At 41.9% G+C, this 143,707-nt stretch overlaps 6 protein-coding genes and 2 long non-coding RNA genes across 13 annotated transcripts; 2 read left to right on the top strand and 6 right to left on the bottom strand.

Annotated features, from left to right (window-relative positions):
* Nucleotides 1–2,313: 2,313 nt before the first annotated feature.
* On the bottom strand, nt 2,314–31,484 carry LOC135493239 (uncharacterized). 6 transcript variants are annotated; one of them, XR_010448212.1, is made up of 16 exons: nt 31,348–31,484; nt 30,745–31,030; nt 30,480–30,607; nt 28,741–30,162; nt 28,231–28,526; nt 27,897–28,120; nt 27,466–27,663; nt 27,195–27,381; nt 16,972–17,210; nt 16,344–16,526; nt 11,083–11,286; nt 10,777–10,896; nt 10,444–10,524; nt 10,159–10,242; nt 9,739–9,865; nt 7,543–9,015 (listed from the first exon to the last, which is right to left on the bottom strand). XR_010448212.1 is itself a non-coding variant. In XM_064780370.1 (12 exons), exons 9-11 carry the CDS (start codon nt 27,229–27,231, stop codon nt 20,503–20,505), a joined length of 3,372 nt encoding a protein of 1,123 aa, XP_064636440.1. In that variant the 5' UTR covers nt 27,232–27,381; nt 27,466–27,663; nt 27,897–28,120; nt 28,231–28,526; nt 28,741–28,836; nt 30,064–30,162; nt 30,480–30,607; nt 30,745–31,030; nt 31,348–31,484; the 3' UTR covers nt 19,840–20,048; nt 20,272–20,502. The 6 variants fall into 6 exon arrangements, 4 of the variants coding, with proteins under 4 accessions (XP_064636440.1, XP_064636443.1, XP_064636442.1 ...); XM_064780370.1 differs by lacking the exons at nt 7,543–9,015; nt 9,739–9,865; nt 10,159–10,242; ... (3 more) ...; nt 16,344–16,526; nt 16,972–17,210 and adding exons at nt 19,840–20,048; nt 20,272–23,732; nt 23,950–24,054 and having other exon boundaries at nt 28,741–28,836; nt 30,064–30,162; XM_064780373.1 differs by lacking the exons at nt 7,543–9,015; nt 9,739–9,865; nt 10,159–10,242; ... (3 more) ...; nt 16,344–16,526; nt 16,972–17,210 and adding exons at nt 19,840–20,048; nt 20,272–23,732; nt 23,950–24,054; nt 24,503–24,677.
* Nucleotides 19,896–24,234, top strand: LOC135493240 (uncharacterized). Its single transcript, XR_010448214.1, has 3 exons — nt 19,896–19,953; nt 20,244–20,302; nt 24,125–24,234. It is a non-coding gene; the product is annotated as an uncharacterized LOC135493240 (long non-coding RNA).
* A 5,772-nt stretch (nt 31,485–37,256) lies between the features above and the next one.
* On the bottom strand, nt 37,257–38,291 carry LOC135493591 (uncharacterized protein K02A2.6-like). The gene has a single exon (XM_064781042.1). The coding sequence runs from the start codon at nt 38,289–38,291 to the stop codon at nt 37,257–37,259; it is 1,035 nt and encodes a 344-aa protein (XP_064637112.1).
* Nucleotides 38,292–42,832: 4,541 nt separating this feature from the next.
* LOC135493592 (uncharacterized) lies at nt 42,833–43,768 on the bottom strand. Its single transcript, XM_064781043.1, has one exon. It carries the CDS (start codon nt 43,766–43,768, stop codon nt 42,833–42,835), a length of 936 nt encoding a protein of 311 aa, XP_064637113.1.
* A 6,605-nt stretch (nt 43,769–50,373) lies between these two features.
* LOC135493771 (uncharacterized) lies at nt 50,374–55,018 on the bottom strand. Its single transcript, XM_064781321.1, has 4 exons — nt 54,864–55,018; nt 51,588–52,512; nt 51,201–51,297; nt 50,374–50,769 (listed from the first exon to the last, which is right to left on the bottom strand). Exons 1-3 carry the CDS (start codon nt 54,969–54,971, stop codon nt 51,290–51,292), a joined length of 1,041 nt encoding a protein of 346 aa, XP_064637391.1. The 5' UTR covers nt 54,972–55,018; the 3' UTR covers nt 50,374–50,769; nt 51,201–51,289.
* Nucleotides 55,019–57,489: 2,471 nt separating this feature from the next.
* On the bottom strand, nt 57,490–72,413 carry LOC135493529 (uncharacterized). The gene is made up of 4 exons (XR_010448258.1): nt 72,315–72,413; nt 64,487–64,627; nt 63,817–63,915; nt 57,490–59,820 (listed from the first exon to the last, which is right to left on the bottom strand). It is a non-coding gene; the product is annotated as an uncharacterized LOC135493529 (long non-coding RNA).
* Nucleotides 72,414–72,476: 63 nt separating this feature from the next.
* On the top strand, nt 72,477–73,551 carry LOC135493593 (uncharacterized). Its single transcript, XM_064781044.1, has 2 exons — nt 72,477–73,196; nt 73,468–73,551. The coding sequence occupies exons 1-2, from the start codon at nt 72,477–72,479 to the stop codon at nt 73,549–73,551; spliced, it is 804 nt and encodes a 267-aa protein (XP_064637114.1).
* Nucleotides 73,552–92,493: 18,942 nt separating this feature from the next.
* On the bottom strand, nt 92,494–94,201 carry LOC135493595 (uncharacterized). Its single transcript, XM_064781048.1, has 2 exons — nt 93,884–94,201; nt 92,494–93,531 (listed from the first exon to the last, which is right to left on the bottom strand). Exons 1-2 carry the CDS (start codon nt 94,199–94,201, stop codon nt 92,494–92,496), a joined length of 1,356 nt encoding a protein of 451 aa, XP_064637118.1.
* Nucleotides 94,202–143,707: the final 49,506 nt, after the last annotated feature.

Below are 143,707 nucleotides of genomic sequence, written 5' to 3' on the forward strand. Positions count from 1 at the left end.
AAAAATGCCGGTAGTCGCTACTTCAATGAAGATGAGTGAACTTTCTCATGTTCAATCGGTTGATACTCTTTTAATCAACATGACCATGTACCTGAAATTTGTTTAGGTACTGAAAAGAGTCTATATAATTCAGATTTATCGATAGTTTTTTATAATATTGCGGAAATTTTGTGCACAAATTAGCGAAAGTTGGTGCTCGTCTCATGTCATTTTAGAGCGAGAAATTTGTTTCCGTCGATCTCTACCACTGAAAAATCGCTTGCATAGCTTCGAATTTTTGTGAAAATAAGTATCTGAACTTGGTTTCAAATAGTCTAGAGAGTTACCTTTGTGGTGATACATATGGTATGTGATAAATATTTGTAGAATTTGTGAAATTCGGTTTTCAAACGTGCCGATGAAGCAAGCGATCTCGCGTGAATTTTGCAAGTCCTGATATGTTGACCGGGTGTCAAAAACCACTCACCTAAATTCAATTCAAAGATCAAAAATAATATCTGAACTTAGTTTCAAATAGCCTACGCAATTATCATTTCGGTGATATATAATGCATGCATGTAATAATTGATTAATCTGCCTAAAACGCGCGATTAAAACGGCGAAAGATCGTGATAAACACTCTGGTGGCGGTCGCACTAAATAACTACCGGTAGGGCCCGGCGTCTGGCGGAGAAAAAAAGGTAGCGCCCGGAGGTTGAAACGGGATTTTTATGCACTTTTAACTGTATATATATGTTGTTTGGATGTATTTCTAACAGTTCTGTAACTTTGATGACCAAGCTTGCGCCCAAAGTTGGTAAAATTGATGCTTGTTTATGGACTGCGCTAGCGACCGGAGAATTCGCCGTCGGCCATTTTGGCTACGGTCCCTGAGTTGTTGTGGATGGCAATTTTGCAACAAATTTCGCCATTTACGTTTGTTTACAATTATTTTGAAAGTCACATTATGACATCGTAGTATGAATCCCACTGCAGTTTCGTTACGCAGCAATGCTCATGTTTTTGGTTTGCAATCCTGTACTGTCTGTACACTGCGCTGTGCATGGCTGTACTGTAGCTGTAAAAAAGACAAAAACCATAGCCTAGCCCTGTAGGACAGGCTTAGAGTATAACACAACAGGCCCTCATGATTCATTTGATGGACAACTTATTTGATAGTACCTCATCATTAAGTCCACTAGATCCTGTTCTGTCACATGTCGTAGACGATAGACAATTTTCAAAATGTAGTACACCACTCGCTCATCTTTAAGCCCAGCTCTCGGCTCACATCATGTGGGCACGGTTGGCTGTTGAGTGTTATGGTTCAGTCTGTGAGACTAATTTAAAGAGGTTACACTTTTATTTTGAATTGGAAAACAGCCCACAGGACTGACTTTTCACTGAGTAATAAGTGTGCCCTTCGAAGGTTAAGTCTCTTTCTGGATTTGCTTCCATAGATGCCTTGTTCAGGATATCATCTGACCGATGCCTGATCAAGCACAGACTGTATCCGGTGGTGTACATTTCCCCGTCTATGTCACCCTTTTTTATTCAGTCAGTGTTAATTTCTCTTCTCTTTTTTTACAGATCAACTGTTGTTGGTTATTGCAAGAGGAGTCGTTGGCACATTTCAAGTCCAGGAAAGCACTTGCTGTTCCCACATTCAGAGTAAGGTGTGCTTACTCGTTTTACTGCTTTCCATTCCCGGAGAGCGTTATCAAATATCTGCCGCAAGGCAACAAATATCTGCCGCAAGGCGCTTCAAATATCTGCCGAAAGGCATCAAATATCTGCCGCACCAATAAAGTTCATTTTGTTAACCAACTCTTTATCTTCTTTTCTTCACATACAAAAAAGACCGTCCCAAACATTTGGCTGCATCCACTTCATCAATGTCCAGACAACAGTCGGTTCATTTGACCATTGTAAAGCACCAGGCCCCACCTCACAAAATACACTGTAATAATTATGTACCTTGTGTCCATGTGCATGTTATTAGTTCCACCTACGCTGCATGAAGACAAGGACTCCACTCTTTGACGTCACCACACAACTCCTTGACGTCATCACACACCCCACTACTGCAACGGCAATAGAAATGACTTTACGTCATAATACCAGGGTGACGTCAACTCAGTACTTCAGCATGCACTGATATAGCAAGAAGGTCTTTCGCATCAGCACCTCTGCGTGCTAGACGTTATAGCTTCACGTTGCCTCATAATAACGGTACCGACACACACTTGGCCCTTGCCTTCACTTATCCATTTCAGCTGAGCGCCAGGCCCTTGGGCCTCTTGTTTTCAATAAAGTTAACTTTTTCTGACAAATTAGAATTTTTTCTAAATTTTTTCTTCAGAAATGGGAAGAGGACATCTGGGGCCAACGGTTATAAAAGAAACAGCAAGAAAAAGGGACTACAAATAGTCTTTCAACCAAATTTTATTACAAAATTACATCAACACAATGTCATCTAAACAAGATGGCCGCCAGCAGGTCACATGACCATGTGACTAAATTTAGATCCGAAAACTGCCAAAAAGTCAAAGTCCATCAAGTTGCCAACACAACCATATGTGTTTTTCCATGGAATCTTTGCTAGTTTTCACACAGGAGTTTTCCAAAAGGCCTTTAAAAAGCCAAAAAATGGCTCAGCACTCTGGGGGTATATAGGGCCAGCACTGAAAGGGTTAAGCCAATTGCTAGTTTCACATTTTTCATGGAAAGGTACTCAAGAACGTCATCCATTGACGAACTTCTTTTCTGTTTCTTTGGTGTAGCAGCACATTCTGAAAAAAAAAAATGTGAATACTTAAGTATTTGCAGCTGTAACCTTTCAGCTCGACCAGAACACCCATGACAAACCTTTTTTTGTCGGTTGTATTTTCAATCACCAAAAAGTAATCCTACAAAATCAGTCCAAGCAATATATTCAACACAAATTTGGTACTAGCTAGACCTGTTTTGCATTCTTGAATTGAAGGCGTAAGGCCCCAAAAGGTTGATATATTCTGCAGGAGCTGTGCAATGCAAGTAGAATCATCTTCACACTGACAAAAAAGACTGCAAGGCAAACAGCCGTTAGGACAACACCAACTAGAATTGTCGGTTGAGTCTGCAGGCAGACTCTGGAGTCTCCGTCAAATGTGGGGTGCTTTGTTGAGGAAGTGGAGGAGGCAGTATGTTTTGGTTAAAAGTTTATTGGGAAAATAGATATATACATATATACATAGTTGGAGATTAAAAGTCGGGTTACTGGTTTGTAGACCTTGGTATGAGAATTGTCTTCGCTGGCAAGGTTTGCATTGGGTTTATGTTGCTGCTGTGTTAACGCTGTGTTGGGATAGCAGTGATGGTGATGTTGTGGTAGCTGTAGTAAGTGTGGACTGTGGAGAATTTGGTATCAGGTGTGGTTGAGTGTTGGTAGATGTGGTCTAGTAGTGTGCCTCCTGTGGTGGTTGGTGTGTTGATCATTTGTGGGAAGCCATAGTCTGCTAATATGTCTGTAATTTGGTTTTGTGGCTGAGTGAGGAAGTCGATGTTGTAGTCACCAACGGCTATGATGGTATTGTTTGTGTTAGCCGTGATGGTACGTTGAAGGAGTTGTGCTAGTTGTGGGACAAATGAGCTGATGCTGTACTTGGGTGGACGGTAGATGTTGATGATAGTGAGGTTGTTGTTGGTGACGTGGAGCAGTAGATGTTCCAGGGCGAGGTCTGTGTACTTGTGGTGAGTATGTTGGATGTTGGCTTTAATGTAGAAGCCAACTCCGCCGTGGGTCTTTTGTGCATATGAATTATTGTGGTTACCGGTGTTGTTGGATGTGGTGTAGCTTTGTTGTCTTGGATTGTTGATGAAAGTGTGGTTGGGGATGGTGAGAAGTGCATCATGTTCATTGGCAGTATGCAGCCATGTTTCTGTTAGGCAGATGATGTGTGCCTGTAGGATGTCAGTGTTTTGTTTGAGGTCATGAAGGTGATTGTGGAGACCTTCGATGTTGTGGTGGGCAATGATGAAGTGGTTGTCATTGACGAGCGTTGTTATGGGATGAGCTGGGGTTATGTCTACTGGTGGCATGTTGCTCATGCATTCTGTGACCTCTTTGTTGCAGTATATCTTTGTGAACTTGTCATCTAGGAGGTGAAGGCCTTGTAGAGATGTGACGCGACTTAGGGCAACATAGGCTTGGCCGGCTGTAAAGACGTTTTGCAGTGATACTGCTGCTTGGTCTGTTGTGACACCTTGGACTTTGTGGGCAGTGCATGCCCAGGCTAGTGTCAATGGGAATTGGTGTCGTATGTAGTTTGCCCCTGGGGGTGATCATACATGGGGTGATGTTTGATGATGACTGAGTGTGGTGGGATGGTGTGTTTGCTTGATTGTTGTTGCATGTGCGCAATACCTGTTTGTTGGTTAGTGAAGCAAACGCAAATGTAGGGCGGAAGTTGTGTGGTTGGATCGGGTGGGGGTATTTGAGTAATGGTGCCACGAGCGCCGTTGACTAAGCCATCAGGTACATCTAGGTTTTGTATGAGCATCACTTGAGCATGTTTTGCCAGAAAGAGAGTGTCATTGGTTGCCTTTGTGAGGTCTGTTGTAGGCGTTGGTCTTGGTGCTGTATGCTTTTTTGCGCGTTTGTTGCCCTGTTTTTTGTAGATATCTAGTGGTGGTATTTCTTGGATATCTGGACACTTTGCTAGCAGCTGTTGATGGTTGAAGGCATGTACTTCTTTTCTTGTTGGATAGATGTGGAGTATGTCATCTGGAACAGGTCGATTGATGGCAGCTAGTAGCATGGCGTCGTCTTGCGGGGCAAGTGGCTAATCTTTCGTTTTGGTTCGTAGGCGATTTAGCATTTCAGCGAATGAAATGTCGTCTTTTTAGCGCATAATGTCATCTAGCTGATACTGGAAGAAGTCTTTCCAAATGTTGGTGTTGCTATTGATGTTCCTGTACAAGGGGGGAGGTATGACTGGTGGTAGTTGGTAGAAGTCACCCACAGTTAGGATAGCAACATTGCCAAAGTTCACATGGCGTGACTGGGTTTTTTTGGTTTGGTTGAGGCGACCATGTATGTATGTCATTAGGCGTTGGTTGATCATTGAAACTTAATCGATGATGACCAATTGAACATTCTCTAGCTACAAGCGTAGCGGTGTCATGTTCTTTTCACTCATGGATTTGTATGGGAGTGTCAGAGACTTTGGTATCGACAAGCCTGAATGGGTTGTTTGGGCATCGATGTTTTTTGCAGCTGGTCCTGTGCTTGCCAGTATTAGTACCTTCATGTCTGAAGGGTCTTGTGATCCTTTTTTGAGTTGTCTGTTGGCCTCATGCGTGATACAGTTAATGCGGTGAGATTTGCCAGTGCCAGCTCCGCCAGTGAGGAAGAAGTGGAATGGTGGGAAATCTGGGTTATTGGCACGGTTGGCACACCACCAACTGATGTAGTTGAAGAACTGGCGCTGTTTTGGGTTGAGGTTGCGGATCATTTGCTTGATATCGCGGTGAGGTTGGTTGGTTGTTTCGATAGTGTAGGTTGTACTAGCATGAGTGTCGGACTCTGTGAGAGGATGATTTGCTGATGTGCAGTTTAGATCGGATGTGGTGTTTTCTGGTGGCAGTTCGACTTCGTCTTCTTGGAGTTGATGGTTTCCATCATCATGGCGTTGTTGTTCACTTACAGGGGCTATTTCTGCCCAAGCATCGTCTTGATCTGGGTTGTCTTGTAGGACTTCAAGTGCTGCCTCTACTGCGAACTTGAGTGCTTCATACACTTGTTGTTGGCGTCGTACAAAGGTTTGCACTTCCTCATCAGCTGTTGTGCCGGTGGTGTAGTAATCTGCGTAAGTTGCATGTGGTGGTGGCATGAGGTCTTCATCAAAACGATGCGGCAGGTAGAAGCGTAGAAGGTATTCATAGAACTTCTCGGCCTGTTTTTCGACACTTAACTTGGGGAAGCGAATAACTGCTTTCTTTGAGCGCTGCTGGATGTAGCCCATGTTGTTTTGCAGTTGGTATTTTGGTTGTTCAGTAGGTATATTGTTGTCTTGTTCCAGGTTGTTATTGTCCTGTTGGTGATTGTTGTTATCATCTACAGTTTGTTTTTTGGATATAGTAGTTTGACGGTAGTTTGCTGCAAAGTCGGCTAAGTTCATGTTGGTGAACATGTCATTGTCTGGGCTTGCTATGTAGCGATCCAAAATGTTTTTGGTCCAGACCTGGTTGTTCTGATCATTTCTGTTGTTTTGGATAACTTGGAGTGGTAGTGTTATGCTCGTGTTGTCCTTGTCTGTGGGGATGAAGACGACATCAGTTGTGCAGGACTTCAGGGGCATGCTGGTAGCACGGTAAACTGCCTCTAGGACGCTTATTTCACGGTGTGTGACGTAAACATTTCCTAGTTGTTTCATTTCTTTTGCTACATCCAAGTTATTTTCTTTGCACTCTTTTTCAGCCTGTTTTAGAAGGTTGCCTAGTTTGCGTTCAGCTTTGCTGATGTATGAGACTATGTACATCACACAGCTGTATGCATCCAATATGAATTGTATGTCCATGTTTGCATTCCAGGCTCGCAGCAAATCTTCGTTGTAGGGGTTTACCCAGCAATCTTGTGGTTGCCTTTTCAGAACGACGGTGTTCCTTTTTGATAACGTAGCTATGCTGTCCTGGAAAGTGTCTTCTGAAACGCCTGCATCTTCAAAGACGGAAGTTCCCCAGCTTCCTGACTGTATGACTGCGCGAACCTTGGTGATGTTTTCTCTTGCAACTTGCTTGTCGTGTTCTGTGATTTCGTCACTTGACTTGGGTCGGGCAATGAAAGTGATACTTGATAGTGGGCGAGGGAAGTTAAATCGGCACACTTTGTTTCCTTTGCGACAGGTTTCTGAATGGCCAGGGCTGTGCATTTGGACCTTGCTGACTATGTTAAAAAGTTCCTCATCAAGTTGTTGATTTGGCATATGACATGTAGTGTACATGTCGATAAAGTTGCAGATGTCCTGGTCAGTGTTTCTGTCCAAGAGTAAAGCGCCTTCACACCAGAAGATGCAGTGTAGGTGAGGCCAGCCGCACTGCTGGAATTCTGTCCTGTAAAAGTGATTTGTGATTTTGCCAATGGGTTCTGCTGCACTGAGTATCACGTCTTTGATGAAGGTTTCGGCTCTATATTCAAACATGCGCGCTGCTGTTACTGGATTACTGGCAATTATTTCTTGGTGTTGTTTCCAAGAAATGTTTTCTGGGACTGTTTTGCCTTGTTGGCGGAGAATGGTGTTGACAATTTCTGGCCATCGTCTGTCAGCAGCAGAAAAGCTGCAAAACCATGTTGGGATGCCCAACTGTTGGATCATAGCAAGTAGTTCTTTCAGGGTTCTCTCCCAGTATGGAGGTGTGCCTCGGACTGGCTGCAGGAAACGGTAACCTTCCTTTTGCTTGATGAGGTCTTTTAGGGAGTTGCGATCAATCAAATCATCTGCAGTAATAATGTGGCCGTCGGTTGTAGTTGAGGTTCCCTTCCTCAGTGCAATGGAGATGTTCTGACTGTATTGCGTGTATTTCAGTCATGTATTGTGCGTAAAAGATGATGTTTTGGTCTTGGGCAAAGCGTGTGTCTGCATTGAACAATCTGGAGTTGAAATACCTTGAGAGTGGTAGCTTGGTGTCACGGTTATGCGTAAAGCCAAATTTTCCATCAGGGAATTGAACTGGAAATGCTTGTTCTTCACAGTGGGGATGTGTGAAAAGCCCAATAGGACTATGCTTTTCCCCTGGTGCGAGGCAGTATACATTTGTATCTGTAGTGTCAAGGTAGTGTTGTCCAATATCTGCTGGCTGTAGGGAAGTCTGGAATAGCATGTTTGTGTTGTCATCTGGCACTTGTTCTGTTGGGTTGGGGTTGATTTCAGCATTATCGTTGTGCGAGTTGTCGCTAGGATGAGACGGCATTGGCTGTGGGGCAGAACCTGTTGGTCTCTCGATAGGTGTTGCTGAAGTTGATGCTGTTGGATTGAGGTGTTCTTCGTGGCTGAGTGGTTCCTCTGGAATGGGGGCAAACGTCACATCACTGTAAAGGTGATTGTGTTGTTTTAGGTCTTGCAAGGCTGTATGCATTTTGTCAGGGGAGGCATACTGGTACAAATGGTGGCTCTTGTACTGAAGTTTACGTTTTAGTTTCAGTTTGACGAGGTGTTCATTTGTCGGTAGGCGGGGCAATATTTGTGCGGTAGTGTCAACATCTGAGGGTACACAGACCACAGGGCCGTGTATACCTTTTTGGGAACCGGAAGGCAGGCTGTGAATTTTCATGAATGGTATTATTTTTGAAATGAGATGCTTTTCCAGTGAATTCAGTGTTTTTAGTGAAGTTGGTATTGGTGTTAGCGCCAAATTGTTTGTTAGAGCTTGTGGTGGGGTATTCTTGTTTTTGAGGTGATTGTGACAGCAGTGGCATATTGATGGTTGTGGGTTGGCATGACTAGTTTGTGTGGGTGGGGAAAGATAGTTTTCGGGGTTAAAATGGCGAGTTTGTTTTTTGAACAGTAACCTATTGCATGAGACACATGTGAACACTGGTCCTTCCGTCATTTTCGTCCTTAATATATTAAGGGCAGTCACAATTGAATTGTCTACTTGAGGTTTGGTAGTACTAGTGTTCCTTTTTGATTGTTTTTTTCTTCCTTGTAGCATAGTCTGAATCATGCAAGTAGCGTCCACGTTTGCTTGCATTTTGATTCGGATAGTATTTTGAGTAGTCTGTTGTTGCCGTACTAGAACATTTGCGTTTTTGCGACGTCCTGGCTGTTGGTGTACTGGGTGTTGGCCCAGTACAACTGTTTTGCAGGTGGGCCGCTTGTTTGGAGTTAAAGTCAGTGAAGTAGTTTGTTAAAAGGGGCGCAGGGAAAGCAGCAGTAGCGTTCTGTGGGTTGATTGGTTTGCCTGGCTCCTTCATACGTACTAAACGCATACGTAGACGACTTTGTTCCTTTTTTTACGAGCTTTTGCCTGAGCCTCTTTTCCCTTGAGCCATTGTTACTGCAAGAAGAGAAACAAGACGTATGAGTACTATATAATATATTTCTTTATTAGAAAAAATAATTGTGCTGAATATGTTGGGCAGGCTTTTGATACAATGGCAGTGGAAACGGTGCTTGTGATTTTAAAGTGGATATTGTCAATTATTGCAACGTGTCAACCAGAATATAATGATATTCAGCTGTTTTCAGTGTTTAAGCTTTGTGCAGCGGTGAGTGTTGAAGTTTGCTGTGACTAGAATGCATTGGCAGTCAGCTCTTCCTGTTAAAAGTTTAATAAGACTAGAAGTTACCAATTCAGCAGTATATTTGAGTTTGATATGACTACGGTACTATGAAAGTACATTTTGAGATGAAATACAGTATTGATATGTTGGTCTAAGCCAGACATTTTGTAGAGACAAAATTGTTGATTGCACAGAAAAATGTCAGATTTCGTCTTGCATCTCTTTGTTGTCAACAGCTTTGGTCTCATCTGAAGAAGGGCATTGTTGTCAACTGTTGTTGCGGGGGCATCGAAATGAGCAAGCAGTTGATCATTGAGTTCTTCATTTTCCTCCTTTAAAGTTGCGACTTGTGTTTGCAGGGTACTGATGCTTTTGTTAGCAGCCATGAGTTTAACATGGGTGTGGTTTTCCATTTGTTGATACTTGACAACTTGGCCTTTAACCTCTGCAAGAGCCTGTTTGAGTGAATCTATCTCTTTGTTGTGATGAAATGTTACATTGGCGAGGTTTGTTTTTGCGAGACGAACACCACGCCTCACGCCCGCTGAACCGACCTCCAGTTTGTGTTGTGTGAGATGGTAGAGTCCGGTGAAGATGGCGTCTTGCCAAGCATCATCTGATGTACTGAAATAAAATGAAGCACTGTAAGAGACGATGTATATGCATTGTTCTTTGGTACATAGCCCAGGTGTCCTTGTAGGAGATGTGCTGACTCTGCAGTGTTGGGGTACAAATATCAAAGGTTGATTGTGAAGTTAATTGCAGTATCTTTTGATGTGAAGGACAAGTGTAATGCAGAGTTGTGCTGTTGCCGTAGGAGCACTGTCAATATAAAACATCACCTTTGTGAACAGTGCATGCACATGTACAATGTAGATGCCATTCTTCACTAAGTGGGGATTGTATAGAAAACTTACGCGTTTGAATCACTGCCTTGTGGTGAGAGAGCAACTTTACCTCGCCCTAGCGGTGGTGGTGTTGTCTTAGTAGGGGTAGATATGCTGAAAGTTGAGGGAAAGTATTAACAAATGAGAAAGAAATTAATTGTAGTCTTGAAGAAAATGTTTTGTAACTAAACTCTAGGAAAAACATCCAGGCACATTCATTTTAAAATTGTGCAAGCTTGTTTTAGTTGTAGCATGATTGAAAAGGTGATGATAGTGTTGTAATAATAGTACTAATTGTTGTGAGGCAGAACTTACGCATGAGAAATGCTGCTTTGCATTGAAGACGCGACACTGCTACGTCCAGGTGATGGTGAACATTTGAGAGGACTGTATGGACTGAAGTGAAAACAAGGGTGAAAATAAGTTTTGTATTACTGTCATTATCAATGATTTAGAGGATTGGTTGGCCATGAAGGCAGGGCGTCAATTTCAGTGGAGTGTTAATTGTAACAAAGCAGTAGTTTAGGGAAAACCCAACAAATACGAGGGGAGTGCGGCATTGGTTGCATTAGCGTAATTAGGCTGGATCATCATCATCATCATCATCAAGAAATGGCACTTCATACAATAGTGGAACACAACTAATACCTTTGATAATGATGGCGCTGTGGTGAAGATGTAGTATAGGAACGCGCAGCTGGTGGTGTGGTTCTGGTAGGTGTGGTCTGAATAGAAGTGAAGTGACTTGTTCTGACAGGGCTTTGCTTGCTGGAAGTAAAAAGGGTGGGTTTAGCAGAGTTATCATGAGCAGTACGTGTTGACAACAGAAATAATGTATGTGGCACAGGTAGAGGTAAATGCCATGGTTGGGGGGGGGGGGCGTGTAACATTCAGAAATATTGATGTTATACGTGGTGTGTGTGTGGCGTATGAGAGCATCAATGTGGAACTTACTATGTCTCTGTTGATTCAAATGATGTCACAGTTGAGGGCGTCTGTTACTTTGCAATCACTTGCCTCGCCTGGCTCTGTCTGTGGTCCTGTTTCTCTTTCACTTTCACTTCCTTAGCCTTCTTCAAAACTTTTTCGTGAGCTACATCCTCGGACTCAGTAAACAAGGACGATCTGGTGCTTTGTCTTTTGTTTTGACCAGCCATACTGAAGATGGGGAAAAGAAAGTTACATGCTATTACCTAGCGGTATTTTTTAGTAGGCGACAGTCCGATTTGGGCCCGGGATTATGTCGCCTCGTGTTGCATGATGTTTACACGACGCCATTATGAAAAGCGCATGTGCAGTACATAGCCACTGTTCCGCGTGCGCGGAATGTACAATCAATCAATCAATCAATCATTTGGGATTTAAGGTGCCTATATCCACAAAAAAACGTGATCAAAGACACCAGAGAAACCAATCAAAAAAATATAAGCTGCTGGCCATTTTGACAGACTGCTGCCTAGTTAGAGAACAGGAAAGTTTTCAGCTTTCTCTTGAAGACAAGGATACTGCTGCTCGCACGGATTTCCTGTGGTAGCCCGTTCCACAGGCGCGGCGCAACACAAGCAAAAGCCCTGTCTCCAGAGGAAGCCATCCTGCTGCGTGGTTGCACCAGCAGCAGTCTGTCCGAGGAACGCAATGATCGGGACGGGTTGTACATTGTTAGAAGATCTTGCAAATAAACTGGCGCAACACCATTTATGCATTTAAATGTTAACACTTTCAGCGCCATCCGACGTAACTTTACGTCTTGCAAGTTCACACGGTTGAGCCATCCGACGTAATATTACGTCGCATTTTTAAATTTCCCGCTTTGTCTTCGAGGCGACTAGCAGCGCAGTATAGGGGAAAATAATTTAACTATACAGCGCTTGAGGTGATAGTATGATGTTCAGCCAATGTGCTATTTATAGCCAAGATCGTCTGCATTCGAATAGGCACAATGGCGGGTCGAAGATTGATGACGGGGGCAGATGTAGCCGAGAGTATGCCAAAAAGCGGGTATTCGGAAAGACACCAGATATTACTGTTCTATGTGTGGGGTATCATTGTGCAAAATCAAGTGCTTTGCTGACTATCATTCCAAATATGCATTGTAAAGAGATCTAATAAAGAAGAACCAACACAGAAAATTTCATGTAATTATCTTTATTCCTTCTATTGTTTTCATAATTTTGAAAAAGGGTAAAAAGGGGCGTAACCTTGGCCCCTGGGGGAAGTACGTTAAATATGGCTGGGCGCTGAAAGTGTTAACAACATAGGCTTAGGCAAAGCTAATGCATTAACTTTTGGATTTAATGGGAAATTGAAATCAATGTAGAGAAAAAAGTAAAGCTAACATCTTTTTGATATTTTTCAGGTATAAGAAGGGTACTAAGGAGATTTTATTTTTATACTCAATAAGCGTATACAATGTTTCATTTCAAGGTCACATGACCTTGAACTTGGCCAAATCAAGCAATTTCACCATAAAAATTAAAGGTGTGACCATGTGATTTTTTTCAATCATTGCAATTTCTGACAAAACAAGGCTAAGAAATTGACCAAAATGGTGAATTTGGAAAAATAGGCAGAATTTTCGTTTCAATATTTGTGAATTTTGGGGGGAAAATGAGTTTTTTTATGTTTTCTCTCAAAAAGTGAAGAATTCTGACAAAAATTGGATTATATTCAAAATTCACCAATTTGATGCAGATTAACAGTAGAAAATTCATGAATAAGGTGTTTACTACTACTATTTACAATATTTAGGCCCTGCCAGTGCCTGAACATGTGTTTTGGGTGAAAAAATGCATTTTTCTGAACAATAATGCATGATTTTTGCCGAAATGCACAGAACTTGATAAATTTGCCAAAATAGCAATACAAACCCACATAGAATTGATCTTTATATGCAAATAAGGCAATCCTATGCAACTTTGTTGTATCAGGATGTGACTGGGTTGTTGTTTTGGGTAAAAAGAAGCATTTTTCAACCAAAAAACACAATTTCTGCCGAAATTTTTGAAACTTCATAAATATGTCCAAATAACCAGATTAACCAGGATAGAATTAAACTTTATATACATATGATACCATTTTTGTCAGATAAGAAGGTGACTCAACCACCATTTTGGGTGAAAAATATGTGTTTTTCCACCAAAAAGTACAGTTTTTGCCGTAAATAAAGTGAGAGAGAGTCTCTGTTAGACAGCCCAGTTTCTTCCTCCACCTGCAGGAACTGCCAGACTTTATTGTTTATGCTCAAAAGAAAAAAACAAATTCATTTGAAACAAAAATATTGTCAGTAAATGCCAATAAAGAACTGAATATGACTTCACAATTCAAATCTACTGTCAATAAAATAAATTAGAGGGGGTACAAACAATAAATTGGACCAGCTTTTCTTATCTATTTTACGTAGGAACGGCTGCTCGCATCAATTGTTTGCCCTCCCACCGCACCAAAAAATATCAAACGCCACTTACGCCCTAACTGGGATTGATATTAATAATATTTTTCATCTGGTCTACTTCCATTAATCTACACTTTGTTTTTGTCAAGAAAATTCCTCATAAATACGTCGATATACGGAAGAACTACGATTTATCAATTTGGGGAAGAACAGCCCAGTGCCAATCTCGCCCGCAGGACGTTAATCGCGTTACGCCATCACAAAATGTGTTGCGTAGCGACTGTGAATGGCTGGAGACGAGATCGCCACAACACTGCATTTGAGTCATAGAAAAATTACGCGGGGTGTCATGGAATTTCCCTCGGCGGCGGCTTATTATTGGGTCTATTTCAATGGAATTTTATATTCGTCCTCTCCATTGATTGCTTTGTCATTCTGGGGGGGTTAGCTGTAATGATTACTCACCGTTTGGCTCTAATTTATCCTAAAAGAGCGGCCGTTCCGTTGCACTGACGGCGGCCATTCGCCCGTGTTTATTTCCCATCGTTTTGGCGGCTAACCACGTGATATATGTAAATTTAGTGACGAATAAAGGGGATTCCAAATTTTGATTGGATCAGACGATAAATAACACGGCGCGGGAAGTTTGAATATGCATATTTTTCCTGCATAATTAGGTGAAAACATCGATGACGTCAAAACGTAAACACGGCTTGAAATGGCTGACGCGGCGCTGATTTCTGTGGTTTTGGCATGGTTTCAAGTCGCGATTGTGGAATAAAAACGCAAAGACATTCCATCAAAACGATGTATTTATTTAATAAAGGTATGAGGAACAACATGGTATTAATAATTAGGGATGTTAGCAAGGTTTATATGGTGAATTTGGCGTATTTGTGTGACTATGATTTCGTTACGGTTCACATGGTCACACGCATGTAGGGTGTTAATGCATAGGGTTGCCTAAGCCTAAACAACAGAACTTTAAATTTAATTCTGCTGGCTACGGGCAACCAGTGGAGGTCACGGAGAATGGGAGAAATATGATCTGATCTTGCAACTCCAGTCACCATCCTCGCTGCACAATTCTGGACCCTTTGCAATGAAGCAACACTCTGCTGAGGTAGACCAATCAGCAGTGCATTCAGCCCATCCAATGTGCATGTCACGAATGCATTTACAAGCGTAGCAGTTGCATCAGGGGTCAGAAACTTTCTGATCAGACCAATGTTGTGCAGGTGATAATAACTGGACCTGCAGATAGATCGTATATGGTACAAACTGAGGAGGGGAGGCGGTACCGTTGATGGAGTATTGTCATATCATATATATTAAAGTTTACACTCTCAATATCCATTAGATATCGTGACCTCTCATGGCAACTGGTCAAAAAAGTGCTTGGCAAATTCTGACTGCATCTTCGGTCATCCTAAACTGCGTCCACCAGGTTTAAAGTCAGATATAAAGTCATCAAAATGAAATTTAGTAATCATAAACGAAATAAATACACCATAAACGCATTTCTTGAAAACTTCATGACATTGGGGTGTAAGATGAGGGAGTTACTATCTAAAATCACAAACCTCCTTTAGTGTTATGAAGCCCTGTCATTGCCTCCAAGTTGAATCCAAGATGGCCGCCGACAGGGTGGTGGACGCTGGTACATTTTAGGCAATAACTTGCTCATTTTACAAACAAATGTCACGAAATCTTCATGAAACACAGAAAATGTTCTGCTTATTTCATTTATTGCCATTAGATTTTATTTTGATAACTCTAAACTTGATTTTAAACCTGGTGGATGCTGGTGGACGCATTTTAGGATGACCCTGCATCCTTGCATGCGGCTGCTGTATTCAACCTAACCTGTCATCTGGTCATGCCGGCCATCATCGGCCGATCTCCATTTTAAACTTGTTTTGTATCACATGAAATAGTTGCCATCCATCAACATACTTCGCCCACCACAATCACCTAACTGTAAATAATGGCCCTGCTTGAAGAACAACCATACCACGGGACGGCTCAGAACAAAAAATTCACTTACTTTTGCGATGAATAATTCAACGATTTCACATGTGCCTTAAACACTATTCTGCACATGCGACTTGCGCATGACCGGAACTTGATCGTCTTATCAACGCCGTCGCCTCGCTCCAAGGCCCTGCCTGTATTGATCACTATTGTTGCCGCGAAAATTTGTTTGTAGCAAGAATAACTTATAACAACAATGAATCATAAAAGATTTCAATTTATTTCTCAGCAAGTGTGTTCCTGTAATCGTTGCTCTTAAGTACGAATTTATCAATTGCGGTCATTTTCAGTCCATTTCCACGGGCCACTTCCTGTCCAACATGGAAGCTATCGAAATTGGCAGGGAATATGGTCGCATAATACGTCTCGTTTGGAGAATGTGCAATGGCGGAAATTGAAATTGGCAGGGAATATGGTCGCATGATACGTCTCGTTTGGATATTGTGTAATGGCGGATCAAATTTTCACGACCCATCGCCAAACGGCTGTCTCGTCCCCTAAAATATGTTGTTATTTCTCGCTAAATAATTCTGAAAATAACACTGCACACCTTTGATGTTTCGATAAACAACTCATTATACTATTTGATTTACTTAATGTCCAGCTTTCCCTAAACTTCGCGAACACGAATCCACCTGGGTTCTCCAATCACTAATGATATACACAGTGCATTGCATACACCGTAGTCACCTGGAACGGGGTTATAAATTGGGGGAATTTGCCTAGCTAAACCAAGAGTCTCCTTTCAACCCTACATACGTAGGTTGACGGAGACTAAATGTCAACTCACCTCCAGACGCACCAAGACTTTCCATGGCATGCTTCCGGATCATTTTCCCCTTTTCTACTTCTTTTTTTTCAAGTGTTCTTTTTATTTCCTTTTTTAGGGGATGTCGTCTGTGCCTCTGATTTCAGATCATTTGCCTCCCTTATTAGTTCGTTCCTCTCACTAACCTCCTCATCAGTCCCCGAACTGCAAAAATATACAGGACTGTCACACACAAAGTAGTAACAGGCAATCAGATTTATATCGAGGCTTGAAAGAGAATATTTCATTTGAGGAGCAACTTTTATTTTGGATAAAGTTTCAATTATGCAACAAATGTCTTAATTTGATTGCTTTCATGAATAACCTAGTAAGATGCAAAAAATGCTTAATCTTGTAATACTAATAGCCTTGATGAGCAATTCCTGAACTTCTATGTGGCAAACTGCAGTGCAGGCCTTTTCATTCACGAAAAAAAATAAGTGCAGGAGGCATTCAGACACTTCTGTCCCTTCTGTCCCATTGGTGCTTTGCAAGAGTAGAGTAAAATTAAAAGCAAATAATGAGATGCAGAGGGAGTCAATCCAATCAAAGGAAAGGTCAGTCTTCTTTCTTCCAAGGACTGCCAACTGATCCCTTTACAAATATTTACGCTCGAATTGATTCCAGTTCGTCCTTTTTGAACTTCAACTGAAGCACACAGAAGCTGTCCATAATCCCTCGTTCCGTTGCCTCCTTCTCCCCTTCGAATGTCGAATTAAAGCTATTAAGTACATCTCTCAATTTTACTGTGTCTGTGAAAGGATTAGTAGTTACGATTTCTTTCAACAGAGCTATGTCTTTCCCCATTGTAAACTTGTACAATTTTCGTGGCGTGTTTGTTGCCATGTTCTGAAAAGAAGACTATGACATGTCATTGTAAGCAGGTCAGAGTAGACTACACGAGACAGACACTTAACACATAAAGGGGCAGGCCGTTCGATTTATTTAATCATGGTCCAGTTAAATAGAAATTCACTTGTACACAATAGTCACTCAGTGCAGTTATAATGCGTTGGAATTTGCTGAAACTTGATATTTATGGTGTTTGTAGATCAGTCTACACAACGGTAATTGTGGCGTCTTCAAAGAGATAACAAGTCTCATTCGTTGGTTCTTGATTCGTTTAATTCTTGTTACCTTCACTACGTAATACTGTAACACAACAAATAGGAATCATAAGTAAGAATCATAGTACAGAAATTATAAAACATCAACAAAGAATCATATCATGAGAAGACAGACGGAGGAAGAAAGGGTTTACATTGTTGTAAAGTCTAAGGATTGTTCTAAACGACAGAGGGGACAAAAGAATGTCACATACCACTATTAGTATTACTACATTTAAGAGCTATAACGAATTCTGTACTGTCATTGTACTGTAAAGCGATGACCAGCTTCTTCATTGATAGCTGCTGCCACCTATCGTTATTGCCAAGAAACAAAATGAAATCAGCATGAGCGAAGCTGCCCCTCATTTCAATAGCCAATTACACCTCTGTTACATTGTTTCCTATCATGACAATCAGTTCAGTAAAGTCTATATGCCTTTCGCTTTCACTAGGTACCGGCAGCCAAATTTTCAAATTCATGATATGATGTGGAAAACTAGTTTTTCCAACTCAGTTTGGTGTCAAATAAACACACACAAAATTTCAGCCCGATCGATTGAACGGTTTTTGAGATCCGAGGGTCAGGGGTACCCCCCATGCCAGGGGCCCCCGAAATTTCAAAAAAGTGGTTTTTGGAGGCCTATATTTAAAAAAGTAAGTACAATATCCATTTATTTATCCTATTTTCCAGCACTGCCTACCCCCTAGTATGCAGAAATGCAAATTCACAGCATTTGAAGGTGTAATAAACAAATTATGACCATCCAAAAATGCAATTTTCCTCAATGGCCGCCCCCTGATTTTGGTGAAAATGGCATTTTTAGGGGGTCATAATACAGAATTTAAAGGTTTCTGATGTCTGAAAGCATTATTTTCCCAATTAGAACTGTGGGGACAGTGAGTCTAATTTTTTTGAGGGGCCTGAAAAAATTAATTTTGCAGATATTCACCTCCAAAAATGGCTTCGGGCCAATTTTTGCCTTTCGCCGCGTAACACGAAAAAACGCTCAAAAACCGCCGAAATGGACCATTTTTGAATGGTCAGCAAGAGGTTATTTCTTAAAATAGCTCTGAGATAATTTGTACCTGGGGTATATAATACCTCCTAAATCCAATGAAACCATCCTTTTTTCTCTATCTTTAAGGCTTATAGGAGAAAACCCAGGTCAAATATAGTGAAATTTCAGAAATTGAGGATTTTTCTGCTTTCTCACTGTCCGCACATTTTTTAGGGAAATTTACATAAAGAAATACCCATAAAGCTAAATAAGCCTGAATACACTTTGAATCATAAAAAACACATCCTTCCCAAGAGATACTACATGTAATGCAGGCATAGTTGCCCTCTTATAACAAACAAGATCAAGATCCAAGGATCAGCACTTCAGACTGGTGACCAAGGAAGCCACTCTCAAATGTGCACTGCCAGCTGCAACAAGCAATGTTAACTCTGGTACTGTCAGTGTCTAGGGTATCTAAACATCTAGGGTAGTCATGACTTCTTAACTGAACTTCTAAAACATCACTTGGAACTACAGTCAACATTGCCTAAGTCGAACTTGCAGTAGTCAAATTTTGACTAAGTCGAAGCGAATTCCCAGGATGTTTCATGCTTTTCTTTTGAATTATCATCACCTGTCCTAAGTCGATTTTGTTCCCAACAGGTTCAACTTAGGCGAGGTTGACTGTAATGTACTTCTTCACATATGCTGAGAATGTTTAAGCCAGTGCTTTATGATTTACAACTGTCCACATTCTGCCTGTTGCAGTCGTCATCAGGAAATCGGAGTCCACCACAAATTTACTGGCAATAGTGTCAATGTAAGGAGATCCAGGCCAATGGTAGGAGTTCTTTCGTACACATTCCATGAAGTTCACCACAGCACTTTCTGGAGAGATGACCTTCACAACCTCTCCAATGGCGCATTCTGTTTTCCCAACGTTGTCCTCGTAGTAGACTGCGACCCTGGTACCTTGGGCAGTGAACTTGAAGGATCCCAACTTATCAAGTGTGGTGTGGACCCGCTTCTGCTTTGCTCCAGGTTCTTCGTCTGCAAATTTGAGAAGATGCAATGAATTGGTGTTCACATGGGATCCATTATGTTGTGATACTGACTACAAATGTGTTACCAGGGTACCTTAATGTACTGCTCTAGTCTAAGTGAGCATTTGAATGGTGATACTAGCAGACCCCAATGGACTCTGTCATCATAACTATCATCATACCGGAACTGTAGTGTCAGTGTCATGAGTTTAATACATATTCTTCAATTTGGTGTCAACTTGTTGCTGCACTGGAAATGAAAAACAACCATTTGGGCAATATCGTGAATAAATGCAACTGCAAAGTTTTCTCATTTACCTTCAAACTCTAATTCACTCTCAGTCTCCTCTTCATTTTCAGATGATGGCGGCTCATCTGATTCTGAACCATCATAACTGTCTGAATCATCACCATTGATGCTTCCGTAGTCTGAGGAAAGGTATTCGTCATCATCCATGGGATTACCAGTACCACCAGTAGCTTCAGGTTCAACATCGTCATCAGCATTGACACTGACATCAGGTTGGGGAGAGGCTGAAGTAAACAAAAAAAAACATTTCTCTTATTTGTATTCACATGGTCAAGACAAGACTAGTTAACACCCTCAATCATTCCCAAAAACAGTAGAAGAATCAGAAGATGTAGTTGTTTTCCTTGCCTGAAAACAAGAATGATAATGCATAAAGGTGATAATATTTCAGTTAAAACAACTATCCTTTTATTTTCTAGGTACTTTATGGAATGAAAGTCAACTCACCTGGTGCTGCTATCCCAGTCAAGGTTGCCAGGTAAGTCTTCAGGTTCTTTCTGATCTCCTCACATTTCAGCTTGGACGACTTGAATAGAGGATGTTTGCCACCGAGGACCACCTTGATGTACTGTACTTCGGCATTCAAGGCTGCTTTCTGTGCTGTGATTGTCCTAAAATTCTCTGGTTTCAAAATCCTGTTGACATCATGGGGTGTGAGGCAAGGTCCACCATGATTCTTCACCTTCTGAGTGATATCCGCCTTCCGTTTAACAGCTTTTGCTCTTTTTTCTTCAATTTTTCTGCATCACGATGCTTCTTCCGAAGGGGAGCTGCTTTCTTGGCCGAGAGTGACAGAAGGTGACCCTGCTCTGTTTTCGTCTTTGCTAAAAACCAGGAAGACATCGTCCGATTCCTCTGCATCATATTGATGAAGCTTCTGTAATGAAGTGACGCATGTCTTCTCATGAAGAGGCTGTAGTCTAGATCCCCCAGGTTTTGTTCTCCGATCAGATTCGTTAGCTGGCAATGGCTCATCTTTTCACGGATGGCTTGGTCCTGAACATCATAGTACCTCCCACCTGGGAGAAAATCCTGTAGCTGACGGTCAGTCACAGCAAGGAATCCAGCAAACAAAGCCTGTAGCGTTTTGACGAAAAGTTCTGGTTTCTTCACAGTCTGAGTACAGTGCAGCATGACCTCTCCGCCTTCAACAGCAAACTCGGGAATCACAGAGTCCTGGTTTTCCAAAATGCCTGAAGCATCTTTTGAGTACAGTTCAAATTTCTCTCTCATGGGGGTTATAAACTTGTACAAGTCTAAGTACACTGTTTGACTGGTGATCAACCTCCAGTAAGGCCCAGTTACCATGAAAAACGTGATCCCAACAGCCGAAAGCATGGTATCCACATCATCATCCTGGCAATCTGCCAAGACACTCTGCAACTTCAGGTTCGGGGATTCACTGTAGTTCGAGAAAAAGTCCTGAATTCCCTTGCGGTGGAAATGCAGTGTGCCAGCCCCTTCAAAAAAGTTGTTGAACCTGTTACTTCTGTAGCTTTTCACCAGCGATCGCTCACCCTGCAAGTGACAGTAAGCCTCCCAGGCGTCTCGACATCCTGACTTGTCATCTCCTCTTGGCCCTAACACGTCGCATGCAGTCCTGATAAACCTGGAAACAGCCGACTCCCCAGCAGAAGAAAAACTCTTGAACTGGTTCAGTTTGTCCCGTCCTAGCTTTCCTGTTCCATCCCCAATCGCCTTCTGGAGCTGCTTCAACACCTTCTCACTTTCCGAGCTGAGTCCCAGCAGAAAGTGAGCATTGCAATATATGAATTCTAGCTGGGCAGACTCATCTCCAATGATTTCCTTTCGCTTCTTGTCGAATTCCCGGTTATATGCTTTATTCACACTGGCTCGGTCCGACATCAGTGCACTAAGCTTTCTGACCAACTCCTTGAAGGTTGCTTCAGTATCAGCTGCATTTTCAACAAACCCATGAATATCAGCAAGTTCTTTCAAAATAGTTATTGCAGCATCTAGGAGGCTTGAGGCATCTTCTGTCTGCATCATCATGTAACCTAAACTCATGATATTTCCTGAAGAAAGTGTAATTTGATTCCCCAGGTACTTTCTGTGGTCCCTGCTGGTAGCATCAGAATGCATGTCGTATCGGTCATTTTGTAGTATGGAGTCAGTCACATGATATTTGGCTAGAACGTGGCCTCTATCAGCAAAGCGCCCAGTGGTTCTGATGGATGGCAAGTCCTTCATTTCCACTTTGCAGTCAAACAAACAGTTAGCAATGCATTTTATAGCAGGTGCACAACGCCCAGCTGGAATGTTGACTTCTCCAATCAACTGAATGATACATTTGACGATTTCATTCGAATAGACTGTTCCCGATTTTGTGACAAGTTTCCGATTTGATCCGGCAATTGCTTCAAGATCCTCGATCTTAATAATGTATGCATCACACTCACTTTTCAGTTTCGTAATTTCCGCTTTGAGTGTGCTTTTGTTCGAGCGAAAATTGGAAAGTGCTTTAAGATGTGTACTGCATTCTGTTTGCAACCTTTTCACTTGGTCTTTTAGAGAAGATATAACATGTTGACAGCCATTGTCCTTGTGTTGCCTGAGAATTTTCTCATTTTCAGTTACGTTTTTTTCTCGTTCTCTAAGTTTTCGTGCCTTTGTACCATTTTTATACTGAAGGAGTTCAGACGCAATGTCACCAAATTCAGTCTGTAATTTACTATGTTCCCTTTGCAAGGCTTTCAAATTCAACTCCTCCTTTCTGTCAGATAATTCTTTTTCCAAGAGATTTGCACGCTTTGCATGGTGTGAACACTCCTTTGAACACACCCCAAGCTGTTCTCGCAACTCAGAGTTTTCTTTGTTGGATTCCTCAAGTCTTCCCTTGAGTGCACGGAGTTCACGTGCCTGTTTCATTGCTGCCAAATTTGCCACATGTTCAGAAGCTGGTTTCACAATCACAGGTTCCCCATGCTCTTCTTGATCAATGCGATTGTCAGAATCCTCATGTCTATCTTCAGCATCAGTATTGTCCATCACAGGTTCCCCATGCTCTTCTTGATCAATGCGATTGTCAGAATCCTCATGTCTATCTTCAGCATCAGTATTGTCCATCACAGGTTCCCCATGCTCTTCTTGATCAATGCGATTGTCAGAATCCTCATGTCTATCTTCAGCATCAGTATTGTCCATCACAGGTTCCCCATGCTCTTCTTGATCAATGCGATTGTCAGAATCCTCATGTCTATCTTCAGCATCAGTATTGTCCATTTTATCAGGTTCAATGTCCACAGGCCTACTTTCAATGACCAACTTGCACAAACTATGTGAAAATTTATCAAATTCACTCACACCGTCTGGCCCCTTTCTGCTCTTGGATTTGTTCGTCCTGCGATATGTACCCTCAGTTTCGTTCAAAATCTTCGCGAAATCTGTGTCACTCCTCACCAAAGCACCCAGACTTTGAAAAATGTTCTTAAGCTTTGCAAGCGGAATCTTCTTTTTCTTTGCAAAAGTTTTGATCTCCATGACAAAACCATTTGTGAGCTGGACAGTGTTTCCATATGACCTTAGATCCTCTGGATCCCCCAGAATATCTGATTCGTAAATGCCATAGCTATCACTGATGGTGCCCAGGGAATTGAAGCTTAAAGTCACATCGAGAAAGGGTCCAAATGGTTCACCTGATGTAGCCAAATCTCGTGCTAATTTGACACAATGCTCCACTTTCCAGCGCAGCCTTGACACAGGCAAAGACGGGCAGAGTTTGCTGAAAAGGTCACGTAGCTCATCCCATGTCTGTCCTTCCTTTTCGCGAATTAGGAATAGCTGTAGGAGTAGTCGGTTGTTGCATCGCACATCAGCAGGCAGAGCCACCCGCCTTCCACGTCCTTTTGCAGTCGCATTTCTTTTGAAGACTTCAAAATGATCATCACCTGAAATATATATAAGAAGCATAAAAGCATTTTTCAAAAATAGACAGGACAAAAATTAAAAAGTGCACTCTTGGCAAACTTCCTGGCCAACTTACTTCCTGGTGAAGATGGGTAGGGGAACAAGAAGAAGTGAAGTGTCAGCACATTTGTCCTAAGAGTTATAACTTCTAATGACCAAGATGAGAACTCTAGTCTAAATATGAATGATGATACTCACACAAAGCAGGAGAGATTTGCTCCAGAAAGGCGCAGGTGTCTCCTTCTGGGGTTGTCGTCAATGTCAGGCTATGTCCAGTTCTCAGCTCCATCACTGTAGTTGTACCTGAAAATTGTAAGCAAATGTTATTCAATCATCATAATAATTTGTATTTTTACTTCTCTTCTCATTTCAGGAAAACTCCAAAGTCCAATCATCATTCATGAAGTTTTGCAAGCATTACCAAGAAGAACAAGACAGAATGACATCCTGTGCTCCTGAATGTAAATGGCAAGGCATGATCAAAAGCTATGCACTGTATGGGGGCTGTTGACCAAGTCATACTTGGTCACACAGTCAGAGGAGGCACTGGCTAATAAACCACCTTTTTACCTCATGTTAATCTGAAATTAATTCACAGGAATTAACTATTTGTAAATGTACTGCCTACAAAAATACTCCCAAGACTAAGCAAATAAAGAAAACCAAAAAAATCAAACCAGAATTAGACTTTTTCCTTTAGTTTTCTACAATAAACCCACTATCTGAAGAATGTAAACAAAGCCACGTGTACCAGAGATAACTGTTTACTTTCGTTTCATCCAATCACAGGGCAGAAATTGATCACGTGACCACTGTTTCTCAGCTACAATATGGCGGACATTGTCGGTTCAAATTGCAACCAACTTTTGAGGAGGGCCATGTGTAGCCCTTACTCAGGGTCCAAATACACGTACTGGGAATTGTCGCTGCAAGAAAGGAAGGGAGAAACTTATAATTTTGTGACAGAGGTTCCCGAAACTCGGGTTTATTTCCCCAACAAAATGGCTACTGCCTACATCTAGATTAGGCAAGAATAACAAACACGAAAATAATGGGTTAATCCCACCAACCAGGCCGAAGGAAATTATTCCTAAACTGGCCACACCTTTAAGGAGAAATGGAATGAACAGCATTTTGGTCACAGCCCAACCTAACTCACAGGGTGAAACCATAAAATAAAGGGCGCACCTTAATCGCCCAGCAACTTGGAAACAGAGTATAATCTCACACTAGACTATCTGTAGCACAGAAAGGGTTAATCATTACTGGACTCACAAACAGTGACCTCACAAGCTGTTTTTGTAATCAAGTAAGTCCAAAACCTTCACTACAAGTTATCACACAACCTTGAAACAACCTATAGAAATTTAGGCGATCTTGTCCTATACCTATACACAATGTACATTTGCACATGAACCAAAAGTTCCAAAGTTTACTCAACAGTTTACTCCAATTCAGTCTCTTTGTCTTGAAATCATACTCATTACATTTATCTACACAGCCAGGTCTAAACCATGAAAATAACTAGCAATAATATATCTTATAGTCTGGACTCACAAGTCTTTAACTCTGGCTTAGTTACTTAGAAGGAATAACAAAAAGATATTGCAGCCAAATGTAGCAAACACAATCAGCATCTCAAAATATTGTCACATCTCTGACCGTCAGCTGCTGCCACCGGGCGATTATCCGTTAAACTAAACAGCGCTCTGGCTGACCCATCTCTGTGCCCTTTCTGACCCTTATTCATGGCTAAAATCACATGAATCTGACATACGAGTACGACACACAGCTCTGGGTGGCCAAATCAACTACCACAACCACTCCAGAGTGGGCGTTACTTAGATTAACCTGACTTTAATCGGCCGAAACTAAAGCGCGGGAATAAAACCCACGAAAAGTCTGGCCGGCAACCAACCGCGATTGTCACCGCCATTTCAACTGCTAAATATCGTTCAAAAACACGAAAATTGCCCAAAAACCTGGGCATCAGTTTGTACTATATACATTTATCTGTCACTTTGGCCCAGATGTTAGCTTACCTGCAAGAAAGGAAGGGAGAAACTTATAATTTTGTGACAGAGGTTCCCGAAACTCGGGTTTATTTCCCCAACAAAATGGCTACTGCACCGCGTCTTTCCCAGAACCCACAAGGCCACGCCCAGGTGCCTGTTGCTAAGAGACCGCGTGCGGCACAACTCAAATTTTAGGGTACCCCCTTTTAACCTCTCCGTCACACCGTCACACATGACAAACGATAGGAACAGAACAAATCTGTGACAGTTGGCTAGATAGGTTGGGAATTATCTGTAGTTTATCGTGGTGTTAATGGTTTTATATCACAACCGCTCAAAAAAATTGAATTTGACGAATTCCGCCGGTGATTCTGAAAATGATTTTCGAAGTGGGGAAATTTGAAAACTTCGCCGCTAAAACAGCCACATTTCCACAATAATCATCAAAAGATTTCAGTAATATGTCGAATTATACATCCTTTTACATTGATAATGTTGGATACGGTCTTTAGTCAGTGATTACTTACGTAAAACGGGCGTATTCCAGCCAATATTGCGCGATCTCCGATTCACGCTATGGGCGCTGCCATTTTGGTTTGACGTGTCGCAATTGCGCCTGCGCATGACCTTATTTTAAATGGGATGCGCAGAGCCGCCGTTTGATACAAAATTTCTATACGAATTTTATTTCAAAGTTCATTTTCTGCGCTTTTTTTTGGTACCAAATATGTGGGGGTTATTTTCAACGGGTCACAGGAAATTCTGGCGCTGAAAATCAGCGATAATTTCGAAGTTAAATTTGGGAATTTTGGAGGAAATATTCATATGCAAATTTGGTACGTATGGAAAGCTTGAATCAAGGGCTGTATAATTATCCAGGTCATGACTGGTCAAGGTCACTGGCGGCGAAGCGCAAAACGTAAACAAATGCGGCTTTGTTTTACAACGTAATCACTGGCGATTTCTGATGGACTAATTAACCAGAACGCGGGAATGTAACGTATGTTTGATCATTTATTTTGGGTAACAAATAAATACAGACACAGTGATGTTTGGTATCATTGGAAAGAACAATCAACAAGCTTTTTAATTCTGAAAAATCTTTTTATTTGAGAAAGATTGACAGCCGTGTGGGCTTTGGAAAGTTTATGGACTTTCACTAATTACCAGTGCGGCCATTGTTTTCCAGTACGCTGGGCCGTTGGCTGCCGGTACCTACTTTCACTATATTGAGACATTTACCTCTATTCTCCCCTTGTCTTCATAAAAAGGTCTTACAAGCAAGACACAAAAGAAGCACATGTCCACGGAAATCGATTCTTTTCGTTTGGGAAGAAACACATGTTGCTGTGTGCGCATATCAAATTCCCGCGCTTCCGATAGAAGTTTTGTATCCACAGAGACGTAAAAATATGACATAAAATTTACCTTCAATCCTGAAGAAAAACTCCTTCAGTCTGATCATGAGATGTTCTTCCAATACCCGGCGGTTACTCCCCTCTTTGGAGAATTAGGTTTTTAAGATTTGCAGCAGTCTATCTGCAGTGAGGTCCTTATCTTGCTGCCACCTGAAGAGACAGCTCAAGGCAGGTCTCTTTCTGATTAGGTCAAGTAACTGAAAAGGAAAATAAATTACATCACTTGTTTGTATAAACACTACTTGTGTGTAACACAGAAATAGAAAATGTGCACTTATTACCTCATAGTATTTGAGTCCTTGTATCATCTGATCCAGCATCCCCTGAGTTCGCACAATAACAAAATACAGTGCAACCTCCGTTACGAAAGTTTCTTTCCGCTCAAAAGGGATGTGGGTTTGTATGCAAGGAATGTCGAATCGCCAATCTGCCATTGACAATGCTGCATCAAAGTCTTCACTTGTTTTTGTCTCCAGTATCTGAAGTCATAAGATCTTTGCTTATAATATACAGACCCACCTTGTGCATACCAGATTACTTGCAAGGAATAAAATTAATTTACATGCAAACTGGTCTGAAGTCTTTCGCCACATATTTCGAGTGAAAGTTAATTTGGAAAGCAACACAGCCCTGCGATAAATGATTTATCAACATGAACTAACCAACAGAGAGTGCATTATGCCTGTGCTTTTTAACAGAAGGACTTTCATACCTTCTTCAGGTCTCCCCGGACCTTTGAATCAGGTACTTCATCAGGTGTAGGCATGATTCTGGATATATCGCCATGCGATATATATGCCGCAATACTTGGGGTGAAGAAAGAAGGATTTTCTCCACCTTGGACTACTACCATCGCAATTATCTGGCCCAAAATGGAGTAGAGGCCTTGAGTCTGGGCAGAGATACTGGGTTTTAATGACATCCCATGAGGCGAGGCTGAAACAATAAAGTGTTCTTACAGAATGATGTACTGTATGTAGATTTTTTTTTACTTCCACGGATTTATAGGAGATCACTATTGTTGAATAGAGCTATAGCATACTAACATATTAACAAATTGCTGTCTTTCAAAATGGACTTGAGCAGAAGGCGGAAAAATTCCCTCCTAGGGCCCCCTAGGTCAACCGCATCTTCCTCTATTTCGTCGTAGCCAAATGCAACTTGAAGGAAGCCTGTCTGGCTCATAAATGTCCTTCTTTTGAAATATGGGAGCGAAGTTTCCCAGGTCCGGGTACGACTTATGGTTATCACCCTGCTGTCCCCTTTCACTACTGTTGACTGATGTGCCCTCAGGATGTCGGCAATTTCCAATTTGGACAAGCTGTCTTCAACAGTGCAACTACTGGAGAGAGAAGAAATGCACCCAATGAATATTGATATTGAGACTTGATACAGTCAAAGAAAACGACATAACTAGTTTAAGTGAAAAAGGAATATCAATGGACATGCCTGTCCCACAAAATAGGCCTAAAGTTAGGAAAAGAGTAAATTGTGATAAAATCATAGAATTCACAATATGATGCTATAGGTATAATTGAGAAAAAAAGCAACCTTACTTGACGTCAGAGTCATTCGTCGCAGAAACAGTATTCAAGCTGTTCTCCAATGCTTGCCTCAGGGCTGCCTCATCATCCCCCAATAGTTCTAGTGGTCTAACAATGAGAAAATACAGGAAATGAGTACCGGTATTGCAGAGCAGAAATTATCACTTAACCCTTTCAGGTTGTGGCGCATATGACATACGTGCCAAAATACTCACGCAGATGGCGTGGACCGTATGACATAGGATGGCATTCAAGTGCCGTTTTACTGATCAAAACTACAGTGCTGCCATCTCGTAACTGTTTGTACAACTAAGGGGATTCCCCGCAGACGAAATCGAAAGTACAATGGCGGGAAGATGGCCTCAGTACACGCTGGATCAAACAGTCAGCATTGTCCAGGCATGAAAAACAGCCATAAAAGATGAAAAATGTAATTATATAGCAGGTATTCAATTTTTTTCTGAAGAAAACTACCAAATACACAATATATTTGGCTTTGTACAATGGGCAATTTATTTTGTAGGAGCTACAGCATCAATTACCAATGAAAAGTTTTTCTGGCCCGCGGCAGCCATTTTGGATTACGTGTCCTTGACACAAGGTCAAAAGGTCAAGTATAATTGCAGTTTTCTTGAAGGCTAGACAGTTCCCTCAACACCCAAGTGGTCATTCTTTGTAATTTCAACTCATAAATGAGTACTTTGACCTAGTCTTAAAAACCACTAAAAACGCCTCGGTGATCTGGGTGGGTAAGGACCAGACCTGAAAGGGTTAACTACAGAGGAAAGAGCATTAGCTAAATTACCACCAGGCAGGTAGTGGTATATTATCCATGAAACCCACAATAATTTCTCTTCAAACCTGTTTGGGACAGAATGACATGTCCTTTTCTATAATCACACATATAGATATGAAGAGAACTGACACAAAAGCTAAATAATGATCATCTGCATCTGGAACAGGAGGATTGGTATCATGAGAGGTAGATGGCAATACCATAGGTACAGACGATGTCAAATTATTTCGAGCACTAGCAGACCTGAAAAAGACAATAACTATGATGTTACATTTTACAAAAGATGATGTTGTGAACCTGTATTATTTCAAAACGAGTGTACATGTAACTGTATCTATTGATAAAAAATATGAACCAAACCCCTAAATACCATTTTAAAGCTTTTTTCATAAGGCTTAACATGCCAACCCTAGAGTTACACGTTTCATTTATCAAATGTGAAACTGCCTCTACCATCAGAATCATCTGTCAAAGGGTCAGCACAAGTGGTCAGGGGAGGGGCGGAGGAACCAGACCGAGATGTGCCAGGATGTGTTTACCTGTCATCATGATTGTTATTGTGCAACCACTCAGGAAGTTCATCATCTTCTGAATCAGAAATTTGATAGCGCACAGGTGGTCGGGCTGTTCGTCTTGGTCTGAAAACATATCAAATATACATGAAAACATATTTTTAGTTTGTAGCAATCAGAAGTCTGTTAAAAGCCTAAGTTGGAGTTACCAATAATTACCTTTTCTCTGGTGGTGGTGGTGGTTCATCATCCAGTTCCTCAACAGATTTGTCAGTTTCGCTAGTTTCAGAACTGGGCAACAGTTTGAAAGAAATAAGGCACACGATATATATTGATTACGAACTGGTACGCCATAACATTACAGGGACATCAAATATGAAATAAAATGAGTATCCGTCAATGGTCAAGACTTCATGAAATCATTACACCAAGAACATACTTACATTTTCAATTGGAGGGTACCGCTCGGAAGCCATTATATATATAGTTTGTGACCCAGAATTTGCGAGCACCTCCTTGCCTCCCCATCTAAAACTTGTCGAAACCCGAGGACGCTGGAGCCTTTTACTGCCTGGAATTGTGTTGAAAATTTAAGTAGATAGAATCATACATTTTACAAACCAACATTTTAGCAATTACATGTACATGTATCTAGCAATACAAGTTACTGAACAGAAGCAAGTAAACAGGAAAATTTGCACCACTTACCTCAAGAAATGGAACTCAAACTGGCCACGGATTTGATAAGTTTCACGGAAAAGTGATGAAATTTCCTCCAATACCTCGGTTGGGGTTTGGCGGGAATTCAGAGTGACCTTGCTGATCAGACCAGCTTCAGCTAATTTTGCTCGCTTTTCCTGACGAGGAATTCCAATCGATGGCGAGGAAACATATGGCAGGCAAACCACCTCCTTCGACACTGTTCTTGTACTACTGGTAAAAGCCCTTTTCCCACTCGTTCTTCTCGCAACCAGGGATGGAAGTCGCCATTTTTCTGAAATAGATAGGCTATTGTATAAGATGCATTGCATGAAAACAGTGCGCGCATTAATCCATTATAGCAGTACCCGTAGCCTTGCAAGTAGGGCCTATAGCCATAGCCCTCACTCTTTGACCCTTAACTAGCCAGCTGCTATTCAGGGGTTTGGCCGGGTCTAAGCAAGCCAAGCTCACTTTATAGACCGTGCTGTTATAGTCTTCAGCATCAGGGGCTTCAGTACGCACACGTGCAATGCATGACATGTGACATAGTTGAGTAGGCCTTGCGCCTAGTGGCTAGTGTGTGTATCCATCAGTGACATGCCTACCTACCTCGCTATTATTGGTCTGGAACTCCTTCTCATCTCCTCCACCAAGGCCAAGTCCCTGTACTTGTGTTTGCCCAGCAGGCCTACTGGCAGTGGCAGTACCAGCAGCATGAGCAGTCCTAGTACTTGTTGACATACTACTAGGCCTAGGCCTACTATTTGTCATGCTGCTACATGTAGTACTAGTACTAGTAGTAGAGAGCCTACTGGTGCTGAGGCTCAGGTTGTTGTTTGACTCCTGCATTGCGCGGACAACAGCTGCAGCAATCCTATCAGCTAGGCCATTGTCCATACCTTGATCATTACCGCTGGACATTGCACAAAAATACACTGACTGACTCGGAAGTGTAAATCACTGGTACCATGTGTACCTGATCGCGCCACTCCTCTTGACGTCATGAATAAGTGTGTTGTCGCTTACGATAAAAAACATTACTAAATTCATTTGCATATTAACTTTGGATTTAGACTTGGCTACTATTCATAAATATTATTTATATGTATAGGATTCAGATAAGTTCTAAACTTCCCTTTTACGATTTCATTTCGGGATTTATAAATAACGCCTTCTACAAAACTTCATATTTAGCATATAGCTAAATACAGAGTTTTTTCAACATCTGCTTCTCTAAATCCTAAATATACAAAAAAGGTCGCACCATTCTCGTATTTAGATTTAGGTTCTCATATTTAGATATATCTTGAGTTTTCTGTGTACAAAATGCATAAATCCTATATAGAAAGTTAAACTGATAATTCAAGATTTATGATCAAAAGTAACAATTTATAAATGCACATTTCAGAAATATGTATTTATCTATATCTTTGAATATTTAGCTATATAACATGTTTTTCGACACCTAAAAAAGCTAAATAATTATGGAACGTTTGGCGCGCCTCATAACGCCTTATATACCATTTATGATAAAATATCATAAAAACGACGTATATAGGTACAAAAAACGGCATTTAGCTAAATCGGAAATCTAAATCTAAATCTCGTTTCTAAATCCAGGGAATGTTCACAGTTTTCTGTATTTAGGATTTAAAGTTTCGATTTAGAAAATAAAGCTGAATTTAGCTAAGAAGACAGATATATAACGACTACTGCAAAGGATTTATATATCAATCGTTTCGAAATCGGATATGTTGAATATTTAGCTATATAACATGTTTTTCGACACCTAAAAAAGCTAAATAATTTTGGAACGTTTGGCGCCTCATAATTGCGTGCCATAATTGCCCCACCAAGGTAAACAGCAGAATCAGCTTTTACTGCAAGCAAATTCCAGATACCAAAGTCATGACTCCTGTCGCCTTGCCTCAACCAGAGGAAACAGGGTCAACATTTTTAACCCCATGGTTGTGACATCGAAAAGTAGGTCAAATCAAAAACCTCTGGAGGATACTAGTATGTGAAGTCAAATTAGTAGAAGTGTGACATACCATTTTTTTAAAAATGTTTTTGCATCGCATCGCAATGCTGCATCACTGTAAAGTGAAGAAAACAATTTTTGACACAATGTTATCATCTTCTACAGCACGTTGACAAATCAACCCATGACAAGGGCCACTTGTTAGATGCTGTTATTTCAAGGGTCGGTGATGCATCTGTGTCCAACATTCATGTATCAGATGCCAGCATCTCCGATGACTATGCAGTGTCGTTCACGGTCAACATGGCCAAGCCGCCATTGCCTGTTAAAACTATTAGATACCGGAAGGTCAAATCAATTGACATCAAATCTTTTGCTTCTGATGTTTCTGATGGTGTTCAAGGCTTAGATTTGTCTTCCGATCTCGAGTCACTCGTTGATAGCTATGATCGATTGCTTGGTTCCCTTCTAGACAAGCATGCACCTGCCAAGTCGAAACTTGTGCATGTGCGACCCAACGTCCCCTGGTTCAACGATGATATCATTCTTGCCAGGAAGCTGGAGCGCAAGCTCGAGAGAAAATACGGCCGGAGTAAACTCACCGTTGATCGCCAGGTATGGAAGAGTCAAGCTCGTAATGTTGACAAAATGATCGAAGCTGCCAAGGTGGAACATTTTTCAGCTCGTCTTCTCAATTCACCAACTACAGAGACTTTCAAGACTGTTAAATCACTTCTGTATGGAAGGGGGTCTGTTACTCTGCCTAGTCATGAGTGTTCTTCTGAACTTGCTGAACGGTTCAGTTCATTTTTCAGTGAGAAGGTGCAACTCATCAGAGACAAGTTTCCAGCGTCAGTTTCGAATGAATCATTAGATGAACATTATTCACTGACTTCATACCTTTATGTATTTAAGCCTGTAACTGAACACGGGCTAATCAAACTCAGTAGTGACATGAAACCAATACAGTGTGCATTAGACCCACTCCCAACATCTTTGCTTAGGAAGTGCCTACCAGGAGACATTATGCGCCTGATTTGCAAGATAGTCAATTCCTCATTGGAAAGTGGCATGGTGCCAAGCTCTTTCAAACAACTATTCTTAATCCCTTGATTAAGAAGCCATCCTTAGATGCTGACACACTCAAAAACTACAGGCCTGTCTCTAACCTGTCCTTCCTTTCAAAGGTTTTGGAGAGGGTGGTTTGCAATCAGTTATCAAGCCATATTGCTGAAAACGGTGCTCTTGACAAGTTTCAATCTGCTTACAAACCACTTCACAGTGTTGAAACGGCACTATTGCGAGTACACAATGACATAATTCATGCACTTGATGAAAAGAAGTGTGTACTCCTTGTTAGCTCACCTCTTAGCAGAGGTGAGCTTATCCCATACCGTGGCGTCCGTTGTCCGTCGTCGTCGTCGTCGTCGTCGTCGTCGTCGTCGTCGTCCGTCGTCCGTTAGCAGGGCACATTTCGTAACTGTTAGAGCTATTGAGTTGAAACTTGGTACACATGTACCCTTATGTAATGACACCTTGGAGACCAAGTTTCAGTCCGATTCGTTTCATGGTTTGGCCACCAGGGGGCCAAACGTTAAAAGTGAAAATATGCAATATCTCCCTTAATAGTAGTCGCGAAATTTTGAAAAAAATATGGTAGGTACTTCTAGCAAAGGTGCATCATATATCCTCCGGGTTTTTGATTTGACCTCCTTTTCAAGGTCACAGAGGTCAAATGGTGTAAATTGGGCGTTAGGATGTAACGATGGCACGTTTCTAAACTGCAATGACTATTGATACCAAATTTGGTACACATTTACCCCTTAGTCAGGTGATCTCAGGGACTGAAGTTTGGTCCAATATGATTCACCACTTGACCACCAGGGGGCAAAATACCAAAACCTTAAAAATGTGATTATTAATTAACTTCTTGCCCGATTGCCACCAATTTGATATCATGGGTACATCTAACCACCATACAGTATATGTCACACAGGTTTTTAATTTGACCTTCTTGTCAAGGTCACAGAGGTCAAATGGCGTAAATTCGCCGTCAGGCCGTAACTATGGCACGTTTCTTAACTGCAATGACTTTTGATCACAAATTAAGTACACATGTACCCCTTGGTCAGGTGATCTCAGGAACCGAAGTTTGGTGCGATCTGATTTGCCGTTTGGCCTCCAGGGAGGGGGCCAAATCCTAAATTCTTCAAAATGCCATTATTCCTAGTAATGACTTGCCCGATTGGCACCAATTTTATATCATAGGTACATCTAATTCTAACAACCATTCAATGTGTCACCCGGGTCTTCTTTGATTTGACCTACTTTTCAAGGTCACAGAGGTCGAATGTACTGTAAATTGGCCATTTTGGGGAAATTGTAATTGCTTGGACCTACATCAAACCTAACACTACATGACACAATACCATGCTCTTTATCCATCTTTCCTCCACATGAGGTGAGCACAATGGCCCTGGCCATTTCATATTACTCGATATGAGCGCCGCATTTGACACTGTGGACCATTCCAGACTACTTCAGAGACTTGCTGCTATGGGTGTTACTGGCACAGCACTGGCATGGGTTTCGTCTTATCTTGATAGCAGATCACAAGAGGTATGTATTGACGGCAAATTGTCAAGACCTAGTCCTATCAAGTTCGGTGTTCCCCAGGGTTCTATACTGGGACCAGTACTTTTTACTGTCTACACTACCCCAGTTGGTGGAATCATCCATAAGCATGCCATTATGTACCACTTATGCTGATGACAATCAATTGTATGTGGCCTTCACTATAACTGAGATTAGTACCACCTGCTCCAAGATCTCTAATGCTGTCCACGATTTAAATCTCTGGTTGGTCGACAACTTTCTTAGCTGTAATGGCGACAAGACCGAGATTCTGCTAATCTGTTCCCGCAGGTTCAGCAGCACTATTAATCTCCCCGCCATCCGTATCATTGATGCAAATGTATATTCTTCTGTTTCTGCAAGAGATTTGGGTGTGATCTTTGACCGTGATTTCAATTTCAAAGAACACATTAACACCTGTGTACGGGCCACCAATTTTCACATTCGTAACATCAGGAAAATCAGAAAATATCTAACTCCAAATACCACCAGGTTATATGTCCAGGCTCTTGTAATATCTCGCCTGGATTTCTGTAATTCCCTTTTCCTTGGTTGTCCCAATTCAACAATTATACCCCTACAGAAGGTACAAAATTCTGCCGCTCGCCTAATTACCAAGAACAAGAAACGATCTTCCATTTCCCCAGTACTCAGGTCTCTACATTGGCTTCCTGTGCAACAGCGCATCAAGTACAAGGTTTTTCTTTCTTACTTACAAGTGTCTTCACCAACTTGCTCCCCAATACCTTTCAGAGATTCTCTCCGTTCATACCGTTTCTCGAACTCTGCGCTCTTCATCGGCCGTTCTTCTGTCTATCTCAAAGACCAATGTCATGTCAGTCGGTGGTAGAGCATTTTCAATTGGAGCCCCTCAGCTGTGGAACAAACTTCCTTCAACTGTTAGGAACTGCAGCTCTCTGTTATCTTTCAAGGGACAACTGAAACATTTGCTTTTTAAAGAGGCCTATCAAGCGCTTTGAGCGGCTAGTTAATGGTTGGATACTGTGCTATATAAGACTCGTATTATTATTATTATTATTATAACATCTTACTCCAGAAACCAGTGCTGCAGGGTCTGTAACAGTGTACGTATTTGTATGAGATTCACGTAGATCAGGCAAACTGTATGTACCGTTATCGCTGAGCACTGAAGGAATGTCATTTGAGCTGAAAAGCAAAACGAATGTTGTCATAGCGATTGAATAAATTGTGCATTCAAGTTTTTCAAATGAATAGACCTGTTGTAACATTTGACACCACATAAGTGTAAAGTTCTTAAGGCATGAACGACGAATTTAATCACGCTAATTGTATTCTTTATTTACAATGATCAGCCATCTGCTCGTAACAACAACATACATATCAATTCCGTCCTGACCGTGGTAATTGCCCCGAAGACAGGTTGTGCCAAAACACTACAATCCCTCCCCTTTTTTTTAGACAAGTAGTAAACCCCCAGATTTAACACAATACACAATACTAACTCTGCTTGAATATTACTAAACCAATGTCAGTCCAAGAGTCCTTTAAGCGTACATATAAAACACAAGAACAGCAGAGTATAAAAGAACACTTTGAAACTAAACAATAATGTTACCAGCTTAACCAGAACTAACTCAATCAAAATAGAGTTTAACCATCATGTTAAGAGTTCACTATGGGAGTACGAATTTGAACAAGAGTTCATTTCCAATAAAATGTCTGTCTACAAAGAGATTATCAGAACTAAGATTACACAAGATTAACCTTTTGATGACAAAAAACATGAATTATATAGTAAAGCAACTAGGGTAGACTACCCAAGAGCTTCACAGTTAGATAAAGGGATTATTCTGCCCTTTTTAGTAAACTTGCTAATATCGTATATCGCGATCGTACATTAACAAACACCTTAGCTAGGTTTCTATATGTAGGTCATATCAAAATCCTTGAATTTGGTAGGGACTTTGATCTCTCTACCAAACCTAGTCACAATCTTCTGAGGAGACCCCTGCGGCACTGGCTCAGTGTCCTCAGCGATATCATCGTCAATTGCAATTTCTGTCTCGATATCGTTATCAGTAGAATCCTCCGTTGTTTGCTCCTCAAATCTGCGTAGATGAGCTGAATTTCTCCTGTACTGTTTTCCTCCATCTGTTTCGACAGTGACCTTGCTTCCCGTTTTTTCCACGACAGTTAGCGGCTTTTCACCATAACGCGTCGTCAACTTGTTCTTTTTCGCTTGTTGCATCAAAACACGATCCCCTACGTTTAGATCACTATCTTTGGCATGACGTCTCTGGTCTGCATAGTCCTTTCCTTTTTGCTTGCTCTCAGCATCGCGATCTCTAGCTTCCAAATTCCTTGGTGTGTTATCACGCAACTCAGGCAATTTAGTACGGATTTCACGATTAAACATGAGTTTTGCTGGAGTCACACCCGTTGACTCATGAGGTGTAGATCTATAAGACAGAAGTGTATTGAAAAGTTCCTCTTTCCAGTCTTTGCCTTGTGCATGTGCGATGCGCATATATTTAAACATTGTACGGTTTTGTCTCTCAATCTCACCATTGGCCTGTGGCCATAAAGCTGGGCTCAGTCTGTGCTCTATGCCACATTCTTCCAGGTAACATTCGAACTTTTCGGAGATGAACTGAGGTCCATTATCGGATTTAAACGATAGCGGATATCCATGAGAAGCGAAAATCTCATTCAAACTTCTTATCATATCAGTGGTGGTCACACTTTTTACAATGTCCACCTCGAAATATCTACTAAAATAATTGACAACCGCCAGGATGTATTCTCCTTCTGGCATCGGGCCAAGAAGGTCTAGCCCTACATCCTGCCACGGCATGGTTGGCATTTCAGTGCGTTTCATTGGTTCAGGATAAGACGGTTGTGCCACAAGCTGACACCCAGGACAAGTCTTACACTCACGTTCCGCATCTCTGTCCATACCAGGCCACCATACCTTTAAGCGTAGTCTTTGTTTGGTTTTGACGATACCCAAGTGCCCTTCATGAGCTAGTTTGACAACTTGGCATCTCAAAGTTTTTGGCACTACGATCCTGCAGCCTCTTAGAACAAGTTTACCAACCACACAGAGTTCGTTGCGCACGCATTTGTACTCAGGAGGGCAGTTGTTCCAGTGTCCCGTTGCGATACATTCTCTCACAACTTCTAATTTTGCATCGGAATCGGATTCGCGTTCTATTTCACGAGTTATCAACACTTTTGGTAATGCAATTTCTGCGATGAATCAAACATACTCCTCTCCAACGTTAACATGATTGATTTTCTCTATTTCACTTCGCGTGTCCTCAATCAGCCTCGATAACGCGTCTGCTGCCATTTCCTTTCTCGGAATATGCTTCACTTTGAAATCGTATGACTGCAATCTCAACACCCAACGTTCAACTCTCGCGCACAGTTTCGACTTCTGCGAGTATATGTAAATCAACGGTTTGTGATCAGTCGCTATTTCAAAAGTGATCCCATACAAATATGCATGAAACCTTTCACAGGCCCAGACGATTCCTAGCGCCTCCTTTTCTGTTTGAGAGTAACGTTGCTCAACACGAGACAGACTGTGGCTCGCATAGCAAATTATTCGTTTCTCATTGTTCTGAGTCTGTACCAACATGGCACCTAGCCCTACTGGACTGGCATCAACCACTATTTCAGTGTCAGCCCCTTTCTTGAAATGAGCTAGTTTCTTCACCCTGCACAGTTCATCCTTCAACTTTTTGAAAGCAATGTCCTGTTGTTGTCCCCATTTGAATGGTTCTCCGTGCCTAGTCAACTTTCGGAGCGGTTCAGCTATAGTAGCGAGATTGGGTATGAATCTCCCACTAAAGTTCAAAAGTCCCATAAAACTTCTTACTTCAGTCGCTGACTTGGGTTTACTTGCTTCAACAACAGCTCTTACCCTATCTACGGTAGGTGCAAGACCGTTGGCACTCATGTTAAGACCAAAGTACTCAAGCTCGGGTAATCCGATTAAACACTTGTCTAAATTTACAGTTAGACCCTTTTTTTCTAGAGTTTCTAGGACTTTGATAAGGCGCGCATCATGTTCAGGGTCACCATTTCCATGAATGATCAAATCATCAGAAATATTCTCCACCCCTTCACATTCAGCCAACACCTGTTGAATAACATGCTGGAAAAGTTCTGGCGCGCATGATATTCAGAAATTCAATCTTTTATACCGGAATAAACCAAGGTGACAAGCAAAAGTTGTGATCCCTCGAGATTCCTCAGCAAGTTCCAGTTGGTGAAATCCTGATTTCAAGTCAATTTTGCTGAATACGGTGCTGCCATTCATCTGCGGAACGACTTCCTCTACTGTTGGAATCGGATGTCTTTCCCGAATTATCGCGGTATTAGCTTGTCGCATATCGACGCAAATTCGTATGTCACCTGACGGTTTTGGAACAATCACCAGTGGTGACACCCACGGCGTCGGGCCGTCAACCCCTTCTAGAGTGTCATCTTTCACCAGTTCCTTTATTTTCAATTCCAACTTATCATGTATAGCAAACAAGGTTTTTCGCGCATTCTGAGCTACAGGTTTAACGTTAGGATCCACATGGATCTTTGCCTGATAGTTCTTAAGTTTACCGATGCCATTGCATACCCCTGGAAAACGTTTCTTAATGTCCTCCAGCGTAAGTTTGTCACATTGCACGGAATTTACATTTAAGCCCACTTTCAAGACCCCAAGTTTTTCTGCAGTGTCTTTGCTCAGTAATTACTGTCCTATCCCGTTGATTACCATGAAGTTGGCCTCAACGTTCCGGTCACCCACCTCAACAGTTGTGGAAAATTTCCCAAGTGTATTCAAATAGGTACCACAAGTGAATTTTTCAAAGTGCTTTTAGGTGACTTCTGATGGTTTTATCTTATTGAAAATGTTGTTACGAGCCGAACGACACCTCATTTGCTAAAATCGGACAAGAAATACGAAAATGGGACCATTTTTACTGTTTCCATGTTTCGGGCGTGCCCGAGGCAGTAAAAAGTAGCATTTTTGGGACCCCCCAATTCAATAAGTAAGCATCCAGGTTTGGTTCTAATGCTATTTTCTACTAATATCTACCCCAGAGAAAGAGCACAAAGAGTTCCAGAGGCATAGGTGGCTTACTTTTTTTTTAATTGACCATCAAAAGTGCAAAAAAATTCAATTTTCCACTGTCTGGCGAAGGTCCGTAATGGGATTGCTTGCATATTTGACGGACATTTTTGAAAAATTTATTGACCCAGAAAGTCATTATTTCACATTTCCTATGCCTATGGGACAGGTTCTGCCCCTCCAATTTTTTCTGGGGGTAGCAGAAGGTTGTAACATAGGGAAATTGACCCCCAAAAAGGCTTCCGGGGCCAAAATCGCCATTTGATAAAAAGTGCCAAAAATAGCGAAAAATGCACCAACTTCAAAAATTCATATAAAAACAACCGTACAACAGAATTGTACCAAATTTTCAGCATTTATTCTTCTAATAAAGTTCATTATAAAAAAGTACAGCTTCTTCATTTTAGTTAATCTGAAATAACTGAGACCTTTAACCCTTTTTGGCCAAAAACGGAAAATTCTGCCAAATTGCAGGTCTTCGAAAAAATTTTAAAAATCATATATCCAACAGATTTGTTTGAGATTTTCAGGTATTGTCCTTCATGGTCAGCTTCAACAAGTCAACAAGTTCTTTTCCCAATGAATAAAAAGTACAAGGAGTACAACAGGCAAAACATTTAACACTCTCATTTACCGATTTCGCTAATCAACCGTTTATAGTTATACACAGGAGTGAGATACAAAGGTTACTCAAGGAACAGCTTCTTAAAGGTTCTGAACTGTTTTTCTATTTTCCCCAAATTAGGGACAATGGAACATCTCCCCTTCACTTCTACACTGAAATCAGCATAGATTATGAACTTTGCCTCTACATGCTCATCAATATCCTCCACTACAGGCCACTTATAAGTGTTGCCATATCCAGCCTTCATAAACTTGACCTTTGCAACATCTTCACTCTCAACTTGAAGGACCTCGTCATCTTCTGTAAAAAAAAGTTACACAGGTTTAACTTAAGCAAAAAAAAGATTAAAATGTGTCAACCATAGTAATAAACCTGATGGGACAGGACTGTCATGACAGTACATGTCACTAAATGTGATAGGCCTATTTATTTGTACAACAATAAACATGTGTAAGCCTAGGCCTGATAGCATAGCAGAAATATTGTTGAGCAATTAATTTCATCTGTGAGGTTAATGAAATACAGTCATTTTGATTGAAAAAAACCTAGTCTCAGCTGTTGTTAACTGCCATTCTCGGAGGTGTCTGCACCCCCTGGTACAAGGAATTGATATACACAGTCAACAGTGAACACCAGTGGCTGTTGGAGTATGCAAAGTACATAGAACAGCCAAATTTTGCGGTAATGGCCGCCGCTTCAATCAATTATGAAAATTATTTGGTGCACTTCAACTACCTATCAGGGCCAGGAATCTATCAATTATTCAATACAATCAACATAGAATGGCTCCTTGAACATTTTATGATTTTCTGATACTAAAAATTGTCGAGTTAGACGATGATATGAAGGAAAAAATCGCCTCAGACGACGGCGTCTTCCAATGCCAATCGGCTTTTTTTCCACAAGTTTTTCAACACCCCACTTCAAAATCTACTTTTCTTATCATAACAGGCATAAAAAACACAGTTTGCTATCAGTAACTTAATCATAAGTCATTAATCTTTGTGAATATGTATGGTTTTATGATGTTTTAATGCACTTACCGCGATCTTGAAGAAGATCTTGTAGACCTGCTGAGATTTCCATTTTGAGACGCGCGGCCTCGGTTTGACCTGTGGAGCTAGCCAAGAAATGTGCATTGCGCATGCCCGCCGTCGATTGGAAGCTGTCTTCGTCAATTGATTTGGAGAGTTGAAAAAAATCCCTTTCCGTGGATACCAAGTTTTTGGGGGGTCTGAGGTGGGGTTCCGATCAAAAAACGGCAAAAACTGTATGTAAACCCCAAATCTTTGCTTTCAGCTTGAAATTTGTGGGGCTTGCCGGGAATGAAAATACAAGTGTTTCATACGAAAATAAACCTCAAAATCTCGGCTACATGATACTATTTGTGTCTTTTCCAGGAAATGAACTGTCTTAAAATAGCGCGGTTGCGAATTCAGTTCATGTAGTTTTGTGACGCAGGCTCCACTAAGACAAAGCCGCACAGGTATTGGCTAATCAGCTGCATTTTTCTCAAAATGTTGGAAAGTGTGCTGTGTTTAACTGGATGCTGTAGGTTTATTTTCGCATGGAATAAAAAGATACAAAGAACATTTTTGAGATAAAAGATCAAACTTAATTTCCAGCGTTCACAGATCAGAAAAGCCTTCCCGGAAAGTGTTATACCAATGGACTGAAGTTGAGGCATCCAGCCCATTGTTTTAGCATTCCACCAGTAATTTCATTGGGTTTGGGGTACCTAATTCAAAGGTTCGCTTGAAACATACGGATACAAACGTTTCGCAGTTGGTTCACTAACACATTTCACACACTGTTTTTTTAAGTATTTCCACGTTGCGCTATCGATGACGTTTGCTGTCGACCCAGAGTCAATCAAAACGCGCACGAAAACACCACCAACTTTGACATCTATTACACCTTTATTGCTCTCGGCGCCTTGGTATAATGTGAATGAGTATTCATCGTCCTCTGTTGCTGTCCCAACGAAATGTACGGGTTTCCTCTTTTTGTCGCGCTTATCTCCATTTTCTTGCCCTCTTCCTGGTTTCTCGCCTGGTTTACGATTCGACTTGGTCTTGCAAACTACAGCGTAATGTCCAAAAAATTTACATTTATTGCATGTCGCGTTTTTAGCTGGACAATCGGAGTCTTTGGCAATGTGGCCTTCTTTTCCGCAACAGAAACACGTTTTACCACTTGGTTTACCGCTCGGTTTACCCCATTTCTTCTCCTGTTTCCTGTCGGAAAGACGATTTACTTCAGCAGGTTTGCCCTCAATACGTTTCATTTGGAGGTCCACTGCCTCCATGGCCCTCGCCACACTCAAAACATTGTCCAGAGTTAAATCCGTCCCCTTTTGCAGTAGTTTACGGCATAATTGGGACGACTTGCAAGCATCCACAACCTGGACACGTATCTGTTTGTTAGCTGCGTCTAAATCCCCGAATTCACAGTTGATAGCTTGCTGCTTTAATCTCGAAACAAACTGAGCTACTGTTTCCTCTTCTTGTTTCAACTGTCTGAAAACATGGTGCTCATACGCTTCATTTAACTTCGGAAGAAAGTAGCCATCCAATTTTCTCATGGCTGCCTTGAACACATTGTCAGTCTCACCCTCAGCCACTGCTACGAATGGCACGTCTGCGGCAGTTTCGAAAACATCCTGCACTTCCATCTCAGCGGAATGAAGAAGCAGTGCTTTCTTTTGTGCATTGTTAGTAACACCTTTTCCAACAACGTAATATTCGAAAGCCTTTTTCCACCGCTTCCAACGTGCACTGGAAATAAAATTGGCTCAGATTGAGCCAAAAAAAGACCGGCTTCCGTGTTCAAATTTGGCTCATATAATGGCTCAAAGTTAAGCCAATAATGGCTCAATAATTGAGCCAATATTGGCTCGAAATGGAAATCGAGCCAAGATTGGCTCAAATTCTGAATGAGCCAAGATTATTGAGCCATTATTGGCTCAATAAAGAGCCGCACTATAGCCATCTTTGGCTCAAATTAAGCCATTTCCGACTCAATCTGAGCCAGCACGGTTGCTTGGTGAGCCAATTTTGAACACGGGAGCCGGTCCTGAGCCACTTGAAGTAGCAAGCCAATATTTGAGCCAAGATTGGCTAGAATCGAAATTTGAGGCATTTCGCCTTAATTCTGCAGGCTTTTCGGCAGTAGGCTCTCCTGATTTTCACTGGCGCTGACTGTCTTATCGCAGGTAGAGCGCAGCCAAAATCATATGGCGGCTACTACTCACACAGACTAACAGCAGGTGCAAACATTTTACTAACTGTTGCAATACATGAAGGCAGGGCTCAGCCACAGTATGGCGGCTTCTACACTACCATCATTGCAATCCAATAGATTCAGAAAACCTCTATAATCTTTTCCAGATTAAAAATAAATTTGTTCCAATAAATGGTGGCCAAGGAAGACCAGTCGGAGGTAGCCGTTGAGAGCCACAACAAACCTAAATATAGACCCAATGAACAAAAGACCGCATGGTATGCGGTCACACGGTGTGGGTGGGTGCGGAGGGAGGGAGGGAGGGAGGCAGACTTCAAATCCTCACTTTGATGTGTACACTATTACAGTATGTACTTCAAGGATGGCCCCAAATTTAAAGTGTCATTCTATGCCCACAGTATGAAGTAAACACAGAGGATGCCTTAGAATAAAAATTAAAAACTGTATTAAAACTTTGCGAAAATGATACATGTATATCACAACAACATTCACAGAGTTAGGCTCACATGGTACATCTTCACTTAGTGCACGTCAATTTAAAGACAGGCTAGAAAACAGCATCTACACAATATATGTACTCTAGAATCCCGCTGGAGAGTAGGCCTATGCATCTACTTATCCTTGTCAGAGATGGCCACGACCGAATCTAAGCCACAGCTCTATTTTTGGGCATTCTAATCAAATCAAATCAGGATATTACAGAGGTGATTCCTCCAAGAGATTGAAATCTGTGAGACATTTGCGTACTCTCATGCAGGATCTACGGTACTTTATACAGTCATTCACAGCTTTGCGTTCTCACTGAATAAACCACTAAAGTCATATTTAATTGATATGTACAGCTCGAGATCAAATCTATATGGCTTCATTGGAAACAGTACAATGAGATCATTGACATTCACTATCTCTAATCCCATTGCAAGCTCTTGATCTTTTATTGCATACGCATTTAATTCCTCATCAATTCCAGTTGTTTGATAAGATTCAAGTCTGAAAAAGTACTCGCCATCATACCATATAGCTTTAACTTTGCCAAACACGGGCATTTCTTGTTCAACCCTGTATACAACGAAGCAGTTCTTTTTGTACAAGTTGCCATTTAAACTTAACCACTTTATACTGTAGATGAAAGCATCATTCTCAGATTTTCTTTCAGGATAGAATGCCAGAACAGAATTTCATTTCGAGCATAACTATTATGGGGGAAAAAGGAAGGAGACTAGCGGTAGAAATAAATTGGAGTCCTGTAGGTTCTGTTCACTTCTTCTAATTCAATAAACTTTCATGAAAGCTAATACATAGATAGTTACAATTACAAATACAGATTGGAAGTCCAAATATGTGTGTTCCCAGGCTGGAGTCCAAGACCTGAATGACCATTATACAATCCTTGATTTACCATGAAAACTATAACAACACGAAATCACCAAGGAGACATAATACAAACTTTGACAAATCAAACATGTTTCTGATTGACAGACTTATACTAATTACACTTGCCAATCAAGCGTCTCCAACTTGTTTGAACATACTTGATTAATAAAACAATGACCTTATAGTGAAAGAGTTAAACCCTCAGTAACGTTCACTTCTTCTAATTCAATAAACTTTCATGAAAGCTAATACATTGATAGTTACAATTACAAATACAGATTGGAAGTCCAAATATGTGTGTTCCCAGGCTGGAGTCCAAGACCTGAATGACCATTATACAATCCTTGATTTACCATGAAAACTATAACAACACGAAATCACCAAGGAGACATAATACAAACTTTGACAAATCAAACATGTTTCTGATTGACAGACTTATACTAATTACACTTGCCAATCAAGCGTCTCCAACTTGTTTGAACATACTTGATTAATAAAACAATGACCTTATAGTGAAAGAGTTAAACCCTCAGTAACCATTGTTTTCAGAATTAGCTAACTAGTTTTGTGTTTTGACATGTTCGATATGTCAAATATTCACCTTAAACATTATGAGAAATGATACCTTGTAAATTTATACTTTTGATGAAAAGTACACCATAAAAGACTCCTGTTGTTTTAAAAATCAAATTCGCTCCTGCGAATTATATGCTGTCTACAAAAGACAAGATTAAATAGCAGTATAGATGAAATTACAAAATGAAGTCACTAAAGACGAAACCATATAAAAGTATACATGAAATTGCAAAATGAAGTAACATGAAATTCAATAAGTGAACATAATTCTTCACACTATTCCATAGTCAAAATAGCTATATTGTGCACATAAACTCATCAAAATGAAAGTCAATTTTATAATTCATAACATCTTTTTCGAGGCAGATGAAAATAGTTGCGTCTTCAGAATGTGGCCAGAAGTCCAGTATAAATGTCAAACGCAGATCAAATCATTTCATTGTTCTAAAATTCAGTTTATATTCAGTGTCATGTGATAACAAAATTTACCCCATAAAATACTCCTGTTGTTTTAAGAGTTTTGCTCCTGCAAATTCCAGTTGTCCACACATCTGAAACCCTACTCTTTTTGTTTTTGTTCAGTATCTTAAATTTAACATTGCATTTGCCTTACTGAAGTCCATGGTGATGCTAACTTGATTACAAAGGCCACCTTTAGGTCCAATCATTTGTGTTCCTGTGCTTGGCAATCGACGGAGTGGGGCGTTGCTTCCTAATGTGAATGTTCGCTTTAGTCTTGGGTGATCAAAATATACAAAAACATCCTGTTCATTTAGAGACGTATCAAACTCTGAATACTCTCTGATGCAGTCCGCTATTGTGCATCGATTTGGCAAGAAAATAGTTTTACTCTCACATCCATTTAGTGACTGGATAGGGATAGCGATGTACTGTGTGCAACCAAGTAAATCCCTGTTCGGTATCCTATAAATGGGATATTGTGGAAACATATTCATCGGATGTTGTCCTTGGTAGATACTCAAGACACTTATCACATCATTATTACCAATTTCATTTCCACATGAATTAAATTTCTTGGCCAAACTGTTCATTGAATCTTTCTTTAATTCATCACCGTGCACATTCTGGATTGGCATCACATGCTCGTGTCCCGAGTCGAAAACTGTTGAGGGTTTTCTGTCCGCCCTCCCCTTGTCATTGTCGGACTGACTAGCCATATCACACTGGACGGATGCTGAGTTGCGCTCAGAGGCAACCTGTACAGAAACAGACGTGCTGCTGCACACAGACTGTACTGACTTTGAGACCTTTTCTTGGCTGCATTGTACTGTCACTGTGTGAGTCTCTGGAGCAAACTGACTCGCATAGGTGTTTGTTTCTGGTTTGCACTGAACACCAACCGACACTCTCGTAGGCACAGAGTCTGCATCAGTTTGTGATGACACACTCCTAGTCCTAATTTGAATTGATGTAAAATCTTCTTGATGGGAGAAGTCCTCTGGATTGTCGACATGTGTCTCTGCAAAAGTTGGCTTGGCTATTGATGAAACCATCTTCCGTGAAGGCATGCTAATTGGATTGTCACTCACGTTTCGTCCTTTGATTTTCTGTAAATACAGTTCCATACGGTTTTTATCACGACGAAGTGTTGAAGGTGATTTCAAACCTTTGATCCTTAGAGGTGCAGCAGTTCGTTTTAAAGCTCCATCAGCGTTCCAGAAGAGAGTTAGCGACGTTCCTTCTGCAGTTGCTGAGATATCCCATTCGTTTGGCATACTGGTCAATCCAAGAGTGGCTATCACCGATGTGATACTCTGAGGTAGCATCGATATCGTCATGATGAGCTGAGTCACTCGCTTGGCGTCTTCCTCTTGTTTCTCTGGGATCCTTTGGGTTCTCCACCAAATATTATGGGGGAAAAAGGAAGGAGACTAGCGGTAGAAATAAATTGGAGTCCTGTAGGTTCTGTTCACTTCTTCTAATTCAATAAACTTTCATGAAAGCTAATACATTGATAGTTACAATTACAAATACAGATTGGAAGTCCAAATATGTGTGTTCCCAGGCTGGAGTCCAAGACCTGAATGACCATTATACAATCCTTGATTTACCATGAAAACTATAACAACACGAAATCACCAAGGAGACATAATACAAACTTTGACAAATCAAACATGTTTCTGATTGACAGACTTATACTAATTACACTTGCCAATCAAGCGTCTCCAACTTGTTTGAACATACTTGATTAATAAAACAATGACCTTATAGTGAAAGAGTTAAACCCTCAGTAACCATTGTTTTCAGAATTAGCTAACTAGTTTTGTGTTTTGACATGTTCGATATGTCAAATATTCACCTTAAACATTATGAGAAATGATACCTTGTAAATTTATACTTTTGATGAAAAGTACACCAGAAAATAACCAATGTTTTCTAGTACAGTACTTGGTCCAATTTTAACTTCCCTTTCAAATAGTGGATGATTGCCCCTTTTATGAATGCCCAATAACTCTTCGCACTGTTTGTACTGATGCCGTTCTGCCATATACTTAGGGAGGTTTTTGAAACTTGCAATTTTGGCTAGCTTCTTGAAGTATTTATGCTTGGCCTCGAAACCGCATGCACCAAAATCTCACCAGAGGCCCAAGGTTCAATATAGTCTCTGGCAAGTGTACCATATAATGTTGCTTTGGTATCATGTTGGCTTCCGGGTAACTCTGTTTAAACAGCACCAAGTAGAATGCAATGACTCGTTTTAGATGATAAACCTGTTCCTTACTAATGACCGAATCTAAGCCACAGCTCTATACCCGTCCAATTTTTTGGGCATTCTAATCAAACTGGTGAGGATAAAACGGAGGTTAGGGTTAGTCCTAACCCAACAAATGTGAAAATTCTTGCGATATTTAATTTCGTGTTTGGGCGCCTCCTTGCAAAAATTTCCCAGTCTACAGAATTCAGAAAAAAATGTCTCATCTTGAAAACACCACTGAACATTCACAAACATTACAAAGAACAACAACACTGACTATTTTTAACGAACTGAACAATTAACAACATATTTTTTATCATATATTTTTAACCCTTTTGGCTATTTTCCTTTTTGGCTGATCCAAATGTGCCCTTATCATTTTAAAATTTTCGAATGAGCATACATGTATCTCTTGAACTACTCAATGAAATTCAGAGATTTGAAAGTGTATTTATCCTTTCAATGAGCATTTTCAGAAACGTAATTCAATCAGGGTAGCCATTGCATTACAGTAATTTTCAATTCCAGATTATAATGCTACTAAAAAATAATGGATCAGTAACAATAACATTTTTTATAACTAATGAACACTAACAAACAAATAGTAACAATAGTAACATCAAAATAAGGCCCAATTTACACTATGAAATCTGCGCTTTGGTAGTACACCGATATACCTGTTGAAACCAAAATGCAAGCTTGCACTTTCCATTTTTCTCCGATGCAAATTTAATTTATAAACCAGTTTAGCTTGCTCCATTTATGAAGGTCGAGCATGCTGTGATTTAAAGGGGACTTGTGTAAAAAACGAGTGCCCTGTGGCACTGTGCGGCTTCCTCTCAAAATACACAGGTCATGGTGTTTTTACATGGTGCTCTTTTTCCGTTTGCACTTCAACTTTAACATCTAAATCGTAGCAAATGCTCAGTGTAGTAAACACCTTACTTGTGTGCTTCAGTTATGAATCTGATTGGTCAGCTGGTTGCATTATCAATCTCAAATAACAAAATAATGGTGATATTGGCAGAAACATTCTCACTTTATAGATAGGAGAGTAAGAGATTAGCAGTGATAGAGGATCCAACTGGAAACAGTCGGAGAGGGAGGCTACAATTATTATTATACAGTGCAGACGTGCATAGTGTAAATTGGACTTACAAGTTATTTCATCATGACATACACCAGTACCGGTACCGAAGACACAGTTCTCTGCCACCCTAATGCAATTGTTGCCAAAATTATCAATGTACAATTTCTCTATATATTTTTGCAAAACAGATAGGCAAGGGTCCATTACATGTATTCCCCCCCCCCCCCCATACATCAGAGGACCAAAGTGATGACAATATCAATCACCCTATGTTCTTCAATGGATTGGCTTCCTAACTACTTGAAAAGATTAAGGTAAGCTTTCGCTTTTGGTTTGTCACCCTTTTGAAAAAGGTCATAGCTAAGTGCCTGGTAGCACACCTTTGCCGCAAGAGGGTACTCCAAATTCAGGATGAAGTATGCAGCAAGAAGCAACACAATACTTTTCAAAGGGGTGGCTTCGCCCTTCGGAAATTTACAGAATATTCTCTTGTCCACGACCAAAGCTACATCCTTGAAGTTTTTGGGCTCCCCAATAACATAAAGGAAGGGCTGGTTCCTCTCCGCTCTCGACAGTTCCAGGCCTTTGTTGGTCTCATCAAATTGCAGAACATACTTCTGGTTGGTTTTTCCGGTCAAGTTGGAAATAATCCAGTTGAAACAGATTCCGTCATCATCTGCAATAGAAATATGTCATTTATAATATAAATAAATTATTCTAATATCATTCTTATTAACCCTTTCCATCCCACTCATATCTTTATGTCATTCGTAGGGCAATTTCTTCCTGGCACTATGCCAACATTCTGATGCAGAAATCTCCTGGAACCCTAATTTGTTAAGAAAACATTGTGGTAACAAAACATGTGTAACTTCAGGTAATCTGGTAATTGCCTCCCCGGCCACACACTCCCCAAAGTTTTTCATTCTATTGACATTGACACAAAGTGTTTGAATAGCTTGCTAATTGCTAATGTCATTCTGACGTCAGTTTCTGATATCATTCTGACATCAGTTGCTAATGTCATTCTGTATCGGAGTCCCAACCATCCATTATTTGTAGGAATATTTCTGCAACCAGAACAATTCTGATCTGTGATGTACACACCATCCTTCTTGCCCAATCTTTCCTTCAGGTTCACCCATTTCTGTTCCACGGTCTGGAACAGGCACTGCCTCTCCATTATTTCCAACTGTTTAATGCACTGTAAGTGTAAAGAAATTCAGTTATCAGAATGGTGAAGACACAAGTAGTATAGGACGGCTACGTCACAGATTTCACGTCCCCAGGCAGTCCCTAGGTACAACGCTTAGTCAAAATGCTATCATTTCTCGACATGCTATTCTTAAAACGACAATTAAGGTTGATTGCCTAGGGCATGGCAACTGACTACCGGTAGGTTTTTCCTCCAAATGGACGTTGCCCCAGGAACTGGAACAGTCTCAAATAACTAAGACGCAGCAGTTTATCAACATTTATCTTTCCCATACTTACATAAGATGCCTCCATGTAACAAGGGGTAATCGTTCAGCACGCTGGAGGCTCTTGTCCCACCGGGACAGCTGTGGATCCAGTCAATCCTTTCCTGGGAACCTTTCAAAAAAAGCTTGTCAACAGTACTTCTATTAGGGCGTTTCTTCTTAAGTTCACAGCGGAGTAGCTTATTGTGCCTTGCCTGGCTATCCATGTCGTCCTCTTCATCCTCACTAGTCGTTTGCTTAGACCCTTTTTGCTTGGCCGGGGGAACTACCACTGGAGATACCTCAACAACTGTCTTATCAGCATCTTCTGTTTTATCCGTATCACCATCGGCATCAGATAAAGGCACTTCGTCATTATCATCTATTTCTTGGTTCTTCGCATTTTCCTTGGAACCCAAATCAGCAGTGGGGAACAGCTTCTTCTGTAGGGAAACTTTCCTTCTGATGTGGTTAGTAGCTTTCTTTCGAAGAGCATAGCTGAGGGCAGCATGTCCATATTCACCATCTTTGTAGGAGGTGAGGACAGGGAATTCACGACACAAGCTCATTGCAATCATGTCCCGTTCTGTTTTTGTTGGTTTTCGTTTGATTTTTGCAAATATAACAAGGTAAATTGCGTCGATGATCTTCACGCAATTCGTGTAGGTTTCAATAAACTGTTCTTTCTCTGTATTCTGGAGGTACAGCCTATGTTCCTTTGTTATTGGGAATGGATGTTCTATGCCCAACGGGTAACTAACTGTCCCTGGTTTAGGTACTTTAGCAGCGCTATTAGACTTGAACTTTTCAAATAAGAGTCTTTTTTTTGATGACGATGATCCCGAAGGTGTGATTTTCCTCGAATCTGGTGTTGTGTCTGGTACCTGTAATGGTACTAATGGTGTGATTTTCCTCAAATCTGGTGTCGTGTCTGGTACCGGTAATGATTCAAGAGAAGGCTGCAAAATAATTAAAAAAGGGAAACAATTGGTCTTTTTTAATGATCAAAGAGATGAGAAATCAATTGGTTTTCAGATCAGAATCAGGGGTTGACATGAGTCTGGTGCTCTGCAGCAAAATCTCCACTACATAACTCAGCATATCAGCTCAACAGGACAATTGATCTGGAGCTAGCCAGCAAGAAGTTCGGTTGAATGGATCAATCACAAGATCCAGATAAAAACCTCATAGATCCTCGAGACTCTGAAATGCAGAAACTGACTTGAGTTCCAGAGGCACTTATTGTCAACCCCTGCTGAATCAACCTGAATCCTAGATTCTGAAAACAGCATCATGAAATGGGTGGAATAAATTGGACATTTTCACAAAATTCAGCAAATAGCGATAATGACACAGATAGAATTCTTTACGGGTCACAGCTAGGGGCAGATCTAGATCCAGGGGGGTGTTTTGGGGGTCCAACCCCCCCTCCCCCGCTGGCCTTATGATGTGCATACAGCGTGTATCATAGGTCAATGGTAGAGATCATTGCAATTGAACAATTTTTAACGACCACTTGAAGAAGATCAGGTAAGACATGTAAGACGAACAGATGGGCCACTTTTAAGAAAATACCAAAAATAACCTACAGTATTACTTGGCATTATAGCAGAGATTTCAGTTCTTTGACCATTTCAGAAAATGTAGGGCGACGAGTGAGCGGTGCTGTACAATGTGATGACATGGCCTTCAATTTGGAACGAACACTAGATGCAGGAAGTGATTTATACACTTCTTGTATAAGTTTCCCATAGCTGTATACATCCGAATTGGTTGAGTATGGGGAGTTTCTTTTCAACACTTCAGGTGGAATCCAAAACACTCTCCTCAGTGTTTCTTCAAGTTTTTCTTTGGACAAGAACCTGAAGTAGCATTGTTTCTCCCTCTTCGTGGCAAGTCCAAAGTCAATGATGACAGGGCGTACATAATCTGTCACGCTGCTGTCAAGAAGAATGTTATTACTCTTCAAGTCATTGTGTAGCCACCCAGCTGTATGAACTGCTTCCATAGCATCTGCAATCTGAAGTACAACTTGAACTGCACAGCTTGCAACCCGCGAGCCTGATTTCATTTTCAGCGCACTCGATAATGTCAAAGATGTCCTGCCTTTATTATTTCCAATGAATTCTGTAACCATGCATGGCGATTCACCAATGCCATCATCATGTCCAGCCAGTAGAATTCCCATTGGGAAGAGCACACATTGATGACTGATTGACTGAAGAATGCGCAATTCTTTAACAATATCATCCTCAACAGTGCTCTTCCGAAACTGCTTTAATGCTACTGAGTGCCATTCACAACCAATTTTCATTCTAGATAGGGTCACCACACCGTAGGAGCCTTTTCCCAGAATGACTGGACTACCATCATCATTAACAACTTTCTCAACCAAATCTTTGGGCACAATGTTTACAGTTGCTAGTGTTTTCATCTCTGCCCCACTTTTTTTATTTTCAATTTCAAGTGCAGCTACAAGTGCGTCTTTCCGTTTTTTGTACACATCCCTTGCTTGTTCCAAATTTGTAATCTTTTCTGCCATGGAAGTAATAGTTTTCAAGACAGATATTTTCCTTTTTTTGCCCTTTCTCTCGCAGACTTGTTTCGCAACCGGGATGACGAAACAGATCGTTTTCGGGAAGACACAGTCTGAAATATATTTGAATTCATTTTGAATCCTCCATTGCATGCTTAGAACTGTTCATTTGCAGATACCCCATACCATATATTTAACTACTTCTATTTTATGCCTTAACCCCGTGGGACAGTAAACCGGCCTTTAACTGAGTGAAGTATTCCTCGGCGGGACGGTAAACCGGCCTGGGAAATCCCCTTTTTGATTTGTTCGCTTTCCGAACAAAGCGCAGTGCTGCTGTTCTGGCGCATTGACCAGTGCCTCACAGAGAAGCATTGCTGCATAGTTCAGTCAATTTTGCTCTGATTTTGTTCAAATTTTCGGCAAAATGACGAGAAGGAACTTGACTTTTGAATTCTGCAGAGATAGGTGTTATTGGCTGTGATTCATGGGGTCAATTTGTCTTTGAACGCGAATCTGACAGCGGTAATGTTCATCCGATTAATACATTACGGTGAATGTAAAACATTTCAAAGCATCACAAAATGCACTTTGCATTTTGTAACATGTGGTAATTTAATCATGGATTTTTAAATTTTTAGCTAAACGGTTACAAATCTGTCCGTGAATACTCCTGGCCTTCATTTTGATGGATTAGGAACAATTTTGATTGATTCAGAGGGCATGCTGTGCACTCATTATGATAGATGGCTCAAATGACTTGGTACTGCTTACCTCATCTTCTTGCTCACTAACGTTGAAGTTTGTGATTGCTTCCCATGCTGTTCGGCAAATCTTGAACGACCACGCTTTGAAAATATGGTCAATGTCGTCTCGGCTCATCAGTTTTACATCCTTGTCTGTTACACCTTCCTCTGGAAGAAAATTGAACAGACTTCACTTTTAGGGTTGACCATAAATAATTGAGGAACATACCGTAGACATGCCAGAAGAATCATCGTTCCCAGTTCAATCTAATAAAAGCGCGGGAGAGCTTGCTTTGAAGGTCAACAATCTCATCCACTTTAGGCCCTACTATGGGCATATAACTTAAGTCTTGAGTGGGGCCCGGAGATAGAATAAGAATAGATGCAGCTGATAGTGATGCAGACCAGTGGATGAAAATGTTTGCCCTGGCTGGTTACATGAAAGTGGAAGGATTATCTCTAGAAGTGATGGACACACCTAAATTAGTGCTTGGAATGGAAGACCTCATTTGACCAATTTGCAGTATTTCGGAACACACTGACTTACCGCAGTATAATTTCTATGCCAGTAGATGTATAGAGTGCAGGCTATGATATGACGGCTTCTCCACATACACCACATGTGAAGTGATGCCAAAAATAATAATATGAAATCCTCTGGCACTTTGGATGAGAGCCAGAGGATTTCTTCAAGACTTAAACTCAAAATAAACAAAATGTAGGCTAATACTAAGGCTAGTGCCAATAATACATTCGCTCGCTCATAAATTATTGCTAGCGTAAATGCAACGCTCTCCAAGGGCCAAGGGGTTTTTGGATTTTTGTCTCTGCCCATCCGGCCCTGTGGAGGTCCGAAAAAACAATGATTTTTTTCCAGTTCTCAAAAGTGTGTCACTTACAAGTCACAAGGTAAGGATGAAAAAAATAGCGGTAAATTAGGCCTAATTAATTTGAAAATAAATCTTTTCAACCTTCCATTTTTGTCGTTTCAAAAATGCATGCGGGCGTAACAGTCAAAGCAGCATTTGAGTGCAGGCAGAGCACAGCCACGGAACATGGCGGCTTATGCACATGCACCCCCATGCACAAGTGCAGGCAGAGCACAGCCATGGTATGGCGGCTTCTGCACACACACCTATGCATGAGCATGCAGCAATGACTGCCGAGTGCCCGGGGCCGAGTGCAGGCAATAGCACAGCCACGGTAGGCCTATGGCGGCTTCTGCACGTACACACACCCACGACCCACTTCACAAAAGAGAGAGCAGCATCAAGTGCTGGCAGAGCACAGCCACGATATGGCGGCTTCTGCACACACACCAATGCATACATCACCCAATGGAAATCATTATAGACAAACAAATCTGAATTTCCCGCCAAAGAGGCGCCATTATTTTTGTGCTTTGCTGACGCAAAATAGAGCAATTTCCCGAGCAATCCTACATTAATTTATGAAAATAACGACTAACAAGAGACAAGTTAGTCCCAAAGTTTACCTGCATAGTGCGTACGATTCATATTTTGTAGTCGCAGCGGCGATGTTACACGATAGGAACAGGCAGATTATTCGTCTGCTCCTGTGCTTCTACAATGTACAGCTGCATGCACGCATGCATGGAGGGCGAGCAGTGATTTGACACTTCGTGTTCGACCTCGATTTATACTTCGGGATCGTCGGTTTCGGATCCATGAATACCATGTACGTGCAGAGAAAGTCTTACTCTACCTATAAATCTGTCTATTACTTCTTCCGACACATTCTTCTTCCGGAGAAAGTTGATATAATCAGGAGGAGCAGATGATGGAGCAGATGCAGACGCCGCCATGATTATCAAGATACAAGATGCGCAGAGGATGCGCGCACGAAATTCAATGACGTCACTTGGCGCCAAAAACTACGCATTGTGCCCCGATTTTCAGAGTTCTTGGAAACATCATCAATGAGTTTATCCAGGGTGTTGAAATAGTTTAGTTTGTCGCTTAGGTGACTTAAATAGGTTCATTTTCGCCCATCCGACAATTAAAAAAAATTGCATTTTTTTTTTTTTTTTTTTTTTTTTTTTTACAGCTGTTATAATGTTAAATTTTTACAGTCATGTATTCTCAATATCTTATCTTTTTCAATATTTGTTTGCAATGAATGTTTTATCTCTGTAAAGCGCCCTAGAGCGGATTTTCTGATTTATAGGGCGCTATATAAATTCTGTATAATAAAAATAATGTAAAAACTGGCCGTTCGAATGTTGGATAAGCATATCGGATGTGACAGATCTGGTCCAGTTGTGGTACTATAGGCCTATGCCACACCTACCTGGCCATCATTTTGCCAGATGTTGCAGATGTGGGCCATACTGTGTGGCTGTCTGGGCTTCCAAAAGTGAATTAAGAATCGCATATCTTTTTAACTTTTTAAAGAATTAAAAAACTAGGTTTTTAAAAAACGATAACGTATATATAGGTTTTTTTCAAACCAAGTTTTCAAAAAAATGAAAACTATCTTTTGAATCAGCTGTTTGTCCAATAATTTAGAAAACCTAGTTTTTATCATAAAAACTTGGTTTTCTTCCATAAAAACCTAGTTTTCTTCTTTAAAACTTAGTTTTCTTCAATGTTTCCAGTATAAACCTGGTTTTCTTCCATAAAAACCTAGTTTCATTAAGAGAAAAAATTAGCTTTCTTCAAAAAAAACTAGGTTTTATTAATTATTGGATAGTGACAGCCACATTTCAGCTTGAATCGCCCCAACAGCCTTACTGAATCACTTGTCTTTTGCAGGTATTTCCAAAATGGCATTCACTTGTCAGTTATGTGTGATGATGCCACTGTTTACAACAGTACTGTTGAGTGCCTATCTTAGCCACCTCTACACAGCACACTACAGGGATCCTGACTTCCACGTTATTTGCACCACAAACCTGTGCCCTCAAAGCTTCCAAACGTGGCATGCATTCTATAGACATTGCGTTAGAAGTCATTCAGATGAATTAAAAGCAAATCCTCCGCCTGATAATCCCCCAGATGATGACATGGTTGTAGTAGATCATGATGGTGAGTCTGCCAATGAGGATGAAGAAAACCAAGCGGTATTCAACCCAGATGGCCCATACATGGATAATAACATTGATGATGACGATGATGATGATGATGAAGTTGACAACAATTCGAATGTGGGGAGTGATATACCTGATTTAATGGATGATGATGCAGACTCTTATGTAGATGTCAACAAACTGGAGACAGCAGCTTTTATTTTGAAAATAAAAGAGGGATCTACAATAACACAGGTGAGTCTAAAAATCATCTTTTATTTTGTTTGCAGTGTTAACCACTAGTTGTGCATCCTGAGCTTCAGGGCATTTCAATCTAACGGACTCAGGAATGTGCGAGGGGAGGAGCATGCAACTGACCCTGGTCTTCGAGGATGCTAGTTATGCAGCTTGGTGCCAAATTGGATCTGGTGGACGTCGTATAAATTAGGAACACGGCGAAAATCCCAAAACAGGGGGCTAGCGGTATATGACCCCTCTGAAGCACCTAAAAACGTCTAAATCTGACTCTAAATGCCTGAATTTTACTGCTGTAGTCATGAAATTGCAACTGGATGTAAAAAACTTGGCAAATTTTGCCTGAGACACGACGTGACCGGGTGAAAAAGCCCAAATTCAGAAATACAGGGTGGATCCCAAATTATGTACCGGTAATTGAAAGGCCTGAAGAAGATCTAAACTGATACTTTCGTAAATAATAATCCCCCCTTTAGCTGCAGAGATGGGGAGGGCCTAAACAACCATGCATTAATCTAAGCCTAAACATACGAAATGTTTTCTTTGTAATCCGGCCTAAATTGTGGGCCCTATTGATTGGTTTCGACACCTGTCAACGTGACTAATGACAGTACATTACAAACGACTACATGCTTTATTTTCAGATTGCAACTGATCAAGTTGTACAACACTCAATCTTGATGCACAATTCAATGGCAGACAAACTGGAAGTGAACATCGGACAAATTATGGAAGATGAGCCAGATATCAATGAAGAAACTCGTCAGAAACTAAGAGCAAAGATAGTCAATGCAATTCAGCCAATAATGAGGGGACATTTCGATGGGCTTCAGGGTCAATATCAACAGAGAAGATTTTACCAACAGTTTTTTTCCCTGGTTGTAAGTACCATAATGTATGTTGCCACAATATGCCCCTGCCTCTTACATAGGGTGCAGCAATAGACCGCTATCGCAAGACTCCCAAGCCCAGCTGTGAAAGGAGGAGGATTGTGGTAGGGATGCTACACTTCTGTAAAAAAATGCCACTCTGAAGCAAGAGTGCAGCTAGCCTATGTGGCGCCTAATCAACTGCACACGCTCTCCACTACACTTCATGATATACGCCAACTAGGAGCAATAAATACCAATCATAGCACTGCCATTATCTGCTGACCGGACCAAGGATATTATTGGGGGGGGGGGGGGGGTGTCAAGGAGGACACTGTCATAACATTTCAATATTTTCATTTCAGCTTCCCAGAGAGCACATCTTGCCTCCTACACTTGAAGTCGTAGGAACTGGTGAAGACCGTCGTATTGAAAACGTCCCTAATGTTGTGTACTATGTACCTCTAAAGGATATGCTGCGAGCTTTGTTGCTGAGGAGACAATATGTAGAACAAATCCATGAAGATCACAGGCGAAATGATGGACTACTGGGTGATTTCTGTGACGGTGCAGTTTTTCAAGGACACCCCCTCTTTCGTTCGAACTTGAATTCGTTGCAGATTATTCTTTACTATGACGACGTTGAACTTTGCAATCCAATTGGTTCAAAAACCCACAAAATGGCCATGTTCTATTTCACTCTTGGTAACATTCATCCAAGATTTCGATCACGGCTCTCAAGTATCAATCTGTTAATTGTAGCGAGCTCAAATGATGTAAGTACATATGGTATAGATGCTGTTCTCAAGCCTTTCTATGATGATGTATCTGATCTGCAAGAACAAGGTTTAAACATCATTTTGCCAGACAATGATAGAGTTACTAACATTGAGGGAACATTGGTAGGAGTATGTGCCGACACACCGGCTGCACATGAAATTTCAGGTTTTAAGCAAGGGGTTGGTGGTGCTTTCCGAAAATGTAGGCACTGCATGGCATCTTCTGATGACTTTCAAACACATGTATTTTCAGAAGATTTTGAGTCTAGAAATATGGCATCTCATAATAGACATTGTGCAAGTTTAGAAGATGCAGCCTTGGCAAGCCACTACTCAACTGCTTATGGTGTCAACAGATTGGCCTCCATTACAACTATACCGAACCTAGAGCTATTTCAAGCTATCCCTCAAGATGTCATGCACATTATTTTGGAAGGAAGCTTGAAATACACCCTGAAACTTGCACTTGTTCATTTTATTTCTCATGTGGGTCATAAGTTGACGTTAAGACTATTAAATGATAGAATTTCTAATTTCCCGTACAGTTATATGGATGTTACCTCTAAGCCAAGCAGAATTACTCAACAGCATTTGGATGGGGAATCAGGCTTACACCAGTCTGCTTCACAGACATGGCTCTTAGGGCGGCTGCTACCCTTTTTCATTGGTGATCTGGTCGACTTCAATTCACCTCAATGGCAATGTCTGTCGTTGTTGCTTCAGATTACCAGTATTGTCTTAGCACCGGTCATTAGTAAGGAACAGGTTTATCATCTAAAACAAGTCATTGCATTCTACTTGGTGCTGTTTAAACAGAGTTACCCGGAAGCCAACATGATACCAAAGCAACATTATATGGTACACTTGCCAGAGACTATATTGAACCTTGGGCCTCTGGTGAGATTTTGGTGCATGCGGTTCGAGGCCAAGCATAAATACTTCAAGAAGCTAGCCAAAATTGCAAGTTTCAAAAACCTCCCTAAGTATATGGCAGAACGGCATCAGTACAAACAGTGCGAAGAGTTATTGGACATTCATAAAAGGGGCAATCATCCACTATTTGAAAGGGAAGTTAAAATTGGACCAAGTACTGTACTAGAAAACATTGGTTATGCTCGAAATGAAATTCTGGCATTCTATCCTGAAAGAAATCCTGAGAATGATGCCTTCATCTACAGTATAAAGTGGTTAAGTTTAAATAGCAACTTGTACAAAAAGAACTGCTTCGTTGTATACAGGGTTGAACAAGAAATGCCCGTGTTTGGCAAAGTTAAAGCTATATGGTATGATGGCGAGTACTTTTTCAGACTTGAATCTTATCAAACAACTGGAATTGATGAGGAATTAAATGCGTATGCAATAAAAGATCAAGAGCTTGCAATGGGATTAGAGATAGTGAATGTCAATGATCTCATTGTACCGTTTCCAATGAAGCCATATAGATTTGATCTCGAGCTGTACATATCAATTAAATATGACTTTAGTGGTTTATTCAGTGAGAACGCAAAGCTGTGAATGACTGTATAAAGTACTGTAGATCCTGCATGAGAGTACGCAAATGTCTCACAGATTTCAATCTCTTGGAGGAATCACCTCTGTAATATCCTGATTTGATTTGATTAGAATGCCCAAAAATAGAGCTGTGGCTTAGATTTGGTCGTGGCCATCTCTGACAGGTCTGACAAGGACAAGTTAGATGCATACTCTCCTGCAGGATTCTAGCGTACATTCAGGGTATGGTAAGTTAACTCGGTGCTCCCATTTTATAAAAAAGTGAATATGCAAAACTGCATACTAGTACACACAGCAGAAGACCCATCCCCACTACCATATGCAACTGGGCAACCACCGTCCTAGCTAAGTATGTAATACTTTCATTGTAAACTAAATATCTGTTAGGCTATTTTGCCAATCTCCACTGTTTAAACCGTTATTTTTGCACTGAAAGTTTGAGTTTTTCAATTGGGTGTTTCTGTAACTCGTTTGGGATGCAATGTGGGTGTCGTCATTTGTCCTCATTGCCCATGAACATGAAGAAAATGAAATAAATCACTTCACAGAATTTTAAAAAAGGGGTAAACCAAGCCAGGAAATCTAAATTGTTTTTGTATTTGTAAATTGTAACCTCCCCTGTCTTCTGACCAGAACCTTTTATAAAATTCTCATCACTAATGTTTCTTAAATAAGAACTTTTAAAAAATGCAGAAAATGCATGCGTCGCAAAGGAGCTGATGACATCACCATGACGTTGTTCCGTGGTGGTGCATGGATTGCACAAATTGTACCTAAACATCCTTGTTACTGTTAGACAGTGCAGCTAGAAGTTTCATGTAGATAGGTTTGTTCGAAAAAATTGTTGTTGTTGTTGTTGTTCACTGTTCAGTAGTTATGTGACGAAGTACGGTATTCAGTTTACATCTTCATCACTGCATTTTCATTGTTAAACTATATTTTTATAATAAATTTTTCCTTAGTGAGAATGAGATTTGAGTAATCAGTTTATCTAATTTGATTTACTTCACAATGTGAAGCTTTAGTGATAAAATATGAAAAGTATGATGTTCCTATATGCATTACCCATTGGACGGTGATGATAATTTTGTGTGACTATAGTCAATGGCCTTGATGCCCCAGCAGAGCCCTTTTGGCCTCGTTGCCCAGACAGTTCGCTTTTATACATTTAGTGCCCCAAAAATATTCCGAGTCTCGGTGGCCAAAGTGGCATTGCCCCCTGAAACCTTTGTCAAGCCCTGTGAGCATGGTGAGTATCACGTGACCAGAAAAACACAAAGAATTTACCTTGTTAGTGGCTGCCAACAATCAAATCAAGGCCATAGTTCCACCACGCCACGCCCCATTTGATGGCTTCCCATTCGAACTTAAAGGGGCAGTGTCTCCAGTCTCAGTACCAGTACCGGTAGGCCTAAGGCTTTAAGCACCCACCACAGACCCCAAGGTAGAAGCAAATTGCACGGTGACTCATGGCCAGTGGGGCCAGCGATAGATTATTCTGCTAATGAGTGATACTATTATCCTGGGGACACTGTCCTTTTTTAATTGGAGGAAGGTGAAGGATTATCCCTCCTAGAATGACGAGCCATAATAGGTTATCCAAAAAAATAGAAAATAAAAGTCTTGAGTTTCAAAGTTCAGGAAACGGGGTAGGCCCTAGGCCATAGAAAATAGCTTATGTCGATCCCCCATGGAACTTGGTAGTGGCCCTAGGCCATAGGCATGCCAGGGGCGCTCCATCCCAGTGAGCTGAATAGAGCTGGCTCAGTTGGAGCCATTACTGGCTAACTTGATTCTGCATGGCTCACTCACCCTGGCTTATACTTACTTTGAGCCAGTTCATGGCTCACTTGCCTCGTGAGCCAATACTTGAGCCATAGTGAGCCATTATGGGCCATGAGCCAATACTTGAGCCATCTAGTGAGCCATTATGGGAAATTTTGAGCCAAAAACGGCTCAATGATGGAATCTTCTGGCTTACTTTGAGCCGTTTCTGGCTCAAATGCAAAAATGGCTCGGGCTGAGTCGAAACTGGCTCAGGTTGAGCCAATTTTATTTCCAGTGTGGACCAACACTGGCCAAATCACCTGTACAGTCAAACCTTGGCAGTGGAGCAACATCAACATTCGTTGCCATTTTCACAAAGTTTATTGAATTTAACCCGGATTTAACTTGTCGTATTCAAACTACAGTCTCTTTGGCACATTCGTACTTTTCCTCGTCGCCAATTGTAACGTTCTTAAGGCATGAACGACGAATTTAATCACGCTTATTGTATTCTTTATTTACAATGATCAGCCATCTGCTCGTAACAACAACATACATATCAATTCCGTCCTGACCGTGGTAATTGCCCCGAAGACAGGTTGTGCCAAAACACTACAATAAGTGTCCACATAAGTCAGACTATCCCTTATTATTTTGTGTGATCAGGATTATTTACATAGGCAATAGGTTAAAAAACCAATGCAAATTAGGTAGCAAACTCCTTAAAGGAACTAGACATTCTTGACACACTCTCAGACTCTGTTATCTTACCTTGTCCTGGAATTTGTATGTGATTCCAATAGATCAGACAATGCTGAAAACGTGTCTGTATCGCACGAATCAGAAGCAGTAGGAGATTTGTCATTTGATCTGAAAAGCAAAACAAAAGTTGTCATTTCTGATTGAACCAGAGGTGTAGCTCGAGGGGAAAGCGCCCATCCCCCCTTCAGCGGCACCCAAAAATTTTGTATTCAGGTTTTGGCCGGATTGTGGCAAAATAGTATCCCTGACCTTTGCCCCCCCCCCCAATAGAACAGCTAGCTACGCCCATGGTTACCACTATTAAAGGGCCTGTAATCCGACTTCAGTCGCAATTTCAGCAAGAAGGTGATTACTCATTCAACATGTTCAATCAGATAATATATTAGACCACTCATCATGCTCATATACATGGCAGACTGACGACTCGTGGACTGTGACTATTGCCAGGATAGGGGTGATAAGTACTAATAGAGCATGAATGCGACCAGTTAATACAGTGATTCGACACTTGGGTTCTTTCCCCTTTATAGCATCAACATTTTAACATGACCATGACCCATGCGAAGCTTTGCAGAAAACAAATCGGCAAACCATTCACAGGAAATTGGGCAATGCTGTATTGTCTGCCTACTAGTTCCTGCATTAAAATTCATTATAGTAGAAGGCTATGATATCTTACCTTGTCCTCAAGTTTAGAGACCGGGTACTGTCGCTGGAACTGGAAGTATTTGACTTGTTTGGGGTTTACACAGAGTCATGCTGATCAGGCACTGACATGTCACTATCAGAATCACAGAACTCTGACAGAATCTCATCAAAACTGAAAGTAAAAGAAAATAAGTGAGCACAATTAATTATTTTCATGTGTGTGCATCTCTTTTTTTTCAGTGTTCAGCCTTTTACTCAGTGCTACAATCAGATACTCTGGCATACTATTCACCATTGGTTGGTTCGACCACCGTCAAGGGCTGCTGTCCTGTCCTATATAGCCTAACAAAGACTGGATTTTTTTTGTTGAATAACACTCACTCAAGATGTTACTGCCAAGTTAGATAAAACGGAACGAGTTTACAATCCCCGATCACACCCCAAAAAAAGGTCATCGGTTGACTAACCAAGCACCACTGTTCAATGGATTTATAGTTGAATGCGATCAAACTATGTCATTTCCGATCGGGGATTCTAAAGTTTAGCCGATAAAACAACTTAATTACCTATCCAAATCAATCGGATTCCCACGTGACCCAACATCAGTCGAGGGATGTTGCTGACTGGTCAATCTGTCTAAACCTCTCTATAATTTATGCTTCACTACATGTGCTCACACCTATGATCCCTTTTCCTAAACTTTCTAGTGCTGCCATCTGTTGGCTTCAGTTGCAGACTGGAGCCATCTTAAATTACACATTTCCAAAATTGTCTATTACAAAAACCAAAAATATCCCCATTTCCACATCAAATTTACAACCAGAACTCCCTGTGGTACTTACTACAAGTATGCCACAGGGATTCTAAGAGTCAATTAAATTGTAGGGTAATTACAACTACTTTTTCTAAACTTTTTAATCAGTCAACTTATTGTCACCTTCCCTAGTAAATGCACTACATGTTGTACCTTGTGTAGTCTACACACAGCATGTAGTGTATCCCTTTTTTATGTACATGTATGCTGTGCATTTTTACTATGCACACATGCATGTACTAGTTTGTTCATAGTATATTAAAATATAAATATCTAAATTATCCTTTTTCTCCTTTTTTAAATTCTATTGTACTCATCACGTACAAGAAGTAAATTTGATTATTGTTTGGGTAATCATCTCACCTACATTTGTTTCATGTTTGAATAGTTATTTGAAGTAAGGTTGTTACTTATTTCAGCAATTATTTGAACTTCTCCCTATTTCGATTCTAAATTTGTAGGTCATAGTTTATTTGCATTGTGCATTAATACATTGCCCTTGTACTTAACCCTTTTCTTAAATCGGACTTAACCCTTTTCTAAAATTTAGATTAACCCTTTTCCAACTTTTTTCAAAAATTTTTAAATTTAATCATCGACTCTTAATACCGGTCTGCAACTCATTCGCTATACCCATCCTTGACCAAAGCCCTGCTTAATCATCATCATGGCAAACGCTGAAATGGTATCGCGAATTAAAACTCTTCGATCTTCACAAGCTGGCACTTTAACAAAGCAGTGCAATAAAACCATAAAAGCATTCGCGAGTAGACGATCCAAAGCAGCCTTGAGTGATATTAGTGAGAATATTGTCTCTGCCCGAGAAACGTTATGGGGTACGCATGGACTTTATGTATCGATGATGGATGATAGTGGTGAGGTCACCAATGCTGAGGAATGGATGCAGGCCAGACACGACATAGCAGAAGCTGTTCTGAATGACATTGCGAAGGCGTTACTCGATACTGACCTAAAATCCGTGACCACTGTCAGCGAATCAACTAAAACCGATGGTGGAGCCTCAGGTGGTAGTCGTTCTTTGAAACTTGAGTCGAAGATTGCCTCGATGAAACTCGAACAGGTGCAGATGCAAGCTCACCCTCACCGAAAAGCAGTGTGATATCAGTCAGGATTCAGTCAGGTTGCAGTGTTACCTCACATTTTTATGGCAGTGTTGAAATCAGTGGAAAGCAGTCATAGGGAGTGTTTTTCAGTCACGCAATACCAAAGCATACAGTTATACAGCAATCAAAAATAGAGGTTAGGGAGTCATAAGCAGTGGTAAGACAGTCAAAATCAGTGGTAAGGCAGTCAAAAGCAGTGCTCATTTAAATATTTAGGCTGACTGATTTCCACTGCTTTTGACACTGAAAATGACTCCCCACTATGCATCATGCACAGGGCTGGCAGTGGGGTTCAGTGTTAATTTGAATATTTCGCAGCAGACTGAATCCACACTGAAACACCACTGATTTTGACTGCCATTTCCAAAACCTCTTGGAGGGAGCAGTCATTTTCAGTGTTAATATGAATAATTTATTTAATGGCATGCAGGCACGGATGCCGAGAGAGGTTTGGGGGACGTGACCCCCCTGTGCTGATGACAACCAAATAAATTGTTCGAAAAAGCAAAAACTTCCAGCGAACTGTTACTTTTGCTGTCCTGTTTGCGTCCAATATGGCAGTGATGACGTCATCTACACAAATAGAGGACATCGCCATTGCATGATGACGTGACACAGTAAAAAGATGACAAATTCACGTCCTTGACCTACGTCATTGCAAACTTTGTCATAATAACAGTGATCAGATGGGGTTACTAGACAATTGAAACGACACATGGCACATAGCTACTGTCAGTGATGTCAGGGATTGAAGCTAGATCAAATTGACGTCCAAATAAAGTAACTGCACGCGGCCTGTAGAATAATGATCTACTGATTGATGTGTATTGAGCTCCCATGCAGATTATTTGCAGTGTATGCATACATTACAATTAACACCTATAGGGCCTACAGTAGATGCATGAAGATACATGCAGATATCTTGCAGTGTATGCATGCATTACAACACCTATAGGGCCTACAGCCTTCTTGATTTGCTGAAAATACAATTTTAGTGTCTGTCTAGATTACCCTTTTTGCATTCATTTGGCTCCTTATGTGTTCCAATTCAAACTGACTAAAACTCCCCTCTTCTCATATTGAAATTCGGGTAAATATCGAGAAATATGAAGAGCTACCATGATTTCTTGAATGTTTGACTATCAAATTCAAACTTACTAGCTTCCTGTCTCAGGTTGCATTATGGGTGATATTTAACACTGAATTTGACTGCAATTACCACTGCTTTACACTGCCATCAAGTCTTAATCTCACCAGTCATAAAGCAGTGGTTTTCAGTCATGTTGAAAATGCCACGGGTTTCGATCAGAGTTGGAGAAGTGGAAATCAGTGGTCTTTCAGTCATAAGCAGTGTTTTTGAAATACGTCGTTCATAATGATATGCAAGTGGCAGTGCTTTGCAGTGGTCTTTCAGTCAAAATCAGTGGTATTAAAACATTAAGAAAAAATGATATGCCTAAGACAGTCATATGCAGTGGGGGTTTCAGTCAAAAGCAGTGTGATGCAGTCATTTTCAGTGCACTGCCTTTCGGTGAGGGCAGATAGAAGAACAGAAAGCACAGGAGGAGATGTTACAACTTCGCTTAAAAAATCAAGTTGAAATACAGAAGGCACAGTTGTACGATACCAAAATAAAGACGATGTGTGAGATGTCTGAATGTTACAATCGCCCAGAATTGGACACGGAACCTCGTCGCCAGAACCCAACAGACAGAGATGATTCGTGTGAAGCAAATCTTCCTAAGGTTCATCATGATGCCATACCAGTTGCAGTGGCAGATATCCCTACAGCTCCAAAGCAGGAACAGGTCCAGAATTGGATTCAGACTTCCAACTATGGATTGGATCAACAACTTAATCCAGATGCAGCAACCCTGGTACCTACACCTGATGTCAACTTGCCGTTAGCTACACCTATTGATGCATGGATTGATGCTCTGATCCCGGGTCAAGAAACCGTCGTCCCTGAGAAGTCAATGTCCAATCAAGGCGCTAGTGATCATCTGATAGCTGCATTGGTGAAATTGGAGAGCGGTAGAGGCCTGCCTGCGACACAGATCCCTATATTCGACGGATCCCCATTACTTTGGCCAAAGTTTGTGGAACAGTTTCACACACAAGTTCACTCCAAACCAGGCATCAACGATGCCAGAAGGATGGACCTGTTGCAATCCCATGTATCAGGAGCTGCCCAACAGATGGTTCGTGGAATAGGCTATCGCGGACGTTGTTATGCAGATGTTCTACAAGAACTTAAACTTGCCTTCGGTCATCGCAACTTAGTAGCCACAGCCTACCTTGATCAGATAACCACAGGACCCATAGTTCCATCACGTAACCCTATGGCCTTTAGACAGTTCTACGTGGATGTACGTGATTGCATACTGACTTTACAGCAGCTTACCTACACTTCAGATGTACAAGGCACAGATGTGCTACTCCGGGTATCGAAACGTCTTCCAGCGGACAAACTCCGGTTTTGGAATCGCCATGTAGCCCTCAAGTCGAGAAAAAAAGAGCCGTCATTGTTTGACCTAAGGGACTGGTTGAAAGAATCTGTAGAAATTGAGTTCAATCCTTACACCGTGAAAGTGGAACCCGGGAAAAGGGAAAAAGGACACAGCAAAGGAGCCTTAGCAGTCAATACCACCATCCAAGTACCGAAGGACAAGCCAGTCACCCAAAAGGAGAAACCAGCCGTCTCCAGGAGGGAAAAAGGACAGAACACCGATAAAGCTTCTTCCACTCAGTCATCAAACCGGTCAGGCCGATCCCAGACTAACAGTTCAACACCAAAGAGCCAAAGTACATTTCCAGTGTCCGTATGTCCATTATGCAATGACAATCATCACTTGTACAGATGCTTCAAGTTTGTCAACAGAAGACCAGAGGAACAGAGGAAGATAGTCCAAGATAAGAAACTATGCCTCAACTGTTTGCGATCCCATGATGTTAGCCAGTTCACTTCAAGCCTACGATGCCGAGAAGACAACTGCGACCAAGCACATCACACTTTGCTGCATTTGGATTCCAAATCTGCCATGAGTGCGTCCATCAACATTGCATCCAATGACAAGCAAGTCAAGTCTACGCGTGCACACTTCCAACTGGTCAAAGTATATGCTTGTGGAAATAACGGTTGATGGGTACCAACAGTTGCGCTCTTGGACTCTGCAAGTGAGATAACTGTAATACGTCAATCTCTGGCCAGGGATCTTGGTTTACGAGGGAAGACACGTCAACTCAAGATCACTACAATGAATGCTGAGTCAACCACTTCGTCACAAGTCGTTTCTTTGAAGCTGAGGTCTGCTGAAGGGATGGACTCACCAGTAATCCATATCAATGATGCCTGGATGGTAGGAAGTGATGCTTTCCAGTGTCCACCACAGCGGATCCTGTCAAAATGGGAGCATGTGAAAGAACTTGGTTTGACGAACATCGAAACGTCAGAGGTACATATATTGATAGGCATTAACGCTCCAGAAGCTCATCTCCAAATGGACGCCAGAACTGGTAGGAAAAATCAACCCATAGCTGTGAAGACACCCCTGGGATGGTCGCTGATGGGAGTTACAGATGCACACCATGCTGATAATGTAGCTGCCAGGGTCAACTTACTACGGAGAGATGGTCAACAGTTACAACAACAAATCGAAATGTTTTGGAGCACAGAATCATTTGGTGTGTCATGCCGTGGTGAGAAGCCACTGTCCAGAGAAGACAAGCAAGCTGAGAAGATACTGGAAGAATCAACCCACATGGTGAATGGTCAATACGAGGTCGGGATGCTATGGAGAGACTACATTGATGCTGTACCACTTCCTGATAATAGACAAATAGCTAGTCGCCGATATCATCTCCTGGAAAAGCGCCTGAGAAAGGACGAAGAACTGAATCAACTCTACTCTGAGACTTTGAATGGTTACGTCAGCCAAGGATTTGCTAGGAAACTCACACCTGATGAGGCCGTGAAGTCAACACCTAGAACTTGGTATATCCCACACCAGAGCGTCTTGAATCCCAACAAGCCCGGAAAAGTCTGTGTAGTGTTTGATGCTGCAGCCACCTGTAATGGAACATCACTTAATGAACGCCTCATGACCGGACCCGATCTATTGAACAGTTTGTTTGGGGTACTGCAACGATTCCGCCTGTACCAGGTTGCCATATGCGCTGATGTGGAGGGTATGTTCCATAGAGTACGTGTGTCAGAAGCCGACTCAGATGCGCCGCGATTCCTCTGGAAAGAAGATATCAATCAACCTGGACCACCTGATACATACAAGATGCTAGTCCACATCTTTGGAGCCACAGATTCGCCGACTTGTGCAAATTACGCCCTGAAAGGACTGCCAATGACAACAGGGATGAGTTCAGCAAAGAAGCCATAGATGCCGTCAATGGTGACTTCTACGTTGATGATCTGGCCAAGTCCGTCGATACTGTGGCAGAAGCTGTGAAACTCGCCAAGGAGATAGTTGCCTTATTAAAAGGGGGAGGATTCCATCTGCACAAGTTTCTCTCAAATTACGTCCAATTTCTGATGAACATTGAGAAGTCTGAACGAACAATACAAGACTTAGACTTTGCAACAGGAGAGTCAAATATACAGCGAACACTTGGTCTCAAATGGGAAATCACTGAAGACAAGTTCATCTTCAAATGGAAGCCCAAGAACAAACCCATCACAAAAAGAGGAGTAGTCAGCATCGTCAGCTCAATATTTGATCCATGCGGTTATCTGGCTCCATTTGTCTTTTGCGCCAAGCTCTTAGTACAGGAGTTGTCAAGATCTGGATTGGCCTGGGATGAGCCTTTGAGTGAACAGTCAGAGCTGAAATGGAAATGTTGGTTGGAAGAGCTGGAACATCTGTCATCCTTTGAGCTACCACGCCATCACCCGAACTTCTCCCCAAGAGTCGAGTGTATCCAACTACATACCTTCTCCGATGCCTCTGAATCTGGATTTGGTGCTGTCGCCTACTTGCGCTATGTTTCTGAGAACCACCAAGTTGAATGCTCGTTGTTAGCTGCCAAGACTAGAGTCGCCCCGCTGAAGCCTGTACTTTCAATCCCCAAGGAGGATACCGCGGTGACGTCACATCACGTGATCCCGACCCATATTACTGATCGCTATGGCCAATCAGATTCAGTCTACTGACAGCAGCAGCACTGAACACATCTCCACGTCTCACTGTCTGGTGCGCTCCCGTACACAAAAACACCAATAGACATGAAATATTGCAATACCTAGTATGGATTCTTCCTGTGTAAAATAAAATTTACAGAGCAGATTAACTTCCACGAATAAAAAAGACGTTTGGCGTGGCCAAAGTGCAGAAATAATGTCTCCGCTAAAATACACTACGAAATACACTAGGCAATGCACTACGCAATATACAGTAGAGATGCAATTGAGTTTGTTATTGTTTTGACTTAGAAGCCCGCCCATATCATAATATATTCATGTATTCATGAAGTATGAACTCATTTCTGTCCCATACAACTCTAAGAACAGTCAATTTCTCCTTAAATCATCACCGAAACCGCGATATCCGCAGGAAGATTTCGTTCTAGTGTCCGAAAATGCATGATCTTACAGGGGCGCTAACTCGACAAATAGAGGGGATCTATGGGGATCTATGCGAGTTTTAGGTCCTACAGGTCTCGAACTTATAAAATCTGTAAACATGCCTCCAAATCCCATTATGATAATGAAGAGATTGCCCCATATCTGGGAGACTGTTTTAAACCATCGCTAATTTTGGAAGATCGGTGCCCGGCTATTTGGTTTAAAAAACCCTATTTTTCCCCATCAAAACAGCACTTTTCATTATTCAAATGATAGCTTATTGTCTGAAGACTTATTTCATAGCAGAAAAGTACTAATAACTCTGATTTGATGCGAAAAATCTAACTTTTTTGATTACTTGATTTTCCCTTGGCCGTGGATCGAGTTTGTTTACAATATGCAGCGCCATCTTGGAAAAGCCGTGACGTCACCGCGGTATCCTCCTTGTTCAATCCCCAGACTCGAACTGCAAGGAGCACTCCTAGCCTCCAGATTGGGAACTACACTAATGAAGGAGCTACACCTACCGATCACAGCATCCATATACTGGACCGATTCAACTACTGTCCTGAGATACTTGAAAAATGTGACGAAACGCTTCAAGTCCTTTGTCGCTAACAGAATCTCAGAGATCCTAGAAACAACCAACTCAGACCAGTGGCGATACATCCCAACTCATCTGAACCCTGCAGATTGCTGCTCACGCGGTATGAAGGCTGCAGCATTGTGCGCAGATGAGCAGTGGAAAACAGGCCCAACGTTTCTGAGACAAGAAGAAGATACCTGGCCTCGACTAGATGACCACAGTCCATTGAAAGATGTAGCTGCTAATGATCCGGAGGTGAAGAATGTCATAAATGCTGTCACAACCAAATCGGTGGAGCAGAATGATGGAAACGGTGTGACGCCGAAGGTCATGGATTTGACCCCTCTAGTTAATCCATTACACTACTCATCATGGCACAGACTTATCATGAGGACAGCTTGGCTGAATCGGGCAATCTGCAACTTAGTCTCAGTGATCCCACGCTTCAAAATGAAACCCATCAGAGATGTCACAGTCACAGTAAGCGAATATCAAGGAGCCGTGCAGTTTTGGATCCGTTCAGCCCAACATGAGATGTTTCCAGATGAAATTGGAGCCTTAGCCAATCAAGAAGCAGTTGGCGAGAAAAGCCAATTAGCACCACTGACACCATGCTATGATGAAACCCTACAAGTCCTCAGAGTAGGTGGACGATTGAAAAAGGCCAACATACCAACTGAAGCAAAACACCAGATAATCCTGCCTGATAGCCATGTTGTGACGTCACTTCTGTTCGAAAACACATCGATCCAAGGCACATTGTGGAGTAGAACATCTAGTTGCAGAAATGAGGCAAACATACTGGCCAATCCGGGCTGTGATATTATGAGTCTTGAGAATCGAACAATCTGACCATGGCAAACCACAAAAGACAAACTCTGGTTCTCTTTTAAATCATTTAATTTCCTTTCAGACTATCAACAGGCATAAAATACATCGGTTACAGATTCTACAGTGGCGCAAGCATTCAATCAAGGGTTTTATACTAGTTTGGTAAAAAGACTGTGACTATTTCCCCCAATAATTCCCAAAAGTTACAACAGGTGATTTATGGCTGGATACAACCCCATGTCGATATCCTCCCCATTTATCAAGCGATAGAGTAAATCTAATAGCTCTTGTAAGAAGGCAATCAAATCCCCCAATTCAAGAAAGGTGCCAATTACTACAATATCATCTGCATATATATGCACACCAGGTGCCTCCAATGGCACAAACTGCTGCGGCATTGTAGAATGCTAGGATGATAAATGAAATATGGGTTGCACTTAGTTACTCTAAGTCAAAACACTTAGTTACTCTAAGTCAAAATGTCAACTTGAAAATGGCAAATTCTGCCACCTACCTCACCTGTTAGCCAGAAACAGTAGCAAAGCACTAAGATCAGGCTTGCATCTACCAATGTAGTGCGCACTGGTGCTTGCACAGCAGATTTACTTTGGTAAAATAAATCTTGCTTAAAAATACGGTTGTCTCTTTTAGAGCTGTTAATTAGGCCATGTGTCCAGGCAATCTGAGGCTAACCAGGCTAATCAGGGTTTTATACAGCATCCACGGGGGTCACCCACGGGCTACAGACCCTCGAAATGCTAACCAAAACAAACACGTTTTGAAAGATGTGCAAACTTCAGGCACAAAATACAACTAATTCCCCCAAGTCACAACTTTGAAAATAACACCAAAAGATTCTATAGATATTCCTAAATTAAATGGTACCTTTGAAATTACTTTCATACACATATTTACCTGCATTAAACTACTTTGAAAAGTTGCAATCTGAAAGTTCACCGCTCACTCATCAAAACAATACATAAGTCTCACGTCATCCAACATGGAGGACAGTTTACAAAAAGTCACAAATCGCAGCATAAAAATGGTGAAATACAAGCGTTCAACTCCTTGTCAACTTACCAGGAGGCTCTCAATCAAGATGGTGGGGGGGTAATGTAACAATATTAGCTTTTCACCTTTCGTTTCATCTGGGGACAACTCCTGGGTTCATATTTTACATACACCCGCTGTGTAACAAGTACCTGTTTTCCAGGTTGGGATTTTAGATGCAACCGTATCAATTTTACTGGATCAAATTTTCGTGTTTGAAGGCCATTTTTATCTACATGTGCTCACACCTATGATCCCTATTCCTAAACTTTCTAGTGCTGCCATCTGTTGGCTTCAGTTGCAGACTGGAGCCATCTTAAATTACACATTTCCAAAATTGTCTATTACAAAAAACCAAAAATATCCCCATTTCCACATCAAATTCACAACCAGAACTCCCTGTGGTACTTACTACAAGTTTGCCACAGGGATTCTAAGAGTCAATTAAATTATAGGGTAATTACAACTACTTTTTCTAAACTTTTTAATCAGTCAACTTATTCTCACCTTCCCTAGTAAATGCACAACATGTTGTACCTTGTGTAGTCTACACACAGCATGTAGTGTATCCCTTTTTTATGTACATGTATGCTGTGCATTTTTACTATGCACACATGCATGTACTAGTTTGTTCATAGTATATTAAAATATAAATATCTAAATTATCCTTTTTCTCCTTTTTTAAATTCTATTGTACTCATCACGTACAAGGGACATTTCTTTTGCTTGGCCTTCCTTCTCTTTTCATGGACGTTCAGACTTTGAATCTGAGAACTCCAGTCTACGTTTCTTGTTGTTGGCCTTAGGGCGGACAGGATGAGGTGGGCTGTATATCTGTCTTGCATTATAGGATTCTTCAGCACTAGCTCTGGAATGAACAGAAATTAATTTCAATCACTGTTAAAACAGAAACACCGGCCATCAATGCTGTATCGGCCAGATGTCAGCAAGTTTATAGACGTTTTGCCTTGGACTGAAGAAAGGGCAACTGAGTAAAGGGAAAACCCATTGTAAAGTTCCAGAAAGTATCTCAAAAATATTTCACCTTTGCATGATATTTCAGTTTTTAGCTCAGCTGACAAAGTCAGCGGAGCTAGTAGAATAGCTGTTCAAATGGTGTCCGTCCTGCAATCCATCCATCTAGGGACCCATCTGTGGACAAAATTGGACATTTCTGATTGGGAAGGCCTAGCCACTTCGTTGACAGTGCTAAATTAGGAGTTGCCCAAGGTGAACTCAAAAAACGAAAAATCAGCGCGATCCGACCTGTATTAAGAGAATGAGGTCATTTCGCGTGTAGATTTCTTTCCCTTTTTACCTCGGTCCACAGAGCAAATATTGTTTTCAAATGTGGCTGAATATTTTTTAATATTTTTTCATTTTTTACTTTTAATGGAATTAATATGGTTTTAACTGCCAGTTGGCGCTGCAGGCACATTGACTGAATTTTGGCGATTTCAAATTTGGCGGTGGCTCAACTTTTTGCAAGCAGTGCCGCTGATTGGCCGATCGATAGAAGAAATGCCACCATTTAAAAATGGCGGTAGTCGCTGCTTCAATGAAGATGAGTGAACTTTCTCATGTTCAATCGGTTGATACTCTTTTAATCAACATGACCATGTACCTGAAATTTGTTTAGGTACTGAAAAGAGTCTATATAATTCAGATTTATCGATAGTTTTTAGCTCACCTCTTAGCAGAGGTGAGCTTATCCCATACCGTGGCGTCCGTCGTCCGTCGTCGTCGTCGTCGTCGTCGTCGTCGTCGTCGTCGTCGTCGTCGTCGGCGTCGTCGTCGTCGTCGTCGTCGTCGTCCGTCGTCCGTTAGCAGGGCACGTTTCGTAACTGTTAGAGCTATTGAGTTGAAACTTGGTACACATGTACCCTTATGTAATGACACCTGGGAGACCAAGTTTCGGTCCGATTCGTTTCATGGTTTGGCCACCAGGGGGCCAAACGTTAAAAGTGAAAATATGCAATATCTCCCTCAATAGTAGTCGGGAAATTTTGAAAAAAATATGGTAGGTACTTCTAGCAAAGGTGCATCATATATTCTCCGGGTTTTTGATTTGACCTCCTTTTCAAGGTCACAGAGGTCAAATGGTGTAAATTGGCCGTTAGGATGTAACGATGGCACGTTTCTAAACTGCAATGACTATTGATACCAAATTTGGTACACATTTACCCCTTAGTCAGGTGATCTCAGGGACCGAAGTTTGGTCCAATATGATTCACCACTTGACCACCAGGGGGCAAAATCCAAAACCCTTAAAAATGTGATTATTCCTTAACTTCTTGCCCGATTGCCACCAATTTGATATCATGGGTACATCTAACCACCATACAGTATATGTCACACAGGTTTTTAATTTGACCTTCTTGTCAAGGTCACAGAGGTCAAATGGCGTAAATTCGCCGTCAGGCCGTAACAATGGCACGTTTCTTAACTGCAATGACTATTGATCACAAATTAAGTACACATGTACCCCTTGGTCAGGTGATCTCAGGTACCGAAGTTTGGTGCGATCTGATTTGCCGTTTGGCCTCCAGGGAGGGGGCCAAATCCTAAATTCTTCAAAATGCCATTATTCCTAGTAATGACTTGCCCGATTGGCACCAATTTTATATCATAGGTACATCTAATTCTAACAACCATTCAATGTGTCACCCGGGTCTTCTTTGATTTGACCTACTTTTCAAGGTCACAGAGGTCGAATGTACTGTAAATTGGCCATTTTGGGGAAATTGTAATTGCTTGGACCTACATCAAACCTAACACTACATGACACAAGACCATGCTCTTTATCCATCTTTCCTCCACATGAGGTGAGCACAATGGCCCTGGCCATTTCATTTATAATATTGCGGAAATTTTGTGCACAAATTAGCGAAAGTTGGTGCTCGTCTCATGTCATTTTAGAGCGAGAAATTTGTTTCCGTCGATCTCTACCACTGAAAAATCGCTTGCATAGCTTCGAATTTTTGTGAAAATAAGTATCTGAACTTGGTTTCAAATAGTCTAGAGAGTTACCTTTGTGGTGATACATATGGTATGTGATAAATATTTGTGGAATTTGTGAAATTCGGTTTTCAAACGTGCCGATGATGCAAGCGATCTCGCGTGAATTTTGCAAGTCCTGATATGTCGACCGGGTGTCAAAAATCACTCGCCTAAATTCAATTCAAAGATCAAAAATAATATCTGAACTTAGTTTCAAATAGCCTACGCAATTATCATTTCGGTGATATATAATGCATGCATGTAATAATTGATTAATCTGCCTAAAACGCGCTATTAAAACGGCGAAAGATCGTGATAAACACTCTGGTGGCGGTCGCACTAAATAACGACCGGTAGGGCCCGGGCTTACCGGTCAAATCGTCCCCGATCAAAGTCGTCCCCTGGAGAAATCGTCCCCGCTGATACCAAATCGTCCCCGAGTCATATCGTCCCCATGTCAAGTCGTCCACGTCTTCATACTGCACTTCTGTTGCGTGTTTCTCCGTCATCTCAACGGCCAGTATTGTAGTTTTTTACAGTTAAAACGCAGAGGATTTTCATCAGAATAGTGTTGTGGGAGCCAAGTATCCGGGGGTGGGTCAGGAATTCGGGATGGGTGATGCAGTCGCTCGGCGGGGGCTCCGGGTATGAACAGTGTATCAGTGTTGGCCCCCTATTCTGTTATATTTAAAAAATAATGGAGAAATAAACTCGGACTTTAGTTATCAATGATTTATTAGGATGAAAAAGAAACAAAATTAAGTACAACAGCACAATCATTTAACGTTTAGTTTAGTGAACATAATATACATGATATAAGGAATTTCCAAGATGTTTTGGGTACAATAAAATAGTGGTGAACGCCATATTTCTGTTCAATTGCGGCAAATAAAAATAGCAAATTAGGCTACATCATGATATTGCAGAACACGTGGGCTTTGTGCATATAAAACACCTATTACATACACTTATTTTGTTTATCCGAGTCACGTTACAATTACAAACGAGAAGATGATAACTACATTAATAGGCAAGTACATTAATAGGCTGTTACTCTAAATAGAGTTTTTAAAAATATACTTTCCATATTTTATAAATGTAGGCCCTATCTGCTTTGACCAGAGTTTTCTTCAGTTACATGTACCATTTTATGAAATGTATTGTTATTTCTCTTTCCCCAAATATGGGGGGTACAATAAAAATTATTATTATTATTATAGCCTACTACATGTAATATTAGATAACACCTTTAATAGTACAGTATATATAAAACCCTGATACTGATAGTACAGTTATAGAGTGATAGGCATACGGTACAACTCTAACTCAGTCGCCAATTCATCAATTAATTTACACATTATTATACCATTAAAAAAGAACGTCTTCCTCAGTTAAAGAGTTTATGGTTAGGCGCACCAGTGTCCGTTCGATTTTGTAACACCAGGTGGTTTAATTGTCCGTATTGCTGGCAACCAGATGCGAGCACTTTCGTAGGAGTTGAGTTGCCGTCTTCTTTTCCTGTATAAACTCGTCCCAAAGCGTGAAGATCTTCCCCTGTTGTTGTCTGTAGACCTTTCGCTGGCGGCGTTCCAGTTTGGCATCGGAGATGAAACGAACTTGCATCTCAATGAGACTGGCCTGCTCTTGTAGAAGGCGTGTCATCTTGTAGAATTCGAGATTCGACTTTGCGGCATGACGATTTAGCATTCCGTGCCATCCTTCGACGTCATTGTTCGTCCTAACGGGTTCCATGAAGATAGACCAGGTGCGCGGGCTCCACAGTTCGTTAGCGATCCACGTGCGGCGAACGTAATCCGTGAATTCTTGCAGAGCGGGCGTGTTGGCCTTCCTGACAAGCTTTTCGAACATCGGCTGGATATGTGCGTGCGGCAGGTACGGCAGGGCCATAAACTGTCTCAGCAACTTGTGGGTATCGTTATCGTTCTTGTATGCTGGCGAAAGACCGATTTCCTGAATCTTCCTCCATAAGCATTGGGCCCAGTGGAAGGAGCAGCCCATGATGCGAATATTGCCGAACACGAGAGGTATGGCACGCCACATCGCCGCTTCAAAGTCCACAACGATCTTTGCAACTTTTCTGTCCGGGCACATCCTTCGTATGGCCTTGAGCACTTTCTTGTAATCTTTTTTGCGTTTCCCCGACATCAGGATGAAGGCGACTGGTACTTGTTTTACGTTGTCTCCGCTCTTCACGAATGCGTGGATGGATGCGAGCTGGGTGAACGGCGCCTTGACCAACTTGAACGTCCCGTCAATATACCACGTTTTGGCATTCGAAAGGAGCTGGACCATCTTGTCAGTTGCGAATATTAGGTGACGTTTCTCGCCTACGGTGATGTCGGCACGAAGGAATGTCGCTGGAACGTATGTTTCGTCAATTTCGAAATCGAGGGTGGTAGGATCTTGTGGTCTGGCCTTCTGACGGTGACGATTCGCAGCTCTGGCTAGATTCTCTGGTTTCGAAAGCGCCGGAAGGGGTGCCGAAGTTTCGTGTATGCCTTCGTCGAGTAAGGCCCGGTTCACAATCTCCGCTGCCGACGTGAATACCTGCCGGGTGGCCGTCTTCTTCACGTCCGCTCGGATCTTCGCGGCAACGGCTGCACCGAGTTGTGCCTCGTGGACATGCGGCTGCACGCCCCGTGTGAAATTGTCTCCTTTTTGCATCACGGACGCCTTACACCAAACTACTTTGTTCCTGACGCTGCACGTCCATGTCGTGGTCCCCTTCGCGGTTCGTGGTCGTTTCTTTACAGTGTACGTGTAACCGTTGCTGTCTGCCAACTTCGTTTTCCCTCGCTGCGTCCCATCAGTGACCGTCGTGTAAGTGGTTGCTGGTCCGTCATCGCCGCCTACGTACTCTTGTGGTGTCTCATCAGCCATCGACGATTCTTCTAAACGCTCCGGGACTTCGAATTCTCCAAGGGTGGGGTCGGGGTCGTCTGCTGGCTCATCCACTTCCATCTCTTCCAACAAAGCGTCAGCTTCCACTTGCATCTCTTGCAACCAAGCGTCAGCTGCCTCCTGGAGTTCAGATGGGGTTGGAGTTTCATCTTGTCGATCTGTGGGGGTTGGAGTCTCATCTGGTCGATCTTGGTCTGCCAAAAACCACGTGCGTCGGGTCTGCTCCAACGAAAGACGACTGCTCTCAGCCAGGGGTTGTGGGACGCCCGTGATATTCGCATCGCACTCTGCACACGACCACTCAATGTCACTTCCCTCTGTCACGGCTCTTCTGTACTCGGCACGGCTGATACCAGTGTGGCACGTACGATGCTGCCAGCTACCGCAACCATCACATTGCAGGCCTTCTTGTCGTGGTCTCACAGGTCTCTTGCAGGAAATACAATCGTTCATTATGCTGCTGGATGTTGGATGTCGCATCTATTCGAAATCGAATGAGGAACCCTAAAATCCGGCAGGTTTATATAGGGCCTATAGCTCTGCTTAATTGATGATATCTTCTCAAAAAATCATCTTCATCTCACCCTAATTGCAGTTATTGATTACTAAAGGTGTTAATTGTTGATTACGAAAAGGCACTTCTGCGAAAAAGGGCACTTGATGCGCACCCCCTGTACCCCCCTTGTATCTGAATGTGGAATTATTTAATTTAAAGTGAGTCCATAGGCAGGAGCTAGGTAGGCAAGATTAAGTTACTCGAAATCGCTGATAGGGGTCTCTCTAGCTCCTGCCTAATCCTCCTTTAACTTGATAGTTAGGGATTCGACAAAAAGATAAACTTAAATAGAAATGGAAATACAGGAATACAACACAGGGCAAAACATTCCATCCAACCCCACAGTTTTAGCAAACAATAAGAAGTTTCACCCCTCCCAAAAATGGCAATTTTTACCGCCTTCAGAAAATGTAATGCTCGAAGTGGATTGACTTTTCTTTGGGTCAGGGCAACTTCTTGGAGCAATATTTGATATCTGCCCTAGCACACCAGTAGCTTATAGTTTGAAACATTTTCTAGGTGAGCTTACAAAGTCATCTTTGGTTTCAAAGTCAATGTCAAAATGACGGTACATGATGGACATTTAAGATGACATATACATGTACATTTAGTATTTACTATTTTTCGTTTTGAACCCTTTAACCGTGTGAACACATCTCATTATGACACATTGACCATCATCTCAACTAATTAGCTAATTGAAGCGGCATTTCCTTTAATTTATGGAACACATCTCATTATGACACATTGACCGCCAACATCTCACCTAATTAGCTAATTGAAGCGGCCCCTTTGATCAATTGGCCCAGTTGTGATATTAACTCACTGATCATAATGAATGGTTGTGTTCATCAATTTGCGGCCCCCTTGCTCAATAAGCCCAGTTGTGATATCAACTCACTAACATATTGAAGCGGCCCCTTTGATCAATATAGGCCCAGTTGTGATATATTAACTCACTGATAGAATGAATGGTTGTGTTCATCATCAATTGAATTAGCGACCCCTTTGATCGGTTGTGATATCAACTCACCATGGAACTTTAAAAGATACCGTACTAAGTATTCACAGGTCCGTGAACTAAACATTGCTAAAGGCTATTTGAACGACTTTTCCTTTAATTAAACAACTCACTGCGTATGCTAATTTTTCTTTATTTCCAGGGGCGGATCCAGGAGTCTGAATAAGGGGGGGGCGGGCATCTATTTTTTACCGGATATTTATGTCGATTTTATGACGATTTCCTAAAATTCGTGGTCAATTTCAAAGATTTTTCTCAAATAAGGGAGGGCGTACGCCGGGTCCGCCCCCCTCTAAATCCGCCTCTGATTTCATCCCTTATACAGGAATAGACTTATAGAATAGACATATCATGCCACTACTGGCCTTATGCCATACCCCATACACCACCGGGTTCCATCATGCACTGGCGCCGGAAACCGGGACGATTTCACCCGGGGACGATTTGACATGGGGACGATTTGACTCCTATGAGCGGGGACGATTGCTACTGGGGACGATTTGACTAGATACCGGGCCCGGCGTCTGGCGGAGAAAAAAAGGTAGCGGCCGGAGGTTGAAACGGGATTTTTATGCACTTTTAACTGTATATATATGTTGTTTGGATGTATTTCTAACAGTTCTGTAACTTTGATGACCAAGCTTGCGCCCAAAGTTGGTGAAATTGATGCTTGTTTATGGACTGCGCTAGCGACCGGAGAATTCGCCGTCGGCCATTTTGGCTACGGTCCCTGAGTTGTTGTGGTTGGCAATTTTGCAACAAATTTCGCCATTTAGGCTACGTTTGTTTACAATTATTTTGAAAGTCACATTATGACATCGTAGTATGAATTCCACTGCAGTTTCGTTACGCAGCAATGCTCATGTTTTTGGTTTGCAATCCTGTACTGTCTGTACACTGCGCTGTGCATGGCTGTACTGTAGCTGTAAAAAAGACAAAAACCATAGCCTAGCCCTATAGGACAGGCTTAGAGTATAACTCAACAAACAGGCCCTCATGATTCATTTGATGGACACCTTATTTGATAGTACCTCATCATTAAGTCCACTAGATCCTGTTCTGTCACATGTCGTAGACGATAGACAATTTTCAACAGCTCTCGGCTCACATCATGTGGGCACGGTTGGCTGTTGAGTGTTATGGTTCAGTCTGTGAGACTAATTTAAAGAGGTTACACTTTTATTTTGAATTGGAAAACAGCCCACAGGACTGACTTTTCACTGAGTAATAAGTGTGCCCTTCGAAGGTAAAGTCTCTTTCTGGATTTGCTTCCATAGATGCCTTGTTCAGGATATCATCTGACCGATGCCTGATCAAGCACAGACTGTATCCGGTGGTGTACATTTCCCCGTCTATGTCACCCTTTTTTATTCAGTCAGTGTTAATTTCTCTTCTCTTTTTTTACAGATTAAAGGACAGTTCTCGTTAAAATGCTTAAGAAATTGGTGTGCTATGAATGGCCCGGTAAAAACCTAAGGCGGGAATAAGCTTTCATTGATAAATCTAAGGAGTTTCAAGAACCCCAAATCACTAGTAAGGTTCATAGGATACTGGTCTGTCATTGGTTTAGGTCTCCTTATCATTTACATACTCCAATATCCAGAAATCTATATCATAATACTATAAGGCGGCTCGCTAAAGTGCCATTTGGGGGTCGTGTTTCGTCTCGAAATTTTGCACGTTTGCAGGTGATATGTTATCCTGATGCAACGTCATGTTTATTTTCGGAAATTTACTTCAGCGGAGCAGTAATGAGGGATTTTTAATCGGACACGGTCAATTCTCCTTATCACTCACGGAAGCCAAGCCATTGCTGTTCAGTTATGCAGGGGATTAATGAATCACCTGCACTCCCTGTGGGGTGAATAACACTACCTGTTGAACGGCTGGCTGTAGGGGGATGATTGGAACAGCCTGTACACGTGTTGACCTGCTGAACCAAGGTTAATGTTATTTTCAATCCACGATTGTAGGTCACCTGATCTTCGAGATTTCGCGGGAAAGAAATTGTAAACAAACGCATGTGTGCAGTTCAAATGTAAACAAAAATGTATTTTGATACTTTTGGTTGCTGGACTTGGGTTTTCCCGCAGTAAGGAGCTGGGGTCAAATTGATGGTCTATCGTATATTGGTACTGTATTAGCCAGAGCTAGCCCTTGATTATGAAGGGATTTTCAAATTAAAGGTTACAATGGTATGTTAATGTGCTCACCACAGCTTTCAAAACTTGATGTATCTGAAGAGGCACTCTGAACTTGGCATGGCCTTATCAAGGAGCTGCTCACGGTGCTGAACTTCTAGCTTGCCTGTCGACTAAGTGCCTTGCCCGAGATCATGCTACATGTAGGAGGAGCACGCATTTTAAAGTTTTAGTAGTGATAGTGCAATTGGTCCGAGCCATTTGGAGGCCGACATGTGAAGGCCTATCTGGGTTCTCCTTCATCTCCGTATAAAAAGGGGCATATTGCTGACTAAGGAACGAGGTATATTCACATTGCCTCATCATCTCATTCGGACCAATTGATTTACTTTTATATGCACGCATACAGCACGCCACAGGGTCCGAGTCTGTGGACAAATGGTTGGTTTAATTTGTCTCTTCGATATTGCTCCTTTGATATTGCATTATATTTTCATTGCAATTCAATCTATTCAAGGTATAGCCCATTTGAACCTGCCTGCGCCACGGGTACAATGCTAGTATAACAATATTTACGATAACTTTTTATGTTTTTGACATTATTTGCGACCATTATCGATAACGCGCTCCATGCGGATTCGTAAGGTACTATTATAGTATAACACCATGCCTCGTCAAGTTACCTCGCTTGCGGAGCCACCTGGGTGACCCACGTGCTTAGACTCATAGTAAACATTGTAGTAGAAATATGCTAATGACTATCCCTTATATGGAAACCGAAGTAGTTGAATATTTTCACTGCAGGTGTCTCTGATAGTCACGTGGATTGACGAGCAATCTCCTGTTGTTGGTTATTGCAAGAGGAGTCGTTGGCACATTTCAAGTCAAGCACTTGCTGTTCCCACATTCAGAGTGAGGTGTGCTTACTCGTTTTACTGCTTTCCATTCCCGGAGAGCGTTATCAAATATCTGCTGCAAGGCAACAAATATCTGCCGCAAGGCGCTTCAAATATCTGCCGAAAGGCATCAAATATCTGCCGCACCAATAAAGTTCATTTTGTTAACCAACTCTTTATCTTCTTTTCTTCACATACAAAAAAGACCGTCCCAAACATTTGGCTGCATCCACTTCATCAATGTCCAGACAACAGTCGGTTCATTTGACCATTGTAAAGCACCAGGCCCCACCTCACAAAATACACTGTAATAATTATGTACCTTGTGTCCATGTGCATGTTATTAGTTCCACCTACGCTGCATGAAGACAAGGACTCCACTCTTTGACGTCACCACACAACTCCTTGACGTCATCACACACCCCACTACTGCAACGGCAATAGAAATGACTTTACGTCATAATACCAGGGTGACGTCAACTCAGTACTTCAGCATGCACTGATATAGCAAGAAGGTCTTTCGCATCAGCACTTCTGCGTGCTAGACGTTATAGCTTCACGTTGCCTCATAATAACGTTACCGACACACACTTGGCCCTTGCCTTCACCTATCCATTTCAGCTGAGCGCCAGGCCCTTGGGCCTCTTGTTATCTGAAAAAAATGGTAGCCTGGGGCCTACTCATCATAAGTTGTGCGCATTAAAGGTGAACTGACAGACTACAATTTTCTGATTTAAGTTCATGATTTCGTTTTAGTACATAGTAAGATCCAACATCGCGCAGAGAGGTCTTCAAAAACCCCCGCAACAATTATGTAATATCCCTTTGAATGTCAGACACTCAAAAAACGCAATTCAAACTACGCGCCAAGGAACTTTAATCCGTGACGTCATTCCTAGAACCTGCTGCAAGAATGGGGAGATCGAGAACAATACGCCATGTAATTTGTACACAACATTCAGCATCGACACACTTTTTTCTTCCGTTTGAACTTTCAAATATGCCTAGGCGTTCCGTAGCAGCTAATTGTAGCCAACAGGACAGGTATCTGTTTGAATTCCCGGATCCGGAGAAACCGAATTTATCGGCAGATGCGAAGAAGAAGACGACAGAACTGCGGCGTTCTTGGACGTTGTTCGTCAAGGCGAAACGAGATAAATGGCCGCCATCCAAAACCAGTGTGTTGTACATTTTACTGATGACTGCATCCTGAATTTGCAGCAATATAATGCTGGGTTTTCTAGGAGGTTAGTACATGTAGCACAGGCTGCCGTTATTTATGCTGAATCTGACGAAAATTAGGCCTGAGGTACTGACTGAGGTGTTGACTTTGTCGTTCTGTGTATTGCCCATGCCCTACTCCGTACAGCATGCATGATTTTAGCACGCGGTCCTTACAAGATGGGTGATTTTTGAATTGGCCTAACCATCACATTCATATCATGTATTCACTGAGACAGGCCTAGGCTGCCTGACACTGAGACCTGGTTGGTACAAGACAGTTTCATTTCACGATTTTACTTTCAAATTGATGCGAAAAGAAGGTGCTGTGCCTACAATTCATCTGATGCCACCAACACCTACCACTACAAGTGCCGGTAACTGTGAAAGCACCCCACGGAGGCCTAGAAGTGCTTGGGCTAAGCGAGAGAATCGTCGTCTCGTCTCTGAGGCCCAAGCAGCAGCTATGGAGGTCGAAGAAGAAGATACTGCTTCACTCCAGGACATGCCTGAGCCTGAGGTCGAGGATGATGAGCCTATATGTCATATGCCTCCTTGTGACCCACCTTCCACACCAAACCTTCATGATGGGACTAATGCAGCCAGAAAGGTTGAGGTACTTACAAAAGGTGCGTAATATAAAATGTACTTAATTTCCATCATTTAGGCCTAGACAGTAACATACATTACATGATAAAAATTGCTCATTCCAGACAGCTAATCACCAGGTATTGACCATGTTCATTTACATTTTCAGCGGTTCAGACACCCAGGAGAAAAAGGCCTCCCTATAGATCTGTTGGGACCCAATGTGTTCTTCTCACAGACCAAGAGCCTGTCATGAAAACGCCAAAGTATACTGCCTGTGAGGATGCTGTTGAAAAAAATGAAATGGAGTTCAATGACAGTTTTGTTGACGATGGAGCTGTAAATGATGACCCGACAGATGAGGACTACCTCCCAGAGGAGGATTTTGACATTGGGGATTCAAGTTCTGATGATGAAGATTTTGATACTGTTGCTTTCGATGAAATCAGGTGTGTTTATATATTTACATGCAATCTATATCAGCTGACCATGGATACATACATGTAATGCATGTAATGTAGATAATCCATAAAGAACAATGTGTTAATTTTTTTATCCTTTTTTTCAGCAATGAAAATGTCCCGCCACTTCATGAGCCAAAGTCTGTTGTTTTCGAGTCGGCCCTGCTCGAGTTGTTTGATACATGCTTGATCTGCAACCACCCAACAAAGACCAGCAAGAGAGTGTTCGGCACCATGATTACATTGAAGGCTGACTGTACTAATGACAGATGTCGCAACTCCAGGCAGTGGGACAGCCAACCAAAGATCGGAACTATGCCTATCTTGAACATCCTACTGAGTGGTGCTATACTTTTTTCGGGGTCGCTACCAAGCAAGGTCCTAAGGCTGTTCAAGTAAGTACATGCCACATATTTGCAGATAAAATCTTGACGTTGGCAACAAAACTCTCACACATGTGTCGAAACAATTATACAGGTGTCCTTATTTCGTTTTTCAGCTTCCTCAACATAAAATGTCAGACAGCAAGGACGTTTTACAGGCACCAAACAAAGTACCTGCACACTGCGGTTGAAACGACATGGAAGTGCTGTCAAGCTGCTCTACTTGAAACCCTCAAGGACAAACCATTGGTGCTCGGAGGAGACGGGCGCTGTGACTCAATGGGTCACAGCGCCAAATTTGGCAGCTATGTGTTGATGGAGCTGGACGTGAATAAACTGTTGTCGATAGAGTTGGTTCAGGTATGCATTACCTCTAGCAAATTTTATGGTGACTTTGTTAGTTTACACACTTAGTGGTTGTCTTTGTTCATAACCATATACATGTAACCTGTTCATTAGTGCTCCCAATAGATTGTCCTTATTTCATGTTGCAGAGCAATGAGGTGAAGAGCAGCTACCATATGGAGTTAGAGGGACTCAAGAGGAGTGCTCCCTTGTTGAGGACGATGACTGTAAAGGCCTTGATCACAGACAGACACAGACAGGTTGCCAAGTGGATCCGTGAAAAACTGAAAGTCCCCCACTTCTTCGACTGTTGGCATGTTGAGAAGGGTAAGCAATGTTATGTTCATAAGCTACTACTCTCAGGGGATACTATCACTCCACCTCATTTCTCTCTTCTAGAATGTAGCAAGGGTTCTAGGAAAAATCATGCTGTTGAACCCTGTTCTTAATTTGTCGTATTTCTTTCAGGCCTTTGCAAGAATATGGAGGAAAAGGCAAGAAGAAGACACTAGCACCAATAAGGGATTGGATTAAAAGCATAAAATATCATTTGTATTGGTGCGTGATGTCATCCCCGCAAGGAGATGGTGCAGCGATCAAGAAGAAATGGTTGTCCTGTGTTGAGCACATCCAGGACAAACATGACAACTGTCTACATGGTGACCTTGGACAACAGAGGAAATGGTTAAACGAAGGTAGGTGATCCATACATAAACCAATAGTTGTCATTTCCATGGGTTACTTCCACTTCCAGTCAGTTTAATACTTGTTATTTATCTCCTTTCAATTACCTTTATTTTTCAGGAACCCAAGCAAGTGATGATCTGGTGGCTATGTTGACCAAGACTCTACTCGTCAATGACATCAGCAAGATGTCTGCAATAAGGCAGACGAGTGGAGTTGAATCATACCACAGCGTACTCAACCACATTGCCCCCAAAATGATAAAGTTCTCGCACAGTGGAATGAACAGCAGGTAAGCCTAGGTGTGTCGGTATTCTAAAACAGTTCTATAGCATCCTAGAAGACTAGTTGCACTTTGCCAAGTTGACTTTTTGCCTTTTGTTTCCTAATTTACCTGGTCCTTTTCAGGATTTGTCTAGCTGCTCTCCACTATAATGAAAATGCGGGACGCCCACAAGCAGCAACCATGGCCGGGGAAAGCCGATATAGGATCGACTTTCCTAAGTATAAAACTGGAGGATATGTTGTCAAGAAAATCTTGGTTGGAGCAACATACGGTAAGACTAACCATTTGCATACCATGTCACAATCCGGGTCTTACCATTTCACAACCATTATGGTATCCCTACATTTGTCAAATAACTGAAGCATAGAACAATGTAAGAAAAAATAAAACATTTATTGGCTATCTTTTATATACCATGTTACGTATTGTATTCTATTTACACTTCCAGATTATGTAGAGGAATGCTTCCAGAACATGATGGAGTTACTAACAACCAAACAGAAGGGTCCAAGCCGACAAGAGCCTCCACCGCTATGTGATCAGTTCAAGAAGCCAAACGTCAGTGATGCGGTTGCAGGATTCAAGTCTCGCTTCAGCAATAGCACAATTTGAATGTTCCTCATCACAGTTCTGGATGCTTAACACCTGAAGCCATATACCCTCGAAACTGGAAGTCTTCCTCCTGTCCTGGTGGTGGGTAGTGTGCCCGTATGCATGCTACAGCACATGACGGCAGAATAATTCTATTGTCTTTACCTACATATCCCCAACACCAACGAACCAGCTGTCTATATGCGATGTGCCTGTACTTGGCATTGGAGGGCCCATTGAAGGCTTTGCTTCCATACTGCTGTTTGTAGAACAGCCAAGCAGTTTGTAGAGACCAGGGGCTGAGGCATACAGGAGTAAATCCGGGATGATCGACTATGCAGTTGGGAGTCACATTATTTACATCCTCTACCAAATGTATTTCTGCAATTTTATTTGGAACTTGTTCTGTTTCCATGCAGCAACAACATTCTCTCACAGTGGGCATTGTCTGGCAATTTCCGCATGTGCACATGAAAATATAGTAGGGTAGCAGATATTATATATTATGCTTTGTAATATACATGTAAAAATAAAACACAAATGAAACAGAGATCAATCAATCAATATGCTAGTTACTTCATTTGTTCATCCCATTCTGTCCCCTGATGATGGAGGGGCGGACTTGACCCTCAATCTTCATCTCTGACTCTGGCCCTACACTACAGTACACCATCCTTGGTCCTCTCATCGATCATGATGAGGACTGGTCATTCATGCTCAACTGTGTTGGAAATGCTGAGTCCAGTGTTGTCATGACCTGGCAAGGCCGGCCGGGTATGCATGTCAATTGTCGTGCATTGATTGTGTGTAGGCGCAGCCTTATAGGCTAAATCATGAAATTGCATGAAACCCTACTGCACGTCCTTGATAACATGGTTATGGCGAATTAACTTGACACACCGACACCCTGGAAACCTTGTTGGCCTTGGCTACGTGTAAAAATATAGGCATACCATTCTCCCAAACGATCAGTGTCCAGTCGCCATCTCTGATCATCCGCATCTTCAGCCATGTCCACTTCGACTGCGCCTTCATCGGCCTCAACTAGAGACTCAAACATATATGGTCCAAAATGAATAGGTTCTGCTTGTTCTTCACCATCTCCTTCGTTATCTTCATCCCCATAATCAATGAAACCTAGCGTAGTGTCGTCAGAATCTTCGCTGAAGTCGCTTTCATCACTCGAATTTTCCTCATTGGTCGCCATCTTGGTTCGAAGTGGATCCCAGCACACGTTCTAGGAATGACGTCTCGGGGCTATTAATAGATTCGCAGCTTGGATCGAGTGCGTTTTGCGAGGTACTTACAAAAAAGGCCTAATAAATCATTGTGCCCATTGTTTTTATGCATAAAACTGGTAAGGACGCATTCTAGTGGAACTTATATACAAAAGAAAGTCAATTATAGCTATTTTGTTGGCAAACTGACAGTTCACCTTTAACTATGATGAGTTCAACATTTTGTCAGAAAAAAACCGAAATATCATGCAAAGGTGAAAGCCATGAGCCCTAACATGTGCCATATCATAGCATGTCTCCCCTTGTCCGGAATTAGATACCAAATACATGCAATCATAGTATACACTACATTGCACTAGATGCCTATTGTCGGATTTTTTTTGCCACTTCAACAGCACCGCATAACAAAATTTAGGAGGATCAGCATGTACTTGTGAACTAAAAAACATTTATAGGAGGAAGGCCTGCGGTCTTATTGAAGTATAAGAGAGGAAATAACCTAAATAGGCCGCGTAAACAGGTGGCATGCATGTCAAGACATGATCATGACATGGTCCATGGATCATTGGAATCTGTCATTCCTGTTCAGTCGGCCGGGAACATCGGGTCCAATAAACACCTTATCAAGACGAAATTCTCCTAATGCACACATCATTATTGACAACAAACACATGGGTAGCTGATCACAGGTAAATCATGATAGTTGAATAGCCTAACTTTCCCAAAATCGTTTGTAGAATTTCTCCTCTCTGGAAGATGTTTCGTCTGCCATTGCTGCTGTGTGACAAGCGCGCCAACAATCGTAAGGGGGTTCGGAAATGAGCCTCAAAGTGCACTATTTTTAACTCATGAGCAGTGGAGAATTTACTTCATCGCGACGTTAAATGGCTAAGAATGGACTCTTCGTTAGTCACTTCACTCTTAGCTACGATGTAGCTGAGAAATAGACCACAAAAATAAACTCGAAACCTGGAACTATATTTTGAGCGCTCAACCTTGCCTTTTTACGTAACATTATTCCGTTCCGTTCCGTTCCGTGTTTTCGCAACGCCGACCAAAGAGTGACATGACATAAAATTTAAAAATTAAATGAGACTTACCTGTAAGGTGAAGTTTGATTATAATTCTACCTATACAGCTGACGAATGGAGAGATTACATGAGATGCGCACGCATATCAACCCAGAATGCAACCTTAAACCAGCTGATTTTGGTGCAAGCAACCCAAGGAGAGATTACCAGGAGGGCCCAGCAAACAGGGAGGGCATGTAATCTCTCCATTCATCAGCTGTATAGGTAGAATTATAATCAAACTTCACCTTACAGGTAAGTCTCGTTTAATTTTTAAATTCTACCTAACAGCTGACTACTTCACGAGATTACATGAGAATTCAAAGTTGCACCAATCAGCCAAATAAACACAAGAAACATAAGACACACCAATGTTCCTTGAAAAAACAACTGTTTTATTAACTCGAAGATGACATAGACCAACCTAGCTGAGTCCTTCACATCAGACCTAACCTGTAACCTGTCTACATGTCATAAAGAATCTACATAAATGTAATCCAAAACATAACAATTACAATTAGCCACAAAAACTATATAGCGTCTCCCCCTATATAGTGTAGGCACCAACCTTTGCCACCATCTAGCCAAAACCTGAGAAAAGACTAGTGACTGAATCACTTACAACATTGTCCAACTCACTACTTCAAAAAACTGCCTATTGCTTGTAGATAGCCTCACCGAATTGTCCCTCATGAACAATTTTCTTATCGTAGAATTTAGCAAATGTCCTTTCCCCAGACCATCCTGCAGTTTTCAATATAGTAGCTATGGCTACCTTAGCTAGCTTGGCTTTAGACGTTGCAGCACCCCGAACACTATGCGGGCTAAATATATCGGTGTCCACACCTGCTTCCTTCATCACCTCTTTCACCCATCTGGATATAGTGTCCTTAGCCACTGGTCCATGAGGCTTAATGGAGCTAATAAACAGGCTTTTATGCTCGCCTCTCAAGAACTCCGTTCGCTTCAGATACTCCAATAGAGCTGCACATAGACACAACCGCCTATCCGGCGCATCAGCATTGATAACAAGCTCTTCTTGCTGAAACCAAGGTCTTGTCTGCTTCAGCAAGTCACCAAAGCGAATCTTTAATACGGTCTCTGATAAGGATATATTTCTGATGTCTATTAGATGCAGTGTCTGGCACCGGGCCCCGGTAAGTAATGCCATGAGCATTACCACTTTGATGGAAAGCTGTTTTAGGGACAGCTCTGTCACAGGTGACAGAGACCTGAGGTGTGCTAGAACCACAGAAACGTCCCAAGTCACCACTGCCTTAGGCAGCGCAGGCCTAAGATTAAACAAGCCTCTCATGAACTTATTCACCACATAAATAGTCCCAAACGGCTTTCCATCAACAGTGATAATGCCCGATAAAGCACACCCAGCGGTGTTTATCGCTGAGTACCCCAGTCCCTTTTTATATAGGGAAGTCGGGAAACGTAGGGCTAGGTTAACATCCGGAACCATGGGGTCACAGTTCCGTTCGTTACAAAAGGTGAACCATTTAAGCAAGTAACCATTGTATTGCTTTTTCGTTCCATCCCGCCATGCTGCCGAAAGAACGTCCTTGGCAATGTGATCGAGCTCCTCATCAGTCTCTCCTGATTCCCGACCAAGGCTGCCACCAGTCTCATTTCCGGCAGTTTGTTTACTTTTTCCGGATTCGGGTGGCTGATGAGTGGTCCCCTGCTGTAAAGTAGAACAGGAGAATCAATCAGTAATCTGCTTACTGTCGTGAACAAAGGTTGTGTCGGCCATAAGGGGAAGACAATGATCGCAACTGCTCCGTCTGCCTGAATTTTCTTCAGCGTTTTCCCAATCAGACAGAAAGGTGGGAAGGCATAAACAAACCTGCCCTCCCATGAGACTGAGAATGCATCTACTGCTTCACAGTCAGGGTCAGGCTGCCACGAGTAATAAGGCTTAACCTTGTAATTTAGCCGGGAAGCAAACAAATCAATCTGTGGCATACCCCATATTTCAGCTATGCAGCTGAATACCATAAAGTCTAGAGACCATTCACCATTGTGATGGTACGTACGGCTCTGTGCATCTGCTCGCACGTTGAGTGCACGAGGCAAATAAGTAGCTGTAACAAAGAGCTTCCTCTCAGTGCACCACATCCACAGCTCTCTGCATCTGCTCGCACGTTGAGTGCACGAGGCAAATAAGTAGCTGTAACAAAGAGCTTCCTCTCAGTGCACCACATCCACAGCTCTCTGGCAGTAGCGTTGCACTCCTTCTTCCTACCCCCCATATGGTTGATGTAAACCACCGTGGTAGTATTAACGCTCTTGATAAGGATGTGCTGATCAAATGCATCAGTACAGAACGCTTTTATGGTGAAGAGCGCTGCCATGATCTCTAGCTGGTTAATGTGCCTAGTACGTTCCTCTAGACCCCAGTTACGCCCTGTCTCTCTATTTTGACAAGTGCCACCCCACCCAATGTGGGATGCATCAGAGGTAAGAACTACATCAGGTGGTCTCCTGGTAATCGGGGCTGATGTTGTGGCAATGTTGCTCTTCCACCAGGCCAAATCCCCCCTACAAACCTGCGGGATCTCAAGTTTTGCCTAAAAATTGCCACTACTGAGCTTCAAACACTGTGTTTTGAAATTGTCCAAGGTCCTATAGTAGAGTTGCCCAAGTTCCACTGCTGGAAAACTAGCAACCATCAAGCCAATGGCTTCAGCCAGCCTCCTAATAGTAACTCTACCCCGCTGGTTCAAAAGCCTCTCCACCACAGCGGACATCTTTTGAATTCTCTCTTCTGTCAAAGTCACAATCATCAGCACTGAGTTGATGATGAAACCAAGGAAAATACGCTGTTGAGCAGGCTTGAACCTAGATTTGACTGGGTGAACTACCCAGCCCTATTCTTCAGAATAATTCACTGTCTCCATGACATTGTCTTCACAACCGCTCTCATCACCTACAAGGAAGGAGTCGTCAATAAACGATGTAATGAGATGGCCTCTCTTCCGCAACTCCGCCAACATTACCTTAGTAATTTTGGTGAAAATGCGTGGAGCTGAGCTAAGCCCATTTGGGAGTGCTGTAAACTGAAAAAGTTTACCACCCCAAATAAATTTCAGATACTTCCTGTCCCCCTTCCTGACCGGGACAGAAAAGTAGGCATCTTTCCAATCAATAGAGGCCATGAAGCAGTTGGGAAAAACAAGGTCAAGGGCGGCTTGGAAGGTTTCCATCTTGAAATGGTGGTAGGTAATATCATCATTAAGCTCAGATAAATCATGGATGACCCTAATATCCCCATCCTTCTTATCCCTGGTGAAAATATTGGAGATAAATTGCCCTGGCTCATGCCAAGTAGGCTCAATGATGGCCTTGGACAACATCGATTTAATCTTGTCATCAATGCGTCTTAATTTATCTGGATCAAATTTGTAAGGTTTTGGTATAAACCGTTGTTCAGGGATCTGGTCGAATTCCAGGGTCACCCCCGAGATCTGATGAGAATCTGAGAGTCAGATGTCATTGTTCTCCAAAAGGGGAGAAATTGCTTGATTCTACCTGCCTTGAAACCCTCGACCGCCAGTTGAGCCCGTTCCACAGCAAGCCCCAGAATTTCATCAAACTTACCACGCTTACCTACCCCAACTATTTCTTCTGCTGGGCTGAGGCATTGCTCCCTCCTTGGGGTTTGCCTCTCTTTAGGTTCTTGGGCTGGTAACCTCTGCTCCTCTGCTGAGCATAGTGGGGGCGCGACTGGGCACCCTTGTGCCAGTCCCCCGACCCAGCGCTGCGTTGGGTATAGTTACCACAGTACGCTCCACCTCTCTGACCGAAACGCTGACCTCTAGCCGCTGCATTGTGTCGAGGCCCAAAGTTTTTCGGGCGAGCTGGCTCGAGACAAAGTCCTAGCTTCTCCCCTTCGACAATGTCCTTCATTGTTTGTTGGAGGTCAGAGCCGAACAGCAGTGCCGTCTCCTCTTTCACCTTTCCTGCTAGCTTCTGTGCCCTCTCCGGTAGAACCCGCTTGATAGCCTGCCTTCTGAGCACGTTAAGCTCGTGCAGTGCGTTGCCAGCAATGGCCAACGCATCCATTGCCAGTAGGATAGCCAGCCCAGTATCGGGGATCTTCTTGCTTTGTCTGGTCTCGTAGAGAATGTCCACTAACTTTACAATGGGCAAAGCACTCTTGACAATCTTGTTTCCCACCTTGCTCATGGAGATGTCGAGCATCCTGGGAGATTGTACGATGGCGTCCCAGATCTCCTGGTTAATCCGCGGATTCACCATACTGGGGCAATTCTCTGGCCTGACATACTTCTCACAAAGTACCTTTGCCTGCTCGTCCTGCATCCTTGATGAGAACATGTTGTTGATCAGGGTGCCAAACTTTTCCATGATGGGGGGGCCGACCTCCTCCTCCTGAGCTTTATACGCTTGTAAAAGTTCAAGGAAAAGAGGATCATCCTCAACCTGCTCACTGTCATCGGCACTGCCATCATCGAGGAGCTTGTCAAGCTCAAAATCCACGTCATCATGGTCATGTAGCTCGCCCTCGTCACCGAACTCTTCAGTCAACTCCTGATCTTCCTGCTCCATCTCGGCAGCCTTCCTCTTCTTACGTCGCACCGAGTCTAACATGTCGTTAGCACTACCCATCGCCGCAGAAGGGGGGGCCTTGCTTTTGTCGGCCATGTTGGGACCTGAAAAGTCACAATCTGCAGTGTTAGTTGTCTGCCCATCACATGGTGACGACTTTGAGGAAAACGAGAATTGATGATTGGGTGCCTTACCCTTGTCATCGCGGAAAACAGCATCCGCAAGGTTAAACTCACTGTTCATAGTGGTAACAGAGTCTTTTGTAGACCAAAGTGACAGTAAACCAGGCTTCTGCTCACGTGTTTGTAACAAATCGCGGCAAAGTGAAAACGAGGCTGCTGCACTGCGGGCGACCTCTACCCGCGTACGAGTAACGCCACACCAAAAAACGATCACACCAAGTCGAATAGACTGGAACCAAAAGGCGACCGCGGTCCCCCGTGATCTAAAGATACCAACCTGAAAATACGTGAGCCCCTCTTCGCCACAGAGAAGAGAAACGGCTCTAAAAAACGTAAAAACAATCGAACAAAGAACTCTTTAGAAAAGAGTTGCATCCATCTTGGATCTTGCGCGTCGAATTGCGTTCTGGGTCGATATGCGTGCGCATCTCATGTAATCTCGTAATGTAGTCAGCTGTTAGGTAGAATTTGTAATCAAACATTTCTACCAAATATTGTTTTTTTGAAGTCGGAGATCACTTACGACTCAGAGCAATAGTTCCTGTTTTTTCAAGCGAGTGAGATTTCTCCGCGGGGAAATCCCACTGAATTCGATGACGTAGATAACGAAAATGAGAATCACCCATAGTCGGAGTGGGAGTCGGGACCAAGCGATTTATTTTTTCACACCAGGTGACGCCATTTTGTTTCCCATATTTGGCATAATTTATGCCGCAGCGTCATTCCATGTAGAATGTACGTAGATCATCATACGTGTGCTTGATGTAGCGGGTGGACAAGGTTACTTTCCTTATCTTCATTAAGCACCTTGTTCCCAGGTATTTTACGGGCGTTTGCACCTAGTCGCATGAACTTTCGCGAGCGGGCCTCCCATCACAAAATCCATTTGATCTACTCTGCATCTTATGAAAATAGTCATCACTATAGTTCGTTAACCATGGTAATGGTAATTGTTTCCTTTCTGTTTATATCTTAGGGCTTGTATATTGAAAACTTTATGGAGTGTGCGTGCGTGTGCTAGGCGCTTCGCGCTTCTACCGGTAAGCAAAACAAAAGCCATTTTGTGTCCAAGGACGATTTTTCAGCAACTCCCCAAGTTTGTTTAACTTTCATCTTTTTTTGCCAAACAGTGGCCACTGGGTGTCCAAAAACTAAAGAAAAACACTCACTAGTATTCTTTGCAGAATGTTACTGTTGGACCAAATTAATGTTACCCGTTGTTTTTCTGGTAATTGACATCCTTACTGAGATGTTCACATTCTGGGCGCACCACTGACCACGTGCAGTCATGTCCCAAGACCAAGACTAAAACCTCACCAGGAAAAGGATCCATTTTCGAAAAATTCTAGGAATAATTAGCAAGCGACGCCTTCCAGTGGCTAAAAACAAGAAACCGACAAACTGCTGAGTCAAGTAAAAATCGCGCGCCAAAACAAAAAAGAACCACTCCAGGTAGGTCATCCAGTGTGAACTCTGGCTAGAGTACCTGTAGAAAAGGTACATTGTGTTGATTATCTCTGTCAACCTCATTCGCCTGTTGCTTCTCAGCTTGCACTCAATGAGACATGCGAGACGGCAGGACTCCCATAACTTCATTCGTATGAATAAATTACGACGCGTGTGCTAAATATGGGAAACAAAATGGCGTCGCCGGGTGTGAAAAAATAAATCGCCGGGACCGATCTGAACCTCTCTAATGTCGCAGAAGTGCGCCTTCGACAGTAAAAGAAGAGAAATATATATAATGTCGCAGAAGTGCGCTTTCGGCAGTGAAAGGGTTAACTAATGGATATATTCCAATAAAACTTTCAGGGAAGGTAGCTGATCAAAAGTACATACTGAATTTGTTGATAAAACATATCGGGCCGAATTTACGAAAGGTGTTTATCTCTTAGACGCGTGTAACTTGCCTAATCAGGTGATCATCGCGCGTTCAAAGTTAGTCATCGATTTTCGAAGGGTGTTTTTCTAACCAGTGTCTAACCTTTAGTCACCTGTGACTATCGAACAAAAGAGAATGTTAGACGCACGTTGGGGGTTGTTTAAGAGATGTTTTACCACAGCTCTCATTCTACACTTCACCATGGACGCTATCGGAATCATGGAACTAGCGCAGGAAGAGAGGGATAGACATGAAAATCGGAATGCTAGAGCGATGAGAGTGTTTCCCGATCGAACAAATCCGCTTGAAATGTTCACTGTTTCAAAGTTTGTGAAGCGATACAGATTATCAAAGGATTCATTTCGCTGGCTGCTCGAGCTGATCTCTAATGACTTGCAACATCCTACGAACAGGAGTCACGCATTGCTGCCTATAGATCAGCTATCTATCACCCTTCGGTTCTTTGCTCGGGCTGCATTCCAACTGGATGTTGGTGATATGTGTGGCGCGTCACAGGCTGCCTGCTGTCAGGTTATTCATCGGGTAGCTGCAGCAATATGTGAAAGAAAAAATATTTTCATTCGCTTTCCTAACACACATGCAGAGAGACTGGCGGTGATTGAAGGATTTCACGAGATGGCTGAACTTCCAGGAGTAATAGGTTCAATTGACGGTACCCACGTGGCAATTGCAAGTCCTGGTGGAATAAATGTTGAGCGATTTATATGCAGGAAGGGATACTATAGTCTCAACTGTCAATTTGTGTGCGACCACCAACTTCTGTTTACAAATGTAGTAGCAAGATGGTATGGATCAGCCCATGACGCAAGGATCTTCCAAGAGTCGCAACTATTTGCAAAGTTTCAGAATAGGGAATATCAGGGTATACTGCTTGGAGATCCAGCATATACATGTCGTACCTTCATGCTAACCCCAGTGCGCAATCCTAGGACTGCGGCAGAGAGGAACTACAACAGGGCACAGAGGACGACGAGGGGTGTCATTGAACGAGCATTTGGGATATGGAAAAAAAGATTTCCATGTGTAGCAAAGGGAACACATCTCAGGTGTTCGGTAAGTGAACTAAGTAATAAATAGCGTATGCAGATACTGTTTATTATCATCCCATTTAATTCAATGCTAACGAATTTCGGAAAACTGTACAGCTAAATGAATAATGAATATACATATGAATTTGTTTGCTTAATATTTCTTTCAGTTGCAGCACAACATGACTGTAATTGTCGCAACAGCCTGCCTTCACAATTTGGCAAGACGAAGGAATGATCCACTCCCTGAACCTGAAGGTGAAGCACGCCAACATGAAAACCATGAACAACCGCCTAAGCCAATTAACCAAGTAGAAGCAGACATCCATGGAAACATCTTCCGACAAAGGTTCATTCAGCAACATTTCAATATTCAGTAGGTTTTCAAATGTTCATCCTCATCAAATAATATTTGTGGGGGGGGGGCTCTATAATTACAAGTCCAAAGTAAGCTTCCTGCGTTTCTCACTGTAATATTCCGTTTTACACTCGTATGCTTTGCGTTTCCACACAGCAGCTTCCTGTTGGAGAGTGATGAGTTTAATCTTTGCTTCATGTTCTACTTTCAGGTAGCTCAAAGCTTCGTCAGTTTTCTGCATTACGGAATTCTGTGGTGCTGCAGCGGTCTTAACCGAACTCTTGCCTTTCCTGAAACGAAACGAAGAACACGGACACTATACTGTAACTGAGATTACCAGAGGACATATTTCCATTCTGTTTCAAATTACGGGTATAATGCCAATGCCAATGTTTTTGCAACAATAAAGTTACTTGCCCTTTACTCTTGGCTTTACCCTTGGGTGGTTGCACCATCAATTCATCTCCTTGTTGCCTCATGTCTTCGCTAACAGATTCAAAGTCAATGTCATCGTCAATTGAACTGAAATTGAAACGAGTATAAATGACAATAAATGGCAATCATCGATTTGATGTGTACCAGAGAGGAGAATAGCCATCTTGCTATTAAGACACATTAAAATAATTATATATACAGTGGAACCCCGGTTGGCGACCACCCCGGTAACGCTACCACCCCGCTAACGCGACCACAATTCTCCGGTCCCGAATGGTTTCCTCTCTAATTACCATTAAGAGACCCCCGCTAAGACGACCATCCCGGTACCCCGACCGCGACCACTGGCTTGGCCGGTCCCAAACTGAAAATCAACCCCGCCAACCCGACCACTAGGCCTAATTGCCGTAATCGGTCGCGACCGCGGCATAGTAATTAGCACCTCGCTGCCAAGCTTTGTTGAGACGGGGACAATGGCCATGGGAATACATATGAAAACAAAAAATAGGTATGATCAATTGTATAAGTGTAAATGAATAAATAAACTTTCCTTTTCTAACGTTTTCATGGTTTGTTTTCATTACTGAGCCAGTTCAGTACCAGACATGCGCACTCAGCAGCAGCAAAATCATGTGATTTGCGTGATTTGCATATGAACTTATAATAAACGACGGGTAGTTTGAAGACCACACTTTTGACAATAACAAGCTTGCGAGACGTTTGAATGTTTTATGATATGGAGAACTTGGTTGATTTACAACAGTATCATTTTATATTTCTTTAAATATTTTGACTGAAAATAGATTTGATTAAAACTGTAGCATTAGTCAACTCATCATTCACGTGGAATCATACGACAAGTTTACTTCAATCGTCACAAACAGTCGGGTACATGGAGGATGATTCACCAAATTGCCCGCAAATGCGTTACTTCGGGCAGATAATGAAACTTTGTGGGTAAAATGAGTTACAAAATTACCTTTTCTAACTCATTCTGAGAATGTAACATGTAATTTTATCGACGAACTGTTCTTGCGAGGCATGATAACAAAACTTTAGAGCGTGCATCATCTCAATCAGGCAGCGTTGCTATGGTAGTACAGCGTACACACGCCATGCAGTCGGCAATTTTGACAGGAAAAATAATCATGTATTTCGTCTGGGGATTCCCAACCCAGCTAACACGACCACCCCGGTAACACGACCACTCCGACCACGGTCCCATGAGTGGTCGTGTTACCGGGGTTCCACTGTAATGGTAATTATAATTAATTATTATTATAATGAATAATTACCCCAAATTCAAATCAGCGGCCGAAATTGAAGCAACCTGTGCCATGATTTCTTCCCCATGATCACGAGCAGCAGCACCCTGGGAAGCATCAGCATCGTCTTCTACAGTGTTACGGAGTTGCTCCAATTCCCCTGCAATGATATTTAGGACAGCAAGAATCTCCTGGCTTAGATCTCCACATTCTGCTACTCCACCACCGGTCTTCTAAATATCGAACTTCTTTTTCCGGTGGGCTGCTTTAGCTTTGTTTTTAAGTCTTCTCCATAGTTCCTTCAATTCCTTAGTTGAAGTCATCGGCCGTTCAGGGAATAATGCCTTCATTTTAGTTGTAACATCATTCCATGCCACCTGTTTGCGCTTGTTTGCATATGCATCGCTCTTTTTGTACTCAATGTCTTTTTTGTGTTCATCCATTAATTCAATTAGACCCATCCGTTCATCAAATGTAAAATTCACACTCCGTTTTTGCTTCGACATTTTCGTACTGTGCAGGACTACCGTGAACTGGCGACGTGGTTAGGTAAAACGTGACCTGACCAACAATAGAATATTACGCAACGACCTTCATTCTTTGCATAACCACTCAGTGCGGGTATTTGAACAGGCGATGAACACCAACTTACACGCGTCTAGCAAATCGCGCGATGATCGCATTTCGTAAATTCGGATAAACACATGCGGTTAGCTGTCCGCGTACAAACCATGTTCAGTCAGTGTTTAAGACTTAATCGGCGACTAGTAAAACACATGAAAAACACCCTTCGTAAATTCGGCCCATCTAGTTTCATTTAAATTCATCAATTAAATAATTATTTAATCAACATCTAAATTAATATGCACAAAATTATATTCACATGTCAAAATGTTCATAACTCCTTAAATAATGGATAGATTCCAATGATATTTTCAGGGAAGGTAGCTGATTGGGTACACATCAAACTCTGAAAATAAATATGACCATATATAGAAAGCTTAACTATTTACACTATTTACACTTCTACACAGTTTATGATAAGGTGAGGTCATCACACAGAAGGTCAGCAGCCAGTGCGTAGTTTGACCTATCATAGTCCACTGTGTCTTCCTCATAACTTTCCTCCTCACCCCAGTAACCAACAACGTAAGTTCATCCACCTTTTTTAAGAGTTTCTGAATTTTACCCTGGTACACAGTTTTTTGTTGAAACTCATCATCATACCACACGTGACCAATTTCTCGTCCCACAATTTTACCTTCCAAAATGTCACAAACTCCTTGTTTAGTGTCCTTATCCAAGTTGGGAAATTCCTTAGAAACATCAAAGTTCTTGGCCTTGATCTTTAATTCGACATGTTTCCGCTCCAAGTGTTGCTTTTTCTGTTGCTTGGCTACCATTCTCATCATAATCTCCTGTTTCACTTGCTTTGATCTCTTCCGTTTGTTTGTCCGCTGCTTTCTCCCTAATCTGATGGCCAAGTCAACTAACTTTTTTTTTCCGGCCTCAGGCTGTCCAAATAGTCTACAACTCTGTTCTTCTGTGCCCTAATATGAAAGGAAAGTAACACATGGTGGCATTTTGGTGCACGATCTTTTGCTGCAGAAAACATCCCCATTATTTCCTCCGCATCAAAGCGGTCTGGAGCACTTCTTCACAATGGCTATACCATCGCTGACTTGAGTTGCTGCGGATCTGTAGAATTTAGACATCCAAGGGCCAGACAGAAGTTTCCCAATGAGTTCTAGTACCTAGATTTCAACTATACAACTGGTGATTTAAAGTCTTGACAAATGGCTGTCTGAAGCCCTCCACATGAAACGGTTCCTTCCTCCATAAACATCAAGAAGAAACCCTGATGCTCAATGAGTTTACCACATATGTGGAAGAGAATATGCAAGCGATTCGCCTTTTACCTTGGTATCAATCCCAGCGTCCTCTCCGTCTTTGTCACCTCGTTTGCTGTCAACTGGGCCTCCTTCCGGTATGTATTGAGATTGGTCTGTAGTTGGGAAATATCATCCTCTGGGGCCACACCATATAAGGTTTTCATTACTTGTCCTGCAAAATTAAAAATGCCCCGGGCTGGCCTGTCATTTAGCCGCACCGGGATCACTGTGAACATATCCACACAGGATGAGTCTTTACATAGGGTGCACTTGGAGCTCGTCGGCGGGTCTGTACCCCCTTTCTTTGACTCTGGTTTCTTTATTTTCGAACTATCTTTCGATCTATCAATTATTTGCATTATTCGCCTCAGGTAATGTCTGACTAGTGTGCGGCTTTGAGTTTCAGGCCTCTCAATGGCATGCTTATTAGGCCATTCAAAATTAATTTTTAGATTTACGTCACTCAGATCTGAAAAATTTGGTGGGGAGGGGAATTTGTTTTTTACTTTTTGACATTTTGAAATTTTGAAATTTCATGTACATTGTACATGTATAAAATGGACAAAATAAGGATATAAAGACTATCCTTATTATTAATTTGAACTATGAGCCAATGATGATGGCAACTACAAACACGAGAAATTACATAGCTGTCACAGCAGTCAGCTTTAAACTCAACAATTCAGCAGTAGTCCGAGTATTAACACACTATGAGCCTATGATGGCAACTACAAACATGAGAAATTACATAGCTGTCACAGCAGTCAGCTTTAAACTCAACAATTCAGCAGCAGTCCGAGTATTAACACACTATGAGCCTTTGATGGCAACTATAAACACCTTGCTTCTTCTACTTTTGTTTTTCAGTCCATTGTCACCACATGGTTTGCACAGGGGATAGAAATCCGTTCCAACCTGAAGCAAGTCTTCTTGAGAGCCACAATACAGACATAAGTCTTGGTAGCCAGCAGAGTAATATGGTAACTCTGTCTTGTCGCCACAGGACAGATCTAGTCGTGCATACACCGCTGGGAGGGTGGATTCGTCATCGTCACCCATTAGCATGAGACTTGGAATCATATCGTTTGCTAGGCTTTTTCCTAGGTTTTCCCTTGACTGCAGCGACCTCTGCAGGCTTGTCAGCATTTTTGTCCATTGACTGCAACCTGGATGTAGTGGCCTCAAATGCCCAACAAATTTCAAGAGTTTTCTTCAGAGTCAGCTTGTTTTCATAGAGAAGCTTTTTTCGAATGACTTGATCTTTCACACCTCCGACCAAACGATCACGAACGAGCGAATCGTGTAACTCGGCAAAATTGCAATTAGCCGCAATTTTCAGCACTGCTGCGTAAAAATCTTCGAAGTTTTCATTCGGTTTCTGTACACGCATGTTGAACATGTAGCGCTCATACGTTTCATTTGCCTGTCCCACACACAGTGTACGCATCTTCTGAAGAACGACATCAATGTCAGTCTTTTGCTCAGCATTTTCGAAGCTGAGAGAGTTAAATGCTAGTAATGCCGATTTTGTGAAGCATGTGAGCAGTGTGGCTGTACGTATCTTCTTGTCCTTGTCAGCAAGACCTGCTGAGAGTTCAGAGTTGGCCCACACCTGCTCAGACAGCTCCCAATCTGCTACTCTGTTGCTGTCATTTGAGAGATCAAGCTTTTCCGGGAACGGAACATGGTTACAAGTTACCATATTCCACGAGCCACAAGAGGTGGATGACGAAAATCGATAGTTCAGAGTGTCGATGGATAACTAAGCACCACTTCTGACACCATGTTGTGTCAGGATAGGTCGGAAGGAGTTGGAGCTAAGAGGATCTTGCAGAACTAAATATGTATTGATTCTATTGACCAGCATGAAGGTAACAACAATCACAAGACCAATTCCGCAGGGGCCGTGATAGGCCTTGAAGACACTAACAGCACACACTCCTCTTAACATCTCACGGAAGGACACCATTTGCAACTGTTGGTGAAAATACAATTAGTGGAAATCATGGATTCTGATTGGATCTATCATGTCACAAGAGAGCTTCCATCATATCACTTCCTCAGTTTTTTACCTACAAATTTTCAAACGAGTCTCCCTGAGATGTTAAAAGGAAGTACTGAAAACTGACTTCCTGAAAATTGTACAAAAGTTAATAAGAAACAACTGTACAGAGAGAGTAAAGATTTTTTGACTTAGTTTTTAGTAAGACTGGCATCAATCTATTCCACGCACTTCTCATTATTACAGTTGCGGTGAGATATTTCTAACTCTTGTGCACACCATTCAGTGTCTGTCAGGACTGAAAAACCAATAATGCAAATTAATGCGGATTTATGTGAGTGCACAGGCCTTCATGAATAATAAATCACCCAGCAACTGGAATAAAGAGTTGGTTAAAAGTGCTCGACAGTTCTAGTGATTGTGTCATCAAATGTCTGCGGCGGAAAACATGGAAGTCTTCAAACACACTCTTCATCCTTTGCGCGAGGCCAGCTGAATTCATTTGTGAGCGCATCATGTTTCAAGAATTTCACCCTGTAGTGAGTGGTCCTCTTCTATGGAGCCGCAATGACACTCCATCGGGTGTATTAAAAAACAAAGACCTACGACCCAAGATCTAATACCTAAGACCTCTGAAAATCTGAAAATCTCTAAAACAAAGACCTAAGACCTAAAAAAGTAAGACCCCATCAGGTAAAAAAGAAAGACCCTCGGAAAAAATCATAGAGGGCATTGAACTATTTCCTTCAAATTTCATAGGCATGTTGTGCTAATCAATACCCAACTCACCTGTGAAAATTATAGAAATCGATCTAACCGTTACTGGCCTAGAGGGCATGACTGAACAATTCTGAGGAAAAAAAGTGAGACCCCATCAGGTAAAAAAGGAAGACCCTTGGAAAAAATCATAGAAGGCATTGAAATATTTCCTTCAGCACCCGGCCGATGTAGTATGTCGCAGGGTAGGATACTGCGTAATATCCATTCTCCTCGATTGCCTTATCTGAAAAGGGTTTAATGCCAAAATGTCGATATATATCATCAGAAATACTACTGATTTTCTTATTTCAACAGATCAATGAGTTTTACCTTTTTTGGTTTTTGAAGAGCCATCCAACACACCAATGATATCATATATTGATATATCCAGCGGATCAGGATCAATGTTCAGTGGGTTTGGTTCAGGATCTGAAATATAAAGTGAAACTGAGAACACGCCTGTCTACGGACAAGCAAGCTGCCAAGCTTTTCAAACAGAGCAGTTGTTAAGTGCCATCAGGGTTCAACTTTTTGCAGTCCCTGGTTAGTACTCGGTTTGTACTACTTACCATGCTTTCTCTGGCCTTGAAGAGTATCCCACAATTCGCTGATATCCTCGGTTGCCTCTTCATTGGAAGACGAAACACTTGCATGACTCGGACTGGAGGGCGGAATTACTCTATCTGTCTGCGTGGCCATCCTCAAAGATCACCGCTGCCACGGTGTTACATAGACTGCATTTGCACAGGTAGCCATGGAGTCATCAGTCAGACAACCTGGCGAAAAACATCCAAGTACGCGTGTGTCAATGACACCAGGTTCAACACTTCGAATGGCATGTAGAGATCTGGTCCCCTGCAGAGCACTTTTCACTACTCTATCATCATGATCTCGAGTGATATCTCCTAGTTTGACGAACAAGAAGGAGCGCCACTGATGATCACAGCTGTCCGGTGAAAGCTTCTCTTGGCAGTAGTGGAACATCTCTGCTGCAGTATTTATGACCACCTCTCCAGATTTAACTGCATTCCGGACCTTTGTTTTGACAACTCCTGATACCCCATCGCCAGGGCCTTTTCCATTGCTGGACCCAAAGAAATTGCGCTCAATTCCCATATCGTCACCTTGTTAAAATAATTGCCTAAGTCATATTTTCATGTTTTGAGAAAAGTGAAAATAACTACAACAAATTTGAAGTCCTTGATATTTAATTAAAATTTCTTACATAAAGATATGATTATACATCACTATTAAAATGCCATCAATAATGTTAGTCAAAAGTATTACATAATGGGATCAGATGACTTAGGCAGATTGATTAATATGCATTCGTGACTTAGGCATTTTAACCTATTTCAAGGTTAAGTGACTTGGGCAATTTCAGTGTTTCTCATAAGGGTGCAGACTACATGCATTAAAACCCAAAATTGTGACACAGAACTGGATTACATTCAAGTATTCTCTTTTTTTTTATTCTGACACTTGGAAAAATGCCAGCTGCCTATCACATTGCAAAATCAAGCAGTGAGCAGTCGATCTTTCATGAAAAAGAGGATAAAATGCTCAAAAATAGTACAAGTTAGGAAGTCTGCACACTATAATGCAATATATTGCATTCCCTTTTAGTACTTTGTTGAGTGAAGTTTATTGGTGTGGTAAGTTATCAAAGAAGTGATGGCACTCATCAGGCATAACATGCTTCATGGACTGCAAGTGAGCATACTTCCTCTGTTTTATTGGGAGAGGATTTGGGAACAATTGGACCCATTCGATTGGCACTGCTGGAATCTGTTGTCTTTGTGGAAGTACTTCCCATTCAGAAACATCTGAGAAGGACAGCTTGTAGTAGATCTTTCCATCACTTTCGTACTGAAGACCCCGCAGGTCATGGACAGTAGGGTCACCAGCCTTTTTTCCTGGCCTGATACTCACAAGTAGAACCATTCAATTTCTTAATTTCATTATGCTTGACTACCCGTACATGGTAAGGCGATGGTCTAATACGGGCAGTTTGAAATATTACAACGTTATCCCTTGGTGTGAAAATATCTGTAAGCATCTTGCGTTCAATTGTGCTATGCATGCTGTCACACTCCATTTGGATGTGACCGGCTACTAGGTACTTCCGGGTGATAACAACACAATATTTCCTGGAAAGCTCGGAAAAAGCATTAGCAACATTAACATTGCGATTTTGATAACAACAACCATCGCTCCATACCACAATTTCCTTGATGTCAGGATTCTCTTGGATTACAATTTCGAAATGACGATACTGAAGATATGCAAACACTTCACTGCTGAGGTCACCCTCAGACTCGTCCCAAAGGTAGCAATAGCCTGCCTTTGAGTTCAGGTCAAAGAGTGTAAAATTATGGACCTGAAGTTTTGTTTTGTAGTACAAGCTACTTGCTTTGGTTTTGGGGCACAGCAGGACCGCTTGCAAGCCAAGAGTCCAAACTGACTTTGAATTGTTGGCAGATTCCTTGTCTCTGGACTTCTCATTTCTTGCTTCATCTTTCTTCTGGATGTGCGCATCATACTCAGCCTCAGTTATATTATGGTGTTTGAAAGAGACACAAACATCACTCTGGTCCTTTCTCGGGATGAAGACAGAGTACTTTCCTTCATGGAAATATTCTGTGAAGTACTTGATACCAACAGCCCTCACTCCCGCAGTTGCTGCTGCCTGTTCGTATTCACGCTGCAATTGGGCGATAGTTGTGCCAGGGTACAGAAATTTCTTGTCTTTGTAGGTTTCTGAACTCCTACAGTAGTGCGAGTCTACTGTGGGAAGGTCCTTAACGAAATCGACAGCTTCATCAGGTAATTTGGCATGCTTGCCTGGAAGAAAGAGAGGTGGAGTAAAGCCTAACCGGATGGAGAAACACAATCATCTTTCACTTAATGGTGAAGAACAGGAAAGCATGTTACTATTCTTGGCTTTCAATTGATCACTTACATTATAGACAGTTTTCGTATTTCACCAAAAAATCAAAGCAAGAGAAACTGCACTCCAATAGAGCTTATTTTTTCATAAAATCATTATTGAGGGGAGCTAGCAATTAATTGTTGATGATGGGTCAACGATTTCTCTGTATCTACAAGTTGCGTCCTGGCTCCTCTGATGGTATTGAAATAAAATTAACTAGAATGTATGTTCAACTTACCACTTTTGGGACCAGGTTTGGTTGGTTGGGCTGCTGTTTGGTTATCATGGTCGATGGGATCTTCATTTGCCTAGGATGCGATGGTTCGCTCACAGATACCAAATGTTGAAGCAAACAGTTTCCCACACACTGGACGAGCTGTTCAATCCTCTAGTTTCAGTCTGTAGGCATATGATGACGCACGCAACTTTCTTCTGTTTTATTTGGAGCTGGAATAAAGTATGACATGACTGAGTAATCGGCTAAACTAAAGTCCCAGCCGAGGCATCTTTGCATCTACTGACTTAGTAGATCTAACCATTTAGGGAAGGCAAGAGTTATCAAAGTATGAATATCATCTGGGTGTGGTAGAGGTTTGATTATCATGATTATTACCTTTGTGATCAATGTTTTAATGTATAGCTGTCGTTCTTCCCAGCACTTCATACGTTAGAGGGCGTTCGTTGACTATAGCCTCTACTTCCGTAAGGATGGTTTGCAGTTCATCATACGTCACGTATGCTCGTCCTAGAACCTTTTTCAAGGCTATTTTCATGACACCAATCAAACGTTCCCAAAATCCCCCGAACCAAGGGCTGCGCTTAGGAATAAAGGACCAATGAACGCGACGGTTTGCGAGATAGGTTTTAATGTCCTCAGACTCAAACAGTTGGTGTAATTCCTCGGTTGCGGAGAGATAAGTCGATGCATTGTCTGATATTATATGCTCTGGTAAAGAGCGTCTGGCTGCGAATCTGTGGAACGCTTGAAGAAATGTCTTAGTTGAGAGGTTGCGCACAAGTTCTAACTGAACAGCTCGTGTCACTGCACACGTGAAAAGACGTACATAGGCTTTGTTTTCGGCTTCCGCATTTTCGTTCAGAACATACAGCGCTCCGGTGAAGTCCACTACCGTGATTGTGAAGGGAGGCGCTTGTAGTAACCTATTTGCTTGAAGCGGCGCAGGCATCGGTGGGTTGAATGGTTTACCAGTAACCCTCTTGCAAATTACACAGTTATGCAAGATAGACTTGACAGTCTGGCGGAGTTTTGGTATCCAGAAATGCTTGCGAATGTCAGTAATCGTTGAAATGAGACCCGCATGTGCTAGGCGGGCGTAAGTGTCCTTCACAAGCAGAACAGTGAAAGTATCCTTTGGCGGCAGCAAGAGTGGAAATTTTGACTCGAAATCCAATGGCGTATTACGCAAACGGCCACCTGCGCGAAGTAATCCTTTCTCGTCTAAGAAAAGTCTCAGTTGTCGATTCAACGGGCCTAGTTTATTGGCCTTTTTTTTCAACGATGCTAGTTCATTTGGGAATGTAGCGCATTGGATGTCCTTAATCCAGGTCAATTCAGCGGATTGTATTTCCTTGGCAGTGACTACTCCGTGTTTTCGGTTTTCCTTGACAGACTCTCGGGCATTTGAGGTGAACCTCAGGACAAGTGCGGTAAAGCATAAGAGTTTGGTGTAATCACCATAGCGGTCTGGAGTGATGACATTCATAACACTGTAGGCTATACTTGTAGCATCTGGCCTTACATCCAGGTCAGCAGGTTCAGCTTGGTCATCTTGGATTTCGTCTTCAGGTTGTAGGCAGAGTGCGCGGTTACACTGTTAAAAAAAGTTACTGTAATTTTACAGGAAAAGTACTGGCAATTAAGTTGCCAGAACCTTTTCGGTTAATTTACATGAGAAATGTAATTTAACCTGACTCATGGAAATTTACAGATTGAGGCTGTTAATTTACCAACAGCTGCTATATTGTGTCCCGGTTTTTTTTACTACACTGGGGCTGTATATTGACCAAATAAACAAATGTATTATAACCACTCATTCTCTGTAAAACCACAGTTTATCATGAGGTAAATTGACATCATGGTCCAGTTATTTTATGTACTACACAGGGGCATAATAACAGCATTTTCTGTCAGTTTATTTGCAGGTATCCTCATGTTTTTTTACATAAATTGTGGTCATTTTACTGAATGCCGATATCTTATAGTGGTAAAATAACAGCCTTCGCCTCCGCAAATACTGTAAATATACAGTATTCTTGCATCCTCATGTAAAATTACCATTCTGAAGCATGGTATCATCCTGTAAAATGGTGCGTAGGTACATATGTAGAGTGATGTACATGTACTAAAACACCTAAAAGGGAGAAAACAGGTGAAAAAATAACATGTTTATCTGAAAAGCTTTTATTGATAAGATTTTTAAACATCGCACTCCTACATTGTACAACCTGAGTGAAAGGAATGTTTACACACCAGGCAATTGGTTATACCATTGCCCCAAATCACTAACCAAAACAGACATGAAAACCTGTATTTTCCATACAGATTCTTGACCACTTATTATGTCAGCATAGTATCTCCATACAATGTCTAACTCAAAAATATCTTTATTAATATGTGATTCTGTGGCTTTTGCACAGCCTGACCTTTTCAAATTATGACATACAATTAGAAAAAAAGATTGATATTGAATACCAACGAAAAGTTGTACCATAATTGGCTGAACAGACACTAAAACAGACCTAAATTAAAACCAGTAGTAGGCCTTATTAAACATTGTTTTTCAAGTTTTATATCAATCTGGATTACAGCAGAGGAATATGACAAGTGACATTTACAAAAATAACGGGAGTCTTTTCCAGCAGACGAAAATCACACTCCTTCAACCTGAATGAAAGGAAAGAATAAAAATCCTTATAAAAAATTACTTAAACATCAGGCACTTGGTTTTAGCACAATATTTGCCCGAAAACACACTAAAATAAAACAGTCATGATAATTATAACTATGGCATAATAATGACATTATAACATTAACAATAATGACTGGAGTTTCTTCCCACAGACATCAATCAGACATTCTACCATGCTTTAGTGGAATTGGTGAGGGAGGCCCTCGAAAGAAAGGGAAGTTTCTTAATACAAATGCGTTTTGTACTACAAGTAAGTGAATGACACCTACAAAGAAAATACCTAGCTATTCATTGCTGCCTTCAAAATGTACAGTGTAGAATTCACTCTTTTGTCATCACAGGAAGAGACCCCAGCATTTTTTTTCTAAGTTTTTTTAGAATGTACTTGGTTCAGTGGCTTTTGCACCTGGCGTTTTCAAATGATGACACACAAGTAATAACGACCGATACAGAATACCAATGCAAAGTTCCACCATACTTTGCTGAACACACAAGAAAACATTAAAACAGACCTGAATGAAAACCAGTAGGCCTTACAACATGAACAAAAACGTGTTTCAAGTTTCAATTTGAAGACAATAGTGGCCAAAGATAAATTACAATTCAAGAAAATTAAATCACATGGCCCAAGATGACATTACTGATTAGAACTGTCATTATTGCCTTAAAACTTCTAAATCTAAACTTGTGTGGAACTAATACAAGAAGAACGAAGAAACAAGATATAAAATCTGGAGCCAATCCCAGGAGAATGGGGATCACTCTCTAAAGTCAGAGTGTAGAAGCATCTGTGTACACTTGATGTGCAGGAAATGGTGTGTTTTTCAAACTGGCAAGACACACACAGTCTCCTTTCAACACAGATCTGAAATCACATCACCAGTCATTTTTGAAATCCAGCAGCTGATTTACCAGATGAAGGACACCAGTGTTAGTAGCCGATTTCTTTCTAGCATTGGCCGATTTGGTCCCCTTTTCTGGGTTGAGGTTGAAAATAGATCTGAAAATAGAGGAAACACAAGTAACAGTTCAATTTGCTGCCTGTTTTTCTGTAGTCTTTGACCACTCAAGAAATAGGAGACCATGACAAAGCTTTGAACATCAAAACATTGGTTTACAAAGAATTGCTTAAAAATATTCCATATTCTAACAGACCTGTAATTGATGTTGCAAAAGCCAGTTCTGACTTAATTCACTAGTTTTCATGACACAGGAGAAGTTTCAAACAGAAATACATACCTCTGTAGAAATTCAAGCGTTGCCTCAGCATCCTTGGTATAGTTGATATTGAACACGTAGAATGAAGCAAACATCATTATGATCAGCCCAATGACGTCTGTTGCTTCCATCATTACTTGGCCATCGAGAGCCAACCAGAAAAACGGAGGGCTGTTCGTGTTGCCTGAACGGACTGCGTAAGGATCACCAACCACTGCCATGCATGGGTAGAGTGGTATCTTGCCTTCAACATCCTTCTTGTTGGTTGTATCCTGAAACATGTGAAATGAAACCTTGAATATTCAGCCAATTCTCAATGGAAGGACTAAAGGGAAGAAATCAGTGGTGCAGTACGAATCACCAACCTAACTCAAATATATGCAGGAGAGTTCCTGGCTCATTGAAGTGTTTTATGAGAAGTGGGAGTAATGCTATTACACGGGCAAGTCCATTGGGGACCTCATCTTTCTTTTCAGCTTCCACCATCTTGTTGACTTCATTCCTAATGGACTTCCTTTGCTCAGTATTCTTTCCTGGTTGCGTCAGCAGATGTTCGAAGTAAGCTGTAACACGTTGGGCTTTAGATGTCAGCTTTTCACGGAGCGACGGGATGCAAAATCCCATTAATTTTTCAAAATGTTTCAAAAAATATTCTTGTTCGAAAAGAAAAGGCCAGTGGCCTTCAACCTCACTCAGAACTGGGCCTTCATTGAGGTATGCTCTTTGTGTGCTGTAGGTATCGCCCATGAAAGCACCTATCTGTGTTGCATTCCTAGCAGTCCCCATCTTCGTGAATTCTTCGAGGAGGATTGCTTTTTTTTTCAATTGTGTTTCTTTTGTTTCACTGTCCTGTAGAGGTGGCTGCCAAGCCACGCAGCCATAGCTATCTCTCTCAGAATCGATCTTCCTCCGTTTGTTGTCACCTGCAGTTGCGTTTTCATCATTCGATTGCGTGCGTTTTGCCTTCGTTCCTTTTGAAAGTTCAGTGGATCCAGTTCCACGGAACTCGTTATTAACGCGTTCCTCCATTTGCCTGAATAACGAGTCGTAACCACTTCCCACGACACACACATCACCACCACTGTCAGTCATTTGGTCCCTGAATGAATGAGGATAAGAGTTAACAATTTTCTGCGCCATTAGCTTCAAGGTCTGGCGGCCAGGTCGTTTCTTCACCCTTGACACAAGATCCTCATCTGAAATTCGTACCATTTCAAGACGGGCACTTTTCTTTGGCCGTTTCTTTTGTTTCAATGCGACAGTGAGACTGTGTGGGAATTTGTTCCATGGCACATGAATGGAAGACGCATCAAGATCAACATCGGAGTCGCTCAGGAAAGGAGTCCATGGACGACTGCTCGGACTGCCAGGGGAAAACGTGTCCGTGTCAAATGCATCAGTACCATTGGCGGATTGGTTCAATAGATTTTCTGACGTCGATGCTGAAATTGGAATTATCAAAACTCGGTTTGTATGTTGAAGTTATTGAATTTGGCCCGTTTAGACCATATTGATTACCGGTAATATACTACAGTAGATAACACGATTTTCTACAAGATCGTCACAAGATTTTCTGAACCCCTTGGACATGCTCCATGCTGATCGAACATGATATGCACTAAGCAGAGGACGATTTATGATAGTTTTAGCAGAAAACTTACCGCCTTCATTTGTCCATCTTGAAATCAATTTTCGGACCATGACTGGCTTTAGCATCGACAGGTCTGATGCCTCAACGAAGTGCAGGTCTGCACATGACTCAACACCAATACCCTTCAAAGTTTCAACCACAACCCCTACAGTCTCGGATTCAAGTCCTGGCAGGACATCACGGATTGTCATTTCAATGTCCATTGCAATGCAACCTGAAAAACATAGTCATAGCCAGCTGAGTCGTGTAACAAAACTGAACGATAGGTCCTCCAGAAACAAGAAATAGAAAGTTGTGGTTTCTTACTTCGACCACAACATGCAAAGACACACATGCAATTCACTCGTGAAATATCGTCTTCATGAGGAAACAGATTATTATCATTATTATTATTGAATCTGGTTCCAGTTTGAACACCGGTACCACACTCATGCAGTTTTATCATTAATATTTTGTCACTTCCTTAAACAGAGAATTGCATAAATTTAAATCGTCAACACAGAAACTCTTTTTTACATCTCTCCAGAAGGTTGGACATGTAATAATACCTGTGGCCAAACGCTGCAAATTCGACTTGGTGCTACTTTTGCTACTTTTGTATGCCTCTGACATTACAGTACCCAATCACCAGGAACTGCCACTTCCTTGGATGACCATAAACAATTGTCAACCCAATCACTGAAAATCCACAATTCTCTCTACTCAAAGTTTATTGTGCCATCACTGTCTGTTCTTATCTTACTGATATGATTCAAGAACTGAATGTTTCAAGGCAATAAAGGAATGTCCACCTATTTCGTAGATTGGTAAGGGGTAACCATCAAGAATATCTTCGAAAGGCACACAAATCGTCCTAGACCCACCAACAAGTTCATAGACTCCTAGTTTTGAATCCTTTCCTCCCGCTGATCTCAATACAACAAATATAATTGATTCATTGACTGAACAGTGCAAAATGAGAATGATCTTCCCAAACAGCAGGCCATCCACTGCTCGGCCAACCACCAGAACCATGCCACTTTTGTACTCCATATTGTTCACAGAACATTTGTTGCAGCAATAGATATTGCCCACTGGGATATCGCACTCTGAAACAGCTCTGACAACTTCATTATTATAGAGATCAACATGAAATGGAATGGCTTCATCAGTAATTATTCTTTGGCCGAAGAGTGAACCAGCACTGTACATGCCCTGTAAGAGTTGATGCCTGTTAGAAAGAGTATGGGTAACATTAATGAAATTTTGAGTAGACTGCACACATCTCTTGAAATATTTATGTTTGCTTTCAAAGCGTAGTGTCCAGACCCTCATTAGTGGTCCAAATTCCATAATGTGCTGAGGGTAATGGCAAAAATAGTGGTGCTTTGGTTTAAGAGGGTTTTCTTCAAAAAGCTGTTGGCGTTTTTCAATGTACTGCTCAGTTAATTCCTGCAGGTACGCTACCTGTCCAACTGAAATCTTGTCAGCACAAATGTATTCCACACACTCACGGAGTAAGAGAACTAACTGCCAAACATCATTCTGCACATCTTTAACCTTGTCCTTGATAATCAATGGAAGGAGCCGCAAGAAACACCAGTTTTGTGCTGCAAGCCCTCCTATTTTATCCCCCCCCTTGTGAACTTCATTTAGTTTATCTCCTGAATCATGGCCAAGAAACTTGAATATCTTGAGTTTTCTGTTGATGTATTCATATGTAAACCATTTTTCTACCTGAATGAGATGCTTCAAATAAATTGCAAGGTCACACTGCAGAACGCCTTCAAATACATCATGCCCAAGGCAAGGGGGAAGACCGGGTGAGCACACATGATAGTATTTAAGGGCATTGAATGGTGAATTCTTTCAGACCCCTTCATATGACGTAAGTTCAGGATTATCTAATAATTGAGCCACTGCTTCATTATATCTACCAACAGTCCTTCTCTCAGATGCATCTGTGCAATTAGTTTGAATATCCTCTCGTCTTAATAAGCAGTATCTGCAGCAATATTCCCATTACCAGCTATTGCGGGCCTAGCACACTCTGTTTTGAATAGAGGGAGACTCCATCATTCCTATTGTTTGAGATTGGAAAGGTGTGAATTAATCTGGCAATTAGCCTCCTGTGCATTGGTGCAGACAAACACTAAAATGTTTGGTTTTTGCTGATTTGGGGTCAAATAAATCAGCCAAAAGTTTTGAAAGCTTCACAAATGATTGTCGCAAGGAATTACTTTATGATAGTTTGCGAAATTTTGATTAATTCTAGGTGGAAAGTAATATTTTTCGCATATTTGTTGGGAAAAAAATTGAAAATCCTCCAATTTTCAACCCCTCTATGGACACTATGAATTTTTCTCCAATAAAGCTGAAATCTTGGGAATATAATCCTAAGAGTTATATCAACCACGTCTGAAGTCGGGAGTTTGTATCAAATGTATAGTTTCGGAGCTAGCGCAGCTAGAAAAGCCCCCAAAACCCACTTTCTCAGGAATTTACACTACGGGCTACGAGTGAAGCATTACAGATTTACCAAAATTTTCAACCTATAGATGGACACATCGAATTTCCATCCAAATCACTCCAAATTTTGCCAGTAAATACCTAGACATATATAGAATTATGTCAGAAGTCGGGAGTTGGGATTATTTTTACACCCCGCCCAAAAAGCCAACTTTATTGATATTTCCTATGCATTTTCCATTAGGCTTGCCAGGACCAATTAAGCAGGTGCACTAATTGGCTTAATTGGCTAGGCCCGCAATAGCTGGTAATGCACACAACTGAAATTTTCCTGGAACCCCCCCCCCCCCAATGAAATGACTACCAAGATTGTCACCAGAAAAAAAAGCAATTGTTGCTTTTTTGGCCACTTTATTTTCAAACAAATCAATTCCACATTCCTCCAAACTACAGAGGTCATCAACAAGTCTTTTAAAAACCTTCTCAGCAGTAAAGTACTTGATGTCTTTCTGTCTACAGAGCATTACAAGTTGAATTGGATCAACCTTTGATCTATTATGTGGTAGAATACTTCCAAGAGTCAAATACACTGCGAGTACTTTGTGCTTTTTCTTCCCTGCCCCTAGTGGATTTGACACTTCAAATTCATCTTGATAAAGAATCAGGGGAAGGGCATCTGGAAAATGCTTGAAAAGTTCATTTTCTTTGAAAACTTTACCATCCGTGAAATCAACATGGATGTCTAATTTAGATGATCTACCAATGTAATGCTTGTACTGATCTGCAACATCTTTCTGTCTGAATAATGATTTTATAGTTTCCTTAACCCTTAAACCGCCAGAGGCGACGATCGTCGACATAAGGGGGAAAGCGCCAGAGGCGACGATCGTCGACAGCAGACGTTTAGTTCCACCTGTCTGCTAAGAGATGGCAGTGAGTGTGCATGTACGCTCTTTGGTACTTCGACAGTGATGCTTAGCACAAAATGGCATCGAACAAATTTCAAGTTTCTATACAAGCTTTTGAGTATTTTATCAAAAACTTGAAGCCCCATTTTCGCGGGAATGACGTCATCAGGAGTAATTAGCGCTGCTACGACTAATTAGACGGATGCTTCGACCAGGAATCGGATGGAAACGATGTATTTAGACCCAGACTTCATATTAAAATACCAAGGGAGGTATAAAAAGCTGATGGAGGTATGTTCTGGCCATATTTTTGTTGATTATGGGTATTTGCACTAATTAACCCCTAATTAGTAAATTTTGGCGGGAAATGTCACAAAAATCGACGGGAATTACCATTTGTATAAAATCATCAGTACATTCCATAGTGTTTGTAACAAAAATAACGTTGTTATTAATCATTTTCAAAAATGCTCGGTTAATTCGGCGCTCAGGGGTAATATGATTTTGTTAATTCGGCGCTTTAAGGGTTAATAGGGACATAATGACAGTATCTGACAATGTTATTCCCATCTCGACCAAGGGTTATGGCTTCAGGTTCCACAATATCAAACTCTTTTTTGAAAAATTGCTGTCTGCTGTATTCTGAGCGAAACTGTCCTTCCTTCTTGTCATGAACAGCGCGAAAAAGGTCACTATCAAAGGTGGTATCAACTATATCACTAACTGCATCGGGAGCCAAACCAGCTTCCACTAACTGCTTGTGCAGTTTTTTTCTCAACTCATTTTGGCCAAGTTCATGACAATAAGACATCCATCAACAATAGTCTGAATAACGACAGAAGTCACATGATGTTTTGCCTGAATTTTAAGATATAGGAGTGCTACATTGTGGAGGCATTGACCATCATCTACATCGTCATCATCACCCCCACAATCTCCATCACCATCTATGTTGTCAACGTCCATTTGCTCATCAACCACATCACTTGAATTTGGACCCTGGACATCGTCCGCCACATCACTGTGTGTGACATTATTGTGGCTTTCAACACCAGAAGATGACCCAGCGATATTGACAGACCATCCTTTATGTTTCCTTGATATATGAGCAGCAAATGTTGATTTTACTCTGAACGTACTATTGCATTCACCAAATGGACATGATATTTCTAAACCATTTTCTATGTGCTGCTTCAGGTGGTTTAGGAATGCATCAGTTCTTTTAAAGTACAACTTGACTTGGTCATCATCAGGACCCTGCACACTGGGAATCGAACCTATGCCACCATGCACAGATGTTGACTTAGTGGGATGAGTACGTTGATGATCTCTGTTGATGTGACTCTTGAATGCACCATAGGTAGAGAACCTTCTTGAACATGAAGGTATGCCACACGGAAATGAAATGTTTTGTGCATTTGAATGGATTCGGTAATGGCGAACATAAGCCTTTATGGAGGTGGTTGAATGGTGGCAATGTTGGCACTGATACATTCTTAACTGGAATAAAGAAGATGGTCTGTTTGGTTTAAAGGGTTCTGAATGAGTGGGTTCCCCAAAAATGGGACTTAAAATGAATCTGCTTGACCCAACATGTACAAATACATGGATTACATTATAAAACATAGCCCTACCCACTACATGACTAGGTCCACAGGCCGAATAATACCTGCCTTGGGGAAATTTCTGTACCCTTGGGCCAAGCAGTTCAATTACTGGTGAACTCCTAACCTAACCAACAGCCCCTTCAATCCATTGAAGATCACAACCTGTGACCTAGGTTCCAAAAACATGCACAACTAACCCCATATTGGTCAAACATGTCCCAGGGGCAACCTGTTAATCCAATGGACACTTGGGCTGGTGATACAAAAAGCCAGAATGACCGGGAAAGCTATAACAGGACAGGAGAGCCCAGCTACAGCACACTAGGATGCTGATTTCTTATTGAATGATTTACAGACACACATCAGCAGAAAAGTTCTTATACAGTTTTCCAGACACTAAAATTCTATCAACCCTACTTCCTATTTTCTTACCTTGAAAACTTTTAAGAAAGATGTTCAACTTCAGGCCTTATGATGATGACGCTGCTCTCCACTGTTGTAAGAAGACACAAGTTCTGTTGCCACAAAGGAAAAAAGAATCCCAGCTATGATACAATGTATAACAACAGAACAGATATCTTGATATGCGAAGAACAGAAGAGCTGGATGAGTTGAATTCAGTTCTTCCTGAACATCTGCACAGATCAATGAGCAATAGTGCAGGACCCTAATGTAATCTTCGTGAGTGCCTCCAGGGAACAGAATGAACCTGCTCATTGCAGATGACAACGCAACGGATACTTTGATAGGTTGTTCAGGCACACTGAAAATCAGAAAATTAATGAAATAATGACATCAGAGGATGGCCCATATAACAATCAGCTACCTAAAATGCCTTGTCAGATGCATACAAATTTTGATAAAAAAAAGTAACGATCTCACCCTCAATTTTACATTAATTACACGTTAAGGCCTACATGTATGACATTTTTCACCTGAATTTATTTGACTCTCCTGGTACCTGCTGCTAGTCTTGGAATAGAAGGCTACTTTCCCTCAATCACTGGCTTTCAAATCCTGAAAAATCAATAGCAAACATGGGGCAGAGCATCTTTCAGGCCAGGGGGGGGGTCTTTTTTAAACAAGACACCAATGCCTTTGAGGGAGTCAGTGGGGCGGGGCATATTTCTACGAGCTGCTAGCTGGCCTGCATGTACCTATTATACCAGTAGTGACACCTTAGGTCATGTCACTTGCACGTGCACAGTGCATTGATACACAACGTGTGTAGGCCTAGCCTGCCCATACAAACACACAGTGCACCGACTCACGATCGCCGAGCAGGGCGTGAATCTGGGTTTGAATCTGTTAAAATGGCCCAGTAAAATGGGTGAAATTACGCATTTCCGAACATGTCTAGTGCAGGCAAACGGGACCACTCACATCACGAGGCCTCGATGTACACACAATGCATGGCGTATATACAGTGTCAGGGTCAATAAACACCATTTGGGTGTGGACTGAACAAAACAGTGCGTAGGATTTTATATGCTCATTTTGGCACAAACTATTCACACTAACTTATCTATCACATACTGATTAACATCCTTACTTCATCAAAATAAGTGGGATGGGATTCCAACAAGAAGAATTCAGCGGATTTAAAGTAGGAAATTGCGAGCACTGTTATCGTAATGGCGGCAGTTATCTTCCCAAACCTCGCGAGGGCGCCGTTCGCGTTGGTATACACTGTATGTACTGTAAATCAGCTAAAAAACAACGGAAGGTTATGTAATTTTACTGTTACACAAAAGACAAATTTAATAGATAATGTTCTTTTACAGATAACATTTAAAGGTTGGCCTACAAAAAACAGCTGACTCGGTAAAAACACGTGACTTTTTTTTGTAAAATTACATCAGAGCGATGTTCAACAACAGCAGATTAGGTAATTTTACTTTCACAAACAACACGTGACTGCTTTTTAGCTCACCTCTTAGCAGAGGTGAGCTTATCCCATACCGTGGCGTCCGTCGTCGTCGTCGTCGTCGTCGTCGTCGTCGTCGTCCGTCGTCCGTTAGCAGGGCACGTTTCGTAACTGTTAGAGCTATTGAGTTGAAACTTAGTACACGTGTACCCTTATGTAATGACACCCTGGAGACCAAGTTTCGGTCCGATTCGTTTCATGGTTTGGCCACCAGGGGGCCAAACGTAAAAGTGAAAATATGCAATATCTCCCTTAATAGTAGTCGGGAAATTTTGAAAAAAATATGGTAGGTACTTCTAGCAAAGGTGCATCATATATCCTCCGGGTTTTTGATTTAACCTCCTTTTCAAGGTCACAGAGGTCAAATGGTGTAAATTGGCCGTTAGGATGTAACGATGGCACATTTCTAAACTGCAATGACTATTGATACCAAATTTGGTACACATTTACCCCTTAGTCAGGTGATGTCAGGGACCGAAGTTTGGTCCAATATGATTCACCACTTGACCACCAGGGGGCAAAGTCCCAAACCCTTAAAAATGTGATTATTCCTTAACTTCTTGCCCGATTGCCACCAATTTGATATCATGGGTATATCTAACCACCATACAGTATATGTCACACAGGTTTTTAATTTGACCTTCTTGTCAAGGTCACAGAGGTCAAATGGTGTAAATTCGCCGTCAGGCCGTAACTATGGCACGTTTCTTAACTGCAATGACTATTGATCACAAATTAAGTACACATGTACCCCTTGGTCAGGTGATCTCAGGTACCGAAGTTTGGTGCGATCTGATTTGCCGTTTGGCCTCCAGGGAGGGGGCCAAATCCTAAATTCTTCAAAATGTCATTATTCCTAGTAATGACTTGCCCGATTGGCACCAATTTTATATCATAGGTACATCTAATTCTAACAACCATTCAATGTGTCACCCGGGTCTTCTTTGATTTGACCTACTTTTCAAGGTCACAGAGGTCGAATGTACTGTAAATTGGCCATTTTGGGGAAATTGTAATTGCTTGGACCTACATCAAACCTAACACTACATGACACAATACCATGCTCTTTATCCATCTTTCCTCCACATGAGGTGAGCACAATGGCCCTGGCCATTTCATTCTGTAAAATTACAGTATAGCTATGTTTATTACGCCCCGAATTTTCGATAGTGTAAAAAAACATGAGCATATCCTGTAAACATACAGGAATAGGTGTAAACAAACCGAAATACTGTAAAACAACAGATTAAGTAATTTTACTGATAATTTATAATGAAAACCACTAATAAGTGTTATTTCACAGAAATGGCATGTTAAAAAACAGGTCATTGCCGTGGCCGGTAAAAAAACAGGACATTTCCTTCTGTAAAATTACATTCTTTTTTAACAGTGTACGTAAAGTGGTAACATCCTGTTCTACATTATACGCTTTCGGAAAAAGAGACCCACTCGACAGGGATAATTTTTCGACACCATGTGCACCCGCGGCCCCCTCGCCTTGCTACTCCATCCGATTCGGTTTCGGAAGCAGTTTCCACGCCGACACTGGACAAGTTCAAATCGGCTTCCAAGCTGACAGCGCCGCGTTCTTCGTTCTCATTTTCAATAGAACACATTTTTTATGCGCAATGGCATTGCCTGTATCATCAATAAAACAACTATCTTATCTTTCGTTTTTTGTTCTCAGAAAGTATGTTTTCAATCTGATTCGAAGTTCTATTGAATCCATCATCAATTGCTTTAATCAGACTCTCTTCCTTGCTATCATACTCATCTCTACTGCATTCTAAACTAGTTTTCATTACTTTCACGACATCATTTGGGGCAATAGAAATATTTAAACTGGCCTCTGCTTTCAAAAGACTAGCCCCTCCCCTAATCGAACCTCCAAAATGATAACATGATATTTGAATGGTAAAATCGCCCAGAGTATCGATAAATATTTTAATCAGCTTCATCCATGAAGGACGTTCTGACGAGTCAAAGTGTTTGAGCGTTTTTCGAATGCATTTTGTAAATCTTATGAACTTTTCTTCTGATGGCTCTATAGCTGCGACTATTTTTGCAATGATATCCTCAATCAATTCTGTCATGATGTCTGTTATCATCAAATGCAAATGAATTTGTCTGTGATCATCCGAGAGACCCCGTCTGTTGGCAATTTCAATTCATGATGAACCATATTTTCTTCCAAGTACATCGAGAGGTATAAAACTGAAAATGAGCTCCTGCGTCTCTGAATTTCAGACCACGCATGGACGGCTTTTCCGTTGCCTCTGAATCTAATTTAACAAGCGGTCTTTCCCCCCTGTCTGCCTCGGGTGCAAAAAACGAATCGATAAAATATAGTAGCGACTGTACGTCGCGTTGTCTAAAACAAGAAGTTAACGCACTGCTTGGAAAATTACCTTGAATGTTAACAATTCTCCCTTTGAATTTAAGCTTTCGTCTTGGCGGCCGTTGTGTCAAACAAGAATGTATTTCTTTCAAAATGTGTTCATAAAGTTTCTTGAAATTTTCGCTTTCAAGCCAAGCGCCTATATTTTTTCGCAGATGCAAAGTAATGTGTAATTTCTTACTATCCCGGTAGGAAATGTCAGTAAAACGTCACGTCTTAAACCGTCTTTAACTGTTTGGAAATATTTTTTGGAAAAATGATAGATTTCAAACTTGTATTTTTCAAAAAATGAAGGCTCTATAAGGTCAAAGTGAAATATAACCTGTTTGATGGAACTAACTATTGTATCATTCATTCAGCTTTATGGGGGTTATGGAAGAAACTTAAGTTTTTTCTGGCGCGTGCACGGGCATACGGTTGTTGTTGTATATAATTTTTGTGAATGAATATATACTGTACTTACAAATACTCAGTCTTACATGTAATTCCCTTTAGAATTCCTGAAGACACAAACACTAGTGAATGAAACAGTTGTAGTACACAGTCACGCTCCAAACATTGAATGAGTGAGGATATACTGTATGTGTATGAGAAAACATCGAGTCGAGCTGTCTGGAAAGAGAAAAACGAGGGTTGACGTTAGTTTGCTGTCAGAGAATATCGCTTACGATCATGAATCACACGCTTTTGTTCCAAAGACTTGCTCTTTGCTTTTTACTTCACATGATCAGGAATTGATGTAATGAGACAGACTACTCTCTAAAAACAAACGAGTTATTTCTCACTCTTTAAGAGCTAATTCTCACTCTTTGACGGAGTGGAATTAGGGAGCGCTCCTTTAGGAGTGGGATTCACTCCTTTAAAAGAGTGATGTCTTTCCGCTCTTTGAAAGAGTGATATACGAGTGGAATAGGTGGGTCAGGTTTGGCTCCATAAATGAGTGAAATTAACTCTTTGAAAGAGTGAAATTCGAGTGAGATATGTAGGTCATGTTTGCATCTTTGGAAGAGCGAATGTCCACTCTTTTAAGGAGCCAGATTGGCTCTTTGACAGAGTGAAATTCGAGTGATATATGTGGGGCATGAAGAGTGAATTTCTACTCCTTTAAGGAGCCAGATTGGCTCTTTGAAATAGCGTATGTGGGTCATGTTTGCATCTTTAAAAGAGCGAATGCCTGCTCTTTTAAGGAGCCAGATTGGCTCTTTGAATGAGTGAAAGAGTGAAACTTGGTTTTCCTGGAAAGAGCAATGATAATAAGGGACTCGATGTATAGTGTTGCATGTATGTTTATTATAGCAAGTATATTATGACAGTTTTACTAGCTAACTAAATGTGCTGTGTCGATATGAGTGCATTTTTACTGATGGACTATAACTTTGTGAAGATCCAGATGTCCAGACCGGGAGTCGAACCCGAAAAATAAATGGCAACACAGCAAGCATTTAGGGAATTAATCCAAATCCCCTTCTGAAAAATAGAAGGTTCAATGACAATGTCAATTGTGGTGACCCGCAAAACCCTGCCAGTAATCTCCCAGTGAAGAATACAATGTGTATATAGTCGTATTATTACTGGGAAACTTGTAAATTGGCACCCTCCATCACCGTCAGGGCAATAGGTAACACAGGTAGCGACCACCTTTACACCTATTTTTGTAGGTGCCCCCTGCAGCGCCAGGTTATTTATAGACAGAAAGCCCATATGTCAAGAGTTCCAATTGGGTATATAATAATAATATAAGACATCATGGCTTTGTGACATAATGTTAATGCTATTGCCATGGTAAAAATGGCTGTCGCTACCTATGCAGGGCTGCTTACCCTCTGATAATTTTTCCTGTAATATTGCTGAAATTTTCCTGTATTTTGCCATAAGTTCCTGTAGTATCATGACATAGTGTAAATTTCAAAACAGGCACACCAAAGCTGTTGTGGGTGAGCTGGTAGTTGGAATTTGTTTTGAAAATATTCGATAAAACTTAAGCTGCGTTCTCATCTATTCCACTTTCAAACCGAATTCCTCATTTCGAATCTGGGAATCCGGTTTGAGTCAAACCGGTTTCAAAACGTCTGTTCACATGACACGTCAAACCGCTATGAGATTTGGATTCGCTTCGAACATGACTGTTCTCACTACAGTCTCAAGTCGATTTGATACCGACGCGCCGCCTATCGGCGGTGTCTTGTTCTAATCGTCCCCAACTAGTTTACACACTGGGTGCGAGCTTGTGCGCTACTGCCAATTGTCCCTCAGTGTCTTCGTTGCGCCATATAAGGCACAATGCCACGGTCTCCTCTGTCGACCGAACATTTCAGCCACCTCCAGGACCTTCTTGGCCAGCCATAGTACTAAATCTTAGTAGTTATTCGAGTTATACCGTACACAATTGACACTGCTAGCTAACAAAATGAAGTTTGCGAATACACACGAGCTGCCCATGCAATAAAAAAGAAGTACGTCATCATAACTCAACTTCGCATGTGCGATCTCGATCCGTTTCCAACTCAAACCGGTTTGAGCAGTTCAGACTACAGTTTCATTCCGAATCGGGTCAATCCACTTTCTTCGATTCGATAGAACAAGTGGATCGAGTACACCGGTTTGAAAGTGGTTTGAGACGCTTGTAGTGGGAACAGTTGATCCGGATCGAAGGTCTCAAAGCAGATTAAGGGTGTTTCAATCCGCTTTGAGAGGCTAGTGTGAACACAGCTGTAGATTTAAACAGTAATTTTAAAACCAGAAAAAAACAAAACAGAAGTCCTTGTCAACAAAGTGTTGCAATTTATCAAAAAATTACTGAGAACATATATGTAGCTGTACATTAAGCCTCTTTCATCTTTTTGGCTCACCGTAGGGGAGTCTATGTAATACCGCAGTGTCCGTCGTCCGTCTTCGTATCCTATTTCAAAAACAGTGGCACGTTTCTTAACCGCTAGGGCTATGAACTTGAAACTTTGTACACAGCACCCCCTAGGTCAGGTGACCTCTGACACTGAATTTCGGTCCGATCTGATTCTCAACTTGGCCACCAGGGGGCCAAATGTTGATATCTAAAAAGTGTGATATCTCGCTTATTAGTGACTTGTTTTCGATGAAACTTGTGTTGTAGGTACTCATAGCCAATATACATCTTATATCATACGGGTTTTTAATTTGACCTACTTTTCAAGTTCACAGAGGTCATATGGCGTAAATTGGCCGTTAGAGTGTAAACTATGGCACGTTTCTTAACCACTAAAGCTATGAACTTGAAACTTAGTACATATAACCTCCTATATCACATAGCCTCTGGTGCTGAATTTCAGTTTGACCTGATCCTCAACTTTGCCACCAGGGGGCCAAAAGTGGAAATCTAAAAAGTGTTATATCTCGCTTATAAGTGACTTGTTTTCAAGGTCACAGAGGTCATATGGCGTAAATTGGCCGTTAGAGTGTAAACTATGGCACGTTTCTTAACCACTAAAGCTATGAACTTGAAACTTGGTACATATAACCCCCTATATCACATAGCCTCTGGTGCTGAATTTCAGTTTGATCTGATTCTCAACTTTGCCACCAGGGGGCCAAAAGTGGATATCTAAAAAGTGTGATATCTCGCTTATAAGTGACTTGTTTTCGATAAAATTTTTATGGTAGGTACTCTTAGGAAGAATACATCACATGTCTTACGGGTTTTGAATTTGACCTACTTTTCAAGGTCACAGAGGTCATATGGCGTAAATTGGGCGTTTGAGTGTAAACTATGGCACGTTTCTTAACCAGTAAAGCTATGAACTTGAAACTTGGTGCATATAACCCCCTACATCAGATAACCTTTGATGCCGAATTTTGGCCTGATCTGATTCTTTATTCGGCCACCAGGGGGCCATAATGGAAAAAGGAAGAAGTGCAATATCTTGCTTATTTGAGTGAATTGTTTTCGATAAAATTTTTATGGCAGGGACTTCTAGCAAGGATACACCACATGTCCTACGATTTTTGGATTTAACCTTCTTTTCTAGGTCACAGACGTCAAATGGCGTAAATTGGCCATTAGAGTGTAACTATGGCACGTTTCTTAACTGCTAAAGCTATGAACTTGAAAGTTGGTACATGTAACCCCCTACATCAGATAATCTCTGACACCGAATTTTGGCCTGATCTGATTCTTGATTTGGCCACCAGGGGGTCAAAACTGAAAAAGTAGGACGTGCAATATCTCGCTTATTTATGACTTTTTTTCGATGAATTTTTTATTGCAGGGACTCTTAGCAATCACACGATATTGATCTTGTTGATGTCATAGACAATTATTGGTTGGATCATAAACTTATATATACTGCCCTGTCTTATTACTTGACATCAATACACATCTAAAAAAAGTCTTCATGCCTGATTGTGTTTACCATATTCACCTCTAAACTAAGCATGATCCTGCCTACTAAAAGATGTATACGGTGAGCACAATGGTCCCTGGCCGTTTCATTTTGAAGCTATGCTAATTTACAGAATGTCCTCTCTTTTTATTCGAAATTCACATAAAATTAACAAGAACTTGTCTATGCTAGGAGTTTAACAACATGTTACTACTCCACTAAAACTTAATTAAAAAAACATCTAATATTAAATAGTCGCCTGACTAGCTGATAAAGAAAATAAATAAACCTTTAGCCCTGCAGACTTAACAACAACATAATCTACATCTACAGACCAAGACAGGCTTTGTGTTATATCGGGAGTGATATCCGAAGTGGTGTGACGTCGAGAACACGTGATTGCCCAATAACCTCAGTTGGTTTTGAAATCCGACCGTGACGGACGTGCTGTTGGGCAGCTCTTGTGTTCGACATGGTTGGTTTTGGATATAGCGCTACTATAGTGGATTGTGCACTATAGTAGTAGTTTGCACTTGACTCGGTGAGTTAGTGCATAGCCGGGGAGTAACCCTTCTTGGGAAGGGTAGGCTCAAGGCTGCCGGAATGCTTGATTCGTCAGGATGGCCGAGGGATATGCCGGGGAGTAACTCTTCTTGGGAAGGGTAGGCTCAAGGCTGCCGGAACGCTTGATTCGTCAAGATGGCCGAGGAAATAAGCTGGACGTGACCTTGTTTGGGCAAGGTGGGCCAGGCTGCCGGAAGGCTTGATTCGTCAAGATGGCCGAGGTAATAAGCCGGAGGTGACCTTGATTGGGCAAGGTGGGCCAGGCTGCCGGAAGGCTTGATTCGTCAATATGGCCGAGGTAATAAGCCGGAGGTGACCTTGATTGGGCAAGGTGGGCCAGGCTGCCGGAAGGCTTGATTCGTCAAGATGGCCGAGGTGATAAGCTAGAGGACCGACTCTGATGAAGTAGTAAATAGCGAGTTATCCTGTTGGGTCGGGTTAGGCTCGAGGGCAGGCCATGCTAGGTTGCCCGGATGAGAGTTGGGTAGTAGAATGGTGGCGCAGGAGCTGTTGGAGCTGGTGCAGGGTAATGTAGGGAAAGTATTGAGGAACCAAAGTGAGGAGTTGTTAGCCCTGGCGCAGTTGGGTTAAGAGCGTCAGTTGGGAAATAAGTTTGGTGTCTGCTATTGGATTTGTGGTTAAGTGTTCGAAGTAGGAAGTGGATGGCGCTGATCCGAATGGGTGGTTTAGTGGTATAATTATGTAAGTGAGTTCACCGTATCGATCTTAGTGCATAATGTGTAGTGCATTCGCATGTATGCTCAAGACTATATAGGTTATTGATATACCGAGGCCAACTCGGGCAGGTACACGTGTCGATGGTACAAATTACAGATTACTAATTACAAATCGTTTGTTGAATCAGTGAAAAATTTACTTTTTCATAAGATGAAAGTACAATAAGCATAAGTGCAGGGCAGACAGAATGTAAGGGGAAAGAGAGCACTAAGTAATTAAAGTAGTCAAATAATACTTAGATTACTTAAGAGTGAGAGAAGATTGGTGATCATAAATGAGGTGTATAATGTATGGTATGACTGTGGGTTGATCGGGCCCGGGCGGTGTGTTTCTTAGAAGGAAGGTAGCCAGGCCGTGGCTATTCTATTGTTCGGCTGGATTCGGTTATGATTTCGACAGAGCCGTTTTCATTGTCTCGTCGGAGTAGTAGTTTAGGGGGTTTCAGGTTGTTGTTTATGGAAGTTGGAATTGAACGTTTCCTGAGGTTTTACAGTAGGTTTCATGTAGCTCAGGCGAGAAGTTAGGGCGTGCACCACTGGCCTTGGAGCTTTAGGTTCGCTTTTTTGGGCGAGGACGTCAGGTTCGGCACACTTGTTCGATGATTGCGAAGGGATCATGTCGTCTCCTAAGTATTGGTTACAGAAGGGTCACTCCCTGCTGGGGGCGGACACGCTGCCGGTGATTAAGAGATTGAAATGTCTAAATCCAGATGATTTTGATCGGGCCCCGGAAATGCTGGCGAGTGTGTCGGAAAAGCATCTCCTGCATGCATACTCGAAGGATGAGATTGACAGGGAGGCAGTGGCGTTCATGGGTCACGAGGCATCGGTGAGTAACCGTTTTGCTCTGATTGGGGAGGCGGGTCATTGATTAGGTTCAGGGTGTAACTTAGGTCGCCTTCCCCGTCCGGGGTATGTGGATTCGTTTTGTGGGGTATCGTTGTACACTCAGCGTACATTCGACCTTTCCAGCAGGGGGAATATTTCGGGAACTTTTCATCGGTTAGCGATGAGGATTGTTTGCCGAAAAGTAAGGTAGGGTGTCGTTAGCTTTGCGGAATTACGGTTTAAGCCTACATGTACCTTTGGGTAATTACGCAGGTGGAAAGACTGCTCTTGGTGTCGGGATGCATCTTAGATCAGGTGTTGTTGATGACGATGGGTATGCGAAGGCATTGAAATTAATACTTGTGTTACGCTTGGAAGGCGGTGTTACCGGGAATTTGGTGTGGTCTTGTTTGCTGACTATTTTTTATTTGTCTTGTTATAGTCTCTGTTGGAGATCGTCGACGCAGAGGATACAGTGGAGAACCGCCGTTACATGTTGCATTGTGCGGTGCTGCAGGCTAATAACCTTCCCGCGGTGGCGGTGTCGGAGCCAGTGTTAGTGCATGAGCAGGCTACAGGGGGTGCAAAGGCGAGCACGAGTGGCGGGAAGCGTGCGGCGAAAGGAGTAAAGAGGGTGAGTGTCCGTTTTGAGCAGATGATAGTTTCCCAGTTGTTTGAGGTCAGGTATCAATCAAGATTGTGGTTTGGGGGAAGATTGAATTCGGATCAATGCTATATCTCGCAATAAGGGTTGGGCGTAAGGTTGGTGTAGTTACTTGGGCCGTTACTCGTAAGTTGGATTAAGTTGGCGGTTTCTGGGGGTCCGGGTCTGTGCTGGCGTCTGTGTTCAACGTTTTGGGGTGTTATTCCTTCGCCCGTTGTATGTACCTTCGAGGTTAGCATGCGTAAAACAGTAACGTTTTTATATTGTTTCAGGGTGTGGCGGGTGACGCCAAGTTGGTCGTAAGGGAACCGGCTGCGGGGCCGTCGTTTACGTCGTCGGTACCATCGGCAAGGTTGGAGGAACTGGAAAAATCCCTCAAGCAGATGAAGGAGGCGCAGGACACGGGCTCAGTCGACACAGCTCTTAAGCAGGTGAGAACCTTAGCGCTACGCAAGAGTACGGATAATGGTGTGCTGCTTGCGGCGATGGAGACGCTGTACGACACCGCTCTTAGGGTGGATCACGAGGATGTGGAGTCATTCAAGGTGGCGCTTAAGATGTGTCGGGAGAATGACTCCGGGGGTCAGCTACAATCACTGGTGACACGTCTGGTCGGAACTGAACAGGCACGGAAAGCACAGGTGGCGGTTGACTCTTGGCGTAAAGCTAAGAAGAAGGAAGAAAGGGAAAAGGAGGAGAAGGAGAAAAAGAACGAGTCGGGTTTCTCGGAGTATCTTGCGCCACCAAAATTTGGGTTTGGTTATAATAGCTTCAACAGAAGGAGCTTCAGAGGGAGGCGAAACTTCCGCAGTGCTTTTGGGAGAAGTGGGCCCAGCCCATACGGGAGGAATTGCTACGGCTGCGGGTCAAGTGCGCACCTACTTCGCTCATGCCCGCAGCATCAGTTTGGGTCCGCTACCACGAGTAATGGTACAAAGTCCGAGTAATACTATCTTGTAGTTGTAGTTGGGAGATATATAGGTCAGTAAGCACTTACAAGAATAGGTTGAATGTTAAATAGAGGAGATGAGGCATATACTGGTGTTAATTTACAAGTATGTTACTATATATCTCGGGCTCTGTGAGAGGTAAATAAAGGTTTTGAATTTCTATTCTTTCTCGTAGTTGCGTAATTTTTGCAGCCTGGTTGGGAGGGCAAGATGCTTTCTCTCCTGTTTCCTGGGACACTGATGCCCAGTTGGAACGGGAGGGGGAGGGTCTGGCCTTGCAGAAGTGTATCTGTTCCACAGTTGCCTGGGACTTGGGTCAAACACACTAGTTATGTGTTCCTTGCTGTGGTTTCAGGCCAACAGTCAGAGTGTACCAGCATGGGAGTTGGATTCTTCATTCAACCCGGTCGCGGCAACTGCAGGGCTGAGATCACCGAGATACGTGGACTACAAGGGCAGGCCCTTCCCCTCGGCTCGCTCGGATCCAGGTTTCTTGGCAAAAGAGTGGGGAGACCTCGGTAACAATTGGGAGGAACTACTGGACAACTTACCGCTAAGGGACCATCGGTATTTTGTCGCCGGTCAGCTACATCAGGAGGTAGCCAATTGGCAAGCTCTATTGAAATTGGTAAATGATGGGTCATCTCGGATGGTGGGAGGTTGGATAAAAGAAATGGTCGACATTTTGGACTTTTTTCAACCATTCAGTGGCTATTTCAATGGCGTCTTGTACGACGCACAAGTTCCACCGTCGCGGATCTTTAATAATTATGCCAACTGTGAGCCCCACAAGGAAGAAATAGCCAGTCACTTGGAAGAGGGTTTAAGGAATGGTTCCCTCAAGCTTCTGGGTAGAGTAGGCGAGATTCCTCCACCATATTGGTTATGCCCCTATTGATGATAATGGGAACTAGGAAGAATAGGTTGTGCCATGATGAAAGGTTCTTAAATCTTTTCATGAAACACATGCCGTTTTCACTGGAAGGTTCCGCTCTCATCCCGGTGTAATGTTTTTGAGTGTTTCTATTTTTGAGTGTTTCCCCTCATTGTTTGGGAACGCTAAAAGATAGATTGACAAGTTTTTCTGTGTTTCCCCCTATTGAAAAGTCATGGTCTCTCTAGCTGCCTATTGTTTGGAAACACTGACACATGGGAAACAACCACAGATGTTACACCGGGTCTGATAGAGAAGGGGGATTTCATGGCATCCACTGACGAGAAATTGGCTTATCTCAACGTATTTTTGTCTGAGAGGTCCAGAACCTTTTTTGGAATACAATTTGGTGGTTGGTACATGGTTTACAATTGTTTGCCGTTCGGATGGTCTTTGTCCCCCTTCGTTTATCAATCAATAGGAATGCAGGCAACGGCGTTTTTAAGATTGAAAGGAGTGATCACTACCCAGTATCTGGATGACAGGTTTCTTGGCCCAGCAAAGTTTGTAACAGGTTCGAAGGTACAACAAACGGGGATCTCGATATTTTGCAACGCGGCAACCCTGTCTCTGTTAGGCTACACCATTGAATTTCTGAAGAGTTTATGGTTCCCGTCCTGCTCACTACTGAACCTTGGGTTGATAGTTCACTCGGTTTCAAGGCAATTTCAGATCCCTGCGGATAAGAAACTGAAATTTAGAGAGTTGAGGGAACAGATTTTGGCAGAGTCCGTGGTTCCCGTAAGGACTTTGCAAAAGTTCATGGGCAAGTGCGTTTCGTTCAAAACTTGTGTTCCTGCTGCAAGTCTTTACATCCGGGCAATGGCCATTGAAATCGGTCGGTCAGGGAAAGCCGAGGCAGATATTCGGGTTGAAGGGGACTTGAGAGAGGAAATAGCGTTCTGGCGCTTCCTGGATGATTTTTCGGATTGGGCCAATTGGCGGGGTGAGCGCCATGTGGATTTGAACTTGTCCACGGATGCCAGTGGATTCGCTTGGGGGGCCTCCCTACCCGATGGTCGGGAGGTGCATGATTTCTGGCCACGGGATGACAACAGACCCATCCATTTGAAGGAGACTGATGCTTTGTTAAAGACTCTGCAGGCGATTCCTGAGTGCTTACGGGACAAACAGGTAGATGTATATGTGGACAATCAGGCGTTGGTAACGGCATGGGCTAAGCAGGGGGCTAGGGACCCTCCGTTGGTCAAGCTACTCAAGTCCATATTTCCGGTCATTTCTGGGCTAAATTGCGATATGAAGCTAACTTACGTGCCTTCGAAGGAGAACGCGGCGGATGCTGCTTCTCGTAAGTTGTCTCCGAGAGATGTGAGGTTATCAGTGGAGGCTTGGTCGAGGTTGGATAGGTTGTTTGGCCCTCATACCTTTGATTTGATGGCATCAGATTCCAATGCAATGCTAAATAGGGATGGTAATGCGTTGCCGCCTTTCACGCCTTATCCACTTCCGAGTTCGGTGGGGGTTAACGTCTTCACGAAGATACTTTCCGGCACGGAAAATTACCATTGTTTCCCGCCTTTTTGCATGATAGGTTCGGTCTTGTTTTTCGTGTTGCATGAAAACCCAAGGCCACTCCGGGTAACCTTGGTAGTTCCGCAGCCATCCCCTCTTTCGTTCTGGTGGCCGGTGTTGATATCAGTGGCAAAGTCGGTTATTGTCCTTGGTCGGAGAGATGATCGCAATGTGCTAGAGGTCCCGTCAAAGTGGGGTTATATCTCTTCGCCATTGTTGTACCCCTTGTTGGCAGCTAGACTCGTTCTAGAATAAGGGGTTAAGAGCTGATTGTGCGGGGGCTTAGGAGTAGGCGGCGGCAGTTGATCGTAGTTTATTGTGTAATAGCGTTTCTTCTTGTTCTCCTTCAGAGAGGTGCCCATGGTCGGCAGTCGGGGTTGGATGTTGCTGAATTGCGCAGACGGGTCGATTCCCTGATTGACGGGTTCAAATCGTCGTGTTATCAAATACGCAAGTCGAAACTTCAGAAGAATTTGGAACTATTCTTGGGCAATCTCGGGAAGGCTCTTGATACATGTACTCCGGATGATATCTGCTTATATCTGGCATGGGCCGATAGAGACGGGAAAACAGCGGTGCATGTTATACAGTGCCCGGCTATTGGTCAGAGATTACCCGCATGTACCTGCCCGAGGAGGTTAGCGTACGGCACGGTGGCATCCAAGATCTCACAACTTAGGGACATTTTTGATCGTTTGGGAAAGCCTAATGGGTGGTGCTCTGCCGGGCAGGGGAATCCGGTTCGTTCGGATCAGGTTGCAATTTATTTGAGACAAATTCGTGTAGAGCAGAGCAAAGCCCATGTCATGGTGTATCAGGCGAGGCCTTTGTTCATATCGAAACTGCTTTTGCTGGCAATGTACATAGACAAGGAATTAGACCGACAGGATATCCCTCTACACACGAAGTTTGTTCTGGCTAGGGACCAGGCTATGTTAAAATTAATGTTTTTTGGGGGCGACAGGGCCCATGATGTGGGGGTTATGTTGTCGCAGGAAATTCGGGAATTGCCTGCGGGTGCGGGGTTTATCATTAAGCATACCTGGGGGAAGACCCATCGTGTAGATAATCCCAACATCTTTTCGGTGTTTCGTTCGAGGGTAGCTATTGTGTGTCCTGTCTAGGGTTTGAAGACGTATTTTCAGGTGGCCACTTCATTCGGCGTGGATTTAAGTACGGGTTTTCTGTTTAGGCCTCTCGCGCGCCAGAGAGTTGCTGATAGTCCCCTGACATATGAGGTCACATATCAGAGGTTAAAGTACTATTTGGGGAAAATAGAGGCTGATGAGGGGGAAACCCCTCATAGTTTGAGGGGCGGCTGTGCGATATCGATCCGTTTTTTGTCATCCAAAGGGGTGCCTTCACAGCCAGATATCGAGGCCATGATGGATCATATTGGTTGGTCTTCCGAATCGTCGGCTTCACACTATGCTAGGGCAGGGAAGCTCGACCAGACAGCTAAAATGGCCGCGATTATGTCGTCAGCCACTTTTGAGGACTGGAGGCAGGTAGAGGGAGAATATATCGAGGAATGCGGTCTGCCGAGTCCATTTCCTCATCGGAAGGTGTAGAGTAGTGTCCGATGTGGAGGAATATGGTTGGAAAGAGTGTACATATTTGGGATGTAGTGTTAGCATTGTGTACTGAATAAATGGTTATCACTTAGAGATTGACATTGTTAGTGTTTTAGAGGGTTCGTGGGTTTGGGGTGTTTATTTGGTATGAGTTTTATTGAGTGATGGGGTTTAAGGTGTGGAGTATTTGGAGAGGCAATACAACTCATATCAGATAATCACCCCAAATATGAGGGAATCCCTATCATGACAGTAGCGTCCGGATGGGTTAACTCGTAGCGTTCGGAGAGAGAGCGATCTCATGTCCATTACTTAAAGGCACAGAGCATGCATATGATGATGCACCGCTTTGGATACTTTGTTATCCGAAGTGGTGTGACGTCGAGAACACGTGATTGGAAATCATCGGATGGGAAGGAGAAATGTCAGTGCGCGTTGTGGGTGTTGTTAAAGTCTCAAGGTGTCTCCAGTGAGTTGTGTGTCGAGCCCACCCACCCTTCCCTTAGCTGGAGTCTCTCGTGCGTATCATGTAGGTGCTTCGTGCCGTGAGCGATCTCATGTCCATTACTTAAAGGCACAGAGCATGCATATGATGACGCACCGCTTTGGATACTTTGTTGTCCTTTGGCCTGGTGAACAATGTATTTCTTTTGTTCATGAGCAGCCAAAAGGAAATAGCTCCCCATAAAACACAAAGCTTTGGCCAAGGGCAGTTTTTTAAAGTTTTTTTAAGTTAAATGTGTAAAGAACACTGTATTATCTTGGAATCAATAAGCATTTAAACACAGGAGAAAACTGCAGTCTCCTCGGTCCCGACTAGCTCAATACAGAATGAAATAAAATTGTTGAGAACGGAAACCAATTCAAAACTGTCCTGACCTGTTGTGGTTCCATAATACGTGTACTTTTCACTTGTTCACAAAAAAAGGACAGTTATAAAATGTACATGTCTATTCTCCTGGAAACCTTCGATAAAAACTAAAAATTGCAGTCTCCTGGCAAAAGGAACAAAAATTACTGAGCACATGAATATAAAACACACATCAATAGTGTCATTTCAGATGCATGTACAGTCACCTCAACACCACAGGGCAACACAAGTTTGCTGTACCAGTTACTGGAAATTGAATGAATAGCCTATTGTTTGTCTTTTAAAGAATTGTAATATGCAGACTTCAGTTCTTTCAGTTTGTCATTTGAATAAACTCTTGTCTGAGCCTCCCCCTCCTTTGACTTTACAAGCAGCATTGCTTGCAATGTATCTGATCCTAGACTTGACCTGGTCCAAGTTTTGTTCGCCCGAACACTGGAGAAAACTCGTTCACACTGTGAATTGGAATGAGGTATGGTCAGTATACCCAGGATCACTCTCGCTAAATTTCTGAACCGTGGCTCCCCTGCACCATCTGACAACTTTCCTATCGCAACCCAGATCTTATCGATTTGGTCACAGTTACAGCTTTCGGGAAGCTCTTCCATTGCTTGATACTCGGCAAATTATATGGCTACTGTTTCCTTCGAAACTCCTGAAAGTAAAATGTTGATTGATATAAATTTTAAGTACATTGTTTGATATGAAGGCATTTCTAATTCTATCAAGTTCTGTTCAAAGTGTGTTGTATGAAAATCAACTGTCAGTGTCACATATTCTTTTATTTTCAGTCCAAGAAATGTTCTACACACCACAAAATATTATTATTTTGTGAATGACTTCGTTTGCAAATCAGAACAGAAAAAATTAAGGCTTTTAATTTCCCTTTATTTGTATCTGTCTAAGTGAATTAAAGATAGAGATCAAAGGAAGCACAGAATCAGTGATTTCAGTGGGAAGTCCATTAGTCTTATCCCAATGTTAGATAACAATGTCACCAACATAACCAATGATAATTAGACTCACTCACCTTCAGGTAATAAACAGGGGTATCTGTTCAAGAAGTACATCAGGTCTGCATTGGCGACACCATTTATACGCAAAGTGACATCTGCCACCTCAGCATGCTGAAGAATCTGGTCATCTACTCTCTTAAATCCATGGAGTCAAATTTGACACTTTCTTGACACTTTCATGGTGCCCGATTAGTGACGACACCGTGCGGTATCGACACCACGATGGTGTCAAAATGTTATTACACTACTGATGGTGTCACTTTGGTGTCATTTTTGTTGACACCAAATGGGGTCATTTTCCAACCTCTTTCAGTGTCGAAAATGACACCACTGTAGTGTCATTTTTGTTGACACCAAATGGAGCAGTTTCCAACATCTTTCAGTGTCGAAAATGACACCACTGATAGTGTCATTTTTGTTGACACCAAGTGGAGCAGTTTCCAACCTCTTTCAGTGTCGAAAATGACACCAAATGGGGCCGTTTTTCCACCCTCTACTAGTGTCGAAAAGGACACCACTGGTGGTGTCGCAATGGTGCAATTTCTTGGCACCAAATGCCCGAGTCGTCTCCCAACCATTTCATGGTGTTGACAATTCCACTTTAGCGAGTCAAACGCTTAAGAGCCAGTTTTTATAAGAATCAGGCAAGATCCTATTAGAGGGTGATTCATGACCCTCTCAGATTTCTTCCAAAATTTTTATATTGGTAGATATATGTTAATAACGGACGGAAATCACATTTTCTATCCTCAATAGGGTCCGCTTTTTTTTTAGGGGCCCCTGGAATATTGGGGTCAAAATGGGCCTAAATGGCAAAATAACCAAAATGTGGTTTTCAAATGCTGGTATTTCTGTGTGCCCTTATTGAGCCACAGAGATTTTCATGCGTGTAAGTCTATTGGGTATTGACTTTCAGAAAATGTGAAAATTTTGGCGGCTGACTTAGGGCGCAGCCCATAGGTGGCGCTGCAAAACGCGACATTTCGAAATTACACACACCTTCAGAGAGGTTGTGTGGCTTGCGCCCTAAGTCAGCCAGGGTGTTTCATGCGTATTATGATACATTAGCACCTACTGCTTTGATTTAAAGGAAATTTACGGCGGCTGACTTTGGGCGCACAAGTATAGGGGGCGCTTTTTGCCGCCAAAAGGTGAAATTACCACCTTTTCGCACAACAAGTTCTCCATGCGCCCTAAGTCAAAATTGATCAAATATAGCTAAAATGGTCCCCCAGCATCTCTAGTACCAGTGGTTAGGAGGGTTTCATGGCTGGTTTGCGTATTAACCCTTTTGGCACCGTTTTTTGTCGGGACACTAGACAAAAAGGCCAAAAATGGTAAACTGTGAACTTTCTCCGATATTCATGAAACTTACAGGATAACTTCCTTGCGTTAAAGAAAGTATTTTTTGTGAGTTTTAGGTCAAGGTGGCAAGCTACTTGGTGGCAAAATTGAAATTTGACAGAATGAAATGGCCAGGGCCATTGTGCTCACCTCATGTGGAGGAAAGATGGATAAAGAGCATGGTATTGTGTCATGTAGTGTTAGGTTTGATGTAGGTCCAAGCAATTACAATTTCCCCAAAATGGCCAATTTACAGTACATTCGACCTCTGTGACCTTGAAAAGTAGGTCAAATCAAGGAAGACCCGGGTGACACATTGAATGGTTGTTAGAATTAGATGTACCTATGATATAAAATTGGTGCCAATCGGGCAAGTCATTACTAGGAATAATGGCATTTTGAAGAATTTAGGATTTGGCCCCCTCCCTGGAGGCCAAACGGCAAATCAGATCGCACCAAACTTCGGTACCTGAGATCACCTGACCAAGGGGTACATGTGTACTTAATTTGTGATCAATAGTCATTGCAGTTAAGAAACATGCCATAGTTACGGCCTGACGGCGAATTTTCGCCATTTGACCTCTGTGACCTTGACAAGAAGGTCAAATTAAAAACCTGTGTGACATATACTGTATGGTGGTTAGATGTACCCATGATATCAAATTGGTGGCAATCGGGCAAGAAGTTAAGGAATAATTACATTATTAAGGTTTTTGGATTTTGCCCCCTGGTGGTCAAGTGGTGAATCATATTGGACCAAACTTCGGTCCCTGACATCACCTGACTAAGGGGTACATGTGTACCAAATTTGGTATCAATAGTCATTGCAGTTTAGAAACGTGCCATTGTTACATCCTAACGGCCAATTTACACCATTTGACCTCTGTGACCTTGAAAAGGAGGTCAAATCAAAAACCCGGAGGATATATGATGCACCTTTGCTAGAAGTACCTACCATATTTTTTTCAAAATTTCCCGACTACTATTAAGGGAGATATTGCATATTTTCACTTTTAACGTTTGGCCCCCTGGTGGCCAAACCATGAAACGAATCGGACCGAAACTTGGTCTCCAAGGTGTCATTACATAAGGGTACATGTGTACCAAGTTTCAACTCAATAGCTCTAACAGTTACGAAACGTGCCCTGCTAACGGACGACGGACGACGACGACGACGACGACGACGACGACGACGACGACGACGACGACGGACGCCACGGTATGGGATAAGCTCACCTCTGCTAAGAGGTGAGCTAAAAAGGAGCAATTTGACCTTTATATCATGAACCGTTTATTCAAATCAAAAGTATTCAAAAATTACCATGAAATCACCGGTATCTCAGAAACTTAAACACTTTTACAATTAATATGGTGTAAAACTTCACCAATATTTAAATGTCAGCAGAAATTTAGCAAATTACTATCAAAATAGTTAGTATGCCATTAGGGCCAAACTGTCCAACTGGATCATCACATCTAAACAGTGAACTGCAGTTTATATAGTTTCATGTTCTGGTCATCTTTCTTTGAGAATATGTAATGTCCACGGCGATCAATGGATGGTGCTGATAATCTAGCGCGAATGTCATCCTTGTCCTGCCAAGATGCATGTTCATCATCAAGCCATCCAAAATACAATCCTGCAATACAGAAAAGTACCAGCTAATATTACTGACATGTATACTATCAAACTATGGGCATATGGTTGAAAAATATGTCGTATTTTAGATTTCCATTGGGGAAGAATCATCCATCACGATTCCATAATTACCTGTTCGTCTCATGTATTTTATGTGGCAAAGTTCGCCATCAACAGCTTGTACCATCCCAACATATGCCTTCTCTCCACACTGTATGATTGCGTAATCTCCTGCATGGTACTCCATTTCCCCCATGTTTTCTTCGTGAAAATCGTTAATCAACTCATCAACTATGATATGTTGCTCTGCTTGAAGATCAGATTCCTGGAGGTAAAACATCGATGTAGAATCTTTTTCGGTAAAAAGAAAATTGTCGAGGATATTGTTTCACTCAAATCGGATGGAATTGATGTTACCTGAACACTTTCTAACTCTTCATCAATCTGCTCATTCCCTTCATCCTCATTGTCACTACCATCATCAGTTGGGTCAGCTTCTGGGATTTCAAGTGTTCCACCTCGTTTCTTCTTGGCCATAAATTGAGAGAACTGTGATATAACTTGATCTCTTGCTAAGTATTCTTCTGGTGAAAACATCTTTGCGCCTTGTGCATCCTTTGCAGATCGCATCAGTTTGACAACGTTCTCAGCAGTGGTCTTTTTCCCTGTCGTCTCTCACTAAAACTGGTACTTTTGCTTTATAGTTCGAATATTGCCACCAAATGGCAGCCTACAACAAAAGTGGCTTGCTGCATTCCACAAAAACTTTAATAACACCTTTCTCAGTGCAAAAGGAGCTAATCCTGTAAGTTTTATGAATATCGGAGAAAGTTTACAAAATTCCATTTTCAGCCTTTTCGCGTAGTGACCCGAGAAAAAACGGTGCAAAAAGGGTTAATACGCAAACCAGCCATGAAACCCTCCTAACCACTGGTACTAGAGATGCTGGGTGACCAGTTGAGCTATGTTTGATCAGTTTTGACTTAGGGCGCATGGAGAACTTGCTGTGCGAAAAGGTGGTAATTTCACCTTTCGGCGGCAAAAAGCGCCCCCTATACTTGTGCGCCCAAAGTCAGCCGCCGTAAATTTCCTTTAAATCAAAGCAGTAGGTGCTAATGTATCATAATACGCATGAAACACCCTGGCTGACTTAGGGCGCAAACCACACAACCTCTCTGAAGGTGTGTGTAATTTCGAAATGTCGCGTTTTGCAGCGCCACCTATGGGCTGCGCCCTAAGTCAGCCGCCAAAATTTTCACATTTTCTGAAAGTCAATACCCAATAGACTTACACGCATGAAAATCTCTGTGGCTCAATAAGGGCGCACAGAAATACCAGCATTTGAAAACCACATTTTGGTTATTTTGCCATTTAGGCCCATTTTGACCCCAATATTCCAGGGGCCCCTAAAAAAAAAGCGGACCCTATTGAGGATAGAAAATGTGATTTCCGTCTGTTATTAACATATATCTACCAATAAAAAAATTTAGGAACAATCTGAGAGGGTCATGAATCACCACCTGCCTGACTCTTATAAAAACTGGCTCTTAACGCCATTGCAGTGTTAAAGATTTTTGACAGCTCAAATGGCTCCATAAAACTGGTGATTACCGCAGTCTTGCCATGCAGTTGAGAAGAAAGAGAGAGATTCATTGATTGAATTTATTTATCAAAGTAAAAACTTACACATTTACTCACTCCAGTTGAAGTGTGTATGTTTGATAAAATAGTACATGTATTAAGCCATTTGTTAATTAACAGAAAAATAAATACAATAACACATAGTTGCCATGGTTACTTGGATGGACTGAGTGGACAGACTCTCTCTTGGTGAAGAGAGTAAGTTTGATGAAATAGTAAACACAGGAACATAAATACAACAATAGAACTTATAATGAAAGTCAATTGAGGTTGGTGCACTGGTGGCCACATCCATGTACAATGTAGTCGGTATAGGTTGGTTGGACGGAGTGAACAAACTCACTCTGGGTGAAGTGAGTAGTTTGATAAAATAGTAAACACATAATGCACATATTATGTAAAGGAGACATTGTATACACCAACTAAAAATGTTTCGTCACTCCAGCTGCAGCAAAGGCTTTAAAATGGCCAAAATGGCCAAGTGCAACGCAACAACAACAAAATATGTACATGTTCCCAGACCCCCGTAATGAGGAACTGGAGGAACTAAAACGACAGGTGGCGCTGAGGCACAACTCAGTTTTGTACAATAGGAGGCGTCATGATATTTACCTCTAGAACAGAGCAAATGGCGACGTCATGCTAACATACGCTGTCAGTGGATGATGACGACAATGACGAACATATCGTCATCGCATAGGCTCAAACGGCGAGCCAAAAAATGTAACATTAAAGGATGCGTTACATTATGCTGTCCAATCAAACAACAGAGATATTGGATGAGTATAACCTGCATCT

Source organism: Lineus longissimus, chromosome 9 (genome assembly GCF_910592395.1).
Source record: "Lineus longissimus chromosome 9, tnLinLong1.2, whole genome shotgun sequence".
Classification (NCBI taxonomy): Eukaryota; Metazoa; Nemertea; class Pilidiophora; order Heteronemertea; family Lineidae; genus Lineus; species Lineus longissimus.

Bases quoted from the DNA above. Each gene is read 5' to 3' on its own strand.
- LOC135493239 (XM_064780370.1), bottom strand. From the start codon at position 27,231: ATGATCAGACTGAAGGAGTTTTTCTTCAGGATTGAAG. The intron at 24,055-27,194 runs GTAAATTTTATG...TACAATTTTCAG, and splicing joins GTTTTTCTTCAGGATTGAAG to GTACAACTACAGTGATGGAG. The intron at 23,733-23,949 runs GTGAGTATCATC...TATATATTTCAG, and splicing joins GCAAATCTCTCCTGCTTTGT to GTGATGATCATTTTGAAGTC.
- LOC135493591 (XM_064781042.1), bottom strand. From the start codon at position 38,291: ATGGACAGAGATGCGGAACGTGAGTGTAAGACTTGTCCTGGGTGTCAG.
- LOC135493592 (XM_064781043.1), bottom strand. From the start codon at position 43,768: ATGGAAGTGCAGGATGTTTTCGAAACTGCCGCAGACGTGCCATTCGTA.
- LOC135493771 (XM_064781321.1), bottom strand. From the start codon at position 54,971: ATGAGCCGAGACGACATTGACCATATTTTCAAAGCGTGGTCGTTCAAG. The intron at 52,513-54,863 runs GTAAGCAGTACC...ATTATTTTGCAG, and splicing joins TTAGTGAGCAAGAAGATGAG to CCTTCTCTTGAATCATTACC.
- LOC135493593 (XM_064781044.1), top strand. From the start codon at position 72,477: ATGAAGGAGCTACACCTACCGATCACAGCATCCATATACTGGACCGAT. The intron at 73,197-73,467 runs GTAGGTGGACGA...ATTTCCTTTCAG, and splicing joins AAACCCTACAAGTCCTCAGA to ACTATCAACAGGCATAAAAT.
- LOC135493595 (XM_064781048.1), bottom strand. From the start codon at position 94,201: ATGGCAGCGCTCTTCACCATAAAAGCGTTCTGTACTGATGCATTTGAT. The intron at 93,532-93,883 runs GTACGTACCATC...TCTACTTTACAG, and splicing joins GCGAGCAGATGCACAGAGCC to CAGGGGACCACTCATCAGCC.